At 33.2% G+C, this 144,179-nt stretch overlaps 10 protein-coding genes, 1 long non-coding RNA gene and 1 pseudogene across 11 annotated transcripts; 6 read left to right on the top strand and 6 right to left on the bottom strand.

Annotated features, from left to right (window-relative positions):
• The first annotated feature begins 3,046 nt into the window (after nt 1-3,046).
• On the top strand, nt 3,047-45,088 carry LOC134277727 (uncharacterized). The gene is made up of 5 exons (XM_062760047.1): nt 3,047-3,102; nt 3,297-3,396; nt 6,008-6,164; nt 6,322-6,336; nt 44,716-45,088. The coding sequence occupies exons 2-5, from the start codon at nt 3,307-3,309 to the stop codon at nt 44,928-44,930; spliced, it is 477 nt and encodes a 158-aa protein (XP_062616031.1). The 5' UTR covers nt 3,047-3,102; nt 3,297-3,306; the 3' UTR covers nt 44,931-45,088.
• LOC134277721 (uncharacterized) lies at nt 19,292-29,191 on the top strand. Its single transcript, XR_009994322.1, has 3 exons — nt 19,292-19,362; nt 20,097-20,168; nt 29,094-29,191. It is a non-coding gene; the product is annotated as an uncharacterized LOC134277721 (long non-coding RNA).
• Nucleotides 22,304-23,380, top strand: LOC134277710 (ATP synthase subunits region ORF 7-like). The gene is made up of 4 exons (XM_062760035.1): nt 22,304-22,375; nt 22,453-22,672; nt 22,772-22,786; nt 23,118-23,380. The coding sequence occupies exons 2-4, from the start codon at nt 22,567-22,569 to the stop codon at nt 23,378-23,380; spliced, it is 384 nt and encodes a 127-aa protein (XP_062616019.1). The 5' UTR covers nt 22,304-22,375; nt 22,453-22,566.
• A 7,204-nt stretch (nt 45,089-52,292) lies between the features above and the next one.
• On the bottom strand, nt 52,293-53,286 carry LOC134277746 (uncharacterized). The gene is made up of 2 exons (XM_062760060.1): nt 53,220-53,286; nt 52,293-53,176 (listed from the first exon to the last, which is right to left on the bottom strand). The coding sequence occupies exons 1-2, from the start codon at nt 53,284-53,286 to the stop codon at nt 52,293-52,295; spliced, it is 951 nt and encodes a 316-aa protein (XP_062616044.1).
• Nucleotides 53,287-74,439: 21,153 nt separating this feature from the next.
• Nucleotides 74,440-76,097, bottom strand: LOC134277702 (uncharacterized). The gene is made up of 4 exons (XM_062760028.1): nt 76,009-76,097; nt 75,503-75,605; nt 74,990-75,004; nt 74,440-74,834 (listed from the first exon to the last, which is right to left on the bottom strand). The coding sequence occupies exons 1-4, from the start codon at nt 76,087-76,089 to the stop codon at nt 74,563-74,565; spliced, it is 471 nt and encodes a 156-aa protein (XP_062616012.1). The 5' UTR covers nt 76,090-76,097; the 3' UTR covers nt 74,440-74,562.
• Nucleotides 76,098-82,524: 6,427 nt separating this feature from the next.
• On the top strand, nt 82,525-84,172 carry LOC134277691 (uncharacterized). Its single transcript, XM_062760018.1, has 4 exons — nt 82,525-82,589; nt 83,378-83,597; nt 83,693-83,707; nt 83,852-84,172. Exons 1-4 carry the CDS (start codon nt 82,527-82,529, stop codon nt 84,112-84,114), a joined length of 561 nt encoding a protein of 186 aa, XP_062616002.1. The 5' UTR covers nt 82,525-82,526; the 3' UTR covers nt 84,115-84,172.
• Nucleotides 84,173-88,251: 4,079 nt separating this feature from the next.
• LOC134277808 (uncharacterized) lies at nt 88,252-95,206 on the bottom strand (annotated as a pseudogene).
• A 1,027-nt stretch (nt 95,207-96,233) lies between these two features.
• On the bottom strand, nt 96,234-104,508 carry LOC134277798 (serine/threonine-protein phosphatase 6 catalytic subunit). Its single transcript, XM_062760108.1, has 10 exons — nt 104,419-104,508; nt 103,272-103,367; nt 101,655-101,720; nt 101,292-101,359; nt 101,093-101,166; nt 99,790-99,869; nt 99,374-99,491; nt 97,470-97,561; nt 97,002-97,059; nt 96,234-96,836 (listed from the first exon to the last, which is right to left on the bottom strand). Exons 1-10 carry the CDS (start codon nt 104,485-104,487, stop codon nt 96,646-96,648), a joined length of 912 nt encoding a protein of 303 aa, XP_062616092.1. The 5' UTR covers nt 104,488-104,508; the 3' UTR covers nt 96,234-96,645.
• LOC134277787 (uncharacterized) lies at nt 98,082-99,041 on the bottom strand. The gene has a single exon (XM_062760099.1). The coding sequence runs from the start codon at nt 99,003-99,005 to the stop codon at nt 98,226-98,228; it is 780 nt and encodes a 259-aa protein (XP_062616083.1). The 5' UTR covers nt 99,006-99,041; the 3' UTR covers nt 98,082-98,225.
• A 2,076-nt stretch (nt 104,509-106,584) lies between the features above and the next one.
• Nucleotides 106,585-108,083, top strand: LOC134277777 (ubiquitin-conjugating enzyme E2 1-like). Its single transcript, XM_062760087.1, has 3 exons — nt 106,585-106,718; nt 107,018-107,133; nt 107,506-108,083. The coding sequence occupies exons 1-3, from the start codon at nt 106,652-106,654 to the stop codon at nt 108,067-108,069; spliced, it is 747 nt and encodes a 248-aa protein (XP_062616071.1). The 5' UTR covers nt 106,585-106,651; the 3' UTR covers nt 108,070-108,083.
• Nucleotides 108,084-109,670: 1,587 nt separating this feature from the next.
• Nucleotides 109,671-119,676, bottom strand: LOC134277766 (maltase A1-like). Its single transcript, XM_062760080.1, has 11 exons — nt 119,488-119,676; nt 114,317-114,557; nt 113,630-113,809; nt 113,123-113,292; nt 112,756-112,881; nt 112,205-112,312; nt 111,987-112,078; nt 111,666-111,852; nt 110,767-110,949; nt 110,375-110,506; nt 109,671-110,262 (listed from the first exon to the last, which is right to left on the bottom strand). The coding sequence occupies exons 1-11, from the start codon at nt 119,623-119,625 to the stop codon at nt 109,912-109,914; spliced, it is 1,908 nt and encodes a 635-aa protein (XP_062616064.1). The 5' UTR covers nt 119,626-119,676; the 3' UTR covers nt 109,671-109,911.
• Nucleotides 119,677-120,769: 1,093 nt separating this feature from the next.
• Nucleotides 120,770-143,153, top strand: LOC134277755 (major facilitator superfamily domain-containing protein 8-like). Its single transcript, XM_062760069.1, has 10 exons — nt 120,770-120,905; nt 126,217-126,370; nt 127,660-127,903; nt 128,460-128,573; nt 129,274-129,465; nt 139,092-139,191; nt 140,723-140,857; nt 141,792-141,895; nt 142,011-142,288; nt 142,913-143,153. The coding sequence occupies exons 1-10, from the start codon at nt 120,829-120,831 to the stop codon at nt 143,117-143,119; spliced, it is 1,605 nt and encodes a 534-aa protein (XP_062616053.1). The 5' UTR covers nt 120,770-120,828; the 3' UTR covers nt 143,120-143,153.
• The last annotated feature ends 1,026 nt before the right edge of the window (nt 143,154-144,179 follow it).

The following is a 144,179-nucleotide window of genomic DNA, read 5'->3' as shown; positions in this document are numbered from 1 at the left end:
AATTAAGTATGAAGATTTCACATTTATGAGCATTTTCAGAAAATCTTTATTCTTGTAGGGAAAAGAGAAGCAGTTCACAGATAATGTTGATGAGTTGAGATCAGAAGATTAAAAAACTCTGGCTTCCAAAAAAAGAATATAAAAAATCCAGGCTCTTGAAGAAAAACAAAAGAAAGGAATGAAAATATGAATCGTAATCGATCAAAGGATCCAAGTGATGAAATTTTGAAAATTCCACACTCCTGGGAAAGCCAATAAGATTTTTTTATTTGACCACCTCTGCTCAAAATCCTTGAAAGCCCTTTTAGCTGATGCCCTAATTGCTGAACACACTTTTCTGCCAGACAGTGAGACTTGGATTAAAAATCATTCCATTTTAGGCATACACTTTGAAATACACTGAATAAGGAAGCCACTTTCCTCTTGACCAAGTAAGCCACTAAGGTTAAGGATTCTGCAAAGAGTCAAGTTTGAATTGAAATTTTTCATAATTTTACTACGAATGAACTACATAATTTATTTATTATCGTTATCACTTTTCAGAGTTGTTTACGTGAACAAAGATTTCGTTACCATGATTGGAAAACAAAAATTCTGTGAAATCTTTCAAGATGCTATTAAAATATTTTCTTTTACAGTTTTTCATTTTGCATAACTTATTACATTTTTGTTTACAAAAAGCAAGAACATTCATGAATAGTTCATGAACATTCCTAAATAACTTTTACAAATTATTCATGAATAGTTCATGAAAATGCATTGAACCTATTAATATCATTCATGAACTTTTCTTGAAAGTTCAAGAATTATTCTTGATCATTTTGCAGGCATTTAAAAAATCCAAGTTTGTTCATGAACAACAAATAGTTGTTGAATATTCTTGAACTGGGTTTTCATGAATAAAATCCATGAAATCATGAGTGTCCAATTTTAACTTCATGGGATCTTCATGAACAATTCATGAGCTGATTCAAGAATATAATTCATGAACTTTTCTTTAAAGTTCAAGAATTATTCTTGATCATTTCGCAGGGGTAAGCTTCCGTGGAGAAATATGCCCCCATATTTACCAGATTCGTGAAAACATTAGAATTTTTATTAATAAGCATGCCTTAATTCTTGTGTGTAATATAAGGAGGGGAGTAGGATAAGTCCCTGATATATGTTTGCGTGCAATGCAAGTACAATCATGACCACAAATGTCAAACTCGAATTGCAATAACTGATAAAAAGTCACTTATCATTATCAATGACTCCGAATGGAAGTTGATATAAATTTTATACAACCTCACCCTGACACACGCCATATCATACACAAACACACCGGAAGCAAAGTTCATTTCCGCAAATTATCAAACTCATATCAGAAATCTTACTAGTTATTAATTTGCATATTAGCATACGTCCGAAGGATTTTTTTCGAAGAATATGATTTTTTATTAATTTCTTTGTCAATTAATGAGAATTATTGACATCAATAATTCGAATTCTTGATATCAAAAAATAGTTCTTGATATAAAAAAAAATTCTTGATTTCAAAAAATTGAATTTTTGATATCAGAAAATCATTTTCTGAGATCAAAAAATCAATTTTTGATATGAAAGAGAATAAATGATTTTTTGATATCAGGGAATCTATTCTTTGATACCAGAAATTAACATAGATTTCCTGATGTCAGAAAATTGAATTCTTGATATAAAATTATATTAGAATATGATTTTCTGATATAAAAAAATGCCTTCAAATTTTTGAAAATATCAGAAAATATGAATGAAATAGATAGATTTACTTTAAGAAATTCTCCCTTATTCCCGTTTCAATAGAGTCATCCTGAACACTGATTCCGCTTCTGCTTAGTGATTAATGTTATCACTTCATGGTTGTTTCAATTCAGCCTAAATTGTTGTGTATGTTTTAGCATTTTGTACAGATAAATTCAGATATATGAATAAAATTAAGAAATTAATAATTGCGTTTACAATGCTAAGTTATAAAACTGTCGATATTCCGAATACTTCTTGCAGCCTCCTTCAGTTGTTGTTAATATAATTAGGAAAGGATTTCTAAGAAAATCCAATAAATAATAGAGTAACTATTAATGCTTTCAGTAAAATGTTTTCTTTTCATCATAAATTCAAAATTCAAAACTTGTAACCCTCGTTTTTTCAAGTTTGATATTTTCCACAAATTCACCAGAGAATAGTACAAAATCCAAACACAGCGGATGACCTACTTCCGTGAAACAATCTTGGCTGGAGAGAATTTGTTATCTGCATCAGCCTTAATTTAGACTATATATTGTTGAATTTCTGATATCAAAAAATTTATTTTGTGATATAAAAAAATCCAGCTGAATTTCAGATATCAAAAAATCATTTTCTGATATCAGAAAATATACCTTCAAAATATTCAAAAGGCGCCCCATACATTTAAGCAATGTATTATACAGTAAATGTATTAATTACATTCAGTGTGTACGATATTTGGCGTTAATTGATTTTTGAACAAGTTAACGACTTCCTATTTGACTTTCAAAGTCGACAGCTTACTAGCTTAATTTTACACTTGAACAATATTCAGAAGCTCTTTTGCAATAAAAATATTTAGTTCAGCATTTAATTAAAATAAACGAAAATAATGGGCTAAATAAAGCACATACATTGTATAAGTTGCCCATGAAGATTCTGACAACTACCCTACCCTCAAATTCCGCCCTTCATACATGTATGTTGGTGCTTTTGAAATCTAGAAATTCTTCTTCTCTATTGTCAATTCCTTACCTCCATACATGACACATGTTTAAACAAAGTAAACGGTCAATTGTGAAGGTCAGAGCTCTTCGCAAAAATCCATTAAATAATTTACATATATTTCTTGTTTAGTTTGTTTGAAGATGATTACATGTAGTCTGGCATATGAATGATTCATAATTGCATGAAATTGTTGACTTGGGTCAAATTTCATAAACCAATTAAAATGAAAAGGATACTGACAACATCAGTTCGGGCTTTATTTCTGAACTGTAGTTTCAGTTTTGAATGAGTTCTGGTTTTTGCAGCATCTAAGGAACTTCAATCATATTGCAAATCGTAATTCAAAAGGTTAAAAAAATTATGCATTTTCGATAAAATTTTAGTTAATTGTCGATTTAAAGTTTTTAAAATTCCAAATATTCAAGTGATAAAATTCATATAATTTAATGAAAATTTAAAGATATTTTGCTGTTTTTTTTTTTCATTGATATTTAAAAAAAATCATAGCCATGGATAAGGATTATGAGGAATATTTTTTTCAGCGTTTGAATTATGAATTCGCAGAAATGTGTATTTATTATTCTGGTAATGAGTGCATACCTGTGTTCTACTACAAATGCTGGAATGTATCCTTATAAAGAGGTATGTTCGAAAGTAATTTTTTTAATGATTTATCTGATACATTTTGTTACATACTTGAGATGCTGTGTACTTGACATTACATTTAGGCCCTGAGAAGGCATGGGTGGAGTGTGTTGGAGTGGGAACACAGTAATTGAATTTATTTGGGGACAGACATTCCAAAATAAATATTTATACTACCAAAAAAATACATAAGACGTAATTCCATTGAGTAATTCCATTGTTCACGTAAAGAAAGCCTTGTTTTCTATAGTATACTATGTATCTGCAAATTTATTTTTTAATATAAATATACCACTTTCGTGAAATGGATCCCTAGATTCTAGTATATCGACTTCACAGAAAGACATATAGACCAAGAACGATATTAGTAGTCAATATATAATCTGTATACACGAATAAAGGACTAATTACTTTAGGAGTTCAATACAATTTTCGCCCTGCATTATTTTTGCATTTTTACACTTGCTTACAATTTTCCACCGTTTTAAATTCGTCATGCAGTCACAGTTCTGTTTATATACTGTGTTCTTTGAATTTGATCCATTTTAAATTCCTCACCTGTGAGAAAGGCGAAAGAGGCGAAAATAAAACGGAAGCGTAAATTTCACTGTATAAAGTATGCCAATTACATATTATGCAGACACAACCGAACCGATGTTTTTCAAGCTCGAATGGCCTGCATTTGCAGAGAAGGCTTAAAATTTCAGAAATTGCTTATTCATGTTCATTTAAATGTAGGTGTAGTTTTATGTATGTGATGAATATAATTTACAGTTATTTGCATTGTTTGAAGTAAAAATATTTTCCAACTGAATTGGAATTTTAAGTTTTATTAAGAGTACCAGTTTCCTAGTGTTTTGGTACGAAAGCCCAGAAGGCTCATTCGAGATTCGAGTTTCGGAGTACGAGATTCGAAATTCGAGATTCGAAATTCGAGTTCCGAAATTCAAGATCCAAACTAACCAATCAAAAGCGAGTTAAACATTTGATTACTCCTCTTCAGTATGTTTTTACTATCAAGAATTCATTGAATATATTTATAACAAATGGGTCATTTGCTAAAATTATAATGCAAGAAAAAATGTTCTATGTATCGAAACGAAATAAAAATAAAATTTTGATTATATTTTGAAAAATATATATACAATCTTATTTTTGTAATTAAATAAAACAGTAAATACGTATAATAAAGATTATTATATGGTCTTTTCGTTGAATTGCGAAATAAATAGGTCGACGAAGTTTTTATTAGATCACTGATGAGGGAGAAAATTATTATTGATTAGATATGAGGTATGAAGAATCGTCTCTACACTGCACAGTTATTCAAGAGTATATATTTCATTACATTTATAAAGGGTACTTTAGTGCAGTGAGACTTTACTGCTGAATCGAACAGTATCGTTATAAGGTTTTACTAGTATATTTTAGTCTTTGACCATAACACAATGGTCAGAGACTAAAATATAAAACCAAAAATCTTTATTTCTCTACTATTTGATATCAGATAAAATAAATGCCGCAATTATTTTATTTCATAATGCCAATCTGTTTTGTGCATATAATTTCTAATTAATTAAAAAAAATCAAAGCCTTAGACCAAGATAAATAATTGAAAACGTATTCCTCTATTAGGAAAACAAACACGATTTTTGTTTATCAATACCACGTTGCCTTTCAAGTTTTTCAAAGTAACATTTTCATTGTGTTCGGAGAAATGGACAGGAGGGGTGAGTTGGGGTGGTGTTATTGTGAATCGTTAAACACTTAAATAAATACACTTATTTATAAGTTTATTATTATGTCATCAACCCTCTAAACAAAGTAGACAATACAAATAAGAAGCTATAATATAAATTGAAGTATATCTTGCTGATCAAAAAATTTAATAATTATTTAAATTTCCTTCTTATATGTATAACACTCTTTCTTGCATTGTAATATTATCAAATGACCCATTTGTTATAAATATATTAAACGAATTCTTGATAGTAAAAACATAATAAAGGGGAGTAATCAAATGTTGAACCCGCTTTTGATTGGTTAGTCTGGATCTTGAATCTCGAAACTGGAATTTCGAATCTCGAATTTCGAATCTCGTATTTCGAAACTTGAATCTCGAATGAGCCTTCTGGGGTTTCGTATTTTGGAGATACAGGGCGGGGCTTAGCTCTGTATTTACTGTATTGGTCTCGTCCCAAGTCTGAAATCCTGTGAGAAACGTAATTTACGGAGAGAGCAGGAGGGAAAAGAGAAAAGTATCCTGTTTTCGAAAAGCTCGTTGAGATAGAATATGCATTGAATCAATGAAATCAAATATATTAATTCAAAATCATTTTTTTTCTTACTTAGATTTAATTAGATTTGAAAATATTTGTGTGGTTGTAGTGAGAAATATGACACGTTTCAAACATTATAAACCATGTTGATGCTAAATAAACATTTTGATCTCGATTGAGAATTTAATGTAAAAGAGAACAAGTACATTTATTGATTTGAACATATTTTATTGTTTAGATTCGATGTTACAATAAAAAGTACATTTATTATCAATATTATCCACAGCTTTTTTTTAAATATAAATAACCCGCTTGCATATTTATCATAGAGCAGAGCTGTTAAAGAGCAAAACAAAACGTTGGATAAATCAGGAAATGACCTACTCTTTCATCTTTTGAGCGAAGTATATGCAATAAAATCAAAAATTGGAAATTTGGAGGAAAGCAGGAAAGCGCTATTAAAAGAAGTCAATGCACTAAAAAATCGTAAGACATATAATTATTAATTGAATTGTGTTGATAAAAGTATAACTTTTCATTATATCTCATAAGAAATCAATTACTATTCTAGGTTTACATTAAAATGTTAAATTGTTTATATTGTAAAGATATGTAACAGTTTCCTGTGTTTGATTTTTTTCAGGGAGATATACTGTATGTAAGTATTTTTTTTAAATTCTCAATTATACCCCCCCCCCAAAAAAAATTTGAGTAAGTAATATTCTCCTTTTTAAATATAAAAGGTAAAAATTGACCTCCCGTGAAAAGCATGGGTTTTACATGCATAAAGCTTTACAGCCTGATTAAAACCAGCCCCCTTCTCCTTTCACCCTGTGCTGTCGGGAAAAAAAATTATACTCTATTTCTTGACATCTGCAAATTATTTTTAAAAAAATTGGTAAATTTAAGTAATTTAATATTTAGAAATTTGTTTGTTTTTTTGTTTAACACGCCTTTCAACAATTTTCACACATATTATGATTCCATTTTTCCGGTGGAGGGCTGAAAATTTCATAACTTTACTTGACACTCAAGGGAAAATTGAGCAGTGAAAAAGATTTTTAGCGAATTTATATATAATTATTATATATTCTGCAACACGGACCTCGGAACACATACATTCGAAACACATTCTTAGAACAAATATGTTGAATATGATATCCATGAGTGGTTAACGCATTCGATCGAACTCTCTATAGAGGAATGACATATAACAATAGTCTTCCAACAAATTTTAATAAAAATAGAAAATTTGGTGTCATAACACTAAATTATGTAAAATAAGTTTTACGAATTCAGTCTGTATTTTTGCTGTAATTCATTGCGCTACATATATTTTTTTAAAATTTTGACAATAGGTGAAACAGGTGATTAAATTATACAACTTTCCGGGCCATCCCTACAGCTGGCCACAAGACAGACGTGTTGTATTCAAGAATCATTTTGAGGAGTCACCTATGATAACTTATGGGCTCGTTACAATCGACACATCGAATAGGGAAAACACACGGATTAGAACTGACTTAAGGTACATCACCAGGTCAACTTTTTGGATACGACTGAATACTTGGGGAGCTTCGAAAACGTATGGAGTGGGTTTGAGCTGGATGGCATGTGGAAAACAAACTTTCAAATAAGAATTGTCGCTTTTCATTACATTGCTAATGATTAATCAAAAGAACGATGCAACTTTATTAGGTCAATGCATGTACCAGTATACATTAATGCTGTTATTTTTCATCAATAAATGTCAACAAAAGTGATGCATACAATGAACTTATCTTCTTGTTTCACTCTTTAGATACATGCATTACTGTTGGTGGCCTGTCTGTCCCCGAGGATATTTGTCGCTCTGTATCTATCCACTATGGATATTGAATTTATTAACGATTCCATTCTGGCAGACATGGCTCCACGTAAAAGATTATACACAATCCCTAAAGTCTTTAAGGGTAACATGCTTCACAAAAATGATTGATTGATTGTATATTGTTTAACGTCCCTCTCGAGAATTTTTCACTAATATGGAGACGTCACCGTATGCCGGTGAAGGACTTCAAATTTAGACCTATACTCGGCACTCAGGGTCATTGAGCAGTGAGGGTTTTTTTTATCATGCCAGCGCCTACCGTGACACGGGACCTACGTTTTTAAGGTCATATCCGAGAGACCCGTGACTTTCCACTTCTGATGCCGAGCGCTTGGTGAAGGAACAGTCACTACCTATTTTTACGTCTCACAAAAATGAGCTAAACATAGTGTCACAGTCGATAAACTAGGTTTGTCGGTTGTAAACAATAGTTTACGGACTGTAAACTATAGTTAACAACGTTAATCTATATTTTTTCTTCTGTAAACCATAGTTAACGCGATAATTTATGTTTCAAACTACAGATGTATACTTAAATTAACACTGAAAACAATAATTTGCGATTGCAAAACATAGATTATCTTATAAATACAGTTTCACGATTTGTAAACTATGGTTTAAAACTCATAACTATAGTTAACGATCTGATAAATATAGTTTCACGATTTGTTAAACTATGATAAACAAATATAGTTTTACAGATGAAAACTATAGCTAACGAATTGTTAACTATAGTTCACGGTTTGTAAACTATAGTTTACGGTCGATAAACCTAGTTTATCAACTGTGAAACTTTGTTTCGCTCATTTTTTGTGAATTTGGCGTGCCATAGACAGAATAGGTGGTGCCCATTCCCCTTCGAGAAATAGTTTATCACATATCAAGTCAGCAGAAAAGCAGTTTTGATATAAAACAAACCAAATCCTGATTTTAAGGTTTTCATAAGATACATTTTTGAGAATTCTTTTTCAGACCCTACGTGTTTTATTTCTAACTGTTTTATTACGCAATGCTTATCCCGTAATATTTTGATGATGAAAACAATAACTTCGTTTTTAAGCAACCTTATTAGATTAATTTTTCTGTACTAAAACGTGAAAATTTGACATGCAAAAGTTTAATAATAAATTATTGTCTCAAAAATTGAATATAGTCTGGTCCGATTTATAGAAAAAAAATACTTCTAACGGCAAATTATTATTATTTTGTCCAGCATAGTTTTTTAACCTATTTCGAGTATGCTGAATCCCTAAAAATATGCTGGCCTTCATGAAAATGGCGTTAAAGGGGTCAAAATGGCGGACATCCAATTTTTCTAATTTTCTCTTAATATCGTTCAAAAAGGAGAAATAAGGTGTGAATATCTCACTGAGTGTAATACAAGTATAAAAATGATATTAGAATGCTAACATTATTAGTTTAACCCAGAAAATATAGTCGTTTCTACACTTAATTCGAATTTTCTCTGATTTTTTGGTATATTGTTCTATATTCTACTTTGTTCAGGATTTTACATTTGTAAATATCCATACACTGCAGATTTGTATTTTTTCCTCTGCATCTCACTATTTTACAACTGAATGATGGCGCAGCTGTAAGATAAAAGTCAAAATGGCGATTCAAAATGGCGGATATTCATCTTTTTTAACATTATTTCTTAATGTCGTTTACATAGGAGAAAGGATTTGTGAATATCTTACTGAGCGTAGTACAACTATGTAAAATGCCAACAGAACACTAATTTGATCACTTTAAATCGATCGGAATATTTAGTCGTTTAATTTTGAAATGTGTTAATTAGCTCAAAATGGCGATTCAAAATGACGTCTGATACACTCGAATTTCGTAGAAACTGCTTAATTCTGGTTCGATTTGCAGAAAATAAATTACAGTTTGTTTTTTATACATATAGTATATATAGTATATTGATTAGTCCATTAAATATTAACAAAAAATACTTGAAAAGATTCATTTTTTCTGGAAATAGTTAAAACAAACTTGACTTAAGAGTTTCCAAATTTCCCCCTTCGTATGTGACCGTACGTGTTCCAAAGCCTTTGAGCCCCCGTCCACCTAAAATCACTCCCGAATCCTGTCATTATCAACTCGCACTTCTTCTTCAACATCCCTCAACACACCATCAAATATAACTGAAGAAATTCTTGTACAATTTCATCGAACACTTTGTTCCAGCTTTTTAGCACTTATAAGAACTTAGTATTATCCCCTAACATCTATTCCAGCTACTTTATTTGCTATATGTTTCAGTCTGTCTTCGGAATTTTGGTATTTTCAACACTCAAGTAAAATGGTGCCCCGTGTCAAAGATGACAACCCCCTTGGAATGTAAAAGATCGTTTCTCTGGAGTTCGAAAAAGAGTAAGCTCACTGGGGGCCGCCAGAGAAACCAAAATTCTTCAAAAAACCGATTATTTAAACTGCTAGTCCGCCGAAACATGGCTGAAAAATTGCCCACTCAGCGTTAAACAATATACAATCAATCAACCAACACTCAAGGAACAACACATTTATGTACAAATATGAAAAGTCTATTTTGTTTTCCAAAACCATATGCAAAATGAACTATTTTGTTTTCCAAAACCATATGCAAAATGAACTAGAGGTACTGTGAGCAATTTTCTCACTAAATGACACCCCGGTCTCCCATATGAATATAATGACAGTGTCCATGTTTTGCTATGGGAAACCCAAAATATGTGTCGGATCAAAAAGTAAAATAGGTCACAATGGCAATATGTAATAAAGATCCTGTGAAAGTTTCATCATATTTCATTCAGTGGTATGAGAGGAGTTGCGGACAAGAGATGGGTACCCTAAAGCGTAACAGATGGACGGACGGACATACCGATTACTCTATACCCTTCCGCTTTTCAAGCGGGGGTATAAAAAAAATCTCTGATATTCAAGACATGTAGCTCTTTATTTTGTGACCTCGTATAGATTTGTTGTCTTTTAGGGTAGAAAGGTCATTCTATTAGCAAGAAATTTCTCAAACTTGATCATCTGAAATCACATTGTGTGCATATTTTAGTGAGAAAAGTTGTAAAATTATGCAATTTAAGAGCGCCTGCAGATTCCTCGTGATTCCTATCACTTACAAGCTTTCGTACCAATAGGCCTAAGTCATTTCTGATTTCGATCCAGTCAACACTTCTCTTGACAACAAATTTTTTTTCAACACTTCAAGAACTTTACAATGCAACTTGATCCACACTTCTTTGTAAGGATAGTGTAAGGTTGTATCAAGAATCGAGGGGGGATTGAACACAATCACTTTCTTCTTTCAAATTTTGTATATTTCAAAATTTTTAAATTAATATACACTGATCAATACAAAATTATTTGTTCACAACGTAAAATGTTTGAGAATGCTGTTGAATTTTTGACTGAGAATAACAAAATGCAAATGTAGGGACACAGAATCAGAGCTGGACAATCAAGGAAATTTATGGTTTACGTATATTATACTGATAATTATTGATAAATATGTTAATATTTGGATATTATAATATATTCACATTTATATGATGTAACAATTACTAGCCCTATAAGTGGTCGTGGTCAATCATTTTAAAAATCATACTAAGTTATGTTGCACGAGACCTTCCACATGAAAATATAATAAACATTCATTTTTTCTACACTGGACTAAAAATAGATCAAGAATTTCCAACAACTGAATGTTCACTCGCCTTAATGCTCGGGGGATACTGCTCTTGGGGTAGCTGAATTTTCATATTGTCCTCAAAACAGCAATTTTTGTATGATATAATAAATTTTTTATATGAAGAAGCATGGTGAGACAGGTAAAAGGTAAAATGTCTTCGGAACTGTCAAAAATTAATCTTAACAATAGAAGTAATTAAACAAAAATCCGTGTTATAAAAATCCTAAGTCATTAACAAAAATATCCTCCAACTTTCATCGCATATTTGAACATTATTTCATGAATAAAAAAAACAAACTGTAATTTTACTTTCTGCAAAACGAACCAGAATTAAGCAGTTTGGGTATTTTACGAAATTCGATTGTATAAGACGTCATTTGATTTGCCATTTTGAGTTAACACATTTCAAATTAAACGACTTAATTTTCCGATTTAAAGTGATCAAATTAGTGTTCTATTGTCATTTTACATAGTTGTACTACGCTCAGTAAAATATTCACAAATCCATTCTCCTATGTAAACGACATTAAGAATTAAATGATTTGAAGAAAAAGATGAATATCCGCCATTTTGAATCGCCATTTTGACTTTTAACTTACAGGTGCACTATCATTCAACTGTAGAATAGTGAGATACAGAAGAAAAAATACAAATCTGCAGTGTATGGATATTTGCAAATGTAAAATCCTGAACAAAGTGGAATATAGAACAATTGACCAAAAAATCAGAGAAAATTCGAATTAAGTGTAGAAACGACTAAATTTTCTGAGTCAAACTAATAATGTTAGCATTCTAACATCATTTTTGTACTTGTATTACACTCAGTGAGATATTCACACATTATTTCTCCTTTTTGAACGATATTAAGAGAAAATTAGAAAAATTGGATGTCCGCCATTTTGAATCGCCATTTTGACCCCTTTAACGCCATTTTCATGAAGGCCAGCATATTTTTAGGGATTCAGCATACTCGAAATAGGTTAAAAAAAACTATGCTGGATCAAATAATAATTATTTGCCGTTAGAAGTTATTTCTAGTCTACTTTTTAAAAATCAGGACCAGACTAATATGTGCGGACTGATTTATATTGTGGAAACAGTTTTCGTTAAAAAAAAGAGTGGCTGGTAAAATGCATGATATAAATAATGGGGACAATCAACATCTTAAGGGGACCGACTATAGTTTCCATTGCGCAATATTTCGCGCATCATAGTAAAATGAAGAGTATTTATTGTTTTAATGCAACTTTTTTCGCTTAATCATTAAAATTAAACAAAATTAAGAAATTATAAGTATAAAAATGTAATTAAAATTTGATATAACTGATTATTTAACCGATTTTGCAATTGATAGGTAGGTTGACGTCGCTACAGTGTGTTTTTGACGTTATGGTAATCTGAAGCTCTTAAAGAAAAGGTTAATAATAATAAGATTACAGAAAAGATAATAAACATACGCTCTTGAAATTTAAAACATAGAAGTTTTAGAATATCTCCAATATTTTTATTATGTTTTCTTGTGAATCCATTGTTTACGTCATATTTTGTAGTACTCTATAAAAATAGTAAAATTTGCTAACTTTTTTAGCATTTTGAGATGCCCCCTCTCTTAACAAGACGGTAGAATTTTGTGTTTCTTACATATATTGTATCACATATTATTACTCATAAAATGTTATAGTTTGAACAAAATGTCTATTGTAGTACTTGTATGAATTGCTTTAAAGTGCTAAAAATCAGCATTTTCCTATATAATCCTATAGTAAATGTACCTGTATTTTGAGACGGTCCCTCAAAAATACCTGGACGGTAGATTTTCCCAAACTTTGCATGTACACTGAAATTAATGTAAGTTATATATAGTATAAAAATGAAGAGTTTCACTATTGTAGTTTTCACACAATAAAACTATAGTCGGCCCCCTTAAATAACATTTTAAATTGACTTACTACTTTTTGTTTTCAGAAAGGTTTCGAATTTTGGATAAAGTGCCATCCCATTAGATAAGTTTCCTTGATTCATCTGTCCTTAAATGTAACAGGTGCTATAAATATGCACAATCTCTTATAAGCATAGGATTCTTCATAATTCGAAAAAGACATACTTTAGTGAATAGACTGTTATATCATGTATATATACGGCATATTGCGGTGGGACGTTGTCATTTCATAGAAATGAAATAATTACAATCTTTCTGGTGATTTGGTTTATCTAGATTTCTGCATGTTTCTGAACTGCAGAAAACAGATTTACACATAGGACATGAAGTTTTGCCAGCATGCAATTTTCACACAATGCTTCCAGATAAAATTGTTAAAATATTCATTTAAAATTCAATCTGACAAGAGAGAATATTCACAGTATGTGTTCTTAGGGTGTCAAAGGACCCCGCTGGAACACTTGATGGCACTCAATGTTTTATTTCCCCTAATTTTGTACATTGCAAAACGTCATGTTTGTCTAATCTGTCTTTTCAATTTGACAAAGATGGCAACAATAATACACATGTACACTCTACTGCAATGAACTCATTGAAGGAAATAGTTTTCTTTACTGTAATTGCACATCTAGGCCAGTTGTTCAGGTCCATACAGTATTTTAGTTTTAGGTTTTTTTTTAACTCTTCTGATAGAGCAAGGTTTGAAGTGTTGCCTGTGCCAATCTGCTTTTGAAAATCAACTGAACATTTTGGAATATGCATCTTTTACAAAATTCAAGGGTACTTTTAAGCCCATTGAAAGAGAATTTTTATTCTTACCAGTAGTAAAGTTTCTTTCACATTAAGAATATTTAGAAAATATTCGATGATAAGTTAAGAACTAGGCTTTTTTAATTTCATAAACAACTGCTTCTTCTATAAAAAACAAAACAAAACGGAACTCCGAAATTTCACATCTTGTGATTGGTCTTCAACACAATGACTTCTTAAGAATCAAATTTACTGACAAGAACTTGTTGATATCAAAACAATGCTAGTCTAGAGTTTCTCATTTACAATATTTATGTAGACTTCGGAGACCAAGTTTTTTCAACAACCTGTATTCGGGCCCCTAACCCTAGCCGATTCTTGTGATCTTCCCTGACACATTGTCTGTCCTTTGGCTTACGAACACTTTCGGCTCTGTTCGGGTCAATTGAATGTTTTCAGTAGTTTAATACTTTACTATCTCTGACTCTTTTTCTCTCCTTATAGACGTCTACATTATTTTATACTCGTGGAAAAGTCTACTAGAGAGGCCAGAGGTATCGGTTATTGCATTAAGTATTGAAAATGAAGCATTTTTCTTAACTTTCTATATAAATGGGAAGGCGCCTAATCATCTTCCACTTCTTACATAAAGTGCATGTATTAAATCACATGTGTCTGAAATTCTGTCAGATAAGGACTTTTACCCCCCCCCCCCCCCCCCCCCTCGCCGATTCGGAGCCGAACTATTGGGGAAAATGAAAGTGTCTAGCCTTTAGATGCAGAACTGTGCCCCAAAACTGATTTTCCTTAATTTCCATAGCTTCAAAAGTTTCAAATGCATCGAAATATAGACGCAAACAACCATTATTTTTCACTTTTCAAAAGTCTATACCCCTGGCCAACGCCATGCGCTGACGTCACGTAAACAACGGCTCTGCACTGAACAAATCACAGTAAATTAGAAGCAATCATTTTTCTACCATAATATTTAACAAATCTATGACCTTCAATTTTTTATTTGTTTTGAACTTGTTTTGTATGTTATTTCAGCATAAAATAATTGCAATCCCAATTTGGCTCCGAATCGCCGAGGGGGGGGGGGGTAAAAAGTCGTTGAACACCTGATGTATTTATATATAAAGGGGGTGTATACATCACTTTTATCAATCATATAACGGCTTATTGATAGAAATTCAGAGGCCTGTGATTTTTTTTTTAAAAATTGATATGACTACAATGCCCTTGTACAAAGCCGAGAAAAGGACACTAGTACTCGTATAATTAAATTACCTTTGCCCTTTTATTTGAAAATTACAGCTTTTTGTTGATGTTCTAAATTTCATCATTTTTAGCAAGGTGAAAATTGCTTATTTATACATTTAATTGGAAGTGGTGCTTGTTGTTTGAATTATCTTTTTCCACATGCCATCCAGCTTAATCCCACTCCGTATGTTACTGAATCATCCCAAGAGAGCATTTGTAACGCAAACTTAGACTTTGTGATATACAATGTACACCACATCAGCATACGAAGTATCGAGTGTGAAGATTCCATAGGTTATCGCAGGTTGTTATTCAAACTGTTTCTTAAAATCAATATGTTTGACATGTGGCCAGTTGAAGAGACGGCTTCCCCATGTGTGATATAATTTAACCACGCCTGATTCACCTATTATGAAAATAGAATGTATTTAGTAAGCAATTGTGTCAGCTATTTGTGAATCAAACTTTGCATCTTTAAACACAATAACATTGTTAAAAAGTTAGTAACGCCCATCTATTACTTTTCTGGTCATAATAAATTATCAAAAAATATGTATCGTTAAAACTACTAACATACAGTATGCCTCCCTGAAAAATATATAAACAACAGAAATTTATATGATTACCTTCTTACCTCCTCTGCTATCTTTTGACATTCCGTACAATACAACCTATACCAGGAATGTAATGATTTTTTTTTGTTTCAGGTCCATTTAATTTTCATCATATCGAATAATGTTTAAATCACGTAAATCAGGCCAAAAAAATCAGTGCATTTGGCGAAGTGCATCGTCTCAAGCCACGGTCCGGAGTCCGCATGTAGCTTTCTCCTACTCGGCCAGAATTGGAGAGGATCGTACAGTTTGGCCGTGGTTTGCGACAATTGGCGAATTAGGTCATGGTCAATGTTTTTGACAATCCAAAAAAGTTCTCAGCCGTTAAAATTGAGGGGGCATTACCATAACGTAGGCATGTACGAAATCATTAAAATTTACGAATATTAATTGTTCCGTTGATTGAGGAGTATCTTCTAATTAAAGAATTTCACTTAACCTGATATAATAACTTTAACTTTTACATGTTTTATCATTTCAAACGGAACTTGAAAATTCTTGTTGCTTTAAACTATACACTTCAAACTTCAACATATTATTACTCACGATTTTTAAGTGTTCTGATTTCTTTATTCATATCTCCCCTGCTTTTCTCCAAGTTTTCTATTTTTGACTTCACGGAGTATAATTCATCCCAAAGATGATGTAGTATCCCATGTTCTGACTTGGACAACTCTCGGACATCTCTATCCCTCAGTATACACAGTTAGATTTATATATTTTTTAGTGTGGGTAACACTGACATTCATTTTAAAATAGTTATAATTTTTCAAAATTTTAAAATACTAAGCATGATTGATAACATAGTGTTTATGTATATTGGTGTGGTATGTTTTTTTAAACGTGGTTTTTCTTGACTGGAAGTGTCAGAATCTTTATTTTAACAACTTTAAAGTGTATTTGAAGTAGATTAAAAAAATTTGATAATTTATTTATTTTACACAATCCGGAAGACAAGCCGCTATGTACAGAACATCGTACATACCTTTATAATAGACGTGGCGGCATTAATGATTAACCATCCACTCATGAAAAGAATAACACAGTTTTCTGTGAATGCATAGTTCCCGTTATCTGAAAAAGAAACAGTGATGAATGTTAAAACACTGTTATAGTCATTGATGATAAATACTATTCATGAAGGATAGGGAGATAACGAACAGTATCCATAGTAAGTATTTATTGAATATCATGGTATGGAGAAAAGAAGTGAGGTAGTAAACATTAGCTCTAATTCTGGAAACTGGAACCTTTCTTTAATTTGGAATGTCTCTTGCAATGCAAATAGTAGAAATGATCCAAGATATTACATGTACGAAGGAAGGTAAGAGGATTCAAATTTCTTCGAAGGCAAACACTTTTAGTTGCTTAGAGGATAATACTGATCTTACCTTTTGGTGATGTGGGTGTTTCAGCGATAATATCCAGCGACAAATATAAGTAATATTTGTTTGTTTGTTGTTTAACGTCCTTCTCGAGAATTGTTCACCCATATGGAGACATTATCACTTGCCAGTGGAGGGCTGAAAATTTTGGCCTATGCTCGTCACTCAGGGCCATTGAGCAGTAAGGAATCTTTTTCGTGCCAACACCTACTTTAATACTTGATCTCGGTGTATACGGTCTCATCCGAATTACTGTCTCCACATCCCACATTTGGATTTGCACCTGCACCCGCGACTGCTTACTGTGCAACTAGAGCAGACGCTCTTACAACTGCGCCACACAGGCAACTATCCGTAGTCAAAAAAGTACGTAAGGCTCAAAGTTAATTGGATAGATTTGAGACCTGCTCCTAAATCCTAAAAACATTACTTAAAATTGATCATTTTTTTACCTGAAATTGCAGCATCTGAAACCTTCACTGGTACAATGAAATACACTAGAAACATCTTCCATGCATCTCTGATTAATGTAGGGCATAAGAGTACTGACAATGAAAACTGTTCCAGAAATTTAAACTGGGACTCCAACAGTATCACAAAACCTTCCCCCAACGCTGAAGTGAGCTAAAAATTTCAATAAAATATTTTGATTTCTAAACAGCTGACTTATTTAAGTTTTTAAAAGTAATGAAATACGAAAAAATGAACAATAATCAAGCTCAGAAGTCCAATAAAACAGTACATATAGGGAGCAACATGGACCTCAAAAACATCAAAGGTGGGATCAAGTGTCACGGAGGAGGAAGCATCTCCTGCCGACCGGTCACACCGAACATATGCTCCTTGTCATGTTTTGCAAAATAGGAAAATCTCCAGAAAATCAGTGTGTACATAAATACAGTTTTGCTGTTAGGTTAACATTTACGTCCTTTTTTAAAGAAACATATCCAAATATTAAATTATTGGATGAGTTTTGCCTAATACTTAAGAAATTAGTTACACTAATAATGAAACTCAAATATCAATTTTTGTATCAGCAAACTACTCATATCATCATTTCTAAGGGGGTCTAAAAATGAGGGCAAAAATCTTCGCTTTTTTAAAAATAATAAACTTATACTAGTATATATTGTTCAGATCAAATCAAAAAAGGAATTTAAAATAGAAAAAAATTGCAGGCTTTTTTTTTTTTTACACCATCAGCATTCTGCATATTTACTAATCATTGTATTTCGTGATGATTGCATTTTGCCTGAGTTATCGGCTTTGTTTCCTGAGGGAATTTTTATTTTGAACAAACATCACTCATGGAACAACACATGTCTACTATTTTTAACGATAATAATTCTATCATAGACACATTGATTTTATATTGTGTTTTTGTCAATTTAAAATGATCATAATGGTTACATAGGAAATTTTTTTGGAACATCATATGGAAAGACGGGTTGTATTTTGAAATAATTATGAGTAAAAAAAATGCAGATAAGTTGTTGCGATATGATACCCAAGGTTTTCTTGAGAAATAAATGAAGAGAAGGGCAGCATTTTGTAGAATTACGTATTCGAATTGGACATAAGGGTGAGATGCTTCTATAACGTGACGTGACATATCTAACTTGACGTTACGTCGAAGTCTCAACTATCCATTTTCAGAAAGCTCGTATGACCTTGTTAGTAATTGGAAAGTGGTGAAATTTTCCAATATTGTTGCATTATGAATCTGTATTATGAATATGCCTTTTGTTTGCTTTTATTAAATCACGCTAAAATTTTAGAAAGAAATTCCACGAACTTTCGGATCAACCCTCGTATATTAACGTTTCTTAGAAATGTGCAATAAACCCATGCGACTACAGTATTGCAAGTCATACAATCAATCAGTCGATTTACTCGTTTTACATGTATTTTCTTTTCCCATTTTCTTACATGTCTGTTTTATTATTCAGGAAAAATAATTTATTTTGGAAAAAAGTGTGGATAATTTAAAAAATGAACAGTTATCTGGGTGACATAAGTTTTTTTTTCTATCTGTCTCAAGCCGTTGATAATATTTCCCCTAATACTTCAGACATAGTTATATGATCGTATGCTGTAATTTCAGATTGGAGGATGTGATTCTAAAGATACATGGTAGTGAGTGTATTTCTTCTGGTCACACTAGCTGTTCCTCAAGTAAGTCAGGGTTTAAATAAAGTTCCATTTCCTTATATCTGTTTTATTTTTCCAAAAAAGATATATAATTTTGAAGGAAAAAACTGATTTATTTTTTTAAAATGAACAAGATTTTATAAGTGTTGTCATTTTAGACCCTGAAACCAGACGGAAAAAACATCTGGCAAATATTGGATAATATGCTTTTACCAGTACATGTACTTCTTTCTTTCATGCATTTTCTCCTCCCCCTTTCTCTCTCCTTACCCTGCTCCTCTTCTCTACCCCTTTCTGTCTCTATTTTAATTGTCACTATTAAAGATGATACTATTAATAATTATTTCATATACGGTATATGTTTGTATACGTTATTATTAATATGTTTTGTTACAATTGATAGAATTTAGAAAAGGTTTTTTTTAAAAAAAAAAAAGATTATATAAAGAAATATCAAAAAATATTTCCATATATCATAAAGATTCATGATTTTTTCTTCAAATTCTTAAATAGTGGTAAAGGAATAGCCTTTTTTATACAATAAAAGGAAAATGATTCATTAAGAAGAAAAATAACATAATACTGAAATAATGAAGGTTCTGTTTAATGCATTTCATGAAAAGAAATTCATTGAACAATTCTATTCCCTCGGTAAAAGTTTACTAAATATCTTGCTAATCTTATAATAATTTGAGGCTTTATGAATTCAATGAAGTTTTAATGACAATTTTTACTCGTAATTTTATTCCCTTTGTTAGTCTCATGGATTGCAAAATGGCAGCTCAGATGAAACAGCCAGAATTGCAAATAGTGAAAATACAATTCAGAATGTCTTGGAACAATTTTTTTGTCAAAAAGGCGAAAGGAATCGAAATGGAAAAGACTATCTCAGAAGACTACTATCAAAACATGAAGACCACTATTGAGGAAATGAATTCTTCTATTTCATCTCTCGAAAGAGATATTGCAAATACCTGTAGTACATTTTGATTCATGAATATGTAAAGTGCATGGTTTTAATTGCATATTAATCATACACCTTACTTACATTTTATTCTGAATATTAACATTTTAGGAAAAGAATTCAGATGTGAGTAAATTTTTCATTCCCTAAAAATCTCTACCTGTTAAATTTCATACACATTACTCATTATCCCTATTTCGGTCAAAGTCTTTAAGTGAATATGAATCTTAAAATAAAATCAAAATTTGTGAAAATAATGGTTAATATTTAAATTACAAATACAGATGAATCGGGCGGTTTAGGACAATACGCCGTCCCAGCCCCAACTTGGCCTTATGGGTAAACAATCAAATTCAAATCCGCCTTCCAAGAAATACCGACCTTGACATACGGTTTATACCTGCTTGATTCCGCTGGTACAGTGAACCTTCGTATAAGCACAGAGGTGAAGAAAGTGACCCGGACAGGGTTTATGTTCAGGGGTATTTGATTTATTAATTGCATGAAAAAAAAAAATAAAAAAAAACTTAGTAAGTTGTACTACTCTGGTTAGCCATTGTAGCGCATTTAAAAAATTCTTTCGTTTACAGTATATTATTTCCACCTGTAATGAGTACTGTGTCGACAAACAATTAAACAAATGGAAAATACATGATACATAATAGATGATAAAGAAATTCATTTCCAGATTCACTCGACCTCTTAATCTGCTCTTGGACATATGTGGCCTATATAAAATTCAATGGAATGGAACGTTTTTTTTATTTAATTTTGTTAAACTGCAAAATATGTTGGTATCTTTTTGATTTTAATGCAAATATGAAACTTGAGTTTACTTTCCAGCCATATCCGAATATCGAATGACTTTTTTAATCAGCAATTAAATGTTTCATGCGACATAAGCTGATATAGATATGATATATGTCCATTTCAAATAAGTGCTTTCAAATGCGAGAAAACTCCAGTTTTCCTTCCCTTTACGAGTAAAAAAATAATATCTTCCTGGAGGGTTATAGGAAAGAAGGAGAAGTGCATTAACCTCTCTGACAGGTACGTTTTCGATCCTTCTTAATGTCTCAACTTAAACGCCACAGCATGTAGTGTTTTTAAAATTCCGAGAAGTTGGGCGCAAAGGGAAAATATGAAGGAAATGTAATATTTGAATAAATGGAATTTATTCACTCGTGGGACAGAACTTGTAAACCATATTTTTACTATGCATCTCATATCCTAAAAAACACGATAATCCTGCCAAACTCATGAAATGAATTTCATACCAATTAACAACAAGATCTTTATATATACATGTATTTTCAGATTTGGTTGTTCGAAATTCGTTGTCCTGTTTCAAATAAAAGTGAATTTATTTGATTGATTTAGGGGTACTTTTGATACCATTAGCACTCTGCATATTGACGAATCATCCTATTATGTGATGATTGCATTTTGTGCCTGAGTTATCCGCTTTGTTTCCCAAGGAATTTTTCATTTTGAACAAACATCACTCATGGAACAACACATGTCTGCTCAAAATGAATCTATTAAGTAAAAAACTTTGTATAGAGACATTTATGCAATATTTTGAAGCTACAAGTATTTTTTTAAGTATTGATTAATTTAAAAGTGTATACATGTATACTCTTTAAACGCAATATTTTCAAAATCTGTAATGATTTGGAAGGATGTACAATTTTATACATTTTTATTTTTCATATACAAATATAGCAAAGCGTCATAAACCCATGCAACATGTAAACTAATAATTCAATCAATAGTTAAGCAATCAATCAATTAGTCAAGCAATCAATTGTTCAATATGTATTCAATTTATTTTTTTCCTTTTCCATTTTCTTACAAGTCTTTTTTTTTTCAGGAAAGAATTTATTTCATATTGATAAAAGTTACTGTCTGAAAAATTTAAGAAATGATCATGATATCGAAGTGTCATCAGCTTTTCCTTTCTGTCTCCCCTATTATTTTAAATAATTAATGTAATTTTCGGATTAGATGATGTGTTACTATCGGTACAAAGTAGTGGGTGCATTTCTTCTGGTCACATTAGCTGTTAATCAAGTAAGTCGCGTTTAAATAAGTTCCATTTCTTACCCTGGAACCAGCCAGTAAAACAAATCTTGAATTCCCTTTAATAGTCTCATGGATTACAAAATGGCAGCTCAGATGAAACAGCAAAACTTGCTAATTGTGAAAATCCAATTCAGAGGGTCTTGGAATAATTTTTTGTCAAAAAGTCGAAAGGAATCGAAATGGAAAAGACTATTGCAGAAATGACGTCTACTATCAAAACTTTGAAGACCACTATTGAGGAAATGAAATCTTTTATTTCGTCACTCCAAAGAGATATCTCAAATAGTATGTTTTGATTCATGAATACATAAAGTGCATTGTTTTAATAACTTAATCATACACCCTTACTTACATTTTATTCTAAATATCATTATATCATTTCAGGGAAAGAATTCAGATGTGAGTGAATTTTTCGTGCCTTAAAATAATTAGATTTACTTACTAAAATTCATATAATACTGTAAACCAACTTTTATTCGCGTGAGAGAAATTTTTCGCGACCTACTTTAAGTCGCGAATATTAATCGCAGCAAACCATTTATTTTGATTTGTTTTTGTAGAAAATGTTTCAAACTGAGAAATGAAGTATTAAAGAAGACGCGAATAATTGTTGGTTTACAGTATATAAACAATTATCACTATCCTTATTTCGGTCAAAAATTTTCAAGTAAAGTAAAATCTGAAAATAAAATCAAAATTTTCATTTATAATTTTTAAATTTCAAATATAGGTGAATCGGGTGTATCAAGACAACACAAATTTCCAGCTCCCACTTGGCCTTATGGACAAACAATCAAATTCAAAACCGCCTTCCAAGAAATACCAACCGTAACATACGGTTTATACGTGCTTGATTCAGATTACACAGTTAACCTTCGTATAAGCACAGTGGTAAAGGAAGTAACCAGGACAGGGTTTAGTGTAAAGATCAAAACATGGGAAAACTCGGTGCTGTATGGAGCTAGAATCAGCTGGATGGCTTGTGGTAGATAAATCAGTCAATGTCATGTACAAAAACATCACCTCTACATACTGTTAGGCTTCACGGAAGGATGATAATAAATTTTAAACGCAATTATTTACATTGTGTCTTTTTTTATTTTGTGATATAATCAAAGATGAAAAAAATACAGCAACACGTTTATATAAGTATAACTGATGCGAATTCGTTATGTAGGAAACGTCTGTTGCTCTAGACCTGGGGTTACTAGTATATACCCTGAACCAACCCTCTTTATAATGTCGGTCTTGTCTCCAGCGCCTGTGTAAAAAATAAAAAAACATGTATTTTTTAATCATTGAAATTTCATGCATAAAAAATATGCAAAAAATTTTTCTCACTTGCATTTATAAATGCTAATTGTGACGTAATAAACATGTGAATTTTCTCGCATTTTCGTATTTACACCGATTATAAATGGTATTTTGTTTCAGAAAATATTGTCCACAGGCATCACTCACAAAGATTTTGAGATATTTGAATTTTCATTGTATTTCATTGTATTTCGCACAACATATCCAAATATTAAAGTGGGCGACGGCTGCGGGCGCTATTTTCTAAAGGAAAATTCGCTTTGAAATAAGTCATTTTGAGGTTTTTTCTGTTAAGAGAAATGCATCAAATTAATAACGTCATATTCCAAGAATAGTACTCCTTCATGTCATATTCATTCCTAATCTTTCATAGTCATAAACTCAAATAGTATTCAAGCCAGTTTCAAAACTTTTGGAAATAATTTAAAATTTTAGGGTACAATAAAGCTAAAACCATACCTTCTTTAATTTAACGTTCACGGTAGCTTAGTCGGTAGAGCGCTCGCTTTGTGATCGGGAGGTCGTGAGTTCGTATCTCGGCCGCGTCTGACCTAAGTCGATAAAATGGGTAGCAACTGTTCCTTCGCCATGCGTTCGGCACTTTGAAATGAAAGTTGCGGGTCCTTCAGATGAGACCTTAAAAAACAGCGGCAGGCGTTGGCACGACAAAGATCCCGCAGTGCTTAAAGGCCTTGAGTGCCGAGTAAAAGGTCAAAATTTGAAGCCCTTCACCGGCATACGGTGACGTCTCCATATGAGTGAAAAAATTTCGGGAGGGACGTTAAAAAATATACAATCAATCAAACAATCTTCTTTATTTAAGGACTTACAAATATAACAATGTACATCTTGAGCATTCTGCATATAAATTAATCATCGTATTTCGTGATGATTGCATTTTGCCTGTGTAGTTGGCTTAAATTGTTTCCTGGGGAAATTTTTCTTTTGAACCAACATCACTCATGCTTCCACACATGAAATTATGGTTCAAACGGTACCTGGTGAAAACGGCACTTAGTGAAAACGGCACCTGGATTATGCAAAACGGCACTTGGTCAAAACGGCACTTAGTGAAAACGGCACTTGATCAAAATGGCACTTATAGAAAAAGTATATATGCAATGATAATTTGATATATATATATATATATTTATATACCTTTGTGTGTGAGCATATATAATGATATATTATATAATTGTTTTCCTGGGAGGATCCAAGAAAACAGTTAATTCATGTGTACAGTGTAATAAGTTTTTATGAAATCTATATGAACCTACATAGAGATTATTAAAGGGGATGTGTGAAATGGTCTTTTGTTTCTTATTCCTACAAGTGTATTCTAAGTAAAAATACTCCAACTGGCTTCTTATTATTTTACTGTGACTGCATGGCAACCCCAAAAACAGAGTAGTATACATATTTGCAGTGCTAAAAAAATTTAAATTTCAAAGGATCATAATAATATAATTTGGATTTGATCTCTTTTGTAGAAAATAATAGACATACAATTTAAAGAAGAAGTACATTTAAAAAATCTAACCACTGTACAAAAGTATAATAATTTTCAAAATATTCAGAATTAGTATTTTTTTCAAATATATTTTCAAACATTTTTATCAATAATAATATACGCATTTATTACTTTAAATGTAATAAAAAGATTCATTTTCTGTATAAACAATATCAAATTCTCAAAATAAAAAAAAAATTGCCCTTTTGACTACTCCCAAGTGCCGTTTTGCATATTTCCTAAGTGCCGTTTTCACCAGGTGCTGTTTTGACTTGTACCAAAAAACAAGTGTCTGCTCTATTAAACGATTGATTGATTGATTGTATACTGTTTAACGTCCCTCTCCAGAATATTTCACTGACATGGAGACGTCACCATGTCGGTGAAGGGCTCCAAATTTAGGCTATGCTCGGCACTTACGACCTTTGAGTAGGGAGGGATCTTTATCGTGCCACACCTGCTGTGACACGGGACCTCGGTTTATACGGTCTCATCCGAAGGACCGTCCCATTTAGTCGCCTTTTACGACAAGCAAGGGAATACTGAGGACCTATTCTAACCCGGATCCCCACGGGTAGCTCTATTTAACGATAATACACTATTAAAATAGGAAACATAGTGCAGACACATATATTTTATTTTGTGCAGGCACAAGTATTTTGTAAGTATTACATGTAGTCAATTTAAAAGTAATTATTATGATTACAAAGGAAATTTTCCATGGGTTAATAATTATTTAATATTGATGCCTCGTAAAACGGAAGATTTCTGTGGTTGGGTAGTTTTTCCAGCTGAAGAAAAAAGCATGAAAGCAATTGTAATACTAGTAAAATGTAGAACAAATGTCACCTCCAAACTTTCTTGTTTTGAAAAGAATAAAATTGTAAAATTATTGTATATTTTGTAATGGAAAAAAATCACAGATTTTTTGGGGGGAAATACAGTGTATTTATTTTCTTTTCACGACAATTGCTTCTACCCTTTTCTTTTATCTGGCATGATTGGGAACGGCGTACAAAGTTTTATAAATATATTAACGTTTCTTATAAATGTATATTAAGCCCATGCGACTAGAAATTCCTGCAATCAGCCTTGCAATGTAGTCGAGTTTATTTTCTTTTCCGATTTTTCTTACATGTCTGTTCTATTTTTAAGGAAAGATAATTTGTTTTGAAAAAAAGTCTTGATAATTAAAAAAAAAATGAATAGGGTACATGTATCGGAGTGAAAGAAGCTTTTTATGCGCCCGGATCGAAAGATCCGAGGCGTATATTGTTTTTGTCCTGTCTGTCTGTCTGTCTGTTTGTCTGTTTGTCTGCAAACTTTAACCTTCGCCATAACTTTTGAACCATGAAAGATAGAGACTTTATATTTGGTATGCATACTCCACTAATAAAAGCTCTTTCAAATGACACCAAGGTCAATGACCTTGTTACCTTGACTGTGACCTGTATGCTAAAAATAGAGGAATTTTTGCAAACTTTAACCTTCGACATAACTTTTGAACCATAAATGATAGAGACTTCATATTTGGTATACATACAGGGTGTCCCAAAATATATGTTACACTTTTAATCATCTATAACTTTATCAAACCACAAGCATTCACAAAGATATTTTGTCAACATCTTGTGTATTAGCATATATTTTGTCTGACAAACCTCCATGAAATTCTTTTAAAAATTCAGGTAATTATGATGTCCAAATGACGTCACTATATTTTTGATATGAAACCTTCATGTGAACAGCTGAGAAAAATTGTCAAACTTTAATATGGGTGTAAATCGGCTACTTTAGTCATTAGAACCATGAGAAAACAACATACTGTAATGAAAGTACCCAACAGAATGCTAATTTACAGATTTGTGAGGAAGTTTGAAGTTAAAGGCAACATAAATGACACATGACTTAATTCTGGTTTTAGAAGATCAAGGAGTGCCTGTACCAAACAGAACATTAATACCATTAATACAGCTATTACTCTACTGAAACTTTATTTTAAAAAATCCCTTAGACGGGTCCTGCATGAACAAGATAGCACCTTTGGTAAATCTAGCATTCACACAATACTCGAATTCGATTAAAACTGATTTCTCATGAGATAAATGTAATGCAGCATTTGAAAGAGACAGAAATAAAAAGTTGTTTAGAGTTTGCCCATTTGATTTTAATTAGTCCCAACTCTGAAAATTTAACAGATATGCATCGTTTTCCAATGAAGCCCACTTCCATTTTAACAATGTTCTTATCCTAAATTCTAGTGTTAGGTGAAACCCAACTTTAATGTGAAAAGACCTCTAGAATGTTAGGAAGTTACATTTAAAACCTGGTAAAAAAAACCTTCAGAAATTGTGTTCAAACAATGTTAATTCCAAGGGATGTAATTTGGCACATGCTGTAAAATGACCTATGTTATTCTAAAGAAAAAAAATCCGATAATTTATATGGAAACTGTAAAAAATGTATGCTTGACAAAAAATTTATAAAAATTTAAGTATATATTCTAAATTTCTTTTAATGTTACTTGAGGCATTAAATTTTTATAACGGTTTAAAAGTGTAACATATGTTTTGGGACACCCTGTACAACACTTATTAAGCTCTATTAAAAGACACCATGGTCAATGACCTTGTGACCTTGACTGTGGCATATACGCTAAATATATTTTTTGACGGCAAACTTTAACCTTCGCCATTACTTTTAAAGGAAGAAAGATAGAGACTTTTATTTGGCATGCGTACTCCACTAATGATTTCCTTTCACATGACACCAAGGATAATGACCTTGTGACCCTGACTGTGTCTTATATGCTAAAAATATCTTTTATGATCTTTCAGCATAACTTTTGAACCATGAAAGATAGAGACTTCATATTTAGTATGCATACTTCACTAATCAAGATCTTTCAAATGACACCAAGATCAATGACCTTGTGACCTTCACTGTGACCTTTACAATAAAAATATGTTTTTTAAATTTGTTGCCGCCGGGCGCATGGTGTTTCACAAACACATCTTGTTCCTATATGTTTCTAGCGGTACATAATAAAGTCCCTAATATTTTAAATATTTAATGTAATTTCAGATTAGAGGATGTGTTTCTATACATGTAGATATATGGTAGTGAGTGTATTTCTTCTGGTCACATTAACTGCTTGTCAAGTAAGTCAGGTTTTAAATAAAGTTTCATTTTCGTATGTGTTTTATTTTTCCAGAAAATATATATAATTTTGAGGGGAAAATGTGATTATTTTTTAGAATGAACATGATATCAAAGTGTTTTTTCTCTACTACCACTAGGTTGTTAAACCGGGTAGTAAAAAAAATCTTGCAAATTTTGGATAATATGCTTTTACCAGTACATGTGTTTCTTTTTTTCGTGCATTTTATCTCTCCCCCTTCACTTTCCTTATCCATTCCCTCTTCACTACCCATCTCTCTATTTTAATTGTCACTATTAAAATTATACTGTTACTTATTTCAATATACGATATATGTTTGTATATGATTCATTGCTTTCTTTAAAATTATTAAATAGTGGTAAAAGAGTCGTGTTTTATACAATAAAAAGAAAAAATGATTCACTTAAAGGAAGCATAACATATGAAACTAAAATAATGAATGTTGTGTTCCAGCATTTCATGTAACGAAATCCATTGAACAATTCTACTCAATCGGTGAGAAAAGTAGTATTATCATGGTAGTCTATCTCTAACATACTTCTTAGTTAAAATATCTTGCTAATCTTATAATGATTTGAGATTTTATAATTTAAATGCACTTTTAACAATGGTTTTCAAATCATAATTCTATTCCCTTCGTTAGTCTCATAGATTACAAAATGGCAGCTCAGATGAAGCAGCCAGAATAGCAAATGGTGAAGGTCTTGAAGCAATTTTTTGTCAAAAAGTCGAAAGGAATCGAAATGGAAAAGACTATCGCAGAAACGACGTCTATAATCAAAACTTTGAAGACAGCTACTGAGGAAATGAAATCTTTTATTTCGTCTCTCGAAAGAGATATTTGAAAAATGTGAAGTGCGTTTTTAATTACTTAGTCATACACCTTACTAACATTTTATTTTAAATATCAATATATCATTTTAGGAAATGAATTCAGATGTAAGTATATTTTACATTCCCTCAAAATAATTATTGCATTTTTGCCTTTTGATGATGTACAGCTATATTTTTCCATACAAATGTAAGTAATGATACATAAGTGCTTTCGATATGTTCTTTTGTACGAGGGCCGTTCAAAAATTACACGGATTGTGCTATTATATACTCTTGCAGACGTCATATAGTTATGAAATTTGACAGAAATATAAATCTTAAAGATTCCAATAAATTTTGGGCAAAATCTTTGTTTTTTTAAAAAAATTCTTCGGAAATTATCGGTATGTTGATATCGCTGATGGAGAGGTACGGAGCACGACAAAAAATCTGAAACAAAAGCATGCGGAATCCAAAATTTAACTCATTTATTTTCTTTAATTCGTGATTCTTTTCGACAATTTTCTCAAATGTATCTTTATATTGTTCTAATATTATGTATTTAAATTTCTGACATGATATTTGAAGTACTAACAGAAATATAGTGATTTTTTCCGATGCCATTCCCGTGAAAACGACTGTGAAAATAACGTCTCCTAAATTGACGGCGCACCATACTTTTGTTTAATTATGTGTAATGCTCTAGATATTGCCAACATAGATCCAAACTATGCATAATAAAACGTGTAGTAAACTAGGGTATTCGTGACATTCGTCCACAAATAGCAAATCGGAATTGTAGACCGTTAGGTCTCTGTAAAAAGGCTATACGGGAGGTCGGGAAGAAGATTATAGACGTAAACTTTATCCGGACTGTAAAGAACGTGATTGAGAGTCACCAATATCAGACTATATCTCATAAATACCTGCAGTTTTTGGTTTTAAAACAAAAAAAATATCCTTTCCTTGTTTAATAGATTTTAAGCTCGACAGGAAATGGTGTTTGGATGTTGAGTAGATAATACAAGGTAACTCAAACTGTACAGGTACTCTTGGGAAAATGTACGTTGAGAAAATGAAAGCTCAATCACATATTATACAAATATGGACTCAATATAGGTCAATATGCATTTGTAATGACCCAGGATGACAGATATTGACCTCAGATACATGGTGTATATCGACCGAGGGCGCTAGCCCGAGGTCGATATACTCCATGTATCTGAGGTCAATACCTGTCAGCCTGGGTCATTATAAATGCATATTGACCGTGCATTGAGTCCATATTTATTATATTATATAAATAATATTTTCCCAAATTTATTGATACAATGTATATCTTCTTAATGTTTACAGAGACCGTATTAACCATAAATGAGTTGAATGTAAATGTTTCAGAATTTATTGAATGTTACTCAGAGGAACTTGTTTCGGGAATAAATATTAACCCGCCATAGCATGATAATAACGCAAAATAGGCCTATCTATCTCCGAATAACACAGAGCACCCCCTCCCCCAGATTGTGAATCGAACTCGTTTACACTTGCAGATGAAATTATATGCACTGACAAAATATAAATACCTATTTCTTTTACGATAAGATACAATACATGGCACGCTAGTCTTTATTTTCTTTAGTCTCCGTAATTGCGAAAACAGCGTCAAAACTCTGCTCGCCGAGTGGAAAAGTCGAATTCAACCATGAAATAGTGTGTGCTAAGTATTCCCGAAAAATGTTCACAGATATCTTTGTAATTGTTTTGTATTCTGAGTCTCAGAGTTCTTCACTATACATTTTAAATTTTCCTCACCTACAACTTACAAACTTGTGAACTTCCATGTTTGTCTAAAGCGAAAGTGAAAACGAGGCAGCTCGTGCGAGTCATTATTCGCTTTCAGCGGTCGTTATTAAAAAATATTTACTTCGTATTGACCAATCAGATCACTGGATTTCACAAAGTTATATAATATTTTTTTATAATGCCTGTGACATCGAAGATTTTGCTGCTCCGTGACTCAATGATATATCCTGATAAATCACTCAAAATTGATACCAATTTACATCATTTTGATATGAAATTTTGAAGACCATATAAGTAAAGATTCTGTTATATTATGTGTGACATTTTGCCCTAATATGTAGTCAATTATTTTTCCTGTGCAACAAGTCCGCGTAATTTTTTAACGGCCCTCGTAATATGTTTTTCTGTTCACTTTACAAAAACTGCTTTTTACATTTTCATGTACTCTATTTTGCAGTTGTACTTAAAAATTGTTTTTTACAGAGAATGTTAATTTTATTAGTGTTTTTCTCTGTCATTTATTTTCAGCCACATGTTTATGCAATATTTTACCGGAAAAAAAAAGACATTGAACTCTCTGAATGTCTTATTTTCTATTGGCGTTAAGCAAACAAACGTAATTATTTTTACTTGTTAAAAATCATATACGGGTACATTTATCACTATCCCTATTTCGATAAAAAAAAATTCAAGTGAAGTAAAATCTGAAAATAAATCTTAATTGTTCATTTATATTTTTTGAATTTCAAATATAGATATTTACATAACGCCTTTCCAAAAGGCGTTATTACGCCTTTATAAAAGACGTTATTACGCCTTTCCAAAGGCGTTAATACGTCTTTATTTTGAATACATGACTAAACATATTTAGCCCAACCGAGGGGTGGAGTGTTGTGGGGGAGGGGTGCAGAAATCTTACCTTTGGGACATGAATTTTACAATTTGATATAAGTCTTTAAGTCACCTATTCAAAATCTGAATAGGTGATATCACTTAATCAAATATGTGAAATCACCAACTGAATAGGTGATATCACCTTTTCGAATAGGTGATATAACTTTTGTCAGTAAATACCAAAAACGGCGCCTCATACCTATGGATTAAATCACAGTTGTGAAAACGTAGTCATAAATATGTTTTTTTATGCTGTTGAATTTTGTACCGGTTCATGATCAAAATTCCACGATCCGGCTCAGTTTTAAACGGATTAGGGTCTAAATTCAACACCTTTGGTCTCAGTATTCAACGTTGAAAAATGACCCCCGGGGCAATTTTAAACTCGGGTCAAAATTCAGCGTTACACCGGCATGAAGCGTCGTAGTTCAGAACCTCATGAATCTTCAAAAATTAAATTCATTTCTGAAGTGAATCGGGTGTATCAGGACAACACAAATTCCCAGCTTTCACTTGGCCTTATGGACAAACAATAAAATTTAAAACCGCCTTCCAAGAAACACCAACCGTAACATACGGTTTATACGTACACAGTTAACCTTTGTTTAAAAACAGCGGTAAAGATAGTTACCAGGACAGGGTAGGGTAAGTATCACAACATGGGGAAATGGAGCTAGAATCAACTGGATGGCTTATGGTAGATAAATCATACAGTGTCATGTACAAAAACTTCATGTATATATACTGTTACCCTGTACGGAAGGAGGATAATAATTTTTTAACGCAATTATTTACAATGTGTCTTTTTTTGCAATTTAAGCAAAGATGAGAAAATATACGAGCAACACGTAAATATTTGTATACCTGCTTCGAATTCGTTATGTAACCAATGTCTGTGGCCTTAGAACTAAAGTTTATGGCACGCCAAATTCATAAAAATGAGCTAAGTATAGTTTCACAGTCACTAAACAAAGTTTATCGGTTGTAAACTATAGTTTACGAACTGTAAACAATAGTTAACAACGTTTATATTTTACATCTGTAAACCATAGTTAACGCAATAATCTATGTTTCAGAACCGTAAACTATATATTTAATACTAAAAACAATCATTCGCAATTGCAATACCTAGACTATTTGATTTATACAGTTTCACGATTTGTAAACTAAGGTTTACAAGTCTGAACTATAGTTCAGGATTGTAAATTAAAATTTACAGAGGTGAATCTATGTTTATCAACAAAATCTATTGTTATCGTTTTATGACAGACAGATAAACTTAGATATGCATTCGTAAACTATAGTTAACAACCGTTAAATACAGTTTTACAGATGAAAACTATTGTTAACGGTTTTTAAACTATAGTTTACAGCCGATAAACCTAGTTTATCAACTGTGAAACTATGTTTAACTCATTTTTGTTAATTTGGCGTGCCAAAGAAGTTAATAATAATTACCCTTTACCAACCCTCTTTACAAAGTAAGTCTGGACTCCAAACGCCTGTGGATATTGTGCTAGCGGAATTTCAGGATAAGTGATCATTGAAAATTTCAATTCCTATTTGTTTTCTGTTTGATAACGTTTTGAAAGTTTAATTGCTTTCTTGATAACTCGACTGGAATGTTGATTTCACCAAGCCTTGTCATAATAAATATCCATGCAAAGTATGAAAGCCCTAGTGCCAACTGTTCAAAGGTTATGACCAAGGTTAATGTTTGATATTTCTTTGTAAAAGTGGGTCAAATACCAAGGTCACAGAGGCCAAATTTGGTTTACCCGAAGAACATCCTTGTTACAAAGAATCCATCTTTAAAATATAAAAGGCATAGGCCCATCCTTTTCAAAAGTTATGGTCAAGTTTAAAGTTTTTGCGGACAAACAGACAGATGGAAAACGGACAGGGCAAAAACTATATCCCCCGAATCTTCCATAGATTGATAATTTGGTGAACAAGAAACGCTTAAAACCTTTTTAAACAATTGTAGGTTCATTGCATTCAAAGACAATGTGGTTTTTTCACAATTCTATAAACATGGCTATTTATATAAAACTATAAGACAAGGAATAAGTTTCAAAATTTTAATTTTGGCTTTTGGAAGTACTCAGCTGCATAAAATAACATATATACAGAACATGAACATGAACACAGACAACATTTCTAAATTAGTATAATGATATAAACAACAAAGGCCGATGGCCTTGAAGAAGAGGGCCGATGGCCCTTGTTGACCGATGGTCAGAGCGAGGCCGATGGCCTTAAAAACTGAAGGCCGATGGCCTTAAAAAACTGAAAACTAGCACAGGAAGAAATAAGACCTTTCAGTTAAAACTGAAAGGCAGCTTTCAGTAACACTTCAGTGGTCATTCAGCCACTGAATGGCACATACATTTCAGTGACCTTTCAATTGCCTTTCAGTCACTTTTCAGATACCTTTCAGTCACCATTCAGCGGACACATTTTCGTCAACTTTCAGTGGCCTTTCCATCAACTTTCAGTGACCTTTCCATCAACTTTCAGTGACCTTTCTGTCGTCTTTCAGTGACTATTCCGTTGACTTTCAGTGACCTTTCTGTCGTCTTTCAGTGACCTTTCCGCCACCTTTCAGTGATATTTAAGTCTCAATTTAGCAATTTTTTCACTAGCGTATTATTTTTTAATCAGATATTTTTCCTTAACAAGGAAGCAATATTTTGAATAAAGATTTATTATTCAATTTTAATTTTTTTTACTTATCGTGATCAAATTCTGGTACCTTAAAATATGTCTAAGTAATTATTATAATTCTATAAAATATGTGAGACTTAATAAAAATGATTTTTAATTTTCTAGTTACATTTGGAAAACAAAAATTCTTCAAGTGATAAAAAATGATGATCCGATAACCGATTCATAATTTAAATGAATGCATTACATTCTAAAGTGCTTATAAATACGTGTGTTTTTTCATGGAAATATATAGTTTTGATTGATGAGACAGAATTTATATTATTTAAACCATTTCTGGAAGATCGCAAGTATTACTGATCAATTTCGTTTCTTAATTATGTCATTGTCAAAACTGCAGGATATTTAGTTTTTGAAAGACATTATTTTAAATTCGTTTTTAATTACAAGAATAAATACATACAGCTGCAGATCTGTAGCTCTCCGAAAAAAAAAACATTTGAAAGACCGGACTATCAATATATTTTTTCGGAGAGCTACAGATCTGCAGCTAAAGAATAAATAAATCGTTTATACATGCCTCTTGTAGAAAAAAAATATATAGATTTTAGCTTTCTAAATGATATTGCTTTAATAAAATCATTCTACTAAGTTTCTAGATAGCGAATTTACAACAATCTTAAATTTTTGACACAGGAACAGGTGTCCGTCTCTGGTAATTGTCATCATCCCGATAGGAGATGTGTAATTAATTAGTCTGTCCCAAAAATCCGCGCAACTAACACAGAATATACAAAAGATATACAAGATATATACACATCGCAGCTCCTCGATACAACAGGTGAACTGATTGTTCCATCGATTTCTATAAATTAATTGATTTTAAATCCTCATTTCTCGACAAGAAGTCGTAGCGTAAATGATAAGGTCGCGGACACCTAAGCAGGAGAGCAGGGTTCGATTCTGGAAATGGGAGCAATTTTTTTTTCTTGTATTAATTTTTTTCCCATTTTTTCTTTATTCGGAATTAGATACATTTAATGCTTTTATACCAGGAATAAGTGAAATAATTTTTTTAGGTAAAAAATAAGCCGATTATTCAATAAAAAGATTCAACTGAATGATCACGGAAAGGTCACTGAAATGTATGTGCCATTCAGTCGACTGAATGGTAACTGAATGATCACGGAAAAGTCACGGGAAAGGGTCTTTTCAGTGACCTTTCAGTGACCATTCAGTGGCCATTCAGCCACCATTCAGTCGACTGAATGGTGGATTTTCATCCTGTGTAGGCCGATGGCCTGAGTTAAATAGTGGCCGATGGCCAAGGTGACCGATGGTCAAAAGTACATATTATTTTGGGGCCGATTAATACATGTCAAAGACTTAGTTATAAGATTGACCATGTGTTAATTCCCCCTATCTGTTGGCCGATGGCCTGAGATGATGTATAAAGGCCGATGGCCAAGATGACCGATGGTCATAAATATATGTGGAAATATTAACACGTCAAAACATTAGGATTGACCAAGTGTTAATATCCCCTGTCATGAGTATTCCCTTGAGCAGAAACCGGAGGTGGTGGGGAGGTGGTGGTTAAGTTAAAACAGCAGAGATCAAAGATAACATTAGAATCAAGCTATTGTCTCTAAATGAAATGATTTCATTGGCTCTTGAAATCACATGATAAAAACAGTCTGACAATGGCGCGAAACTCTGTACTTTTATATAAACAATATTTAATTACATTAAAAACATTTTATATAAAACTATAAGACAAGGAATAAGTTTCAAAATTTTAATTTTGGCTTTTGGAACTACTCAGCATGAAATAACATATATACAGAACATGAACATGAACACAGACAACATTTCTAAACTAGTATAATGATATAAACAACAAAGGCCGATGGCCTTGAAGAAGAGGGCCGATGGCCCTTGTTGACCGATGGTCAGAGCGAGGCCGATGGCCTTAAAAAACTGAAAACTAGGCCGATGGCCTGAGTTAAATAGTGGCCGATGGCCAAGGTGACCGATGGTCAAAAGTACATCTTATTTTGGGGCCGATTAATACATGTCAAAGACTTAGTTATAAGATTGACCATGTGTTAATTCCCCCAAACGAAGCAATAAAGGAAATTGTTTTCAAACAGTTGGCTATAATTTAGAAACTTACGGCTGCGCACAAAAGATATCAACGAGGTTCGCTCCTCATCTTTTCAGCGATTTTGTCTTGACCTCTTTTTAAAAAGTTCTACATTTATTTAAAATTTAATTCTTACAATTAATTTGTATTCTATAATGCTTATTAAACTATATTCAATTAAAATGATTACATTTCATATCGACAACATTTAATATGAAACTACATTTTGTGGCGTTAGGTATTTTTTTTGAATAATGTTAAGTTTGGATTCTATCTAAAAAAATTACATCACAAACCCCTGTTTTTATTTCATTTTCTAAATATATGATACAAGCAAAGAATATATAATTTTAACCACTCTGCTTTCATTCAGAAAAATATCAATACTTTCAAATGGTTTTATTGCTTTTAAAATAAACAAAAACATTTTTATAGCATTTTTTGAGTGCAGAAAAGTCAACTAATTGACAATGCGAAGCAATTTGAAACTATTTTTGTTGTCACACTTTTTAATGTAATTATTTTAAATTTAAAACAGATTGAGTTTTATCCAATAATTCATTTGGATAAAAAAATATATATATAAAGAAAAACTTTGAAAAGTTTATTCAAGTGTTGGACGTAATTATACATGTAGTGCAAAAAGGTCATATTAATTGCTTTGAGACTTGTGCTAAGAGAAGTAAACTAAACCAACCCCTCCTTTTTTATTGACCTATGTGTGTTGATTCTTTAAAAACTACTTGACCAAAAAAAATTATCTGTCCTTTTGACAACAGGCACCACCCTCTTCGAATAATGCTATCTTTCAAATTAATTTTAGACCATTTTAACCCCATAGTTCAACTGTACATTGAATTTTATTTGTAAACTAATTGTATGCAATATACTCGATATTAAGCAATTCATTTCGTGTTCAGTTTTGGTGAAGCTGAGTACATGTAGAATGCATGTCAAGTTATTGATTCATAACTGTCCTTCAATTTGCATGTAATTGTAGACATGAGTAAAGTTTCATAAATTCATCAAAATGTAAAAGATACTGACAACATCAGTTTGGGCTTGATTTCTTAACTTTTAGTTTCTGTTTTGAATGCGTTCTGGCTTATACATCATCTAAGGCTTCAATCATATTAAAATTTTAAAAGGTAAAATAAATTATATACTTTAATTTTTTTTAGTTAAGTGAGAATTATTATTATTAATCTAAATTTCAAAGTGATAAAATTTATATTATTCATTGATAATTACTTTATTTTCGTTGATTATTTAAAAACTGTTATAGCCATAGGTATGTATTATTCGATATACCGGTATTCTTTTTTTACAGCTTACGAACTATGAATTCACAGAAATGGATATTTGTTACTCTGGTAATGAGCGCAAATTTTTACAAAAAATGCTGAAACTTCTTTTAAAAAGGTAGTTTCCATTTTTATATGATTTATATTATAGATTTTGTTACATAATTTAAATGCAATGAATATCTACATGGGACATCACATTGGACATCAAACGTAGGTCCAGAGGAAGCAATTTAAGTTGGATTTTGTCGTTAGGGTACACTAAATAAAATCAGATGAGGGTAGGCTCAACCAAAAAAAATCCTCTTCAAGCAAAAAAAAAAAAAAAAAAAAAGAAGAAGAAGAATGGAGAGGGACGTAAAACGGTAAACATTAAACATTCAAGCAAAAAAAGTTATCAGACGTAATTCTTGTTGAAGCACATAATGCAACAAAACTTAAGTATACTATTATATATCTGCAAATTTATTAAAATGCGAGTATACGAGGGCTGTTCAATAAATAATGTCCTCGGTGCTCAGAAAGAAGCAAAAGACGCTTTTCAATGATTTAGTCTTCATTTTTTTACTAATTAATCTCTTTTAAGTAAAATACATGTCCGTAACATTTTTTATCAAATTTCTGATTGTTTTTTGAACTCATTTTTTGGGTATGACCCTTAGTATACTGGAAAATGGCAGATCCAATGATTTCCCGGACTTGTTTCATCTCTCTGAAATAGTTTTATTCAAGTTTGGAAATAGAAACAAGTCAAAAAGTCAAAGATCTGGCGAGTATTGTTGATGTGAAGAAACATTAAATTTCTGTTTATCCCGAAAACCCCTTTACTCTTCAGGGCATGCGGGTTTGGACGCTGTTTTGAAGAAATTCAATGTAGTGGATTCCTGATTCTGGGTACTTCCTCTGATAAACCTTTTGATTTTTTTGCAAAAAAATGCTTTTTAGACTCCTCCAGAAATTAAACTGTCTCTCCGAATACGAATTTGAACAACAATACAACTTATTTTAAGAAAATTACATATAAATCTGTCTTTGTGCTCTTGTCAGACATTCGCCGTTTTTATCAAGTACATTTTATGGTAAATTTTGTTTTGAGGGTTTTTATCAATAGATTCATGTTCCAATATCTGTTTGAAAATAAAACAAACGTGGATAACTAAAATTACTGATATTTTAAAATAATTGTTAAGAATTTCGTATACGCTGTCGTTTTCACTCATTTTTCAAAATATAGGATGACCTGTGAGTACCACGCTTTTTTACCGTCAAACGTTTCTTAAAAACATTGTAAACTACTCCCGATATGATGTTTATCAAATTTGCTTTGTGTCTTAAAGTCAGTCATACATCATCAAATATTATTTGTTGAAATTTGGCAACCAGTACACAAGTTAATATATTTTTTGTTGGCAAGGAGGGTACCCATTTTTGATGCCCATTACGTAATTTTTTATCATTGAAATCCACCTGCTCTTTTGTCTATAAAACAGACATTGGTTGCTGTAAATGTCATATATTTCATTGAATATTTCTTTGGGATTTTTAACAAGTTTTACGGCAGCTATAATGAAGCTTTTATTTTCACTCTAGTTTACTGATTCTTTACCATTCATTTATAATGCAGTGTCTCGAAAAGCCCTTGTTTCCCAGCTTCTCACGATGAAACTATGTGATGAAAAGTGGTAACATAAACTGTTATAAATTCATGGAAGATTCAATAATGAGATAAAGTCAAGTTTAATGTCATATGATATCTGTAATGTATGTTATTTAGTTCAGGACATTATTTATTGAACAGCCCTCGTATATATAAATACGTTTTAAGCCGGCATTTGATATTACCTCCAAAGTTTAATAGATAAAAACGCAATAACCATGCATGCAACGATACCAATAATTCATTTGCACATAATTAGGACCATGATCTGCAATATTCATATGATAGGAGTAAATTTCGGCCCCCTTAAATAAAAAATAATTCAAACAGTTTGCACTGCTGGCGAGCGATGTTATTTTCGACGTGACTGACTATGCATATGGATACCTGATTTAGAATCCGAATTTTACCTTTTTCTCTTCGTGGACCTGTTTTGAAATATCTGGCATTTGTGATTTTCTTTTTCAAAAGATTGAATAAATGATTGTGTGATAAAGGAGCGATCACATTTCTTGCGTCGGTTTGTTTGTTGTTTAACTTCCCTCTTGAGAATTTTTCACCCATATAAAGCCGCCTCAGTCACCATTTGACGATGGAGGACTAGGGAATTGAGCAGGACAACATATTTTTCGTGCCTATACCTACTGCAGCACGAGGACTCAGTTTCTACGGTCTCATCCAAAGGACCGGTCTTCAAGTTCCACAGTGGGATTCAAACCCGCGACATAAGGATCAACTCCTTACTTTGTGACTCAAGTGAAATATGACTAATAATCATATCAAAGTATTTATTTACTTTAACGTCTTATTTTTGAGGTTGTGCCGCGAGGCCATATCTTTGCTTACGGAAACATTTATATTATGTTTCTGTAATATTACATTCACAATCATTCAAAAATAAACCGAATTTTAAGGTAATTTTTATTTCTTAATGCATTAATGTTTCCTGAACAAAACTTATGTAAAGTAAAACTTTGAAATTTTTTAGCTCATCTTCCCAAGTAATTGAATATTTAAGAGGCAGTGTCATGAAACATGAAGCTTCAGATGGAAACTGAAAATTTAATTCAATTTTGTTTTCTTTCAGATATATGAAGACATTATTTGACCAATAAAACTATTAATTTCTTCTTATTATGTACATTATATGTAATGTCTTGGAAACCATAGTTTAGAAAAAGAGCTTCAATTTTAATTTTTTTTTTCAAAAGAATACAGATATCTTTTACAACAGACTTTTATGATAACTTTAAATTGAGACGCATTTGTATCAATTTGTTTTGTGGAAAAACGGTTAAAATTTATGTTTTTACTCTTGAAAACGTTAAATACACAGCAAATTTAAAGAAAAAATTAAATTTCTTCCAAATTGATTTGTTTTAATGTATATTTGCCATTATACAGTTGCATGATCAATAAAAATAGTGATATTATGAGATAATAATCCTCATAGCAATCAAAATACAGTAAAACTCGGTTAAAGTGAAGTCCTGGGGGCCTGTGAATTTAATTCGCTATATCCGTAATTCGTTATATCCGTATAACGAATTCGTATAACCATATAAGCGAATTCGCAATATGCATGTTTTCCTTTAAGTACATGTATTACTACCAAATATGTTAAGGAAGCAAATATAATAAAACATTTTTTCGATAACTAAGGTTTTAATAGGAATTGAATTTTATATACAAATGCTAAAAGAAAACAAAGTCAGTTCAATTTATCAATTTTGAGATCTTTGAAAGTTCGTTATAAAAGATATAAATATCATTATATTTAACCTCGACGGGACTCAAAGTCAGTTCGCTATATCCGTAAATTCGTTATATCCGAGTTCGTTATAACCGAAAAAATTTAGTAAGAATTCTTAAGAATTATGCCGGGGACTCAGAAAAACTTCGCTATATCCGTGATTTCGCTATATCCGAGTTCGTACCAAACGAGTTTTACTGTAACTTCAAAAGATCGTGTCAAAAAATAAAGGAGATCGTGTATTTAAATCAAATAAAAGAGAAGAAAAACAAGCTTTATTTCATCTAGGAATAATAAAACATACTTCAATTTCAGCATAAATCTTATTCTGTACATAGCAATCAAATTTTGTCCATAGCAGGAGAGCTGTGCCTGGTACTCGAAAATCTTATTTAAATAGCATATACGAGGGTTGTCCCATAAAATCATAGACAGAGAAAACAATTTAGTTTCTCTTTTCTAAATTAAATTACTTCTCTTGTTATAGCAAAAAGTAATATTTTTTAATCTTGCATTTCAAATTTTATGATGTTATCACATTTTATAAGAAAATTATGAAAGAATAAAGAAAGCATGAAAGTGTACATCGCCGCACGAAAGCAAGCGTAATTTACATCTCATAAAACGTAATAATCCCTTTTTCTGCTTCACACGCGTCTGTTGACATTAATTTTTTTTTAAGTGAAAGACTACTCTTAATTAAGTGACTTATTTAAATTCATTATACTGTCCGGGGTTTTGTAACAGTGGTTGTTTTCTGTTTTTTTTAAGCATATTCAGATTTCAGTCGAAATTTAGTCGAAAGATCGCCATACATTGTAGGCAGCAGAGAATAAACATTGTTTGACGTCGTTCGTGGCCCAGACTGCAAGTTCCCCACTGTTTGCGTTTAACAAATAGTACGTACTCTACTTCTTACGAAAGCCATGAAGGGAACGGATTGTGTAATTCGAGATCTCAAATTAATTTTTACTTTTTTGAGAAATTGGCTTGTCCCTTCATGGCTTTCGTAATATCTGTACTAGCATAAGTACTTTCTCATTTTTTTTTTTACTGAATATGTTATAAAAAGTAGGATGTAAACTATTATATATATATTATATATATATATATATATATATATATATATATATATATATATATATATATATATATATATATATATATATATATATATATATATTCTATTCATTAAACACGTGTTGTCATATCCGATATGTGCAGATAAATAATAATTAAATCGTGGGATCGAGTTTTATTCCGAGGGAACGAATTGTTTAAATTAAGAGAATGAATTACAATATGTTATAACAAATTGTGTAATTTGAGGGAACGAATTGATAATCTGTGAGAACGAATTGGTAGTCTGTGGGAACGGATTGTGTATTTCGAGATCTCGAATTATAAATCAAGGAAACGAATTGGTAATCCGTGGGAACGGATTGTGTATACAAACCATATTCAAAACAATTAATTACATATCCGTGCGCCAGTTACGCGTTTTACGTCATTTTCATCAAACTCAATTCCAACAACACATTGAAAATCTTGTCACCAATCGTCTGTTTCAAATGCTACGTATATAAAATTTTGCCATATTAATGAGATTATCTAGTTTCACTGATTTAAATCTGAGTTCAATGTTTTACATAGTACAAAAGAAATAAAAGAAAATTGTAATGATTACATGCATAAATTATTCCGAATTTTGTTCTTACGTAGACATTCCTTATCGGCCTTGAAATATATTGTCCTAATATTATTGATATGAAAGATATATATTTAAAAATTCACAATTTTAAAGATCATTGAAAATCTGATGTCTATGCAAAATTTAGTTAGTAGAATGGTTGCATGTTTAAAAAGTTACAAACATTGTCTACAACTTTTTGGGACATCCCTCGCTCGTACAGGGAAGCACTGAAATAAAAATTATGAATTCCGAATATGTTTATTCCTACTTAAGGACATACATGTACATAAGGTACCTTACCTACCGATAATTTTTCAAGATATTTTAAGTTTTTCCTTATAATACCATTACATGATCTTAGACAAAAAAAAATCAGCATGTGTTACCAGGGGGTTTGAAAAGATATCAAATTATGAAAATTTTTTGCATTATTCAAAGAAAAATGTACAAAAATTACAAAACATATATTCCAGATTTCTTTTTATCAAAATTTGTTTTAGAAGCGGTGTACAAATCCATATAGTGGCATTTAAAGTATTGCACATAGGTCCTTCATGTAGTGGAACTCTTCAACTTTTGTATGTGAAATACACTTTACATGTACAACTGTAGCTTGCCAAGTTACGATTATATACAATTACAAAAAAAGTAACATAATTATATTCTTCAACTAGTACTCTGGCGCAGTGGTTAGAGTGTCTGCTCTAGAGTTGCGAAGTAAGGAGTCATCCTTACGACACGGTTTCGAATCCCACTGTGGAACGTGGAGACCGATCCTTCAGATGAGTCTGAATAAACCGAGGTACCTTGTTGCAGTAAGGTACGGACACGAAAAAGATCCCTCACTGCTCAATGACCCTAAGTGCCGAGTATAGGACTAGTACTCGTCAGCATTTTCAAACATAAGCAAGAGTCGTTGATGCCGAATAAACCTATTCTTTACAACATTGTGTGCATGGTGATCGCGATTAAAAATATGATACAATGTAGTTCATTTATATTTTATTATAGAGCAGAGATGTTCAAGTGCAAAACAAGAAGTCTGATAAATCTGGAAATGACCTACTCTTTCATCTTTTGGGAGAAGTATACGGTATGAAGTCAAAAATTGAAAACCTGGAGGAAACTAAGAGAGCGTTATTTAAAGAAGTCAATGCACTCAAAAATCGTAAGATATAATAATTATTATTAATTGCATTGTGTTAACATAAGTTTTAACTTTTTATTATATCTGAAAAGAAATCGAGTACTAATATAAGGTATGAATTAGTATTCGATGTTTACATTTAGATAATAAATTTAAGCTATTCTGAAAAAAAAAACATATTGTATTTGACTTTTTTCAGGGAGATATACTGCTGTCTGTAAGTATATTTTAAACTGAATTATGGTCAATTTATTACGATCCATAAAAAGGATAAGTAATAACAGTACTGTAGGACATTAAATTCCGGACACTACATTGTAATTTTGGTGTATTGTATCACTTACTGTGATTGCAATCGGTGATAATAACCAAACTACTGTCTTTAGTCTGCATTTTTGCTGTTATTTACTTCGCTGAGGTAATTCTCTTGTTTATCATGATTATAGGTGAAACAGGTGATGTTAAATTATACAACTTTCCGGGTCATTTCTACAGCTGGCCACAAGTCAAACACGTTGTATTCAAGAATCATTTTGAGGGACCACCTGTGATAACTTATGGACTCTTTACAATCGACACATCGAATAGAGAAAACACACGGATTAGAACTGACTTAAGCTACATCACTAGGTCAAACTTTTTGATTCGACTGAATACTTAGGGAGCTTCGAAAACGTATGGAGTGGGTTTGAGCTGGATGGCATGTGGAAAAACAGACTTTCAAATAAGATTTGTCGCTTTTCATTACATTGATAATAACTAATCAAATAAACGATGTATCTTTATTAGGTAAATACAATATTTTATTACTAGTATACATAATGCTGTTATTTTTTTTTATCAATAAATGTGAACAAAAGTGATGCATACAATGAACTTATCTTTTTGTTTCACTCTTTAGAGACATGTATTATTGTTGGTGGCCTGTCTGTCCCCGGGGATATTTGTCGCTCTGTATATATCCACTATGGTTATTGAACTGATTAACGATTCCATTCTGGCAGACATGGCTCCACGTAAAAAGTTACACACAATCTCTAAAGTTTTTTAGGGCAACATGCTTCACAAAAAGGAGCTAAACATAGTTTCACAGTCAATAAACTAGGTTCATCCGTTGTAAACAGTAGTTTACGGACTGTAAAGTATAGTTAACAACGTTATTCTACATTTTACATCAGTAAACCTTAGTTAACGCGATAATTTATGTTTCAGAACCATAAACTAAACTTAACACTGAAAACAATCATTTACGCTTGCAAAAAATAAATTATCTGAAAAATATAGTTTCACGATTTGTAAAATATGGTTTACGACTCTTAACTATAGTTAACGATTTGATTAATATAGTTTCACGATTTGTAAAACTATGATTAACAACTCTTTACTATAGTTCACGATTGTAAATTATTGTTTACAGACGTGAATCTATGTTTATCAACAAAATTTATTGTTAATGTATGATTACAGACAGATAAACTTATATTAGCATTCGTAAACTACATGTATAGTTAACTACCGTTAAATATAGTTTTACAGATGAAAACTATAGATAACGAATTGTTAACTATAGTTCACGGTTTGTAAACTATAGTTTACTGTCGATATCAACTGCGAAACTATGTTTCGCTCATTTTTGTGAATTTGGCGTGCCATATACAGAATAGGTGTGGCCCATTCCCCTTCGAGAAATAATTTTTTACACATAACGTCAGCAGAAAAGCAGTTTTGATATAAAACAAACCAAATCTTGAAGTTTTTAAGGTTTTCCTAAGATACATTTTTGGGAAATCTTTTCAGATCCTACGTGTTTCATTTTTAACTGTAAACATGAAAATTTTACATGCAAAACTTTAATAATTGTCTCAAAAATTGAACATGTGAGGACTGCTTTATATTGTGAAAACAGTCTTCGTTAAAACAAGCTAATTCAGAGAATCTGTGTCCCCCGCCTAGGGAAAAGTAAACCATGCGCAGTTCGGGGGGGGGGGGGGGTCGGATCTCCCTGACTGAATTTGTAGAATTATTAAATGTCATGAGTTCTTTTTGGATTTTGTAGAGTTGAGAAGGAAAACAATATCAATCAGAAATAACAAATAAGTTTATTAACACAAATAAAAAACAAAAACAAACTAGTGCTAATTGTAACGGGGACCGTTACAGATGTTCCCCAAACGCTCCCCATCCCCCTTTTGGTGCCATATTCCCTGTTAGCTTCATTAAATAAGACAAACTTTATGCATTTGAGACTTTAACAACGTTTATCCAGAAGGGTACCAAGTTCATTTAAATTTTAGCATTGTACGCGTGTGCATGTGAATGCATGTGCGTAATGACCATATCATCTTGTCTACACAATCTATATACTTTAATATACTAAATATTAAAGTATTTAATCCAAAAGTATTTAAAAAATACGCTCATTCAAGTGTATTTTTGGTTTTACTCATTTCACATTTCTCATCTCATTATATCTATCTATGTTTCAAATCTCATCCTGTTTGGTTGTAAACTAAGGGAGTTATAGCTATTTAAAGTTTCAGCCAATCAGATTGCAGCGCACGTACACTCACGTGTATGGATGTGCATGGTGACATACCTTCTTGTAGAAGTCTGTTATATCTATCTATGTTCCAAATCCCATCCTGTTTGGTTGAAAACCAAGGGAGTAACAGCTATTTAAAGTTTCAGCCAATCAGATTGCAGCACACGTGCATGCACGTGTTTTCTTGATAATTGCTATATATCATGTTGTAGGATATCCTAATGCATGGCTATGTTCAAAATTTCAAAGGATTTCATCAAAAAACAAGAAAGATATTGAAACTTTAGTTTCAGCCAATCAGAGCGAAGCGCACGTGCATGCGCGTGAGATCTTGCTATTTTGACCATGTCATATTGTCTATGCTACTACTATATTCTTATATTATGAGTTTCAAAGCATTTCATCAAAACGGTAAAGATTTACGTCTATATCAATGAAATCGGTCATTTCACGTGTTGCTCGTGCGCGCTCTTGCAAGCACGTGCACACAAAATGGCATGTTGACAATGTCATCTTATCTACATTTATAATATGTCTACATATTCTAAATATCAAAGCATTACATCGAAAAATGTAAAAGTTACGGCAATTTCAAGTATATTGGTCATTTAACGTGTTGCACGTGCGCGCAAAATGACCTTCGTTCCGCAAATCTACATAACATGCCTACTTACCCTAAAAAGGTTTCCCCTTAATCGGATGTGTACTTTACAAGATCATTCGCGGACAAAATTTTCCCGAGAAGAAAAATAATAATAACTAGTGCTAATTGTAACGGGGACCGTTACAGATGTTCCCCAAACGCTCCCCAACTCCCTTTTGGTGCCATATTTCCTATAAGCTTCATTACATAAGACAAACTCTATGCATTTGAGACTTTAACAACGTTTACCCAGAAGTGCACCAATTTCATTCAAATTTTAGCATTGCACGCCTGCGCATGTGAATGCACGTGCGTAATGACCATATAATCTTGTCTTCACAATCTATAGATTTTAATATACTAGATATCAAAGTATTTAATCCAAAAGTATTAAAAAATACGCTAATTCAAGTGTATTTTTGATTTTACTCATTTCACGTGCATGCGCGTGCTCACATGAGACTAGCGACCATACTTCCTGAAGAAGTCCATCACGTCTATCTATGTTCTAATTCCCACCCCGTTTGGTTGAAAACCAAGGGAGTTATAGCTGTTCAAAGTTTCAGCCAATCAGATTGCAGCGCACGTACATGCCCGTGTATGCATGTGCATGGTGACCATATCTTCTTCTAGAAGTCCATTATATCTATCCATGTTTTAAATCCCATCCTGTTTGATTGAAAACCAAGGGAGTTATAGCTATTTAAAGCATAAGCCAATCAGATTGCAGCGCACGTGCATGCACGTGTTTTCATGATAATTGCTATATATATTATTGTAGGATATCCTAATACATGCCTATGTTCAAAATTTCAAAGGATTTCGTCAAAAAACAAGAAAGATATTGAGACTCTAGTTTCAGCCAATCAGAGCGAAGCGCACGTGCATGCGCGTGAGATCTTGCTTTTTTGACCATGTCATCTTGTCTATGCTTCTAATATATACTTCTAATATTAGTTTTAAAGAATATCATCAATAATTTAAATAGTTACGTCTGTATCAATTATATTGGACATTTCTCGTGTTGCGTGTGCGAGCTCTTGCAAGCACACGTGCATGCACATGTTTTCATGATATTTTTTTTATTACGGGCTGTAGATCTCCCTTATGTATGACTATGTTCAAAATTTCAAAAGATTTTATCGAAAAAAAAAAAGATATTGAAACTTTAGTTTCAGCCAATCAGAGCGAAGCTATTTTGACCATGTCATCTTGTGCATACTACTCATATATCCTTACATTATGAGTTTCAAAACATTTCGTCTAAAAATAGAAAAGTTACGGTTATATCCATTTTATCTCAGAAAAGTGTAACGCAAACAAATGGTAACTTGAAATTAATTTTATTAAAGTGTGGCGATATTATGGGCACGGCTGTTATTTAGTTTCAAATGCAAAACAAACAATATCATATGGGCAATGGGCAGCCAAGACAAGAGCATGCCCCAATCAAATGCACAAACAACATTCAACATCAAAGCAAATCATATATCAAGGTCATTACCAAAGGTCAAAGTTCATATAGTGGTAAGTCAAAGTTCATACAACATCAAAAGTTCAAAGTTCACAACATCAAAGTTCAAAGTTCACCATATATATATATATAGAAAGCATTGACCCTGGGAGGTGCAGAGGTCAAAGCTTACAATTACCAAAATGCCGCTTATACGCCACAAGTTCCCTGAGATGAGGATCAGAATGAAACTCATCCAGGGAACTCCGCCACCATGGTGGGGGTAGAGCGGCATATACGAACAGCCGTACCCAGGACCCTTGCTAATTGGGAAAGCAGGATTGACCATGGGCAACGATAGCCTCAAGTCCCCCCTGGAGAGAGTTTAGAAAAATGTTATTCCCCAACGAGGATAAGTGTACCCCATCCTGTAAAAATAAAGCTGGATCAGGTTTAATGTCTGAATGGCGAATTATTGCGCCCCCAGATTGCAAGACAATTGCAGCTATACCAGAATTAACCCGTTTGCGTGCATTTTCCATAGCTTTTAAATTTGCTGAATAGCGCCATTGGAGACGCGGAAGTATAAATGACCATATAATCCTACTGTTTCGAAAGTGATTCCTTAGAAATAAAACCAACTGCTTTGCAAGCACCCTTATTTTTCTGATCGATACATTGCCCAAGTCATTCCCCCCACAATGTATAAGGATGAAATTAGGTACAGGGCCCACCTTTCCAAGAGTTCTAATCTTTTGTTTAGTTTTACTTAACTGGAGGCCACTAATAACCCTGCCACCACAGTGAGATGTACCAAATTTGTACCACCTGGTCTTAATACAGCTTCCAAAAAGGCGTGCTTGATTATTGATGAACCCACCAACCATATTGTCTGTATATCTAAAATTAGATTAAAACTTTGGTATGCGAATGTAGGATTTGTAAGAATCAGATTTCCAACGACCAGATCTCTGAATGTCATGAGTTGAAAATCCTTTTAACGCGAGATCAGTACTCGCGCCGATACGAAAAGAGTGAGATTTGTATCCTGAGATACCAGGCAAATTTAGGTGCTTTACTGCCTTACAAAGTACCCCCGTAAATTGATATCGTGTGAGTGGGGATAAATCGAAGTGTCGAAATAATGCACCTGAACCCTCTGGACGGATGCTGACGTATTTAGTAATGAGCTGATATGGACATGCTACACCACCCTGCTTATCTATTTGAAGTACTGTGCCTTTACCTAACTGGTCCGTTTTCGAATACCGGATAGTCAGTAAGAGAGATTGCGTTTCGTGATTAATGGACAAATTGTCGAATTGAATTGTGTTTTGTTGATCACCTTCTCTTGTATTAACTGTTAATTCGCCAACTCTTAAAAATCCATGAAATGCCAGGGAAAATGCAGCCGAGAAAAGAGCTGTTTCAAAAGCATTGGTACATATTATGGGCAGAACTTGAATAATATTTAGCAAAATTGTTTTCGTTATTGGCAGTCTAGTATCTACTTTATGTCTCAAACGTTTCATGCCCTGCAATAACTTTGTAACCAAGAACTCTGGGGTTGGATCGTGAACACTCTGCAATTTACAATAAAATGAAATGGCAGACAAGTATGACCTCACGGTACCATATGCGAGGCCGGATGATGATGAATGCAAAACGAATTGCACGACTGAGTTTAATGTAGGGGGCCATGGCGTGCAATCAATGAGTCTACATACTTTGTAATATGCTGCCATTCCAGCCCGATGAGATTTATGTGTGTTTTCAGATACTGAGGCGTCTAAAAGTTTAGCAAACTCAGGCTGGAGATGATGTTGCGGAAAGATAGGGGCACTGGGCAAGGGTGTTCCCTGGCATGTTGAGCTGCTTGTCGGAATCTGGCCCACTGCTTACGAGAAATTGAATCAGCAACTACATTGTCTTTACTTGGTATGTAAACTGCACGAAACAGAATATTATAATTCATAGAAGCAAGGACAAATGGTCTAAGTAGTTTCATGACCCGCTCTGATTTAGAAGTGAGTTTATTTATTATAGCGACTACAGCTTGATTGTCTATATGGAGAATGATCTTTTTATTAGCGAGTTTGTTACCCCATAAATAGACGGCCAAGACCACCGGAACAAACTCTAAAAAGGTCATGTCTTTAAGTAGGTCATTGGACGCCCAGGTCTCTGGCCAAGGGTAAAAACACCATTCCCCTTTGAAATAAGCACCACATCCCAAGTAAGACGAACCGGAACTATCTGTGTAAAAATTAATGTTGTTGTCTGACGTCCACTCAATATCTAAAAAATACACAGTCCCATTAAATGATTCAAGAAAATTAATCCACATGTACAAGTCCTGTCGCATTGATTGAGTTATCCTTATGTGATAATGTAATTCTGAAACTCCTATTGTAGCATTATAAAGCCGACGCAGAAATGCCCTACCTGGTCTTATGGCTCTTGTAAAGAAATTCAGTTTACCTAAAACAGATTGTAATTGTTGGAGTGTCATCTTGCGTTGAACAACGAGATGGTGTAAAATACCCTGTAGCTCTAAGCATTTTGAATTGGGGATCTTAACTAGCATATGATAAGTATCTATCTCAAAACCTAAAAATGTCATAACCATAGTAGGGCCTTCAGATTTGTCCTCGGCAATAGGAACACCTATATCATCGCAGACGTCTTGAAAATTCGACATAAGATCTTGACAGGAATGCGCATCCCTCCCAGCAAATATAAAATCATCTAGATAATGATCCATTGTTGATGTTTTAGAGCGCTGTATCGTAGCCCACTGCAAAATTGTAGAAAAATCCTCGAAAACCTTACACGAAATGGAGCACCCCATAGGTAAACATTTGTCTATGAAATAATTACCCTGAAATTTAAAACCCAGGAGATCAAAATCGCCGGGAAATATTGGAAGAAGTCGAAATGCGGATTTTATATCTCGCTTACCTATGAAAGCCCCCTTCCCTAATTTAGCAATCATCTGAATCACTGAATCAAAGGATGAATATTGTACAGCAGTTTCACAAGGATCTATGTATGAATTTACACTACTAAACTTCGGGAAAGAGAGGTGCGTTATTAGACGCCAGCCCAAATTATCCCCCTTTGGCACTAGCCCAATTGGAGATAACCTAAGATTAGAAATTGGTATTTTCGTGAAAGGACCCTGTATCCTCCCCATTTCAATTTCTTTATCGATTTTTCTTTAAGTTCATTAGGATGATCGTCCGCGGATTTCAAATTATTACATTGAATTGGTAATCTAGGCCCATGATAATGAAGTTTAAACCCTTGAGAGAACCCTTGGATTAGGCGATTTGCTATGATTCTGTTAGGATAGTGGACGAGACATTTTTTAAGGGCGTGTACATTAATAGGCGTTGAACCTAGACGCCATAGATTGCGGGGTGCGGAATCTTGGTCTTGAGTAGGTGGGGCGCTGGGTGTTGCTGCTGGAATACCCCCTATAATTGGTATTTGCATTGGTTGAATACCCCTTATAGTTGGTATTTGCATTGGTGGTTTGTGGACGAAAACTTGACTGTCCATAGAATTGACCACTTGAATTTTGTTGGCGAAATATTTGTGGGGACCCAGTGTTTGAGGCTTGTGTAAGGCAATGTATCTGTGGATGGTTACTACCACATCGAATACAACTGTGTTTATACATGCATGGGAATTTGTCACAAGATCCCTTGTAATTGAAATTGAAGCAATTATCATTATTGGTTTTGGGTGCATTTGTTACGTTATAAGCGGGCCCAGAATGCATATACATCAACCATAATTCCGAGTCAATTTCACCCCAAGAAGACACAGGATTTTGCTCTTTGCGCAGCCTAAACTGCGTATCATATTCTTTCCAAGATATAGCCCCCCTGCTAACACCCATTCTTACGGTTTGTATGTACTTAAGTAGGTCAAGAGTCTTGGCGGGATGTGCACTCAAGTACACACTTGCAAATATGAGCATAAGGTCAGTCCATTGCTCAATATTTTCTACCTTTTTTGGGTTGGCATCTTTATAAATTATCTCACCCATACTATTCATAACTAATTTCTTTTCATCAGACCCTGATTTTGGTGTTACCAATGTGGCCAAATCAATATACTGCCCACTAATAATACGTTGTTTGACTGTGCTAGAAACATTCATACCAATCATATGTATTGATGGGACAGGAGCAGGGGTGGTACCAACATCTGTTGGAGTTGAGATTGTTGCTCCAGAGGTGGTCGGTGCAAAGGATGGCCCTGCACTTGTCGTCGGAATTCACAGACACCGTAGCCTGACTACCACTTGGCTGCTGTGTGGCAGTCGCTGCTGGTTGAGCCATTCTACGCTTCTTAGCTCTCGGTGGCATCGTGTTCAGAAAAGAAAAGAAAACTCTTTATTTATATATATATATATATTATTTTTTATATTTGTAAGAAGAAATTTAAATTAATTATCTCCTCATTCTCACATGCTTTATTATTTCTTTTTATAAAGTTAGCCTAATTTTTTATTTATTTATTTATTTATTATTATTATTTTTTTATTATTATTATTATTATTATTTTTATTTATTTATTTTATTTTATTTTTGTTATCTCCCCTTGGTATGGAAATCTGAAACGTGTCGGATCAATTTATAAAACAAAGAAAATTTAATTAAGCCAAAGCAATATGATATAAATCCTAACGATCAAGATAATTGACTTAATAATCATTATATCTTATCACATACTTACATGATATAATCTGTTTTAATGAAAACTTATATAGATACAACGTGGTCGGCTAATACAAAATGGCCACAACAGACGCTAGAAAAAATTATCATTATAAAATCAAGGATCATCGGGAAATCATGAATAAATACTCCTAAATTGATTGCAGCAAACAACTACCAAATAGATAACAAAAACATCCATATGTATTATACCCATTAACTATTTTTCTAAATATCTAAATTTGCAAAAAATTATCCTTTAAAATTGCACCAACCTCATTCATATAGTCTGTGAATGAAAAAGGATTAACGGAAGTTGACTCAGGGGGAATAACTCTAATTGATTATAGGGATTATAGGCGGATCTATGGATTTTGTAATATGGGAAATTAACACTTTCTTCGATAAAAGCCTCCAATTCGAATAGAATTGGATGTGATAATATATTGGTCATTTCTAGTTTTGCACGTGCGCGCTCTTGCAAGCACGTGCGCGCAAAATGACCTTGATTCTGCAAATCTACATAACATGCCTACTTACCCTAAAAAGGTTTCACCTAAGTCGGATGTGTAGTTTACAAGATCACTCGCGGAAAAGATTTTCACAGGAAGAAAAATAATAATAATAAGAAGAAGAATAATAATAATAAGAAACAGAGTAAAAACAATATGTTCCCCAACTTCGTTTGGGGAACATAACTAGAATGAATTCGTTGCGAGCAACGAGAGGTCTTCCGTCCGATTCCGGAAAGAAAACGTAAAATGGAGCTGAAAATATAAAAAAAAATTGCACACAAGGGGGATGGAACGCAAGTCGCCAGCATGAATTTCCAACGCTCTTAATATTACGCTATTGAAACCTCTTCTCTAAATCCACTTGTATATATTCACGAAACAGTGCTTCTCTCTTTGAATTATCAAAAGCGGGTCACTATTCAAAATTTAGCGCCAAACGCCACGAGTTAATCTTCGCACCTTTTCTTTGGAATGTTCTATTAAATAGAAGTGATAGCTTCAATGAAATTAAAAAAAGAACGTTCTTATAGCCTAAGCTTCAAAGTTTAGAATGTATATTTAACACATTTTACAAATTCCATAATGTACATATGCATGTAACACTAAAGCGATGAAACGCTTATAATTTTTTTTTCAATTTCCTGTTTATCCCCAAAGTGAACTATCAAGAAGAAAAAAGAATAAAAATAATAACTAGATGAGATCTCGTTGCGAGCAACGAGTAGGTCTTCCGTTGAATTTCTCGATAAGATGAGATGTGATTTTGACTGAGATATTTGTTAAAAGAGAATGACATTGAATTTTCCCTAGTTAAGGTTAAAGTTTCTCATTTTTATCACGATATTCTGAACATCTTTTGTTTGATAAGGCTTATGAAAATACTCCCCCTTTTCGAGACATAAAGCATAAAAAATATAGCATTTTGGTCCCTTGTGACCCCTAATTACGTTATATATGATAAAAATATTATCATATATTGTTGCAAATCGTTAATATGAATACTTTTGCCCCAGTAATGTATAACAAAATATTGATCATTAGAGAGTTATAGATAAAAGACTTTTGGCCCCTCTGAGCCCCTAATTTGAAGGGTCAGCCCCTTTTTCTTGATATTAAATGAAAGGTCTTGTGATTTTGAAGATTTTTTTATTCAACACTTATTCAGAGATTTCTATTCGTTGTGGAGATATGCTAAATAAAAATATTTAGGGGCCACTCCTACAAGTCCTTAATGGGGCCGTTTTACAAAAATTCAAAGTATGCATATTGTTTAGAACATTATTCTGACCATCTTTTGTTCAATATTGCTTATCAAAATATTCCCCCTTTTCGAGATATAAAGCGTCAAAGATGTGACATTTTGGCCCCTTCTGATCCCTAATTACGTAACATATTATCAATATATTATCATTTATTGTTGCAAATCGTTAAGATAAATACTTTTGCTTCAGTAATGTATAACAAAATATTGATCATTAGAGAGTTATAGATAAAAGACTTTTGGCCCCTCTGAGCCCCTAATTTGAGGGGTCAGCCCCTTTTTCTTGATATCAAATGAAAGGTCTTTTGATTTTGAAGATTTTTTCTTCAACACTTATTCAGAGATTTCTATTTGCTGTGGAGATATGCTCAATGAAAATATTTAGGGGCCACCCCTACAAGTCCTTAATGGGGCCGTTTTACAAAAATTCAAAGTATGCATATTGTTTAGAACATTATTCTGACCATCTTTTGTTCAATATTGCTTATCAAAATATTCCCCCTTTTCGAGATATAAAGCATCAAAGATTTGACATTCTGGCCCCTTGTGACCCCTAATTACGTAACATATGGTCCTAATTGTATCATGTATTGTTTCAAATCGTTAAGATGAATACCTTTGCTTCAGTAATGTATAACAAAATATTGAGCATAAGAGAGTTATAGATAAAAGACTTTTGGCCCCTCTGAGCCCCTAATTTGAGGGGTCAACCCCTTTTTCTTGATATCAAATAAAAGGTCTTGTGATTTTGAAGATTTTTTGTTCAACACTTATTCAGAGATTTCTATTCGTTGTAGAGATATGCTAAATGAAAATATTTAGGGGCCACTCCTACAGGTCCTTAATGGGGCCGTTTTACAAAAATTCAAAGTATGCATATTATTTAGAACATTATTCTGACCATCTTTTGTTCAATATTGCTAATCAAAATATTCCCCCTTTTCGAGATATAAAGCGTCAAAGATGTGACATTCTGGCCCCTTTTGACCCCTAATTACACAAGATATGCTTAAAAGTTTATAATGTATTGTTGCAAATGGTTTAAAATTTTAAAATATCGAAAAATCAAGCAGAAAAAATGATAAAATTTTTTGGTCACACGGGGGATCGAACCCGGGTCGCCCGCGTGACAATCCAACGCGCTAACCATTTAGCCATTGAGATCGCCGCTTCGCGTTTTCAAATGCATATATCTCGAGATTGGCTTTTTCGATTTTCAAACAAATTACATATTTCGCTTCTGCAAAAGGGTCTCTATTCAATTATAAAACAAAAGTATAAAAAAAGAAAAGTTGAAAAATTGCGTTTTTTAAATTCGCTTCCGGTATCGACCGGAAGTATTGATGACGCACGAAAAGGCGATTCTGCAACGCTATAAGTCATGAACTATCATCTCCAATTAATCTTCAGTTCATATCTTGAGCAGTTTTCGCTACTAAATCAAGACAAAATTGCATTTTAAAATCAGAAAATTATCCATATCTCACGACCGGAAGTGACGTCATAAAAACGCTCAAAAATCTATCAAGATCGATTGATTAGCTATTACATATGAAAATTTCATGTAAATCGGCCCAGCCGTTTCTGGGAAATCGCGTGCACAAAATCGGTTGGAAGAATAATAATAATAATACATTTAATAATAGAGAAAAAGAAACCGAACGAAAACAATAAGGTCTTCCGTTGGAAACGGAAGACCTTAATAAAGGTAAAAAAGAAACCGAAGAATAATAGAAGGGTCTTCCGCTGAAGACGGAAGACCCTAATAAGAAAATTGAAAAAGAAACATAAGAATAATAGAAGGGTCTTCCGCTGAAGACGGAAGACCCTAATAATAATAATAAGAAACAGAGTAAAAACAATATGTTCCCCAACTTCGTTTGGGGAACATAATTATATTCAATAAGACACACTCACTCTCACATACCAGCTCACACACCGGAAATGAAATAGATATGAACTGTTAACTCAGTTTAAACCAAATCTGATACTTTACATAATAACGTTTAATATTATAAGCAACAAAATTGATTCAATTAGTATCAGATCTCAATTTAAATAATAATTCACCGAATTTTGTCTTAAAAATCAATATTTAGGAAAAGCTTAATTGACTTCCAAAAAGGATAAAATATATATTCAAAACTTAAATGTGCTGTGGTATTTGCTATTGAAAGTTACTCAAAGTTATTCAAAGTTACTCAAAGTTACTCAAAATTCACAAATTGACGTCAAACACACGTCCTAGAAAATACGCCACTGTGCTCTCGTCCATACAACTCCGTCTAGGTCCCACAAAGTTCCGTGGTCCTCAAATGGTAGTTCCTTAACTGCAGAGCCCCGGGACTTAGCCTCCCGCTCCGCTTATCCTACCACGCCCTCAATAATGTCGACCTTTGGATATGACGCACGTGGCCCTCCATACCAAACTCGTCAATAAGCCTCAAATCTCTATCGCTCGTCAACTGACCCTCAGCACTTCCAATAAGCTGTAAATTGTCTCCAAGCCCCTTACGCACTGAAATTAATTTATATTCACAAAAACCTAACCTAAAAGACCACTGAAACCGGAAATTTATAACAGCAAACCAACTATATACATTATTCGAACACGCTTACCGGCTAGAACTGCACAAACACGCTGCAATAATCCTCCTGACAAGTTATATGGCTACCCGTTAATTCGGTGCTATATATCACCGATAATATTCGCCACTTGTATAAGTCATGCCGGAGAAACTGCAACGTCGCACACCTCCGGCTGGTCACGCTAACGGATACCAGACTAGCTCTCACCAAACTAACAAAACCAGTCCCTTTACATACTAGTGACCTAACAGTCTCAAAGGTATGGAAACCCGTTAGAACAAAATTAAAGTAATATATACAGAAAATAAAATAACCAATTCACAATACATGTATACTGACGCAAATAAAATATGTCAATATGGATATTAAGATTTGATTTCTTATTCTTAATTATGTGTATAGAAGATTCTTTTTATATGGAATATTTATCACACTGTTATGATGATTTTATGAGTTTGTACAAGCTAGACCTCATAAATTTTTCATTTCACATGCTGAATACTATCATTTAGTAAAAAAAAAAGAGGAATTTCGGGAAAAAAAGAAAGAAAATGTATCGTCCTGGAATCGAACCCGGGACCTCTCACTTGAGAAGCGAGAGACATACCACTACACCACGGAACTACTGTACTCCTGCGAAAATTATATGAAAAGATGAAGTCACTTACATGTTTATATTCACGTTCGATATTGTCAAAATTTTACACAATGCATGGTGTCTAATTTAACCTTTATAAAACATAAAGTCCGCCGAGAACCTGTTTTATACGCAATAACTCTCCTTCATGCCCCTGTGCTAAAAATAGCGACATGTAATACAATAAATACTAATAAAACAAACTGGGCGGGACACTTTGAGAGGGGTGAGAGAGGTCCTAGGGACTTTTGGTAAAAAATAAACATTGCAAAAGATTAAAATCCTCTTGAAATATTGCCCGAAAACAGAATGTATACATTTATGACGTTGAACTTCGACCTTTTGACCTCAAAATCAATAGGGGTCTTCCTTAAGCCACAGAAAGTTGTTATGTAAAATTTCATTTCAAAAGCTTAAAGGGTTCTCGAGATATCGCGCGGAAACGAAAGTGTTATAACAGACAGAATTTGCGAATTTATGACCTTGATTTTTGACCTTTTGACCTTGAAATCAATAGGGTTCTTCTTTCGTCCATAGGGAGTTGCCATGCAAAATTTCATTGCGAAAGCTCAAAGGGTTCTCGAGATATCGTGTGGAAAACGAAAGCGTTACAGACAGACAGAATGACGGACGGACGGACAGACCCAAATTAATATCCCCCACTTTTCAAGCGGGGGACAAAAAAGAGTGGCTGGTAAAATGTTTGATATGAATAATGGGGACAATCAACATCTTAAAGAACATTTTAAATTGACTTACTGTTTTTTTCAGAAAGGTTTCGAATTTGGATAAAATTATATCCCACTTTCAGGTATACAATGTGCCAATTTGAAAGTAATGGGTCTTCCTGGGAAAACATCTAAGCACAAGTGTATTCATGGACTCCGATCATACAAAATACTAAATTACACGATATCTTTTTTGATGCACTTTTGTCTTAGTCAATTAATAAGTTTTCATCACATTAGCAATAAACACTATTTCGATTTCCTTCATTTTTAGCTTACCTGTGTTGCGTTTGCTGAATTTGTTATTTAAATTCAAAAACGTTAGAAAAGACACAAATATTATATCAATTAATATGAACTATTTATTAAGAACATAAAATATGAAATATGATATTTTCAAGTTTAAATTTAGATATTTTCCTTTAAAAATTATTTACCAATCTAATAAAAATCCCTGTTCACTATAACATCCGTTAAAAATCCTTTCTACAATTTTACAATACAATTTTAGTCCCTAAGTACTAAAACAACTAGTAAAAAATACCTTTCAACAATAATTCTCATGAGAATGTCACCCTTAACGGCTGCCGTACCTCTCTCTATCTAGCTCAAGAACCCGTATGTTATACAAACGTATCTAGGTAACTAGGTCATAGCAATACCTATTTATTTACAATATACAACTTGTATCATTAAAACGGTAATAAAAATACGATAACATTTATTTTAAATACATAACATTATAACAAGAAAACAGTACTCGAGTCAAAGTACAGGATAATAACGAAATTCTTAATACAAATTATGTTCAGATCGGGATCGGAATCGCAGTATAAAAACATGTGATTTCCCGGTAAAGTCAAAACATCTTCCTTCACAGTTTTGGATAAAAGTTGCAGTTTTCCAAAATTATAGACATACTCATATGAATAGAGGTAATTAAGTATGTAAAAATGAATATGATAACTTCGAAATTAATAAGCATAATATGCATTTATACAGTAATCATGCATAAATTCCAGTTCGAATTTCCTCGACATGTCACAACAAAGTATAAGACAGGAAATATCGTACATTGTATGCAGGAATACGCAATTAACATTTCACATTTATCACACTTTCCCCCGCTTGGACTACATTTCGTCCTCGAAATGTGAACAAAAACATATATACAAAATCTATCTCATATTATCTATCTGTGACAGTTAGACTCTAGCTCAAATATCATTGTAGGATAAAGGTATTTTTTTAAAAAATCTACATTCATAGTGTACACACATAAACTACATTAAAAAAATCGTCACACATAATCATAGTGGATATATGTAGCTTATTTACTTCATTTCATCTTTTACCTTTTCAACCCAGCTGGGCATTTCGGCGCACATAAACTGCTTTAGTCTGTCATGATGTATGACCTCTGTTTTATGTTTATTTCTTATTTTGTAGACCACTGGGCCAAATTTTTCCGTTATCAGATAGGGGCCGGCCCATGGGGATTCGAATTTCTTGTGATTTGGTTTCAATTTATACACAGGCTTTCAACGGGCATGGTATTCTCACTGATGCGAGTGTCATAGTCTCTCTTTTGCCTCTTTGTCTGACTTTGTAATTTTTTCCGGGCTAAGTGATAAAGTTGCTCCATCTTCTCTCTCAGGTTTTCATACTGGTCGGCGGTGTTTTTGTCATGGTCATTTGGCAAGGGATATAGAATACTGATCGGGGTATTGACATACCTACCAAACATTAGCATGTTTGGGGAATATCCAGTACTTGGATGAGGTGTGCTTCTGTATGCTGCCATCAGAATGCTGAGATATTTATCCCATTCATGAATGTTAGTTTCGATAAAGCTTTTAATCATCTTCCCTAAAGTTTGATTGAACCTTTCAATCAGGCCATTAGAACTGGGTCTATATGGGGTTGATCTAGTCTTTTTGATTTGGAGAAGGGAACAGATTTCTTTAAACAGATCACTCTCGAAATTAGATCCTTGATCTGTATGAATTTCCAATAAAGTTCCATAGCGTACAATAAATTCATGTACTAATTATGAGGCAACAGTTTCTGCATTTTGGTTTGGAATAGGGTGAGCTTCGATCTATCTCGTGAAGTGGTCTATAACGAGTATAAATTTGTTCTGTTTTTTCGATCTAGGTAAAGGTCTTATGACATCTATGCCTATCCTAGCGAGGGGATAGCCAACGCGATAATCACATAATTTTGCCCTTGGGGTCTTGTTGAGTTTCTTCCATCTACTGCAAGCTGGACATTGTCTGACATGGCTTTTTATGTCCTCTCCCATCATGTACCAGTAGAAATAGTTCTGTACTTTCTGAATTGTTTTATTAACACCTTGGTGGGCGGAGAATAGGTCATCATGGCACATTTGAAGGATACTTTGCCTTAGCACTCTTGGAACTAAGAGTTGTTGAACCTCTCTTTGTTCTGTAACAACTAATTTTCTGTAAAGAATTCCTTCCTGTGCAATAATAGATCTCCAGTTCAGCCAAAAGTTCCGAACAGCTAGGCTAAATTGAGATACTTCATCCCGTGATGGTAGTTTCTTTTGATCTAACCACTGATGAAGAATCTTTAGATCTGAATCTTGTTTCTGAAAGTCTATCATTTCTGTTGGTGTAAATTGCTGCATCCAGTTGCAGGTTTGGTTCAGATTGATAACTCTTGTACTGAGAGAATTTCCATTTTTGCTGAGGTCAGTCACATTATCAATGTTTTCCTTGAAGTCCTGCCATTGTTCATTCGAGTTTTGGCATTCCGTACACTGTGATTCTGTGTCATCATGAGAGCATTTTTCTGGAACTCGAGACAACGAATCTGCATTCAGGTGTTTCTTGCCTTCTCGATGTTCTATTTTAAAGTGATACTGTGACAAAACTTCCAACCAGCGAGCTAATTGTCCTTGGGGGTCCTTAAAGTTGAAAATTCATTTCAAAGAACTATGGTCAGTTCTCCGCAGAAACTTCCTTCCAAGTAGATAATGTCGAAACTGGTTGATGAAGGTAACCACTGCTAGTAACTCTCGTCGTGTTACATTATAGCGTTTTTGATGTTTATCCAGTTTCTTTGAGGCATATGCTATAACTTTTTCTTTGCCTTCTTTCATTTGCGACAGTACTGCTCCAATCCCATTATCCGAAGCATCTGTGTATAATACAAAAGTTTCCGTAGAGGACGGGTATGATAATACTGGAGCATCACATAATGCTGCTTTCAGAATATGGATGGCTTCTTCACATTCTGACGACCAAATGAATTTCTTGTCCTTCTGTGTCAAGCTGCTGAGTGGTGCTGCTATATCACTGAATTTGTATATGAACTGTCGGTAATAATTGCAGAGACCGAGAAACTGTTGCATTTGTTTCACATTTTGTGGAATCTTCCAATTTTTAATGGATTCCGTAATCTTGGGGTTTGGTTTAATGCCCTCTTTCCCGACAATATGTCCTAGGTATAGTACTTCTGGCTGGAAAAATTCGCACTTCGAAGGTTTTAGTTTAAGACCTGCAGCTCGGAGTCTTTGAAGAACCTCATTCAACTGTTTAAAATGATCTTCCATATTCTGGCTAAAGATAATGATGTCGTCAAGATGTATCAATAGGTGTTTCCACTGCATTCCTCTGAAGATTAATTCCATGCATCTATGGAAAGTACTTGGTGCTGAGCATAGACCAAAAGGCATCTTTGTATATTCAAAGAGTCCATATTTCGTTATAAAAGCTGATTTTTCTCTGTCTTTTTCCTCCAGGACAATCTGCCAATACACTTTGTAGGTCCATTGTAGAAAAGATTAATGCACCCGCTAGACAATCTAGACACATGTCAATACGTGGTAGAGGATAGGCATCTTTACGGGTGCAGTCATTGAGTTTTCTGTTGTCAATGCTCCAGCGGACTGTTCCGTCTTTTTTGCGAACTAATTCCAAAGGTGAGGCCCAAGCAGATTTGGAAGGTTTAATAATTCCATTACGTAGCTGTTCTTTTAAGTAGGTTTCTTCCTCTGCCTCAAATCCTTGAGGTGTCCTTCTAAGTGGTTGTCTGATGGGAGCTGATCCTGAAGTACTATCTTATGAGTAATGACAGAACAGGAACCAACATCTGTTTTGTTTTGAGCAAAAGCGTCCTTGTTAGTTAACAGTATCTGTGCCAGTTTCATCTTGTCTTCACTGCAATAAATTTTCCCACAACTTTTTTTCATACAAGTCTTTCAAATACTCGGGCAGCTGAGGAATATCGACCTTGCTCCGCAGCAACCGTAGTACTGTATTTCCCGTATCATTCCAGTCAGTTGGAATTCTTGGGTGTTCACTATTGCCATCCACTGCCAGCTCATGCGATTTATGGCACTTATGCTTCACCATATCTGGCGTTAAGGGGTATCCACAAGAATCTATGATCTCGGTACATTCTTGAACTGGATGTAATTCTCCTAAAAGTTGGTTTTTCTTCAGTTTTATAGGAAATTTGGAGGTGTTAACAACTCTCACTGGAATCTTCGGCCTGAAAGGGTTAACTAGACAGCGGCCCACATTTACAATTACCTCTTGTGAATCTCCAAACACTGGTTCTATTGCAGAAAAACAGGTGTCAATCAACTCAGGATTTTCACTTTTTCCAATTACCAATGCCTCAGAAGAAGGGGGTATGGTGATGGTCTCATCAACATGTAATCTTGAAACTTGATCCTGTTTGCGATCCACGTAACATTCCACCCACTTGCCTTGAATTTCCAAACCAGGTCGTGTATTAATGGTTACATCATGTTGATTGAGGAAGTCGCAACCAAGTAATAGGTCATCTTCTATTGGAGCCACATACATTTCCCATGCATAGGTTTCCTCTCCTATTTCCATTTTGACTTCCGTTATTCCACTTGTCCTCATTTTCCTACCCGCCTCTGCTACCACTAAGTTTCTTGGAGCTTGTCGCAACTGCGGACGTTTCTCAACAGGAATTTCCTGAAACCTTCTCTCACTAATCACTGTCACCTCTGCTCCAGTATCTACCACAGCATTCATCCTAATGCCCTCAATGGTAACGGGTATTCCAGGGTATGCTTTGCTCATCTTAGCTTCAATCCGAGTAGAGTACTCTTGGAAGGATTCACCAGCCGTCTTCTTGATTTGCTGAAATTCTCTTCTATGCGTTTCCGGTAGTGTATGATCACCAAATCTCCTGTTCATTGATTCTATTAGATACAACCATTCTGATCGGACTTCATGAGAAAGTTGTGTTACAAAGGTTAGAGCTTCATCCTTTATGCAGAAGATGATTTCTTCCCTCCTCCTCTCAATTGTCCATTTATATCTGTCTGCCAGCATCTCAAACTGAAGCAGGAAATACTTCCAGTCTCCCTTCCCATTAAATATTGGGAGTCTTGGTTTTGGTTCCTCACATCCACTCATGTTGGAGTTTGTACTTCCACTTTCATTTGGAATAGACCAGCTAGGCTGAGGATAAGTATTCCAACCTGGACGATTATTTGTGGTTTGAGGGGTCCATTGCATTTGATGATTTCCCTGGTTTGGTTGGATTACAGTTGATGGATATGTCGCGTTTTGGGCATAACTATTGTGGCCTTGAGAATATCCAAAATAGCCTTGAGGATGATGAGTGTAACGACCTTGATTGGGATACAGACCATTCTGACTTGACTGTTTACTGCTGGCTATCTTCAATGCTTCCTCCAATTCTCCAATTTTGCGTCTCAGACTCTCTACCTCACCTTGAGTTTCATTCCTGCATTCTTCATTGTCAATACCCATCATGCTTGGAATCCTCCTTGGGCTGTGCACTGGGGAACACACATTTTCCACCACAGAAGACGATTGAACTCCATGATTCAAAAACTCTACATCCCTATTTTCCCCCACTTTAAAACTAGGATAACCTAATTTTCTATTTCTTAACATCATTTTCCTAACTATTTTTTTTAACAATAAAAAATATAAAAAAAAAAGATTATTTAAATTTAAATATCCCACCGCTGCCACCAATTGTTGCGATTGCTGAATTTGTTATTTAAATTCAAAAATGTTAGAAAAGACACAAATATTATATCAATTAATATGAACTATTTATTTAGAACATAAAATATGAAATATAATATTTTCCAGTTAAATTTAGATATTTTCCTTTCAAAAATATTTAACAATGTAATAAAAATCCCTGTTCACTATAGCATTCGTTAAAAAACCTTTCTACAATTTAACAATACAATTTAAGTCCCTAAGTACTAAAACAACTAGTAGAAAATACCTTTCAACAATAATTCTCATGAGAATGTAACCCTTAACGGCTGCCGTACCTCTCTCTATCTAGCTCAAGAACCCGTATGTTATACAAAAGTATCTAGGTAACTAGGTCATAGCAATACCTATATATTTTTAATACACAACTTGTATCATTAAAACGGTAATACAAATACGATAATATTTATTTTAAATACATAACATTATTACAAGAAAACAGTACTCGAGTCAAAGTACAGGATAATAACGAAATTCTTAATAGCGAGCGCAGCGAGCGTCGCGAAGCGACGCTCGCGAAGCGAGCTCAATAGACTAACGTGTAAGAACAGAGGAAATTCGGATTGAAATCTGTACATACGTCAGCCAAATTTCTCTGTGCAACATTCCCAGAATTCCTGCACTACCCAATGTCCTTTGCGCGAATATTGCCGAATAAATAAATAAATAATAACGTAAAGCATATATCAGACTTTCAGTTTGTAGAAATCTTTCAAAGAAACAAGAAATAACTCTGCAATGTTTTTCGACAAAAATTGCACTAGTTCTATAGTTTCAAACAGACGCTCGGCTGTCTCCGTAAGCTCCGACGAGCTTTGTGACGTCGTATGACGTCACAGCTAGTCGAGATGTCTCATGCGGCTTGACGTTCGAAGTGGCTGATCTCAAGTGTTTTTGATGGTACAACTGCGCTCGCCCCAACGGTCACACCGTAAAACATATTACAAATTATGTTCAGATCGGGATCGGAATCGCAGTATAAAAACATGTGATTTCCCGGTAAACCGTAAAGTCAAAACATCTTCCTTCACAGTTTTGGATAAAAGTTGCAGTTTTCCAAAATTATAGACATACTCATATGAATAGAGGTAATTAAGTATGTAAAAATGAATATGATAACTTCGAAATTAATAAGCATAATATGCATTTATACAGTAATCATGCATAAATTCCAGTTCGAATTTCCTCGACATGTCACAACAAAGTATAAGACAGGAAATATCGTACATTGTATGCAGGAAAACGCAATTAACATTACACATTTATCACAACCTGACATGAAAGCCTGGGTGAGATTTCCTCATCATATTTTATCTGCCCGTCTGAAAAATTTTCGCATTTGGATTTCTTTTTCAGAACCATTACACCAATTTCAACCAAACTTGTTACAATGCATCCTTTGGTAAATGGAGTTCAATTTGTTGAATTAAGGGACCATGCCCTAATTCTAAGGAATTTAATTAAGAATAATGAAAATTTTGTGGCATGTATAAAAATCTCCATCCCCATCTTATTGAAAACACAACATATTTATCCACTCATTACTTACAACAGTGACGAGGAAAGGCGGGATTCTTCTCTGATATTTGACTAGATGAAATATTAGAATTATATTTGCTTATGTCTTATATAATTAGATGTAAGGGCTTTTAAAAATAACATTTTTTCCTCGTCACAATTGTTCATTTTTTTCATCTGAAAGTTCAATTAATAATAATATAAAGGACCAAACTACAATTACGTATGTTAGGTTATAAAAACTGTTAGATTCCGATTTGAGCCAAAAATTCCATTTAACGTGTTTTTTCTCTCACAGTAAACGATCAAACAATTACATAAAGACAGGTTTGGAAAACAAAATGTACTTTATGTCTTGAGCTTCTGTTGTATTGAATGTAACATGTATATTTGTAATGCATTGATTTCTTTTGATGTATCTCTCTGCTTTTCTCCATCTTTCTCATTTTTAACTATATGGAATACTCTTGATCCAAAAGATGATAAAGGAGGTAAATTCTAGATTTACCCGACCTATTATTTTGTTTTGCCTATATCAGACACATTGCAATATTTCAATATAGATAAATATTTTCATATTACATTCTGAATCAAAAGCAATTCTTTTAAAAGCATCTAAAATAATTTAGTGATAACGCTTCTTTTCACTTTGTATATTGAAAATCGAAAATGAAGAGAGATAACAAAACCCTTGTGTAACGTACTTCATCATACACAATCCATTCTTATCTCAATTTGAAATACTGTCATGGTTATATTTCTTTTGAAAGCCATCATGGGGTTTTAATGAGTGAAATCCTACATTGTTGAAGTACATGAAGTGTGTTTGAAAAATATCATTCATGCATTTTAAATATTATAAGTCAGCTAATGTATTTAGCTTTAGCTTACATTCTCCTCAGTGAAATACTGTAATATACTTCATTGCATTTCCTTTACGAGGCCTGTATTTACTCGAATGTTCATCTGACAATCAAACTAATTATCTAACATTTCGGGGATGTCATTTCAAAAAAATTATTACGACCATATTTGCCTTTTTTGTCGCTCCAATTATTTTCTAAAAAGGCAGATTTTTTTATGTATAGAGACTTACACATTTAACAGCATCAGCATCCTGCATACTAATTTGGTAGATAGGAAAGCTTGTGCTCTATGTTTTCTGAAACAAAATGTGCTGTAAAATCGATGAAAATATGCATAAATAATATATACTCGAAAATTGACGTATTTTCTGACCTTCCTGTGACCTCTGCGTATCCCGTAACTTAGAATCAATACATACACATACTCATGGTAACACAGTTTAACCAAGCTAACTTATTTTTATAAGATTACTTTAAACATATTTTATTGAGTAATTCAATAAGGATTGGGTAACAGGCAAGGTCTATGTATACCCTCTCCTTGTATAATAGGTCAAGATACAATAGTAGGTAATAATACATGTACATGATAATCAACAAAATTATAATGAAAAATAAAGATTCACAATCAAGTATTATTTATCAATATTATATTTCAAAAAAGATGAGAACCCCTTAACTGTATACATATTATTTACATACTGTTCCAGCTTAAAAATAATACAAATATTTGGAAAAAAATTATGCATTTTTCAAATAAAATATTTAATACAACAGTGTCTCAAATAAAGTCTTTTAGAAGATTTAATAAATTCTTGTACATATGAAAATAATTTACAATTTGTTTGATAAGAGTATTGACATTTTCTTTTTAAACGAGCGTCGAGTTCAAAAACAACATTATTTTTTACCAATAAGTTTCTTTCAACTTTATACGATGGGCAGTTGATAAAATAATGTTTAGTATCTTCAGTGTGAAATCCACACTTTTGACATGATTGAATATCTGATAAAAAAAATGATTTTTTTAAAATGTGCATTAAGGGGGGACCTATGTCGTTCTACGTCAAAGCAGCGTTATGTGACGTCACAATAGCGACGTTTGTTTTTTTCCCGCTGACTTTTGCAACTGTGAATATAGGCATAACATTGTTATTAATCAATAACGTACACAGTTTCAAGAAAAGAAATTTTTTTCATCATTTAAAACATTTTATTTGATTTATGGAGTTTGTTAATATTAGCATTCTCTTCCTTTGGTTGATAGTTCATAGCAATTTAAGTTGTGAAGAAATACCTCCATGATTTAAGGAATGAAGCTAAATTCAACTTATGTTATCCGATATAACATAACTTGGGGCAGTTTACGCTTTATAAACCGCGAAGAGGTTTATAAATAATCGTAAACTGTCCCAAGTTTTGTTATATCGGATAACATAAGTTGAAATAAGATTCATTTCTTATTATTTAATTTCAATGTAGACAATGAGACAATATTTCCTCCAGAAAAAGGCTTCAAAGTGAGCATTATTTTAAAAGTAACGTCAAGCGGAGTGATACGTTATTGACGTAGGCAAGTTATGTTATACGAAATGGATAAAACCGTTTAATCAATCAAATGACGCGTTACAACTGAAATTAAATTATATGCTGATATAAAAATGCAAAAAAAAATATAAGATAAAATTCAGCAAAGACAGCGGCTTAGATAAGGGAAATATGTTTAATTGTATGATTACCATTGATTGTATTTTCTGGATCAAACTAAGAAAAAATTAAGAAATGTACTTGTACCTATATTTACACATGTACTTATTGATTTATAGTGTATGTAGATTTTATTGTATAAAGTCATTTCTAGGTTCTATTAGGTGTTGGTTGTTGACGGGGAAAGGGGAGGGGGGTTAAATGATTAGAATGAATAAGAAGAGTTTATCTGTTTAAATTATTTCTTATCAAAACAAAATAATCGTTTTTTGCAAAATAGTTCTATAGCCAGATTTTTGTCAGTGCTAACTTACCTTTTTTTTAGTACAGAAAGGTCAATATTTATGACAGAAGAGTACGAAAATAAAAGAAAACGTCATATTTCTCGTTTATTTTATCATAAAGGTATAATTTTTTCTTTGTTAAAATAAAGAGATGGGTCATTTATTTTCAAAAAATATTAATTACAACATTTTCACACAAAGACTTTTTAAGATATTACCGTTATGCACGTCGGAATGGTAAAAAATACGACGAGGAAAACGGGGTGATACTTACATTGTGCTCCTTAATAATTTTTCATTATGAGATGAATTACAATGAATTTGCCTTTATTTTTAAGATACAAGTCTTATAAATTAAATACATGTTGATTTCGAATGTGATTTGACATTTTTGGTTCTTTTTAGCGCATATTTGGAGTAGAACAATAATGTCAGAAAATAATCTATTTTTAGCATTTCACACTGTTTTTGCACGTGCTCCTGTGTAAAAATAAGTATATAAAGGTATTGTTTTTAATAACTTAAAATTAGGAGCAAGTGATCAGGAAAGAAATATTAAAGTTTTGAAAATTTCACACAAAGACTTTTCGGACATAGGTCCCCCCTTAAGATTACTAGCATTGTTTCGCACTTGGCAATGCAAGATATTTTCTTTTCTATTACCAAAGTTAAAGTACCTAGAAGGTTTATTAGTTGCTCCCCAATTCTTAAGCTTTGCTTGATGGAGATTTTTTTTTACATCTTCACTAAGACTGTTCCAAAGTTTTATGTTTGAGGGAATAAAACTATTATTGTACGGCATTGTTTACAAACTAGTATACATAAGTTATTACATCCAGACCTTAGGTTGTATGGAAAACAAGGTTGAATCAAATCATACAAATAATCAGGTGCAGAACCATCAATCATTTCATACATCAACTGAAGTCTGTGTTTTTCTCTTCTAAGATGTAATGGTTCCCATCGTAGTTCAGCATACATACAAGTTCTGGATGAAATAACTCTTAGCCCAGTAATAATTCTGGCAGCTTCTATCGAAATTTTTTCAAGCAATTCTGAACTAATTTGGGTACAATTATCCCATACAACATCAGCATATTCTAAAATTGGTCTTATAAAGGCAAAATAAATTTTAATTAGTGAATTTCTATCAATACTATGTTTCAGTAAACTACATATATTCAATCTTTTACATGCCTTTTCATATATATTTAATATATGATTATTCCAAGAACCATCTGCTTGAAATTGTAATCCTAAATGAACATGAGTAATTGATTGTTTTATATAATCACCTCCATATCCAAACTGAATATTAGGATAACTGATGTGTTTTCTAGTAAAATCAACATAAACAGTTTTTGCACTATTAAAATCTACAGCCCAAGCTTTGGACCTATCTCTTATCTTTCCAAGATCTTGAGTAAGGGACATTGTTGGAGCATTGATATCATTGTCTATAATAGCAAACAAAGAAGTATCATCAGCAAACAGTCGAAAATTACAAGATATATCTTAAGCTATATCATTTATATAAAACAAAAACAAGAAGGGACCCAGTACAGACCCCTGAGGTTCCTCAGCATCTATTGTTTTATATAATGATGAAAAGCCTTCTAAATTCACTCTTTGTTGTCTTTCAGTAAGGTAGTTTTCAATCCAACCAAGTATATTACTTCTAAATCCAAAGTTTTTAAGTTTGAAAATCATTCCCTTATGCCATACCTTGTCAAACGCTTAAGAAATGTAACAAAATACTAGTATAAAGCGTATATCTCTGCCTCTGTCAAGGTTTGACATAATTTTATCATATATTTCAACTAATTGGTTAAAAGTAGAATCCCAAGGTTGGAACCCAGATTGGTATTTACACAATAAGTCATGTTTCTTAATATGATTAAACGTATATTTTAAAAGTATTTTTTCCATTAGTTTACATATAGAACAAGTCAATGATATTGGTCTGTAATTATTAGGTTATTGGGGACAGCTTTTATTTTTAAAAGTAGGTGAAATATGTGCTTGTTTCCATATGTATGGAAGAACTTTATTTGTAAGTGATAGGTTAAATAATCTACGTAGAGGTTTATATATGGAATAACGGGTTTCCTTTAATATTCTGGGAAGTATTCCATCTGGTCCATATGGTTTAAAGGGATTAAGTAAGCTTAACTGATCAAGAACATCTTAATCATTTATTTCAAAATCACAGATATAGTCTGGAGGTCCAGCTCCATGTTCAGGCAAATCTGGCTCATTTTCAATATGTGATATATTAGAGAAAAAAATATTAAATTCTTCAGCTTTATCAATTGGATGCATCAATATTCTACCATCTTGTGATTTAAAGCGGCTTGGTCCGATTCTAATCGCTAAAAATATATATTCGTTTTTCTTATTGAAAAATAATTGTCCATAAATTTTTTCAACTTTTGTAAAATTATATCCCCAAAGTATTTTTCTTTTAAAAGATATCAAAATTTAAAAGTTAAAAACAAAAATTTTTGTTAGGTCACACAAAAAATAATCCTATGTTGATCATTGTTTATATCGCGTGAAATCACCTTCGAAAAATTAAATTTATCGCTTACATGTTTATCTCATGAAGAACAATCCCGGGCATTTTTTTTCCACAATAAAGTACTTATATTACCTGTACACGGACAATATTGTAGCTCTTTTAAAAAATATCTTTTAAAATATCTGATTTTCCTTCATTCTTTAAATATGCATATTAATATAAAAATACTATGGACTATATTCAATTAATTTCTTAATTTTGAAAAGATGTATTATGACTAAGACTTTCACTAATAGAGAAAAAATATTCGGGTTTGAATTATCTTCATTATTACATGTAGATATAACAGGTAAGTTTATTTTTTTCAAAATTGACTTCACAACAGATCTTAAACTTCCGTCAGGAACTACTGTTTGTCAATAAGGTTTTTGATATGCGATTTTCATGTAAGGATTGTTGTAAAAACTATTAAATCAATCTTATAATTTATTTTTATATATTATCTATGTAATGGCGTACTTTTCGGGTTAAGCGGCTTTAATGGAGGATGGGGGAGAGCTTTGTTTCTTTAACCTTGCAACGGATTTTGCTATACGCCACCACTTTCCTGGAGGAATAGATTTGTCAATGAGTGAAGATACAAATTTAATTTTGTACTCCTTCCTACTTTTCCGTACTAAGTCTATTTCTTTGTTAAGGACCTGTCTGAATTTTTGCCAGTGTAATGGATTTTTAGTATGCTTTGCCTTTTTATGAATTCTTTTTCTTTGCCTCATTTTCCTACGAATTTCTGTGGTAATATATGGTTTATCTGATGGACGTATTGTAATAAGATTTTTTGGTATATGTTTATCTACTAAGGTTAGGTAAGTGCATGTAAAACTTTGATAGACTTCATTCATATTATTAGAGGTAAGCACTTTTTCATCCCAATTAACATTTTGTAAGTCGTTGTTTAGGCCTTGATAATTTGCATTATTATAATTTCTAACTGTGCGTTTGAAGGCATGTTGCTTAATATATGTTTGAAATGAGATTTCTATAGAGACAGGTGAAAGAGAACTACATATGGGTTCATCGACTACAAAACTCTTACTTTTGGGTAGATCACTAGTTAACACTAGGTCTATGCAAGTTCCAATATCAGTTGTAAAATTGGTAGGCTCTAAGACAACATTACTTAAATTAAGTTGAAGTAGTAGGTTTTTAAATGTATTATTCCCTGGGGCTAACATGTTTACATTGAAATCGCCTAGCAAAAACAATTTCATCTCTGTAACTTAAGAGCTCTCTCTCTCTACAGTACTTGTAAATTTATCCCAATAATCAGACCCAGAGTTGGGAGGTCTGTAGATGACTCCAACCAAAATCTTTAGATTTAGTGACTGGATCTCTGCCCATAATATTTCAATATCAGAAAAATTTAAATCATTTCTAACTTTAAAATTTAATCTAGTTGAAATGTACAATGCTACTACTCCACCATATCTATTTCTGTCTTTTCTAACTGGTTGATAATAATAGTAAGAGAAAGATTATTATTGTCAATACTCTGATCTTAGTGAGTTTCAGTAATTGCAATTATATCATTTCCTGAAAATTCATTTAGAAAGTAAACTACATACATTGTTGTGCACAATGTGTATTTTATAATCTGCTGGACCTGGGCTACGATCTTAAGGAAAAACATGAAAATTTAAAACCGACAAATATTCATTCTAAAGACCTTGCAACACCAACAGCATAAACTAAATTGAGATTAATTGCTACTTCTGTGAATTCTCTTAGCTACTTACCGAAGGCGTTTATACATAAAATTATCACGCAAGCCAATCGATTGATCAGCGTCATGAAATTGAAAAATCTGAAGTTATTTCTTACATTTGTAAACATGCATTGATTCCGCCAATCCACGTGCTCCAAGCCCTGTTTCTGTTTAGCTGTTTGTCCCGCCCTGCACGTGGTTTTTTTGGGAACCGTGCCAATACATTGATGGAGAAATAAAGTATATTTCCAATTTGTAATTTTATCTCGGACAAATACATTGGAAATGTAAATATTTTGGAATAAAATTGACATGATTGCAATGTCCTAGCTTAAACAAAGTCGAAAAAAGAACACTTGAATTACCTTTGTCGTTTAATTTGATAATTACAGCTTTTTGTTGAAGTTCTAAATTTTATCACTTTTAGTACAGTGAAAAATGCGTGTTTTTATAGTTTAATTGAAAGCGGTGCTTATTGTTTAAATTATCCTTTTCCACATGCCATCCAGCTTAACCCCACACCGTATGTTTCCGATTTACCCCAAGTGGCCAACCTTAACGCAAAGTTTGACTTTGTTCTATTTACCAATTTAGTAAGAAATCGTGTGTTTTCCTCATGCGAAGTATCGAGGGTGAATATTCCATAGGTTATCGCAGGTTTTTCCTCAAAAGGTTTCTTGAAATCAATATGTTTAATCTGTGGCCAGGTGTAGCGTTGACCTCTTCTGTGGTATAATTCAATCACGCCCGATTCACCTGTTATCAAAGTAAAATGTATTAAGTAATCAGTTGATTCAGCTATTTGTGATTATTAAAAAAAAATAATAAATTTGTTAAACCGTCTGTATCGCCCATCTATAACTTTTCTGGCCATAATAAATTGGGAATATATAATAGTTAAAACTACTTACACACAGTATTTCTCCCTGAAAAAATGTGTACAACAGAAATTTATAATTGTCTTCCTGCAAAATGAGGTCATTTTTTTTAAAATCTCCTCTGCTATCTTTTGAGATTCTGTACAATACAAACTATATTAGGAATGTAATGAAAAACATTTTTTTGTTTAGGTCCATTTAATGTTTCCTGAAATCATATAATGTTTAAATCGCGTAATTCAGGCCCACGGGCAAAAAATTTTAGTGGTTTTGGCGAAGTGGGGCTCGGCCAATTTTTTCTAGACAATCCAAAAAAAAAATCAGTAGCAATTGAAATTGAGGGGGCAAAACCATAACGTAGGCATATACGAAATCATTACAATTTACGACTATCAATCGTTCCTTTGATTGAGGAGAATCTTCTAATTAAAGTATTTCATTAAACCTGATATAATAACTTTAACTTTTATCATCATTATCAAACGTAACATGAAAATTCTTGTTGCTTTAAGCAAAACACTTCAAACTTCAACAATTAATACTCACGATTTTTAAGTGTTTTGATTTCTTGTTTAATGGACTGAACTTCATGGTAAAGATGATATAGTGCCCCACATCTTGACTTTGACAACTCTCGGTCATCTCTGGCCTACAGTGCATGGACACAGTCATAATATCTACATATTTTTAGTGTGGACAATACTGACACAAAAATTTCAAATTTTGAAATGCTGAGCATTTTTAATAAAAAAAAATTCCCATCCTTTGTTGAATTTATATAAACAATATATAGAAACTTGTTGCAATGGCAACGAAAAGCTATTTTGCCCTGATGATATTGTCTTCATTGTTTTTATGTATTCAAACATATTTCAAACATGCATGTAATCGTTAGGATGAAATTACGGATCGAATAGCTTTTTAAGCATACTATGTCTGTAAATATAACAAATGATTCGAATATTTGTTGAAATGCATAAAAGAATACTTCCGATTTCGCGAACATAAATACCTAGGTACCTCAGATAAATCTTACAGAGCATTGTGCATACCTTTACAAGAGAAGTGGTGGCATTAATGATGAACCATCCACTTATAAAAAGAATTGCAAAGACAGCTTTCTTTGAATTCATCGTTCCCGTTATCTGAAAAAGATACATATACAGTTACATCAGTTATGAATGAGTCCGATCCTCAGATTTATAAATTAGCAGTTAAGTAATCAAAAATACTCATAAAAGTATCTCTGAATCCACAATGTTATATAGATTTATCAACAGTATTTATTTAAAGATAAAAATTAAAGTTAATCATATTATTTAGGGAAAATTGTCAAATCTCCAATATTTTTTGCAGAAAAAAAGAATTAGAATATCAGTAATGCATTTTCAAATAGCAAATTGACCAACAAATATATTTTAGTTTTAAAAAAACGATAGTTATCCAGGCAATCAGAAAACTAGTATCCATATCAAGGACTAATTGAAAATCATTGTATGGGGAAAAGAAGTGAGGTAGTAACCATTAGCTACAATTCTGGAAACTAGAACTTATATCCTTAACTGGAAATTTCTCTTGCAGTGCAAATAGTCGAAATGGCCAAAGATATTATGAAGAAATGTGATTTAAGAGGGCTAAAATTTCTTCGACGGAATACATTATTAGTTATTTAGAGAATAAAACTGATCTTACCTTTTGAGGATGAGGATGTTCCAGTGATTCGTGTTCTTTCAAAAAGTTTGTATATAGCGGTGTATCATGCAGATCGAAAACACCTGCCTTATGAAAGATCAATGAAAAATTACACATTTTGTTTTGTTCTTAACCAACTCAACTAAACGTCTTTTGTGGAATTATAGATATATTAAATTTAAAAATACCTTAAATGTACGTTTACGAGAAATTTTAATGGAAATCGAAAAAAACAACATGCTATTTGAAAGATCATGTGAATATAAGATGTGCCAAAATCAATCTTTCAAACAAATAATTGGTTTACAATGCATTTGGTGTCATTTACCTGTTATTGACACGCGTCAGAGTAATTACGATGCAAAATTACAGAATTATAAACTAGAGTTATTTTTCAAGGAAATCAATTGCTATCTCGTTTTTTATGATAAAATATGAAATTTTACACAGACTTTTCCTCCAAGCAAAGAGCCATAGCTGCCTTGCAGACGACTCGGCCTACTCAAGTATTTAAGGAGGAATGCCACACCAAATTTTTATTTTATAGATCTGTGAGTCAACCTCTTTAAACAATGGTTTCAGCATTGAAAGGCCGACATTAGCTCTCAATTATTTTGTATGAATTTTTTTGTATTTTTTCAAAGAAAATGAAAAAAATTATTTCAATCAAAATAAGACGCTTTCTTGTAAACTTTTCGCTGTAAATTAATGCATCACATTAATATCTAATAAAATATGTGTAGAAAAGCCGTATAGATATTAATTTTTTTAAAATAAAAATATATTTATGAAAATAAAACACATAATTTGTGAATATTTTTTAAATTTGTGGTTAAAATTTTCTTAAAACCAGTCATAACTGGGGAGAACATGTTTGTCGATTATATTTTTAAAAGAAATTGAAACGAAATGGCCAAATTTTAGAGAAATTAATTTTTTTTTATTTTGGCCGATCCCGATAAGAATTAAACCGATCCCAACCATAATTGTATATTTATTGGAAATAAATACATTTCCCCAAGAGCACTAGTCTGATTAAGTGTAATAAGGATTTAAACATTAATGAACCTGACAATAAAATAGATTTCTTCATTGTAAATACAGTAAATTATCATTTTATTAATTTTGTATTAAATTTGATCGGGATCAGTTTAATTTTGATCGGGTTAGGTCCAAATATTAAAAAAATTAATTTCTCTAAAATTTCTCAATTTCGATTCAATTTCTTTTTAAAAAATATGATTGACAAACATGTCCTTAGATGTGACTAGTTTTATGGTGATTTTAACCATAGGTTTAAAAAATATTCACAAATAATGTGTTTTATTTTCATAAAAATTTTTTTATAAAAAAAAATTAAAAAGTCTAACAATCCTTTCTTTACATATTTTATTAGATATTAAAATGATACATTCATTTACAGCAAACTTTAACTCGAAAACATCTTCGTTGAATTTATTTAAATTTTTTCATTTTCTTTGAAAAAATACAAAAAAATTCATATAAAATAATTAAGAGCTAATATCGACCTTCCATGCTAAAACCCTTGTTTTAAAAGGATGATTCAAAGATCTATAAAATAAAAAATTAGTGTGGCATTCCACCTTAAATGGAAATCACCTGTTTAAATTTCTATTGATAGATACAGGTACCTTTTCAATTTAAGTTCAAACAACATGAATGTAATTATTTGTGGACCAATGTTAAGTTTAATAGCTGCAAGTTTGTTACATGACAACAATTTTACTTGTTAAATACTCTTATTCTAAACAAGATTGTTAGAAAATTTTTAAAAATAATACAAGCTAGCAGCTCTATGGCTTGGGGTCATTAAAATAGTTTAAGACTGTTTTTCCCGAGATACTTTCAAGGTGTTATGTTGTATTATATATCTCTTACATTATTTATACATGTATTATAAAAAAAATAATAAAAGAAAACGTAGGAAAAATGCACAGAGAAAAAAATAAAATCGTAGAAAAGAAACACGCACTGCATGTGAGACTGGAACTCACAATCATTATGTCTACAATCCAGCAATCATACCACTAAACCACGAAGTTATGTGATTTAAAGGGATAAAATTAAGACAGATTGTGGAATCTTGAAATAATTTAGAAGAAAAATTAAATACATATTTTCAACATTTTCAATATGAAGACCACCTTTAACCAAAATTATCTAAATGTAATGAAGTGCAGTCATATCCAAAATTTTTTTTTCAGAAGTTGTTTTTCTGGTTAAGGGTGGTCTTTAGCTACAGTTTCACATTGTTTAGGGGGGTACCTCAGTATTTACTATATTCTCCGTATAAACTGAACGATTTTTATATCTATCATATGAGGGAACTATCAATATTTGAATATTATTTTTGTGTGATTTGCTTTAAGGCATGTATAAACTAACATTGTATGACAAAAAATTTGGTTAAGTAATGTATTTAAAAATCACTACTAGAGTAGGCTAAAGTGACTATCAAATGCGCTATGGCTCTTTTACTATATAATGAAATGATTATGAAGGGTATGTTATGATAAAATATTACACTGTTAAATCATAATTTCATGACAAAAATATTTCAATCTGTGTAAAAATGGGAAAATGCGTCTACACTTAAACATGAGGATATAGAGATAACATATGTATTTGTGCTACTTGAAGATATATTGGGAAATATGCTCATCATTCTTACTTTACCTTGTTCTTGAAATTCTGTCTTCGTTGTTTTGGAACTATTCTTAGAAACACCATCGTCTCAAGCCACGGTCCGGAGTCCGCATATAGCTTTCTCCTGCCCGTGGCTGCTTGATCACAAAAAGTGTCATCTTGAATATTTACGCCTCTCTATTGTGTTGCCATATTCAGTCAATGACAAGTTTTGTTTCCATCGCAATTGAAATCAACAATTTACATTAGCAGTATTTCGTACACTGCGATTGGGTATTGAAAGGTCGCACCAAAGTTCATTATCCGACTATGCTTTCCTCGCATTGGTCAATATTTTAAAGAGCTACGAAATATTCTCTTCTCATGCACCACGGCCAGAATGGGAAAGGATCGTAAAGTTTGGCCGTGGTTTGCGACGATGTAGAAACACGTGCGCAGATTTATGAATGGGCTAGAAGTAAATAAGGAAGGTGTACAGTAGCATTTCTGCAATTCTGTGAAATTCTTTCCTTTTGGACTTTCCAATAGCAAAACATGGCCACTGCCATCCTTTCTATAATTTTGAAGGGCACTCATCTCTTATCAACTCCTCCTTTACTATACTGAATAAAATTTAATGATTCTTTCCCTATTTTTTATAACATCGTGCCATTGTGACCTACTATTTAAAGTTTTGATCTGACACTTATTTCGGGTCTCCAAGAGCATATCATGGACTTTGCCATTTTAATCATATGGGAGGCGGAAGGTATCATTTTGAGAACTCAGTGTTCACAGTACCTCTAGTTTTCTTTATATTCATCTAACATAGAATAATTACAACTCTTTTCTTTTTAATTTGTATTTTATTTATTTATTTTTAGGAAAATCCCTCTGTAGACACTAGAAAATCGAGAGAAAAAATTGCCAAGTTGTTTTTCTTGCCCAAGGAAAATTTTATGTTGGTAAACGGAGATTACGGAGCTCATCTCGGCGATTGTTGTCTGTATTGAGAAAGACAAATTCCCACATTAAAACTTACAATCTAGCATTGTATATCCCAAGATGCAACATGTGTGCAGTTTTGATTGGGCTTACATTACTTGACAGGCCTGTAGGAAGCAATTTTAGTTGAGGTGGGCAACAATTTATACCACAAATTCCTTGACAAGCAAAAAGAAAATAAAGGTCATCAAGGTGACGTTTTATTGAGGGGGACACATGCTATATAATGTACTAAAACACAAGGACTACAAAACAAAAAAAATGTTTTAAGAAAAGTTGCAATTTTGTTGTGTATTAATGAAAAATAAAACAACTAAAATCCAGAGGATTCTGATTAGAAATGTCTATTATAAGAAAAAAATTGATATTTTAATTGTTTTATTTCATTCGTTGTAGACATGCATACACACAAAAAATCTTTTATTTTGAAGGTCCTTGTAGCACTTTGCAATTCAACCCTCTTAAATGTACTGCTGTAAGAGTGTGAGTATTTTAGCCCTCCTCCTGCAAAGGTATACAATTGTTGATTGGGGTAGAGGGAAACAGTCGATCTGTTGGACCGGAGTGCAAGCTGTCGTCCAAGGCCGTAAGATAAGCCAGCTACGGTATTAAGCATTTTATTTACATTTTTTCCTCAGTGAAATATTGTAATATACTTTACTGCATTTTCTTTACTAGGCCTATATATATGCACTTGTGTGTTCAATTGACAAGCAACCAAATTATGTGTATACTTTTCCAGATTTTTTTCAGGGATTTCATTTCTAAAAAATATTACTACCATATTTGCCCTTTTCGTCATCGTTCTAATTCTCTTTTTAAAAAAAAATTGCTGTTTTTTTTTTATTTATATACATTAAGGAGTTAGGCATTTTACACAATCAGCATTCTGCATATGTATTAATCATCTTATTTCGTGATGATTGCATTTTGCCTGAATTATCGACTTTGTTTCCTGAGGAAATTTTTATTTTGAAAAATCATCACTCATGTAACAACACATGTCTGCTCTATTTAACGATAATAATTCTATTAAAATAGGGAAAATGATACAGACACACTGATTTTAAATTGTGCAGCTACAAGTATTTTGTAAGTATTGGTCAATCAAAAATAATTATTCTGATTACATAGGAAATTTTTCCTGGGTAAAAAATTATATATGTTTAATATTGATTCATCGTAAAACGGGTGATTTCTGTTGTTGGGTAGTTTTTTTCCAGCTGAGAAAAAAACAAAGAAGCAATCCTAAAATTAATAAAATAATGTAAAAAAAAAATTTCATCCCCGAACTTCTTGTTTTGAAAGAATAAAATTGTAAAATTATTAACACAAAATATTTTTTAAAGAAATAAATCGCATATATTTCTGAGATCAGACAAAAAAAAGTATTATTCTTTTCACGACAATTGCTTCTATACTTTATTACTTTATCTGAAATGAATGGGAACGAGGTACACATGGTTTTATACATATATTTACGTTTCTTATAAATCTGCAATAAACCTATGCGACAAATTAATCATAAAATCAATCAGTCAATCAATGTAGTCGATTTATTTATTTCTCTTCCCATTTTTTTTTTACATATCTTTTTTATTTTCAGGAAAGATAATTTATTTTGAACACAAAAAGACATTCTGGATAATTTAAAAAATGAACAAGAAGCGGCATTAACCTTTTCCTATCTATCTAGCTTTATCGTTAATAACATATTCCCTAATATTTCAAACATTTAACCCTTTCGCTGCCAACGTAAATTTTTGAATTGCCAAAAAACGTAATGTCACACGTAAATGACATTACAATAGTTGTGACGTGATTAAAAATTGCGGTTTTACGTTGTATCAATGACGTTAATCGCACCTGCTTTATGTATAATTTTAATAATTTTTAACAAGGCGAGGAAGATTCTTTCTCGGCGCAGGATCTGAGAAAAAGTAATCCTTTTTTTTAGATAGAGACAATTAAAAAAAAAAAGTGCTGTCTGAACACAACGTCATCTCCAACACGTACATGTACATGGCTGGCCTGCACGGTCGATTCTTTACTTTTAATTTTAAATTAAATTACGCTCTGATTGATAGTTTGAAGTACAATGTATATGTAGTGGAAAATGGATGTATAAAAGCCATTAAAATTATTTCGGAATATGAATTTGTAAACTTTCCATTTTGCATACTGGTATGTATTTACAATGTACTTAAGATAATTTTCAGATTGGAGGATGTGTTTCTATAGGCATATTGTAGTAAGTGTATTTCTTCTGGTCACAGTAGCTGTTCCTCAAGTAAGTCATATACATGTATATTTTATTAAAGTTTCAGTTTCTTATATGTGTTATATTTTTATATCATTTTGAGAGGGAAATGTGATTATTTTTAAGAATGAATATAGCATAATGGTTTTCCTCTACTAGCTACATGTGTACCACTAGACCTTGAAACCAGATAGTAAAAGAAATCTTGCAAATTTTAGATAATATACATTTACCAGTACATGTAATTCTTTCTTTAATACATTTTCTCCTCCCCCTTTCATTTTCTCTGCCCAGTCCCTATTTACTACCCATCTCTTTATTTTAATTGTCACTATTAAAATTATACTGTTACTTATTTCAATATACGATATGATTGCAAACTATATTTCAAATATGTTTGTGACGATTGATATAAATATAAAAAGGTTTTACATATAGCTAAAATGATAAAATATCAATAAATAGATATCTCTGTATATCAAAAGGATTCATGGCTTTCTTTGAAAATATTAAAATTAATAGAGGTAAAACAGTCATGTTTTATATAATAAAAGAAGAAAATTATTCATTTAAAAGGGGAATAACATCAGACTGAAATGATGAACGTTGTATTTTATGTAAAGAAATTCATCGATCAATTCTATTCACTCAGTGAAAAAGGTAGTTTTCTGTTATAGTTTACCTGTAATATAGTTTTTTGAGTAAAAATTTACTTAATATCTTGTTAATCATATAATAATAATTTGAGATTGTACACATTAAATGTAGTTTTAATAACGGTTTTTACTCCTATATGTAATTCTATTCCCTTTTTTTAGTCTCATGGATTACAAAATGGCACCTCAGATGAAACAGCCAGAATTGCAAATAGTGAAAATCCAATTCAGAAGGTATTGGAGCAATTTTTTGTCAAAAAGGCGAAAGGAGTCGAAATGGAAAAAACTATCACAGAAATGACGTCTATAATCAAAACTTTGAAGACCACTATTGAAGAAATGAAATCTTCTATTTCGTCACTCGAAAGAGATATTGCAAACAGTACGTTTTGATTCATGAATGTGTGAAGTTTTTTTTTGTTTTAATAACTCAATCATACACCTTACTAATATTTTATTCTTAATATCTACATTTAGGGAACGAATTCAGATGTGAGTATATATTTCACATACCCTTAAAATATATTTACCTGTTAAAATTCATATACATGTATCACTATTCCTATTTCTTCAAGTAAAGTAAATCGGAAATTGAAATAGAATTTTTAAAAATAATTTTTAATTTTGAAATTACAGGTGAATCAGGTGGTTTAGGACAACACGCCGCTCCGCCACCCACTTGGCCTTATGGACAAACAATCAAATTCAAAACCGCCTTCCAAGAAACACCAACCTTGACATACGGTTTATACCTGCTGGATTCAGCTGGTACAGTGAACCTTCGTATAAGTACAGAGGTAAAGGAAGTTACCAGGACAGGATTTAGTGTAAGCCTCACAAGATGGGCAGACTCCGTGTTGTATGGAGCGAGAGTTAGCTGGATGGCTTGTGGAAGATAAACTATATTTCACTATCTTAGATAATGTCTCTATATGTGCAATAAATATTTGAATTTACTCTGAATCTTAAAATTCTCTTCATCAAAGAGCATCACAGATGAGAACTGCAACCAGTATGTACAGAAGAAAATAATGGTGGCATATTCCTGACCCCAACATGCAAGTTTTAATTTCAACATGCACGAAAAAATAATTTTATGAAAGATTATTATATCTGAATATAAGCAAATTATGTTAACATGCAAGTTACCGATCTTATAAGAAAATATGATTTTGAATATGTGTACGTTTACTTACTAACACCACTATCTGACAGTATGCATGCGAAATGCAAAATAGATATGTTTGTATGCGCTTTATACTTATGTTAAAATACAAGACAATTAATATCATGTTAACATGCAACTTATTAATGTCAATAAGCTTCTTAATTATGTAGACATACAACTTATTTATGTCCATATGCGACTTATTTAATGTAAACATACGAATTATGTTTTAACATGTGAAATTTTTAAATGTCAAAAAGCAAAATAATAAGTTACATGTCGACATACATGTTGGCATAATTGTCTGGCATGTTGACATAAATAAGTCGCATCATGTTGTCAAAAATGAGTTGCATGTTTACCCAATTATCTTGTATGTTAACATAAATAAGTTGCATGTATTAATACTTATCTTGCATGTTAACATACAATATTGTGTCCTGGAATGTAAAAAAAAATTGAGTTAGGCCATTTTAGTCAGTCGGCCGGTAAAGGGAAACCAAACATTTTTTTGTACGAGTAATTATTCTGGCGGCCGTATTTTGAATCCGTTGAAGTTTTGTTAAGGAACTGGTGCATATACCGTATAGTAAGGCATTGCCATAATCTAGACGGGAGGTAACAAGTGAGCATACCAGGGTTTTAAGATAAGCAGAAGCTTTCTTATGAACAATATTAAAAACATGATTCAGTCTCATCTGCTTCACTCTCCTGTCCACATTCAACATATTAATAGAATCAAAAATACTATAATTGATGGAATGCATCGGGGATAAATCCAATATAAATCGAATGACCTTATTTTGGCAGATTTGTAATTTACGTTTCATAGCTTTTGACAGTCCAGAGTACCAAGAGCTACATGAATAATCTAAGTGACAGAGGATAAGTGCTGTACATAATGAGAATTTGCTCTTTTGATCCAAACATCTTGCTTGTCTATACAAAAATTTTAATCTACAGTTCACCTTTTGAACAAGAGAAGATACAATATTTTCACCCAGATAATTTGGAATCAATGTACAGACCAAGATATTTTATTTGTTGAGAAGCTGGTAACGTTTTGAAAGTATTAAAAAATTTTTTTTTAAGTAACCACAGCAACATCACTCATCGAAATCAAAAACAGAAGTACAGGAAAATGAATCTTAGTATAGTCTGATTCTGTGTCAAATTGAAATGAAATCAGGCCAATACTGTAGAAGGATATAGAAAAAACTGATTACATACACACAGACAGACAGATGACAGACACCTTACTATTGCATAAGATCTTCTGGTCTCTGTCCAGTAGACGTAAAAATGAGAGTTTAAAGAGTTGGTGTAGAAATGTTTACTTAGAAAAAAGAAAGGGAAATACATGTATACAATACAATTACAAAAATACAAAAATCTGCTTTTTAAAAAAAATATCAAAGAAACATGTTTCAACTGTTCGAGTCAAATCAGTAAAACTACCCTAGAGCGTATAAAGGTTTGACAACGTAGTCATAAAAAAGTGATGTCATGAGTTTTTAACATATTTTAATGTCCAAACTCAACCCAGTCTGTGAATGAATAATAAATGTAATAGCAAAAATGATAAATGAGTCGTTTTTTAAATAAGTTTGGATATAAACGGATGTATACAGAAAAAAACTTATCAAGTACTTCGGCCACACCATTTTAATTTCTTGTTCATCGGATATTTGATGAAAAAAGAACAAGCGCTATAGCGGGATAGCGGTAAATAGTAATATTATTAACTTTTTATAGGCAAAATTTTTAGGCGGAGCGTGATAAAAATTGAACAGACATATGTATTGTTTGCAGAGCAAAAAGATTAAAAGTACAATTAATAGAGCGGAAATGGAACAGAGAACAGCACATAATTCCCATGGTGCGGGGATTTTGAATTAATATTATTTGTATAGTTTTGTGTAAATACGAGCGCGCGGGTCCGACGAACAAATTTTTTTTATTGGTGTGGCCTTAGTAACGTATTGCCTGCATGGCTCCCGATATTTAAAAAAAACCAAAACAGACATTTCACTTCACATGTCCAAAGCAGGCCATAGAAACCGATGAATACTAATTTGCCAATACATTCATGTATATCATACAGTCGGGAAGAAAAGCAAATTTACTATAGTGCCATGTCAAAAATGGTGAACCGTCAATAATGACCTTTATTATGTGTCTATACATTTCATATCTCATAGATGTTTTAATTTTAATGTTTTTTCCCTTTGAATACTAGTATTTTTTTTCAATGTGAATGTAACAATTATACCAGTTTTTTCATTTGTCAACGAAAACTGCCAAAAGACTGTACGAATTCTGTTTTTTCCCTATCCCTGTCATTATAAATACATTCCATGAAAATGAAAAAAAAGTATGATAATAATATTTCAAACATTTCATTGGCATGGATTAATTCTATACATCAACGGGTGAAACACAATATAGGGGACAGTAAGGTTGCACTTGGGGGTAAAAATTAATGTCTTCGTTTTGCCCCAAAAACATTTTTTCTAAAAAGTAGAGTATCTCAAGTATCTGAAACATAAACTGTTTTGTGAAATTCACATTATAACTTTGTTTTTTACAAGCTGATAATAACCTCATTTTCACAGGTTACGGACACTACAAGTGTTGTTTTCTTTGAAATAAATATTAAAAACTATTTATAAGCTCTAATTTTTTCAACTGCTTACAAACAAAGAACATATATAAATACAAAATAAGGACAAAATTTTGACTAAAAAGGTGACATTGTACTTTAAAATTTAAACAGTTCTTACTTCGTACATTTTTGTTCAAAATGGTAGTATTTCATTTCATGTGAACTCTTTGAAACCAATATAAATAAAGAAAAAAACTATTTATAAATAACACTTTTTATGCGTTTGATGAGATATAAATACTTCCATTAAAATAGGACATTTCATTTTTATAAATTTTCTAAAATTATTTGATAGCTTCATTAAGTTACGGACACTACAAAACCCAAATATTTAAGATTGGCGTTTGGTTTGTGGTAAAAAAAACATTTTATGAACTTCTGAACTATTATAAATCAGATTTAAATGATTATTAAATACAAAGTATATACAAATTAGATATTGCTTCAAGTAAAAATTTACTTGCAGAACTAATGCCAATAGAAAAAAATCCACTTTAGGAAATCCTGAAACTTCCTTCTTTCACATAACTACATGTATTTATTACTGAAGTGCAAAAGAAAAGTTTTATTATTCATTAAAGTTTTATGAAAACTATTTAGAATGTAGGTACAATGATCAATGAAGTCAATTAACCAAATTTAAGGGTTACGGACACTACACAATACTTTAATTTTTCACAGGTTTGTGGATGAAGTTTTTGTTTTTAAGCCATTTTCCTGTCTTTTTTCAGCATTTTATTTCTCATGCCAGTTTCTCCTGATTTTTTTTATTCTTCAGATCTCAACTTCATCTGTTACAAGCATACCATAACCAATATACTTTGAATAAATATATACACATGTAACTTTAGACAGGTGTTATGTGTAAGTAGAAAAGTCAAGTCTTGAAGAATAAAGCTCACTAATATTTCTTCAATTATTTTTTTCTTTTCTGTGAAGCATTCTATTTTTCTTCAAACAGTTAAATATACAATACTTTATATGAAATTGGTGTCATTTTAGTTGTTTTCTTTTTTGAAATTGGTTGTAGTGTCCGTAACCAAATTACTTACCAACTGTTTAACATTTTGAATGCAATTTACTTGCATTTAACACATTTTAAGATTTAACCTAATCAGCAACTAAACAATTGAAGCAATATTCACAAAAAATATGGGTTATGTAGCTAGTGATAATAATTTCTAACTATTTTTTAATGTCATTGTGGGTGTCCAATCATTATTTTAGTACTTGCAGTAAAGAAAAAAACCACATGATCTAAAAGAATTCCAACTAATAAACGCCTTTTTATCTCTAAATTCAATAATACACTGTTTCAAAAATTTATCCGTAAATTCTATGGAGAAAAAATAAAGATATTTCATTTTTCAACTTTTGGTTACGGACACTACACACTCTTCAAGTTATTTACAACAGGATAAAACTATACCTTAAATAAAGGAATTTCAACAAGATTTTCTTAAATGTAACACTAGTTGACTTAAACAATGAAAACATAATGACATGCTATTTGACTTATATCCTAGGATGTCAATAGCATCTGCCAATATCAAGGTGATGTAACACCAAGGATCTTGTATATGAAAATGGTGCAATCTGAGTTTCCCAAATTAGTTGCAATATCAAAATGAGGGAGAAAAATAAAGTACATTGACTAACTTGTTAAACAAACTTCTGACCCTTGTGAACAAATTTGCAGTAGTGTTTTAACACTGCCTGTTTCAAACTGCCTCAAATTCAGGTTACGGACACTACAGGGTTTTGTAGTGTCCGTAACCACATTTGTAATGAAAACAGACAAACAGTGCTGATGATCAGGAAAATTACAAAACATCTCAGCATCTATATGAGATGCCTCTCTAGGAAATTAGTAAAGATATTTATAGAGCTTTCCAATTTCACAGAATGAAAGTGGTTACGGACACTACAGTTTTTTGTAAAACCTTAATTTTCCACATAAAACCATGATGAAATTTCATTTCAATTGTTACATTAACCCAACTTTTTTCTGTAAGTAACAGAGCATTAATACTGTGATTTTAGACAGAAATCTGAGAAAATAAATGATATGGACATTATTTTTATTTGGCATAATGAGAGGGGTGAAATTATGTCAAAAATGTATAACATTGCACCCCTATTACATTTTCTTTCATATCTTCAAAAGTTGTCATTCAATCCCGAAAATTCAAGCACCAAAATAATTTGTAAAATAAATTCTAAAGTCTGATAATGATCATTGGTATGAAAATTTATGATATATAACAATAATTTCAATTGAAAAATGGTGTAATTTCAAAGCGCAACCGCATAACGCTAAAAAAGGGTCATTTTGGGGGTACATTTATTGCATTTACTTAAATTCTGTTAAAGTTAGATCAACAAAATTTTGCACATAAGTCCTTTATAAGTATACCTATAAATGAATTATGATAAATTACATGTAAAGAAGTTAACATTTCTAAAAATCGTGTATAACAATGTGGTATTCTTAATGCGCCCTATATTGTGTTTCACCCGCAAGGACTTTTACGTATTTAGCTTTGTCAACACGTAGTCCAACAGTTTCATCAATAAAGAAATGGATACATGGAAACAAGATAGCGATGAATTTTCCAGGCACCAGTTCGTTCCATTCAAAGTATGGAGTTGGATCGTCGTTGGGTAAATAAAAGCTTACGTAAATCTCCCGTCTATCTGAATCCTTTAAATCAAAAAAATATTTGAAAGTATGATTATATGGATTTGTGTGTGTGTGTGTGGGGGGGGGGGGGGGCTTCTGGTTGCTTTTGTATATCGAACAATTAATGAATTTCAAAGATTCAGCTACATGTATGGCGAGTTAAACGTTACAATATATTAAAATCTTGTCATTGATATACAGTATATGCAGATCTTGTACTTGATACTCGTATTCAGAAACTTTTGATCACTATTCGTGTAGTATGTTGTTTTATTCATATGAACAGGTGTTTGATATTCTAGATATTACGATATATATTCGAAAATTTTATAAAAAATACTATATATAGAGAACACTTTTGAATCAGATTAAAATATGTATACTATATCCCAGTTAGCAAGACTATGTTGGGCCAACATTGGCAAAAGGTTGTATGGTTGGCGTTGGGGGAACAACGTTGGGCCAACGTTGGACCAATGTCACTCTGCCAACCTCCTCGACCATGACAGAATTCCAATGTTGGCCCAACGTTGGTCCAACGTTAGCAACTTCCATTCACTTTACTTCCCAAGGAAGGAGGGATGTTGATGTTGGCCCAACGTTGGCCCACTGTTTGTAATACACTCTAAAAGAAAGTGTCTTTTAAAGTTGGTAGTAGTATGTTGGCCCAACGTTGGCCCGATGTTTGTAATACATCATTAAAGAAAGTGTCTTTTAAAGTTGGTAGTAGTATGTTGGCCCAACGTTGGCCCGTTGTTTGTATTACACCCTTAAAGAAAGTGTCTTTTAAAGTTGGTAGTAGTATGTTGGTCCAACGTTGGCCCGATATTTGTAATACACCCTTAAAGAAAGTGTCTTTTAAAGTTGGTAGTAGTATGTTGGCCCAACGTTGGCCCGATGTTTGTATTACACCCTTAAAGAAAGTGTCTTTTAAAGTTGGTAGTAGTATGTTGGCCCAACGTTGGCCCAATGTTTGTAATACACCCTTAAAGAAAGTGTCTTTTAAAGTTGGTAGCAGTATGTTAATTGGCCGAACGTTGGCCTGATGTTGTTATACACCCATAAAGAATGCGTCTTATCTAGTTGATAGTAGTATGTTGGCCTAACGTTGGCTAAATGTTTGTAATACATCCTTAATAAAGTGTCTTATCAAACTGGTAGTAGTATGTTGGCCCAACGTTGGCCCAACGTTTGTTATACACCCTTAAAGAAAATGTCTTATCAAATAGGTAGTAGTATATTGGCCCAATGTTTGTAATACACCCTCAAAAAATGTCTTATCAATTTGGTAGTACATAATAGTATGTTGGCCCGATGTTAGCACGAGTGTTCTTTTGTTTAGGTGTTTCAAAGATGGGATATTTATATTGGGCAAACGCTGGCCCAATTATTATACTGGCAACTAAAGATGGTGTCAATTTTAGCTGCTGAGCTGACATTCTATGTCCATGCTTTTAATTGGATGACTGTTTTTGTTTAGATCTGATATATTCAACATTTTAAATTTTAACTTGAGTGATCACAGCACCAAAGAGTGTTTTATTATATTTTTTGAATTGTGCACATTTATGATTATTTATTTGAAATAAACCCCTTGAAATTATGAATTTTTTTATGAGCGTTGTATTCATGAGAATTTAGAGAAGACTGAATACGTTCTCAGGAACAGGATGTGAATGAAGCCTACATATACATAAATCAAAATGACACAGCTTTATAATTAAATTGAAACAAAAGTTAGGCGTTCGCTATCACGTGACCACTGTGGTGTGAGCTGTCAGTTTCAATTGCTCACAGGTGGTGATAATGCAGGGCAAGCAAGAAGAAGTGAAATTTAAATTTGTGGATTATACACTTGCTACACAGCTGCATTTAGAAGCGATGTAAGTATATTTATTCTTATTTATTCAGGTTAACTGTTAAAATTGAATCGGAATTCATTCTTGTCATATTTTTGCACACAAGCACTGTAAGTTAAGGTTAAATAACATCTTTTAAGTTGTTTCTATATATCTGATTCTTAACTGTCTATTACAGACACGATTCTAACAAAGAAATTCAGCCAGAGACTGCAAGGAAAGCAAATGTTTTGGCGGTACATGTAAATAACAATGAAATCGAAGACCATGCATAAAGAAGTGTATAAAGTATGAGTCCGTATGACAAACGGAAGATCAAGATGAAGAAAACGAGAGGCGACGAAGGGACGGAAAAAGAGCGGGAATACAACAAAAGGACTATAATAAAGGAAGTGAGCCCTGATTAAGAACTTTTAATTGATAATTTTTCATAATTTACCTCTGTTGTCTATTTTAAAATTTATTTTGTAAATTGATTGAATTTATGTATATAAAATATTATCACAGTGAATCATTAGTAATGTTTTTATTGAACATGTCCATGTATGTATTATGAATGCAGATTGAATTGTGTATTAATTATTTTAAACAGTCATAAAATAGGTTTATGTAAAGAATCACTTAACCAATTGCAAATGTTTCTATGTAATAACTACGTTGGCCCAACAATTTGCCGACATTGTAAAAAAAAAAAGGGGTCAACATTGGGCCAACCTAACCAACCAGTTGTTAAGGTTGGCTGTTAGTTGGCATACACTAAAAATACATTGGCCCAACAATATGCCATCTGACATTTCAACTTAGGGCCAACCTAACCAAACAGTTGTTAAGGTTGGCTGTTAGTTGGCATACACTTATAACTACGTTGGCCCAACAATATGCCATCTGACATTTCAACAAAGGGCCAACGTTGGGCCAACCTAACCAACCAGTTATTAAGGTTGGCTGTTAGTTGTCATACAATTATACCTACGTTGGCCCAACAATATGCCAACATGTTGGACCAACGTTGGGCCGATGAGCAAAATTACCGTGGGCCAACATAAGGTTACCAACAGTGGGCCAACGTTGGAAAAAAAATTGGGCCAACGTTGGCCCAACTATGTCTTGCTATCTGGGATTTTTACATTCATATTTAATTATGCTGTTCCTGAAAACGAGGATATTAAGAAAATGTGTTTATTCTCAATACAATTATATATAAATGACAATGTCAATAAACAGTACTAGTCATATTATTATAGCTGAAATATATACATAAGCTTTTTTTAAGGACTCGTGATAATTTCTAGTATAATTACATGTATGCATACAAACCTGTAGATAGACGTTATGGCGCCCTCGATAGTCGTGGTATCTTCTTATATACGACAAAAAAAGATTTGGAATGGTACAAATATTAGATTGTATTGGAGTTGTTTTCTCAAGAGGTATTTCTCGAATTCGGGTTATCAAACTGAAAGACGGAAACAATTCCTTTGATTTTTCTATGGCAGCGTTAAGTGCTTCAGGCGTTCGTTCGACAACTAATGTTAAATCTGCACCATCTCTCACAAGCATATAGGATTCTTCATATGGTCAAGAAAGACATGCTTTGGTGAATATACTGGAAACCCACGATTCTTACTAGACGTATATCTATAAGAGATATCGCGGTCGTAGGTGGTCATTTCATAAACCTGAAAATAACTGCAATTTTTCTGGTGATTTGGTCCATCTAGATTTCTGCATGTTTCTGAACAGTAGAAAACAGATTTACACATGGGACATGCGATTTTGTCAGCATTATTTTCACAATTATTACAGATAAAATTGTTAAAATACTCTTTTAACATCCATTCTGGCGTGAGGGAGCATTTAGAGTCGTTTGGGTTCCTTCCCCTGTGTTCTTCGGGTGTCACAAGACCCAGTCGGGAATACTCGATGGCGCTCAAAGTTTCACCCTTTTTCATAGATTTTTGTGCTTTGCAAAACGTCTTATGTTTTGTCCAGTCCGTCTGTTGACACAGTTGGGAACAATAATAAACTCTACTGCAATATCCGCATTGCAGGTTACTGTTTTCTCTTTTGCACTTTGCACATATAGGGGAGGTTTTTGGGTCTTCAGGACATTTAGTGTCACATTTTTTCAGTGTATCTCTCTTGATACAGTTAGGTTGGTGTCTTGGCCAATCGGCCGTTTGGCAATAAACCGAGCAGTACTTCTGGGACATGCATCTTTTACAAAGTTTCATCGTTCCTCTTAGCCCACAGAAGGAGCAGCAGTCATTGTTAGTCTCGCTAGTATGCAAATTAAGCAAATCTCTCACATACATCAATTCTGTTTTCTTCTTTTCCGTTGTTTCACTAGTTTTGACATCTTTTTGGCACTCTTTCTTGTGACCAGCCTTCCAATGTTTTCGTTGGCATTCTTTGGAGCAATACCACGAGGCTTTGCAAAGACTACATCTTTTCATGACCGTGGACTTTACCTTACAAAAGCTGCACTGGGATAACACGGCAGATTCCATCTCTGAAAATGTATTGCATGATTTTGAAATCTCTACAATTTTAGATCTTTTAACAATTAAAAATTGCTTACAAATCGATCAAAAAGGGACTTTGGCGTTGAAATTTTACTTTTATAATCGACATACTAGTATTTTACTGCATTTATCATGGGAGTTATATTTGAATTTTTTCACTATGTATAAGGGATACATTCAAATATGGGCATGTGTAATAATACCCCCGTTTGAAAAGCGGGGATACTAAGTATATACATGTACATGTAATAGTAATGGGGATATCCGTCCGTCCGTTACGCTGGGGTGCCATCTCTCATCCACAACTCCTCTTATACCACTAAAGGAATTTTAATAATACTTTTACAGATTCTTTATTTGCGCAACTCCTATATTTTATACTTTTTGATTTGACATTTACTTCGGGTCTCCCAAAGCAAAACATGGACTTTGCCATTATAATGATTTGAGAGGCGGGGGTATTATTTGGTAAGTTCTGTGCTCACAGTACCTCTTGTTTTTGTACATATTTTGTTAATTTGTTTGGCATTCTAATAAATGTCCATTTACGACAAATATTTTGTTGTTATAACAAACTGTATTTGCAAAAGACAGAGCAGAGTAGAGTCTGTAGACTCTTGGATGGAGATAATGATTAATTCAGGAGAGTTGATTGATTGATTGATTGTATATTGTTTAACGTCCCTCTCGAGAATTTTTCACTCATATGGAGACGCCACCATTTGCCGGTGGAGAGCTGCAAATTTTGTCCTTTACTCGGCACTCAGGGCCATTGAGCAGGGAGGGATCTTTTTCGTGCCAGCACCTATTGCGACACGGGACCTCGGTTTATACGGTCTCATCCGAAGGACCGGTCTCCACGTCCCGCAGTGGGATTCGAACCCGCGACGTAAGGATTGACTCCTTACTTCGCGACTCTAAAGCAGACGCTCTAACCAATGCGCCACGCGGGCGACCAGGAGAGTTTAAGACGATTGTGTAATAAACCATTGTTTTAAAGGAAATCTTAATACAGTATATACTAGACTAGTGTACTTACATGCGAACAGGGTTAAATAGTCCCGTTTCTGAATTAAACAAAAATGATTGAGGAATAAATGAAAAATACTTTGAATCAGTTCGTATCTTAAATTTACAATAGAGGGTTTAGAATCCGGACAAATATATATGTAGTACAAACGCATGTAATTGACCTTACGTCATTTAATCAAAATTTGAAAATGAACTTTTCTGTTTTAAAAAAAAATGATTGCAAGAGAAAGGGTATCAAAATTACAAACAATGACTAATCATTTAACGTGTGATAGCAGTTTAGTGTATTGTCATTTATAAATGCAAAAAAACAAATGTCATATGATATCATAATTCTAGTAATTTATCAACTAATCAGATAACTGTAATAAAAATATCACTGTTTTGTGAGTATATGTAAAATCATAAGCATACAACTGCATGATAACGTACAACTCTCTAACCGTTGAGGCTTTGCATGAAGCCAAAGTACAATATTTTCTTGATTTTTTCCCGAGTTCACTTGATTGTTACCCATGGACTGCAGTGGTAAAAGCAGGTGTTCCTAACAAAGCAGGTTCAAATCCGACTGCGGGACGTGTAGACCGATCCTAAAAAGAATGAGGACGCATGTCCAGGCCTGTTTGACATCCCCTTGTTTTAGTTTTAATAGTAACTTTTCATTAAGATGCGAGTTTGCCCGTCACTCCCACTATGGTACATTATGTAGAACTCCAATGTACCAGAAAGTTAAATATCAGTCACCCCCAATCCCCATAATTAGGGTATCCATACATCATTTACCGGTACTCATCATGTCTTTAGACGATTTTTCAACAATTTTTTTCTCTCTGTTTGATCCTCTACTTTGACTTACATTATTACTGAGTGTCATGCATGATTTTATCAAACTTGAATCTACACTACTTGTAGCTGTACTGCTATGACTAATCATGGCTTTGCCTTAAAATTTCCTGAGAAGAACTTAAACAAATGATTCATGATAATATATATGTACATGTAACAATTTGTAGTTCTGAATAACATTTCAATTATTAATTCAAATGATAATTGTCTAAAACAATGAACAAAAAACAAAGAAAACTATTTTATAAAATATATTTATTTACATTATTTACAGTCACATATAAAAGATCACATTTCATAAAAAGTTTTTAAAAACTGACATGTTTTTCAATGTTTTGATAATACATGTATCTGCCTATGCTATGAATTTTCTAAAAAATCAATGAAAATTGTTTTAAATACCATTTCACATTATTATTTTAAATGAAAAAGTGAAAACAAAGGCTTTACAAATGAATGTAAATTGTCATAACACACAGCATAAAATTAATGACAGTACTCCAATCTCAATAATATTAAATTTTCTAATGGAGTAACCTCTTTTTCCTGTTATTTTATTTATCAATTAATGAGACAAGTCAAGTATGTGTACATTTTATACCAAATTTGTTTTATCTGATCCGAAAGATGATTTGAAAGCTTATTAACTGTCCTATAAAAAATACGGAGTCGTTGTGCGTGCTGGTATGACCCTCTCGTGTTCCGGAACAGCGCGGAATAGTTTGGCCTCTCTCGTGTCTGGGTCTTTAAATGATAAAACGGCTGCAATGTTTCCACATCGATAACAGTAGTTAGGGGCTGACCAGACCGTCACAAGTTTCTCATCAAACATGTACTTGTAACCTGTAAAAATGACACATTAGCCTACAATGTAAAATTGTTACTAATTTATAAGAATTCAAGAACCCCCCCACCCCCCCCCCTCAATTTATCCTTTAATTTTTTTCCCAAAAATTTTGACATACATGTATTCTTCTTGTCAGTTTTTATAAAATGTTTTAGCTTTACCTTCATGCACTAACTGATGAGCTCTGCATATAAGTTTCAGGTTGTTGATATGCATAAACTGAAACAATAAATTAAAGATGCAATTTTATAAATTGGAAGACATTGTACATTATCAGATTCACTCCATTCCTCTCCCCATTGACTAAGGCCCTGTGTGAAGAACCTTTGGTCTGATTCGTGACATATTCTCCTGCACCCTTATAACCAAGTTCAAGATTTTCAGATTGAAAAGTAACAACAGGGTCTAGCATTTTACATTTTTTTTCAGCTCATGACCTTTGAAATGACATAATGAGGAAGGGTAGAAAAATATGAGTACACTTTAACAAAATTTCTTTAAAACTTTCTTTTGACGCATCAAAAAATGGCAGTAGTCATCCCCATCTTTTTTTTTTTAAAATAAAAATCTTGCAATGACAATTCTCAATGTTCCTTGTAAAGGTTCTTTCCTTAAAAAAAAATTCTCACCTCATTTGTGACCTTTGCCCCAAATAGCCACCCTGCACCCCTGGGACTGATTGCCCATGTCTCAACATCCTCTGGATCAGACCATACCAGATGTAAACAGCATTAAGGAAAAATTCGAAACTTATAAATACTTGCAAAATTCCAAATAAGACATACAACCATGATAATATGTATATTTTGGAAAAATCTGAAAAACTTTAGCCGTATCTCAATTATTCTGTTGAATTTAAAGACAGATGTTGGGGTTTTAATTTTACAATTAAGAAATACTGGGCATTTTCAATATATTGATTTTTTTTTTTTTGTATTAAAAGAAGGCCAAAAGGCATGATTTCAGATGACTATCTTGCCAATAAATATTTGTATTTGTAAAGTTATGTGCTTAAAAATTCATACAAACTCTTAGAAATTCCTTCATATTCACTTTTTGGAAATAAATCACAAAATTAATCCTGAAGTTTTCCTAAATTGAACAAAATTCCCAAGCACTATAGACCCTGAATCTTGTTTAAAAATGGTAGGAAAACCCCTGAATAAATGGTTAGCTGCAATATGAAATTAATCTCTACGCATCACATATAATGTTTATTAAAATGAATTTGAATTCCCAGGTAAGGTCTAAAATTTTATTCATAAATCACTTATGATGATATTACACAATGACATAATACAACAAATCTCGATGAGTCTTTTTAAAATATGTTCTACATGTACAGATCCAAATGCAAAATTCATGTCAAACTGTCAAAAAAAGCACTATTCATCTGCAAACTTCTTCATAGACGAAATGAAGCCAACATATGCCTTCTTTTCATATTTTGTGCTAAATTCAATCAAGTCTTGAGTGAAAGCTCTGTCAATGCCTCTTTCGTCAAGAACGTCCATAAGACCCTCATACATGTCAACGTCCATATTTTCTGCTTCACACACATACGTTGTTTCTTTAACTTCCCCTTGCGTCATTGCGACGTTGATAATTTCGAATCTGTCGGACACATCATCCTCCGATGGCTCTTCCCCCATTCCTTCTGAAATCATGCAGCGGATAGCCATTGTGTTACCACTTGGCTTGACAATTTCCACCTCAAAGGGAGGCTTACAAAACAATGGCATATCATACTCTACTTCTTCTCCCTCCGGTCCGTATTCCTCTAGAGCCCCAGCAATGCTGAATTTTACTCGGACAGTCTCTTTGCCTTTCTTTTTGTTCAAAACGATTTTAACTCCCTCACATTCCTTTGACCATCCATCAAGAAGGTTGTCAACTTCTTCAATCCCGTCTTCCATTTCCGACTTTATTTCAGATTCCAGGTACTTTGACAAGTTGGAATCACTTTCGAGGCTTGCACTTTTCTGATGACACCAACGCTGTTGGAAGCTTCCGAATTGCCTCGGAAATTTCACAGGGCTTGAAAATGTTCTTTTACTCAACATGGTACGACTGGTAAGATTTCTTACTGCTGTAAATCCATTTTGTTGGAGAGAAGATCTCGTATTCAGCGCACATAATAGCGTTTTCCGAACTAAACTAGACATTGTTTGATAAAAAGTTCATAAACCACGTGAAACCAGGTCAATTTAGTTATTACGTAAATCGTACGACGAATGATTCGTACTTTGATTTGTTAAGTCGTACCATATCGCTTCGATATTTCAAAGTAACATTTAGCACGACAAACGGAAGTAAATTCATTTAGTAATTGAGAAAGAAGTAAAGTAATTAAAACTGTTTTTTTTTAGCATGCTAAAAGGCAAAAAGAAATATGACAATCTGTTTTGGGTCTATCATTTCAAAAAATTCCTGATTTTTAGCTATGTCACAAATTTTTAAAATACATAATGAGTACATAAATTAACATTTACCTAGAAAAATTGTTTACATATATTTACACAAAAAAGGATATCACAAAAAGCTCCTTTGTGAGGGATTTCTTGATTCCTCTCAATGGTTCTAATCTGGTCAATGGTCTTTATATCTGGGGAGAGACCTCCATGGACACATAATACACACTCATCTATAATCTGTTGAAAAAAAAATCATATGATTTTTATCTTTGAGGGAAAAAAAAAGTCTGCTTCTGATTTCATTTTTTCTTTAAAAGAAAAACTGAATTCCACTACTACATCACCCCAAGAAAGAAAATAAATAATTACATGTACTGCAGTAAGAAATATTGCCAACATACATGTATTTATCATCTGGTGATTTGTTTTGGTATGTTTGCAACATTTCAGAAGTAACAAATACATGTATACACACAGCAAAATATTTTTATAATATGTGATTACTTGTTGTTATTTTTTTCAGTAAGATACTCACTGCTGCTACTGTGAGAAGATCAAACACTTTACAGCAATATCTCCAGGCATTGGCATTCCCATACTTAGACTGACATTCATCTAAAGGTTAAAAAAATATACACCATCTTTGTGGTTATACATCTTGTTAAAAAATTAATTTCACAAACACTTGAGAACTGAACTCTCTGGCAAAGGTTAGAAATGATGGTATTTCATGTCGAAATTTTCAGAATCTTTATGATTAGAAAATCTTTTGGGTTTATTTGGAGTTGTTTCGTAATTTTATTAATTTTTGTCACATTATCAATCCGGAGGACAAGCCTCTGCCAGGCATACCAGAGACATGAGAGATGCCTTTCCAAATACTGTAAATCACTTTCTACTCATGAGAACTTTATTTTAGCCATCTTCACTGTACCCCATGCTGGTCATCTTCATTAGCCAACGGTTTCTGATACACTACTCTCCTCATGAACCCTTGGAATACGGTGAAGTCAAAAGATGGGATTGTTTTTGTCACGTGATCTCACATCTACCAGGTAAGCACAGATTGCTTCATAGACAGAAATAAAAGACGCGTATTAAAAAAAATTAAATCAAAGTTTTTTAAAGAATAATCAAGAAGCAATAATTGAGTTCTGTTTTTTTATTTATAGTACAAATCTGAAGCTTCGATATAGATTCTTTATCACATATTTAGAAGATACTGGATGACACCATAGCTATTCATAGAATTGCATCTTACTTATTATCTTACGGATCGTTGTTTACTTGCGTTTTTCATTCCCAATATCAAAGAGTCAAGATGTATCCTAAACGCAGATATGGTCATTTATGAAAAACAATTGCCGACTGGTTGACTGAGTGTACCAAATCCCAATCAGAACTCAAGAAAAAAACCCAACTTCTGATAACACCGTATGACAAGGGATTATGAGGAGAATAGTGTATCAGAAACCCTTGGCTAGCGAAGATGTATTTTAGCGTAATTTCATGAGACAGTGTGCTCGTGAAAATTTAATTTTCGCATATAATAGTATTCCTTTTAGACTAAATAGAGCAATAGCCAAGATTCTTGAAAATTTTGTCTCGCTTATCGAGAGTCAATGACTATATCGCAAAAATAAGGTGTCGCAAAAATTGAGTGATCTACAGTACTCCTTCTTGTGGAGCTAAAGTTCTGCACCTCACTTGACTGTCAACAATTGAAGACCATGACAGTGAGTACAAGGCTACAGCTCATCCCAGAAAACTCAGCAGACATGCATATTCATGTGGGTGATTGGGTATAAATGGTCACTTGCAGAATATAAAATCCTTACCATAAAATCCATAAATCTGAGTAATCTGTCTGCTTTCATGATTTCCTCTCAACAGAATTATTTTGTCTGGCCATCTGTGAATATAAAACAAAAATGAGAGCTAATAGTAGAATTCTGCTATTATAGCATAACATTAAAACAAAATATTTGTTAGTATACCTGTTTTTCTTTGGCTGAATACTGTATAGCAATATTTTACCTGGCTTTTAGTGTCAGTAACAATGTGAAAGTTTCCAAACTGTAATATCCCCGATCAACAAAGTCTCCCTATTTAAAACAAAGTATACAGAACAAAGCATGAACAGAAATTCATAAAAGTAACCAAATTACATGGTAGACTTATTAAATTTTAAAAACTTACATTATAATTATTTCCAGAAAACGTAAACTAATTTATGCTACACAGTCAGACCTTGGGAGATCCTTTCAATGTCAAGGGTTTGTGAAATCGGAAGAGTTCCAAAGTCACAAACCTTTGACATTGTGAGGATGACCATGGGATAAAAAAATATTTTTATAATGGCTTTATCAATGCTGGCTAATCTAATGCAGATGAACATACCATAAAAATGTAGTTTGTGTCTGGACACTGCCCTCCTGTTCGGAATAATTCCATCAGGTCATAAAACTGCAATAAAAAAAACCCAAATTTTTAACAATAGAAAGATTCTCTCTTTAACAATAGAATGACAAAGATGGTATAAAATACTTTATGTTGAACATAGATACACACATTTTCTACATTGGATATCATTTTTAATTTAATTTTGTATTCATATATTTTATTTTAATATATTAAATATAAGGCAAATTATTGAGATGATTGAAGTTGGCAAAATCTAAGAGAAATAGTCAACTACAGGCCACCTGTTGTACTTCTGATTTCTCCTTTGTTATTGTATTATGAAAATATAAATTTCTGAATATTTTTAAGGGAAATGAAAAAACAACAACAGTACTAGTTTTTTGCTTACCTAAATTCACAATTAAATCCACATTAAGATTAAAGTATAAAAGACCTTTACATTATCATAGTAAAAATTTTTTTAAATCTTTGCTAGCCAGTTAAAAGTTTCTGATTGTCTACTCTCCTCATATTAAGTCCTTGGCCTACTATGCTATAGATCAAAAGATACAAGTGTTTACAACACACGGTCTCAAAAATCTTCTTCCATACAAATATTCGGCATTCCTTGTTTTTGAGGTATGAGAGACCCACGAATTTACGACCCACCACAAAATGCAAAATTCATAAGCATTACTACTAAACATTCTCCAACCATGAAATCAAATCCCCAGATATCAATATTTCTTTTTTCTAAAACCTCGAACATTTGGCCTCACAAACAAAAATATTTGATTTTACAGTAGATTCCAAATTTAAATTATATGCACAGCAAATTAAAGTTGTATTATGCTTTAATTATTTACAGAATGGCCATTTTTTTTTTTTTATGGATAATTGTTTACATTCTTTGCATTCTCATGATCATAGAGTCACGTAAAGTCCTGAAATGAAAATATGGTACATCATTTACTTAACAATAACCCTATGCGGATTAGTCTTGGTTGCACAATATCAATTTTACTGCAATCAGAACTTTAGGGGAAAAGCCCGACTTTTGATAACACTATAGACTGAGGGTTTACGGGAGAGTAACAGATCAGAAATCCCTGACTTGCAAAGAAAACCTTAATTCACAAGTACTTATGACCATGATGACCCATTTCAATCATTAAAGTTTCTATACCTTACATTTTTATCACTATATAGTTCTATAACAGGGTTTGAAATTTACAATTTACAACTCGCAAAATGTGACTTACAATATCCAGATTGCGAGTTAAAATATTTGTAACATGCAAAAATTGCGAGTTGATTTTTTTAATAGTAATTTTCACCCAGGAAAGAAACGCCCATTGTAATCCAGTTTTAGTCCTTCTCTCTTTAGTTACTGTTTATATCTGCCATTTTCAAAAGAAAGAGCATGTGCCATTTCGTAATCATGTGGAAAATAAATTAGAATGTTTTTTAAAAGATGGATAGATGGCTATTTATTTTTGAAAAGCTTCATTTTAAAATTGTGAGTTGCCTTTTGTAATCGTGAGTTCATTTTCATGGTACTCGGAATTACTTGCGAGTTATAATTTTAGGGAGTTGTATAATTTAATCAAATACCTGTCCATGGATATCCCCACACACTGTAACTGGTGAGGAAACAGGCTGCACGTTGGACTCCTCAAGCAGGAGTTCACACACCATATCACACAATTTCTGTAACAAATACAACACATTTTTATTATTAAAGCACCAAATTGACCACCAAACGGGGGTTAAAGGACCATTTGGTGGTGTGTACCCAACCTGTTTATCATCAGGTCCAGTACAATCTCTTGATTTAGCTATAAAGCTTTAAATAGCTATATAGCTTTATTAAGCTATTTGGTATAGCTTAATTTAGCTATTTGACTATACTTTTTTCTCAAAGGTGTAATTTTCTCAGTATGTACAAAGAAAGCGCACCTTGGTGCAGTGATGATATACAACATTGAACTCTTCTTAAAATAATGCATGTGTAATTCACTCATCAAATTACGTCTCCTTGAGAGACTTTGTACTCAAAGTTCTACAAGTTTTGGGGCTATATAAAGCAATTGATACAGTTACTTCTGCAATGATATTATAATGGAGACCAATTATGTTCAACAAGATAATTGATTGGTAACAATTCAGCACAATGAGAAGCAATCAGGCCTCAAGGTACCCAAGGTAGTGGACAGTTAGTCTAACAATAGAAATTCTCTTATGCTTAAAAGTATTCAAAAGCTGCAAAGTTAGAACTATCTTTGATTTTGGTTGTTGTTTTGATAGCCCATAGTACAAATATGAAGAGTCAAATACATGCGACTTTTTGTTTATTTTCAGCAAAAAACATTTTTGTGAAAAACTGTATAAAAATAGCTAAATAAAGCTATTTTGAATAGCTTAATAAAGCTATATAGCTATTTAAAGCTATATAGCTAAATCAGGAGATTGTACTGGACCTGATCATTTCATCCAAGAACTGTGTCAGATAACAATCAGATCAATCGCCCTAGAGCTTTTGGACTATATGTACAAAGTCTCTCATGGAGACGTAATAGTTATTGAGGGATTTACTTTTTATTCAGAGATTGTGGTACCAGTGTTATTGCATTGGTCAGTTGGTTTGTCAATCAAATAAGAAATGATCAAATCTGAAGAAAAGAATATTAACGTAGCAGATTAATGGTGTTAGACTTGAAAAACTAATTAGAATGGGAAGTTTTCCAACATCATAACTTACTTTAAGGTCATTTTCAGGAAGGTATTTACATTCTTTTGCTACCTCAATCCACTTTTCAATTTCCGCCATGTTTGTTTTCTCACGATGAAATTATACCATTCAAATCAATGACGGTATATATTTCCGGTATTGTTTTTATTCTTCGTTGATCCTAATAATTTCACTGAAAAAATGTATCAACTTGTATATTGTGAGATCATTTTTACCTAGTCCATTTTCCATATTTTTTTACCATGTGAATTATGGAGATAGGTTGAAGAAAATGAAAATTACTCTAACAAAAATAGAGGTACTGTGAGCGATGAGCTCACTAAATGATACCCCCCGCCTCCATATAGTTATAATGGCGAAGTCCATGTTTGCTGTGGCCGGAAAACCCAAAATATGTGTCGGATCAAAAAGTAAAATAGGAGGTGCTACTGCACAATGGCAATATGTAATAAAGATTCTGTGAAAGTTTCATTAAATTTCATTCAGTGGCTAGAGGAGTTGCGGATAAGAGATGGGTACCCCAAAGCGTAACAGACGGACGGACGGAATTAACGATTACTATATACCCTCCCGCTTTTCAAGCGGGGGGTATAAAAATTATGAAATTGTCAAGGATGTTATATTCAAATTTCAATGGCATTGCCGCAATGCATCTGAACGCCTGCAAATGTTAAGGTTTGTATCATCACAATGCTTACAGATAAAATAAATTTGACCCCCTCTTTCCGAAAATTATTAAAACTCAATTCGATCTCGATCTACGTTCTTGAACGAAAGGTGTGCGTGTGTGTGTGTGGGGGGGGGGGGTAGCTAGGTTATTCTGACTTTTGCTATCACTATTATTTTTTTTAAGAAGACCAAAGAGATTCGAAACTATAGGCCATTTGGATAGAAAAAATTATCATTGTCTGAATTTCACGATGGACATAATTCACAGATAGTAATACACTTTCCCTACAGTTTATCTGAAAAAGAAAAAAAAAATCATACAATATTGTTTGTTTGTAACTGGTAATTGAAAAAATGTGATAGAGCTACATCTAGCAGACGAGGATCCTAATCAGGGCTCTTCTCCACTAAGGCTACCGACCGGTCATCAGCAATGAAACATCCGACTCCTCTATTCCTCCCCCTTAACAGGATTTCCACACCCCAAAATATACCAACGAAGGTGTACATATCATCCTGGTCGCGGCACCAAATGTACCAGAGATTTGATCATTGAACTCGGATCCGGTGAATGTATACGTACATTGAATTAAAAACAAATCTGGAAATTCTAAATTCATACAAATGTTTCACCTGCATCCCAATTCCACTCATGCAGTATACATCAACTGTAATGTACAGGGAAATAAGGGTGGAAGTGTACGTATTGAGGACTGATCCCACAGCCACTTGGTTTAGTAACTAATTTTTAACCCATAGTATAATTATACTATGGGTTAAAACTTTTTCCCGAAAGAAGTGCCTGCATGTAACTGTCCCTCCCATTTTTTTTAACGTATATTAACATAGGCGTTGGAACCGGGGGGGGGGGGTTAGCTAAGCCCCCCTTTCTTTTGCAAAGATATATTAGGCATTGCAAATTAGGGGTAACCTTTTTTTGTTGGTTTAGCCCCTAATTTCAATTAGCCACCCCACTTTGAATTTGCTTCCGACGCCTATGTTAAAACGTATATTATGTATCAAATGTTCTTTGCGTTCAAATAAAAAATGTCAGCTACATGGTATTTTTAACATGAATAACCTCACATGAAAGTGTCTTTTCCCGGAAGTGATTCGCAATACCCTAAAAAATTGATGTAAAAATAACCACCGTCAAGGTAGCTGTATCGAAGATAGACTCGTACTATAAAGTATAGATCTCATTTTTCACTAAATTGGTTTTCCTTTGATATAAAAACAAACAAGTATAAAGTTGTTAATAAAATCATCTAGCTGCCCTAAATTATTGTACATGTGGATTGAATATTAATAATAATTATAAAAAAATTAAGCTAAGTTCAAAACTTTAAATACTGACCAAAAAAAAAAAAATTATCCATAGTTTGATATGAGATATGAAATATACACTGTATTCCTTTCAGTACTCAGATCAATACTTCAGTTGTATTGTCAGTCTATATATAAATTGCCAGTCTATCTCGGAATTTCCTTGAGAGTATCAGATCTATTTTTAGTTCCACACTAAGTTGATATATAAAAGAAAAAAACTGGCGCGTATTATATCATTCAAATCATGGCATCTAAAAGGAGTTTAATGAAGGACTTCTTCAAATTACTGAAAACTATCGATAGCTTTTCAGGTAGGTGTAGAGATCACGTGTTGTCAAACTGTTACATCAAAAACCATCTACATCTGTAATCCGTATTAATGTACTAGTCGCTAGTAAATTTGCAACCGTCATTACAAACATGTACATCAATCCATTGGGTTATTCACTTTTCTTTGCATCATGCATGGCATCTACAGATACGTACCAGTGTACGTGTTTGTACCATTTAAGTTCTGCTTAATTGTTTTCACGTAAAACGAGTAAAGTTTTGAACATGGTTAAATCATTAAATTTCTATATTTAAATCATATATGCAATTCTATTTATAGACGGGCAGGCCCGCGTCTTGTCATGGTCAGATGAGAGTGACGATGACGAATTCAGCTTCCAGGTAGAAATCTGTCCCTCAGGCGGACCATATTGCTCAGGGAAATATGTTTTTAAGGTACACGAAAATTTAATAAATCTGCAAATATAAATAATCATAATATAATCAAATTGAGTTAATTAAATTATCAATTATACACCTGTACACTATAATCAAATATATTTAAATTAAATAATCATTTTTAATGAAGGTACATAAGGGCTACAAAGCCAGACTTGTCTGCTATTTATATTTCTTACAAAGTCTGTTCTATTTATATAAATTGAGTCATGCCCAATATATAATATCATGTATGTAATATGCCCACAAGGGCCCTGATCTGGAATAATAAATATATTCTATTCTATAATACATTTTTGTTCATTTGATTTGCACTCTGACTTATTTGTAAGCAATTTGCAATGACCACAATCTTTTTTCTCATCACAGATTGCCACAACTAGTCAGGACTGGCCTAATTATCCGCCCACAGTCACGTGTCAGACTCTGATATTCCATCCAAACATTGAGGAATTCTCAGAAGACATTTTATCAGAAGAATCTCTAGACCATATATCAGTTGACTTAAAAGTATGCATAAGTACACTAGACGAAGATGAATGGAATTCAACGTGGAACTCATTTGACGATTGTGTTCAAGCAGTATTATTCGTTTTACACACACCTAACTTTGATGACCCACTTTCACCTTATGTGGACTATTTGGACCGTCAAGAGATGGCCAAGCTATCAGTGAAAGGTGGACAGATCGAGGCTGGACCTTATGTTCCTATGAATGCAGGCTGGGGAGGAAAGGAGGAGGGGAATGGGGATTCTATTGTGCCTGACCACGAGGAACCAATGGAGATTGATACTACAAACTGTAGCGTAGTGAGCAGCAAACGAGAATCAAAACTGTGTAATCAGCGTGTCCTAGAAAACTTTTACTTGACCAATATGCATGAAATTGTGTATGACGATCCTGGTGTTCAGGCATTTGAATTTTATCAATAAAGACATAAAATATTGTTTTTTGAAAAAATATTTATTGACATCTATATCCACATCTTCACAAGAAACAGGTTGTTCTATATAAATAATCGTTACCTTTACAGTGTATTAAATTATACTATATATCAGGATCGCTCAACATGAGGCGCTTTGTTTTAAATAAATGTTACATCGGTTCTAAGAATAGAATTGCTATGAATAACTTTCGCCCTATTGAATCTTTTAGTTTAAAACAGGAAGTCGAAATAATTGCTTTCTTTGTTAGTACGGTGGTTTGCTTAGCGTTTATGCACTGAATGACAATTGCATGTCTTCATAAGAAATAAAAGAAAAAATATGAAGTGGACGTAAATATATGATTATCATTGTTCAACAAGTGAAAATTGTTGAATATGCTACAGCTGCGAGTGACACAAGGATGATTATTTTTGTTTTGAACTTATTTTATTGACAATATGTCAAAGGGATTGGACACAAGTTCCAAAAACTTAGATAGTCCTCTCCCATACATAAAATCTGAATAGCCCTACAACATTTACAAAATTTTACAATAATATATACATGTACATAGAATATTTTTCTACATTTTACACCGCACCATGCAGGATAGCCTCCTCTGCAGAAACCATAGGCATTATCACGTATCAAAGATCCAGGGTATCAACATGTGGTTCATCTTCATTTTGTTGACAATAACTACTTATCATTAATCATTGACTTTATAACATCGATTAATCCAATTGATGAGCAAATGTAATAAAATTTTCATTAAATTTAAAAAAAAATATTTATTTTGCTTTGAAGACAGCCTGAAATAAAAATGATCAAGTGCTGGTGCTATTTCAGCTTTGAATATCTTGAGAAGTGCTTTTATTTCTTGCTTGGGTGCTTTTATAAAATTGTGAAAGTACCTTTTGAAATGCTAGATTTTGTTAGCGGCCGATTTGATGCGTTGCATCAATTTTACTTGTAATAAATATATGTTGCATGTCAAAAACACTCATGGAGAGGCATAACATGTATTATGAACTTTGCAGAGAGTTCCAATGAAACATATGGAGATATCGCACAGTATTCAAGATCAAAAGTCCATAAAACAATACAGAATAGGAACATAGCAAACATGGACCTCCAAAACATCAGAGGTCGGATCAGGTGCCATGGAGGAGTGAGCATCTTGGGCCGACCGGTCACACCCACCCTAGTTGTCAACTTTATTTGGATTTCCTTGAGAATTTAAGGGTTATTTCAGCAATTTTAATATCACAACACCTCCTCCCCCCAAAAAGCAAGAGAAAATAAAAAAATATACAAACTATGCTGTTAATTTTTCTTGGAAAATAAAGCCTCGGAGAAATTTGTTTTAACAGCATTTACATGTACTAAGTTTCTTTTCTGTTCCATCTGCTAATATATAACAAACAGTTAGAAGTATATTATATTAAATCTTCAATCATTACAGTCGTAGCAAAGGGTACATAATTTACAGAATGTCTGAATAACATCGTTGAAAACCACGGCCTAAATGTACGCTCCTCTCCAATTCTTGAGAGAGCTATATGAGACGATGCCTAAAGACGTAAAGAACGAGTTCAGATCAGTCACCCTTTTCACAATTGTCAACTTTACTTGGATTCCTTTAGAATTTTATGGTTATTTCAGAAATTTAAACTATCAGATTAACTTTTGAGACATTACTAAAACATTTCTATGAAGTACCTGTTTATCCATAAGTAAAAATTTAAAGCTGACAAGAGAAGATAAATGTTATCGTGAACAAAGAGAGGAAAGCAGATTTGCCATATTATACGTCTGCACAAATATACCATGGAAACAAAACAATTTTCAAATCTTAACAATAATTCCTTGTCCTCTCTTCAGCGTGATTTTCTTTAGGTTTATGATATCTCCATCTTTGTGTGTTGACGTTCCTGTCAGAGAATTGTCAATGGAAAGGACAAAGCTTCCTTCCGAAGCATCCACTGGAGGGGCGCTGCAGTCCACTGTGGAATCACGTGACCCAAAATTCATAACAACCAAGTATTTTGGTTGATCATGATCAGTTCTAATGTATGAAATGATGTTGTCGTTAACAGTCGAAAAAGAAATTTTCTTATTGGTAAATGATGGTTGCTGTCTCAGTTTAGCAAGACTCTTATAGATGTTCAAACTGGAAGCATTTACAGAAAGTTGTTTCTAAAAATAAGGCCAAGGAAAATGAGTTGTTAATGTAAAGTACCGGTATAATATTTCAAAAAAATAATAAAGACTTTATTCTGTAAAAGTAAACAAAATTGATTTCTCGAACCTCTACGTTTAAAACCGGGTAATTGGGATTCACGTGTAACCATGGGGTCCCATTAGAGAATCCAGCGTTTGTGGAGGAATTCCATTGCATTGGCGACCGTTCTGGGTCTCTTGTATGCTTTAAATAGTCCTCCTGTAAGATTGTAACAATTTTTCGAAGACTATCTTTGTAAGCCAAGTTTTTTGTCCGGATAGCTTGTCACAAACGTTTGTGAGGAGCGAAGCAAACCCAAAACACCTGACTTGCAAAGATGTTGCATATGATGGCAATGGTGTCAGCATGATCAAAATTTATATACATGTTCAGGTAACCCCATCAATTTTATAAAATTCTAAAAAGTTATGATAAACTGAGAACAGAACTATTTTTCGAGATAGATTAGTGTATGTAACCTTGTAATTCAGTCCAGCTGGGTCTCGACTCTCGTTGAATGTATAGAATGTATTCCTCATCCCTAGTTCTTCGCCGTAATATGTTGTTGGTGTACCGGGTAGTGTTAACAGGAGCATATTAAATACATCCACTAATTCTGTTCCCATTCTGTCGGCTATTCTAGATACATCGTGACTTCCTAACTAAAGTTAAGAAACATTCATGATTCATTTGCCATTTAAGAAAACAATAATGAAAAAATAAAATAATTGATTATATATATACTAAGTATACACACACACACATATATATATATATATATATATATATATATATATATATATATATATATATATATATATATATATATACACACACAAAATCCATTGATTCAGTGTTCGTCTCACAAACCAGAGCCATTAGGGCTAGTCCTTGTAGACTATTCGATAAGGGTTAGTTGTTGATATATATTTTATATATATATATATTATGGTTTTAACACATTTTTCGACTGATAGGTGTTAGTCTCGCACCTATATCTAAAAGATTAGGGTTATTCTTTGCATTTAATATTTATTTGTATTTTATTTTAAACAAATCGGCCTTGGCTTGGCGCGGCATCGCATTTTTACGCAGCAGTACTATGACGTCATAAACGTTAATTGTTTTCCGCACCATCAGACTTGGGCGTGTCTAACCACCGGGGTTTGGCGAAGACCATCGGTTTTGGCGTGACCATCGGACTTTGGAGTCCCATCGCACTTTGGACTTACATATATATATATATATATATATATATATATATATATATATATATATATATATATAGGTTCTTCAAATTTTTCAATGAGGTTGATGCCAACATCTTGATTGTTATCAAATTCTGCAGCTCTAGTTTATCTAAAATTAACAAAATTACCACAAAATTAGGCCACCAATCGTCTTTAAGACCCTCCAAAGAAGACTTTACAATATCCTGAATACAGCGAGCCTCACAAGATCGGTTAAGTTTCTGAACAAATGCAAAGTTGAATGGTATTGTGTCCACTTTGTAGTACGAATCTCGCATCTCATTCGTAATTCCGTATGATTCTGCTATTAAAATTCTGAAAGATATTGATTCGAAATTTGTAATTGGTGCGAATAATTTTCCTCCGTATATTTTTTATAAAATTTGTATGATTAAAAATAAAATTTTAATGTAAAGATAGACAATGCAGGCATGAGGGATAGGCAGTACTTCTCTTGTCCTTTACTTCTGCCAAACTTATCCAACTCTTTCTTCCATTCTTTCATCAAAGGATAAATATCAGGAAGGTTTCTGGTCAAATTCTAAAAAAGAACAATACAATATTAAACTTCTATTTACTTCAGAGTGGCGGCTTTCATTCTTTTTTCTTCTGTGATTTAGAAGTATTATTACATGTATGCGAGTCTTTTACAGTTTCATATACTTACTTTTATGCCATTTTCGTTTTTGGTCAAATTTTGAGACTCGAACAATTTTCGAATGGCGTCACCTCTAAATCCATCTACTCCTTTCTTCAGCCAAAATCGCAGAACATTCTAAAATTGTGAAAGGAGAGTCACTGTATCATAAAGTCAACTCTCGACATGAGAGGGTAACATCATATTTCCTTTAATGGCTAAACTGGCATCATGTTTACCAGGTGCATTTTATTCCAGTAAGCCAGTTTGCAAACACAACAAAAGAAAATGTATATCAAATCATATCAAATGCATGTTTATCACGAACTTTATAGCAACTCTGAGGGTCGTTTTGGTCTTTTACCCTACTGTGTTCCTTCTGAATTATCACAAACTTTATTGAATAGATACATATAAATAACAAATTTTTGAGGGGATGTCTCTCTTTTGAAACCGTTGCAAAGGACCTGATTCAAAATTATCGTTTTATTCAATGGTGGAAACCAGTTCTAAGTACAGTAAAATAACCACAAAACATGCATAACATCGACTTGCAAATTAATTTGTTTTTTGAGATATACCGTCAATTCTTTTACAACATCCGGGTTCCGAACATCGAGGTCCGGTTGTGCGTCCAAGTAGGCATGGTAATAAAACTGTTTTCGGTTTTTATCGTAGGTCCAAGCTGAACCTCGAAAGGCGCTAGTCTGCAGAAATACATACATAACTATATGAACCAATGTATATCCTAAGGATATTACATGCACGTATGCATAAAATTGAATCTTTTCAAAAACTACGTGTACATCTTCGCTAGCCAAGGGATTTTGATCCGCTACTCTCCTCACAAACCTTAGCTAAGCGGATCAGAAACCTTTGTCTAGCAAAGTTATCCAAATTCAGAACACTACCCAAAAGAAAAAAATTTAGAAGAAAAGGGCATCTCACCCAGTCATTCGGAGGTTTTTTGAAGTTGGTTTCGGAACACGTGGGACAGTTTATGCCGTCATCCCATACATAATAATTCCTGTATTTTCCGACACTGTGGCGGCTCATGTTAAACCAAACACTCTCGTTACTTGTATGGTTCGGAACAAAGTCTACCAGCACTCTCAAGTCTAAGAACGTACAAAAATAGGTTCCTTTCGTATTAAATCTAAATCCTTACATCATGTACATATTAAATAAGTTTAAAACCATTTTTTCTTGTCTTCCTTTTTTTCTTTTACAATATTGCTTATATACCTTTATCTCAAAATATGTATAGCTTTGATTTAGATCTCTGGAATTGTTTTTATTGGATGGTGTACTTCAATATTATTCTAACTAATTGAATAAAAATTGCATATCTATATATGTAAGACTGGACGCAAAATATTACTATGGATGATTCTTATATGAAGTCAAGCGAGTTTTACTACATATGAAAGTTGTACTGTTAAATCAGATGTATACTTCTTTTCTTGGCCTCTCCCATCAGCTCATCAAAGTCATCCATAGTTCCAAACAAAGGGTCGACTTGGGTGTAATTCTCAACATCATACCCGAAGTCTCTCATTGGCGATTTGTAGAAAGGACTCAACCAAATGGCACCGACACCCAAATCTTTCAGATAATCGAGGCGACTTGTTACACCTAGGACGTATATTTGAAACTAATACAGAGTATCAGACAAAGAAATCGAAAATAAACAATAAAATATTTCAAATCGTATGTAATAACAATCAATTCGAATCATTGTGGTATATTGAATTTTTTGATTAATAGTTTTTCTTATAATTTGAGTCACGTCTTGGAATCGAAGATGGCAACTATTAAACTTTGCACCTTTTTATATACAGGTCAGAAATATATCTATATACTCTGCACAATGTATTTTGAAAATGCAAATTTCATAGATTTTTTTTTTTAAATTTTACTTTGATGAATGTATTTAACCAAGAAAACACACAAAATCAAAAATACAAAATTCTGAAATCAAGCGTCTCTGCATGAATATTCATTGTCTATGAACAAATAGACGCTTTTTAGTTTTTGCCTTTAGTAATTAATTACAAATAAATAGTCCAATAAAAAAAAAAAGACTTTTCAGTAAAATAATAAATCGTCATTTGTATACCTTCAAAATATGATTTATCTGACCTTTTAAATCTCCGGTACCATCACCATTAGAATCCTGGAATGACCGAGGGTAAACTTGATAAATAATGCTTTTCTTCCACCATTCTAATTCACGGGGCGGTTTCTTTTTCGCTCGAAAACTTTTGTCTGTAAACGTTAGTACACATATTACCACGATAGCTGCTACCACTGCTACAAGCAAAACGAAAAGACATTTTGTCTGTTCGCAGAACTTCTGTTGATGTGGTTTAGACATTTTGATCTGAAAAATACCGAAGGGTGTTTTGGATTGAGTTGTCCAGGGTGGAATATCTGTGTTGTGCAGATAAGATGGTAATCTTCAAGTGCTATCACACATCTCTAAATCATTTACCATTCCGAGCGACCTGTCACAGATTTCTTACAGTATACAAATATACATGAATTGGTGTAAAATTTGAGGAAGATCAAAAGATGAATTTTTAAAATCGAAATATTTCACAAATAAAGTAGGACGTTTATAGATCATTTTGTAGCTGTCACTCACAAGTGGTTTGTACCAGAGGCACCTGTTTCATACATTGTATGTACAGGGCATTCGGGCGGTTTTTTTTTTTTTGCCACAAGTACCTAACTCAATTTCAGCCCCCTCCACTTCAAGCCAGTGTTTTATCAATTTATCAATCATGAGCCTACTTTGATAAGACAAGGCTCACTTCAAAAGACTTTTTTTTCTTTTCAAATATACATGTATCGTAACAGACGTCTTTGATCAAGTTATTTTATTGTAGACCTCTCGTTTATTACATTTTTACCAGTGAAATACCGTAATTGATTCCTCGAAAATTACCTCACTACATTTTAAGACTTTCGATGGGATACAAGAACTTCCGGTTAGTGGTATAAGAACATGCAGGGGACTTCTCAATCTGACTTCATTCCGAGTAGCAAATAAAAAAGGAAAGATGAAATGTTTGGTAGAGGATTTTTTACTATTTAACACGTTCTTTTTATAAAACTAAAATGATTTAATGTGCAAATCAAGAAATATGGAGTTACAGTTTGAAAAGCTAAATTCAATTTACTCTAGGGGTAGAATATTATCAAGGAGGAGGGCCTAGCAGTGAGGAATGTATCGGTCAGATACCTAACTAAAGGATATTTACATGTACTTCACATATACCACAAGGAATAATATTCGCTCAGGTCCATACATATATAATGTAACATATATAGCTGTTTATATACTGTTCTTTATTAAATATATTCTTAATTCGCCATCAAACCTTGGTTGGCTTGGGACATGTTTAAGGTACCTATATATACAGCACACCGCTAACTGAGGAGTCATGTACCTGTATATTTTGTGGAAATGTATTTTACTTATAGATCTATTTAAGGTATTTCCATCCTCCTATAATGTCATAGGTTTTTGAGAAAACTCTTATTAATTTAAATCTATACCATATAGAACAATATCTTTTGGAAGACTGTTTTTCAAAAAGGAGAAGGATGCTCAGATTAGGGGGACACCCTTTTGGGGGACATAGGGAGTTACCATCATGGTATAAAATGTAATTACAAAAACTCAAACAGTTTTTGAGATATCACCCGGAAATGAAAGTTTAACACACACACACAAACATAAAATGTATGAATTTACGATCTTGACCTTTTGACCTCAAATTTAATATAGAGGTCCATGGATGTTGTGTAATTTCAGCGTCTTACTTTTGCGAACACATCATGCCGAAAGAAAGTTAAAGGTGGTCGGACGGACAATATTATTTTCATAATACTGTTTACAAAAAAATTACAATTGTTGATGTTGACATATACTTCTGTTTATTTATGTGTCACAACCTATGTCTAGGTATTATAGTTGTAATAATAACACAAATACGGCTGCTGGGTTCGATACTATTTAATATATTATACGTAATCAGAAAAAGGGTGATCTGCAATATAATAAAACATGTATTTAATATTCCACACCTCACTCACACTTTAACGCGGATAATTCAAACTTATGAATTTAGATAATTTAGAAATCACTTCAGTTAAATAAAATGATCAAATAGATACTGAATAATAATTGAATACTAAGAAATAATTTAACAATTATTTCTTACCGTAATCCTAGACTTATTGCCACAATATCGTAAGATATAAAGTTGTGTTGGGGAGAGAGAACGTCTTCCCTCCCCAAAGTCTAAGGTTGGAGTGCTCGAGGAGTTATGCCTAGGTCACATTTAAGCGGATGGTCGGGCGACTAAATTTTTGTGGTCTTGTCGGCTGAAAGAACATGATCGGCCGACACAGTATCGGGCGACACGGAGCAGTCACATTCATTCCTAGGGACACCGATGACTTGGATAAATAAAACAAAAAAATATTTTTTCTTTAGAAATCAGCAATTTTTTTCATAGATCTATATTCGGATAGGTGACGTGAGTAATGTTTGCAAGACAAAGTCGCAGAATCTTATAAAATTTTGACTCAATATTGAAAATGTGTGCAAAATTTTGTATGGAATTGCATAAAAAACGACAAATGGCGCATATCTAAGCAGCAAAGAATACTTGAGATTTCTTTATATCTTACGGATGTTATTTCCGTTCAAAAAATATATATCAGTCCATGCATCAAAATTTTGTTTGTGTTATGTATCCTTAATAGGTTAAATATTCACAAGTCGGCCAATCGTCTCGCGATCATCGAGCTCTGAGCTACAGTTTGATTTTAACCGTCGGCCGAAATTTTAAACACCTTTATTGTCCAACGACGGACGACCGATTCAATAAACTGACCGCCGAAGGTCGGACGATGATCGAAGGTTGGTCGACGGATAACTTCAATTGAAGAAATCGGCCACCGACGCATAAAAAATTATAACTTGGACCGATGGACACAAAATTGGTCGGCCGACAAAAAAAGAGGTCAAAATCGGCCAAGACAACGGCCGATGAACTGACGACTGTCACCCGAAGAATTCCATTTTTGCTTCAAAACCCGTCGGCCGTTGGTCGTTTTTAGAAATGTGACTGGGGTTTTAGTATTGGCGCGAATGCGCAGTAGACATAGAAAAACCTGTTTAACCACTCCACCCGAATACTCTCACTGACCACTCACCCGTATAAATGAATGAATGAATGAATGAATGAATAAGGCAGTGAATGAACGTAGTAAATTCCGTAGTGACGACGGAATTCACTAGTTACTATAAAATAATGATGCCTCATAATAAGATATGAAAATGATATGAATGATAATTAGTAACATTAATTAATTAATTATAATTCACCCTGTGACATATGTTTCCCATCTTAATATTAAACAATATCGTATCTTATACATTTTTTGCGATGATTGGTAAATTTAAACAATATATATTAAAATGGAAATAGTTTTTTATACTTTGAACCATTAAAATTGCAAGGGTGGAAAGACCTCTCTTCTCTTCTCAATCTATATTAAAAACAAAATTATCACCCCTTGCCCTCTCCATAACTTCAGTACTTAACATAATGATTTGGAATTAAAATACCCCTGTAATTGATTGGTCCAATAACTATATACTTATAACCAATTTACACCCGATTCAAAATAATACGCAGAGGCGGTAGTGTTACACCAGAGGCGATTTAGTGAGCACCAAATCGTCAGTAGAGTAAACCAAATACTAGTAATGCATATACCGGGTATCAAATCCTTTGTGGCCAGAAACATCACGCCAACGATAAATAGAATTAGAATCATTTAGTGACATGTTCACTATCGATGGAAGTTTTTAATTTTAGCTTTATATTAATTGTCATATCATATTATAATTAAATTACAGCATAAAGAGTGGGGATAGAGGAGAGGGGATAGAGGAGATAAGGGTGGGAGAAAGGAGAAATACATTGGGGCGAAAAAGTGGGGGCGAGAAAGTGGCGAGAGAGAGAGTGAGAGAAAGAGAGAGGAGAGAGAGAAGAAAGAGAAAGAGAGTAGAGAGAGAAGAGATAGAGGGAGTGGGGAGAGAGGAGAGAGAGTGTGTGGGGGGGAGAGGGTGTGGGGAGAAAGAGAGAGTGGGGATAGAGGAGATAGGGGTGGGAGAGAGGAGAGGAGTGGGGAGAGAGAGTTTTCTGGATTATAGTTTGTGAAGGTGTAATGAGATGTGTCAATCAAACGCGTCTAGAAATTCGAAGTTTCAATAACTACCAGAAAAAAACTAGAGATATTGTGAGCAAAGAGCGCACTAAATGATACCCCCGCCTCCCATATGAATATAATGGCAGTGTTCATGTTTTGCTATGGGAAACCCAAAATATGTGTTGGATAACAAAGTAAAATAGGAGGTACACAATGACAATACATGTATGTAATAAAGATTCTGTGAAAGTTTCATCAAATTTCATTCAGTGGTATGAGAGGAGTTGCGGATAATAGATGCATGGGTACCCCAAAGCGTAACAGACGGACATACAGACGGATTACTATATACCCTCCCGCTTTTCAAGCAGGTGTATATAAAAATGATTTTTATTATACCCCCCGCTTGAAAGGCGGGTGGGTATATAGTAATCCATCTGTATGTCCGTCTGTCTGTACGTCTAGCTGTACGCCTCTGTCTGTACGTAGCAAAACATGGACACTGTCATTATATTCATATGGGAGGCTGAGGTATCATTTAGTGCGCTCATTGCTCACAGTACATGTACCCCCAGTGTGTGTCTCCCTTCTCAAAAAATATGACAACCTATACATTTTTGCAATATATAGCACCTATTAATTGTCCTATAATTTCAAAAAATAAAAATTAATGCAGTTTTTTTTTCTTTGAACCATTAAAACTTAAACTGTGAGGATGGAAAGACCTTAAAAGTGCACGTTTCACATGAACTGATACATATAGTTCTGATTTTCTATAATTTAATACAGATCTATGTAGAAGCAGTTCCGCATTTATTTCTTGCATAAGCTTGCCCATCTATTTATAGTTATAGGGACTTTCCATTTCAACATGTTTAACATCGTAGTTGGCAAGCTTGACGAAATACTGGGAAATTGCGCTGTATACTCATGATACTAGTACTCTTTTAATCAATCATTGAAAATAATTCGATTTTTATACAGCTACACAAATGAGTGTTAAATACGAGTGAGAAATTTGAATCCTTAATATCCGGGTTGCTGCAAAATAGGTTACAATCAATACTCTATATATTCACCTTTCTATTCCCCATTACATCTCTTTCGGAATCCTTAATGAGAGTAGTCTCCTGGGTGTCTGCTGACGAAGTTGTCGAAATCTGGCGGCGTTTTCGTAATTCTCTTGGTGTTGCTGCGATTTCCCCAGATTTTTTCATAATTCATTGTTCGAAGCTGTTTGGGAAGTATTTTATACTGTTTTGCGTACTGTCAGCCATTTGCAATTTAAAAATAAATAAGACAAGATGCCCTGGGGCCTCGACGGAGGCTGTGACTTTGGGAAAGGCACCCTTGTTCATTATTATAATCATGTACTTAGTTTGTATTTAAAATAAAAAACAAACAAACGACAGAAAATATCATATAAGCATATATACATACACACTACCAGAATAAACTTTTTGGATCAGGTATATTAACCAAAAAAAAAAAAAACAAAACAAACAAACAAACAAACAAACAAAACCAACAAAAAAAAAAAAAAAAAATCAAGACCGGGCTGTATGCCGGATTCGATTGGATTTTCTGGATGAGAGACTGGTTTGAATTTTTTTGGAAAAGTAGTAACTGCAAGTCCCATCGGATTAAAAATTGCATATTTGTTGCAATTTGGGATGTACACTTCTAGAGTATATAATAAATTAAACGTTTTGGAAGATTGCATTAAATTTGTACTGAATTTTAATGGTTTTTTTCCGAACATCTCAGGCCCTAGGCCTAATCCGAAATATCTGACGATTTCTAGACCATTTTACTATTTTGATATTTGACGTTTATTACCTTGAAAAATGTGAAATGGTTTTGGTAAACAAACAAAATCAGATAGGGAATGAAGGGGGTGTATGTGGGGGGGGGGGGGGGGGGGGCAGAGGTGTACTTAATTACTCAAAAAAATTCATCATTTTTTCCAAGACCTGCCACCTCAATATGATTTTCTCATAGCCTTAGTGCTACATGTACCACAGGTGCTTGAGGACAGGACCCCCCCCCCCCAACATAGACACCCGGCTGGGCCTTTTCGATTTATTTCATAAACTAAATTTTAGTAACATATTCTGATTTTAATTAATCCATATAACGTTATCGTTAAACCGAAAAATTACAAAAAACAGTCTATAAAAATTCGTAACCCACTCTATATATAAAAAGAAATATGTTACTATAAAAAAAATATCGGAAAGGTCCGGGGTCTAAAGGGGGGGTGGGTCTCAAGCACCTGTGAGTGCTACCTGCCCATGAACCTGTATACTAAGAAAGATAACTCCAATAAACCATCGCCAAATTACGATGTCACATGATCAATCATGTGACAGTCTAGACCATCAGTACACTATGGTAGGGTGCAGGAGAAAGAAACAAACATGAAAAAGAAAGTTGACGAGAAAAAGAGTTTATTGAAATCACATCCACCAAACGATGACAGCTATTCCGACTACGGGTAATGTGTCGTATGTTCTTTAAACAGATTTTATCTATTGTCAAACAGGTCAAAGGGGCATGCCCAAGTACTGTGTGTAGTATATAAATGCACTGTATATTGAGATGTATTCAACATCAAACTGGAAGTAACTACGTCTTTGTAGGGCAGTTATCGTATTGCATAATGAATTAATGATACAGATTTGTGCTAGCAATGTTATGAAGCATTCAATTATAGCACGGGCACTGGCTCAAAGTTAATGTAAATTATGTGCATGTATAAAAATGATCATAGTTTTTTACTTAGTATTTTTCTCACACTGTAATTTGAAGTTCTCTTCACTAGTACAACTGCATTACTGATCTATAAGAAAAAATTACTAATTTGTATTTCATGTAAGAAGTGGTTATGGGTGTCATCCAGATAACGTTATATTATATAAGACTGTTCCAAATTATCAACCACATCACAATGCACCAATCGGAAGGCAAAGAGACAGTCAAGGAAACTTTACACTAGGGGAAAGAGACAAACTAAAGCAACAACGCTGATGTTTTTTGGGGGGGGCGGGGGGGGGGGGGGGGGGGGGGGGGGGGGGGGGGGGGGGGGGGGGGGGGGGGGGGAAAGAAACAGAGATTCTTGCAAAAATTCGATGAAATATGACCTTAACACACCAGGATCCAAAAGCATTAAGTGTGAATTTGTAGTAGGAAAGCAGAACTGCATAAAGAAAATGTCTGGCTGGTCTCACCAGGAATTGAACCCAGGATCCCTGTATTACAAGTCAAGTGCTCTACCACATAGCTACTCAGGCCAAAATCCATAGTTTGTTGAGCTTGAGCTGAATTTCTACATTCCTGTCCCTCCTTAGACAGTGTTCAAGTGCACAATTTCACAGTCCCTCTGTCAAGACTAACACATAACAATTAAGTTGAGCAAGGCCTACCAGCAGGAAAGAAGGAATGCATGAAGGAAATAGTACTAACTGTAAAACGTCATGCTTATAGGGACACCCTTATAATGAATTGATGCTTATTGCGAAGTGATTTTCATTCCCTGTGACTTTAAAATGTATTGAAATAACTTAATGGATATAGTGAATTACGCTAGTGCTTATAATTAATGAAGCAAAATCACTCAACCCTGGTGCTTTGTTATGTGTTTTAATGTTAAGCTGGACTTCTGAGTTGAACTCTATGTGCTCTACCTCCAAGTGAGGTACCCAGGCCAATATCCATAATGGTTCACAGAGCCTAAACTTCTACAGGTTAAAAGAGAAAAAACCTTTAATTTTTTGTATATTAAAGACAAAGATGCAATTGTGAATATATAAATCTACTTCTTAACCAACACCCCCCCATCACCACCACCAGGACTTAACAATCAATACTCATGGGAAGGAATGAAAGTATCTCGCTCCCAAAACCCCTGCCACTTGAGGACATCCATACATCTTAGATTGTTATATTTCACAAACACATTTTTTTCGTATTATAAATTGTAATTGTTAGCTAAACAGTGACACACATTTAAAGCTTTGTTTTTGAAAGTGGGATGGCCAGCAAGAAAGAGGGGGGGGGGGGGGGTCTCTGATATAACTTCTCTCTGTACCAAATTTTATACATTACTACATTACCTTATTTGACTAGACTGCAACAAACAAGAGTGGTAGCAATAGCCTATGGCTGTAAATAGCCGTCATCTTAAAATCAAAAGTAATTCAATTGTACTGAGGGAGAAAAAATGCAATGAAACCAGACTGGGATTTTAATCCTAATGTCCTGAATCTCCTGAGTCAGTTTACCAACTGAACTATCTTGATGCTGGCATTGAACACCGCATTCCTCCCTCCTTAAAGGAAATCAAGGTCTTTGTCCCCAAAAAACATCAACCCATGTACGCTCTTCTCTGGAAGGTCCATCACCTGTCACATCCTCGTAACTGCACCAAGTGAGAGCAGTAAAGGAGAAAAATGCGATGGATATATATATTTGGAAGCATGCTCAAGTGTATTAAGCAAACTGACATACTAAGAGCAAGGGTGCCTCATTTAATAAAATTTTGGAATTCATGGCCTTTGGGTCAGGAGCTATGTTGTAAGGGTTGAGGGTATTTTTGATTTTTTAGATTAGAATTAAAATTGCATCATTCATCTCTGAAAATTTTTCTCCCAGTCTGCTCCTTGGCATCAAGCAAACAAACTAACTTCAATGTTATAATGAGCAAAGGTTCCTCTTCCAAAGTGATGAACACTGTGAAACCAGGCTCAGAGTTAATTGCAAGGTTTGGGGTCTTAAAATATAAAGGCCTTTGCAGTCCAACCATGATAAGCATGCATTCAAAAGTTATGACAATGATGACCTAGGTTAATGTTTTTGAAAAGTACGGGTAGGCCAAATTCCAAGGTCAAAAATATTTGTACCCAGGGAAAGTTCTGACTTAAGGAATACACTATATGAAGTAGGAAATCTCTAACTCCACCATTCAAAAGTTTCAGACAAGGTAAACTAAGATTGGTAGAATTTAAAAAAAATGGTGAAACTACACGGTCAAGTATGTTATTGATGCCAAATAATGCAAAATAAAAGGTCTCACATTGGATACACTTCTGAAAAATGAAATCCATAACTGCAAGCAATCAAAGGTAATGTCAGCAAACTTAAATCTTTTTTGTGGATCAGGACAAGCTAACAGCCAGACAGACAGAGGAAAAGGCAAAAACTTCATGCCCCAGGGGCCAAATCTTCAATAACTGGGACTTAAAAAATTATTTATTTGGCCACAACCTGCATTTGTCCCTTTTCCTGCCATGGCCTTTTAGGAATTTAATTTAATCTTTGGACATGCATTTTATGCTTTACTCTTAATCCCGAAATCTTGATCATGGTAATTCTTTTTGGAAAATTTAAATGAATAAATTTTGATGTCATTATGAGCTATAGCCAGATCACAAGAGATAGTATGAATCATCAATATCAGGCAAATCATTTACTTTCAAATGCTACGTGATAAAGAAAGTGATAACACCAGCAATATTTTGATTCTTTATTTGTCCCCAAATGTGCCAGTTAAACCAAGTCAGCTGATAAGTCTTATCTATCTAAGTTATGTAATGGTATGTACGTCCTGCGTAGTTAATTCAGTTTATCAACAAATGGTTCAGGGAATGATAATGGACTTCAGCATACAGTGTTTTTAGTGCATACTGGGTAATTCAGGTACACAGATTAAAACTGTGGTTGACAGGAGGATTTGAATCTGAAAATTTATCATTGGATGTGAAAATAATTTTTGAAAACATTACAGTGTTGTTAACAGAGGAGATCTTTGAGGGTGCATTGTTATAAAAGAAAAACGGAGATAATATTCAGAGGATGGAAATAATTTTATCAATAAACACAGTTTCTGTTACAGTGTTACACTTCAATCACTGATATTCTAAGTCTTACAGAAAGTTATTCCATTTTACTAGTCAATTCTTCTGTTGGGAGGCTTCGATCATGATCTACTGCATGCAGGCCACGTACCTTAATTCATCCCAATCTGTTTAGACTCGCTTTGAAGTGCTAAACTATTGACATGTTGAATGTCATGTTCGTGATTTCTAACCACAATCTCTCTCTACAATAACTTTGGAAAGCTGATATTTTCCAGTTTTTGGATTGTATTATCGGAGATCTGTATGGAATATGGCACCTTTTGTTTTAGACAACTCCTTATGGCCCCACACTGCCACTAAAGTATTTCCTGCCAGCATTCCTTCCTCTCTATTTGTGCCAAAAGACTGGAAAAAGTACAGGGAATAGATCTTGATCATATCTAATTGTGTGAAATTAAAATTTAACTCTGATTATAATCATCTAATACTATACCATGGACAAAAACATTTCTATTGTTTCTATTAAGTATTTCACTCAGAGTGAAGGGGTGGAGGCTGAGATTGAAATGTGGAAATATAATGGGTAGGTACTAAGTTCTGGAATGTGTAAGGAATGTGTAAAGGAGAAAAACCATCTTCAAAGAAAAAGAAAATTCCCTATGAGTTAGACAGAGAAGTCCACTTATTCAACCTCTTTCTTTAATACGAGGGGTGATCAAAAAGTTCGCGAACTATCTTTATATTTAAAAAACCACAATTCAGATCAGAATGAAATTTGGCACACATAGAGTCATACACATCTTCTATAAATAGCATATCTAATGAATCGTTTTGCCCCGTGTTTGTGATGTCACAATGTGAAAATGACGTCATAAGGTAGATCACTTATGACAAAAAACGGTTGACTCAGTCATATTCGAGAAATGAATGACTGTAAAATTAAACGTATATCTTGGAAATTCCGTTGCAGATATTTATAATAATTTGTACATGGTTTATGAGGACAAAAGACTTGCCAGAAGATTTGTCATTAATTGGATTGATTGTTTAATTGAAGGAAGAGAGACGTTTAAAAATGATGACTTTCTGTTGCCCAGTGAAAGCAAACTGGGAAAGAGACGTGTCCTTTGTTAAGCAATTTGATACGAAAGATCGCCAACTTATAGTTAGAAAAATAGATAAATATCTTTACAATAATATAATTATTAAATCCCTAAAATATCGTTTACCTTTGACTTTAAACATATCAGATATGATAAATTGAAGGCACCCATACTTTATCCACATGAAATTAACGACACTCAAAAAGACAGAGAACTTGGGTTTTAATGGTCACCATGCTTATTCTGCAAAAGGATATCATTATCCACCCATACGATTGCCGAGATTAGGCCATTTCTGACAAACGGACTGTTTCTGTTGTTTAAAATAACTTGCATGATAAGAAATATAAGAGTCGGAAAAAATTTTAAGCCTCTGTGACAGATGTCACGTGACCGCTTATATCACGTGATCTGCGCATGGGCAGAATGGTTGCAGATGCGCATTAAAATTGGAGAGGATTGAAATATTTTCAAGACTGAAACCCTATATCATTTCTTTATTGGAAGTTATTCAATTAGTTCGCGAACTTTTTGATCACCCCTCATATATTTTTAAAATCAACCAGAAGCATGGCAAAATCAGGCAAATCTATTAAAACTAAAAGAGCTTTTTTAGATTAAATTTAATTTTATTGTTTTTGCAGTAAAATGAGATTTTTGTTCTCTGTCAGTAGTATATAAAATTGACATTTTCCAAATTTATCAAGATACATGTAACAATCATTGTTGATCATTATCTATTTATATGCTTGGTATTAAGATGCTGTTTCAAATTTGTGAACTTTTTTATTAATGTTTGGTGCTGCATTTATTCTACTTAAATCAACTGGGACATTGACTTTTTTAGCACATCCAATGGCATACCAAGCAGTACCTTTGTTGAGAACCCCCGAGTCCGTCGGAGTCGATGGCGGTCCATCCGTGTCATGTACCTCACCATGTTCCTCAGTAGTGTGTCCTTCTCCATCTGTATGTCCTCAATATGGCCATTCCTGAAACTGGTAAGGAACTAATTGACTAAACACAATGATTATGAATAGAGACATTGAAGGGTTCTTCAAGATTTGAAGGAAGAGATCCTTCAAAAGAGTTTTTAAATCTTAAAGGGATCTTTAAGATTTGAAGAAGAAGGGGTTCTGGGGGTTCCTCCTCAGAAAGTTGCAGGGAAATAGAAGGATATGTAGAATGCATATATAAAGTTTGGGAAAATCAACAGCCCCTTGGTCTTTAAGGGACAGGCCTGTGTAGAGATGCATGTTTAAGGTTATACAAGTCTGCACAAGAACTAAATAATCTATTGGCAAGCAATAAATAGTCACTGGTCAAATGGCTATATATTGTACGTGCTGTTCATGAAGGATGCATGATCAATTAAATGTTTACTTTATCTCTGTGTATGGCATGTTATCACTTGGCAAATATGAACTTATGCTTACACCTGCATGTTTATAATATTCATCACTTTAAAAGATATAGTATAATTTATTCACTTTTACATGAAGTTACTGATTTAAAGTTAAGTTTTAATTAATTGTCATGTCAGTTCAAATTCAAAATCTGATAATACTTTTTACGATGTTAATCTAGCACACTTTAAGACTTAACACAGTCATGAAAGGCCAGTTCTGAAGGCAAATTACATATTTATCTTTAGAAGGATCAAAGTATATTGCAACAGAAAAGGTAGTTAGCTCACGAAGACCTCAAATCAAGATTTTAAGCTTCAACGGCTTAATATTTCCATTTCTAATTTTTTTTCTCTGTGATAACTCTTTGAAAGTTAGGGGTAGTTTATTTCTTGATAATTTTGCCGGAATGTAAATTAGGCAGGTCGATAGGTCGGGAGCTAAGGAGGCCTAATATGCATGCAATTCTCGTGCGCATCTGTCTCTGTGTCTGACGCTAAGGAGGCCAAATATGCATATAAATCTTGTGCGGCTGCCTTTGTGTTTGACGTCGGTTGGCGAGGACTATTGAAATTGGCATGGAAGTCATCATGTGATTTAAATCTGTTTATCTACATTTTTAAAGTCTAAATCTACAATTTTTATTTCACAATGAAATGAAAATATAAGGAATCACTGTCTAGTTAGAAGGGTATGTCAGGGACATCAACAATAGTGGGAAACATGGGATAATTTAAGCATAACGGGCTTCGCCCGTTATGCAAATTATCCCATGTTTCCCACTATTGTTGATGCCCTGACATACCCTCCTAACTAGACAGTGATTCCTTAAATTAACCTTGTTGTTCTCTTCTTTGTCTGTATAAGATAACCTGTAATTTTAGCTGGACACAGATGCCACAACAGATCTGCTGGGCTGGGTGGTGGCCTCCTACAGCATTGGTCAGCTCATTGCCTCGCCTTTCTTTGGGAAGATGTCTAACTGTCTGGGTAGAAGTAGGGAACCCCTGGCTGTATCCCTCATCATTAACATTCTCGCTAACATCCTATATGCCTATCTGGAAGACATTAAGGAACACAGACTAGTTGCTCTGATTGCTGCAAGAGCATTGATTGGATTTGGTGCAGGTTTATAATTTTATTTTTAATTTTCAAATACTTGAATGCATGCAATTAATGTAATTTAATAAACCTCTTGACCAATGTGTACATATTTGAATGAAATGGAATGCGTAGTTGGCATGCATGTACAAATGTTTGGATATGAAGGGTTGATTTAGTGCACGTAATAATAAAATATGTTTATCAACAGATTAAGAAGTTGTTTTAAACTTTAAACTTTTTACCTGTATGATATATTTATTCCCTATCAATACTTGATAAGATCAGCAAACAATATGACATTTTTAAAAAATATCTATCTTAGTATGGTAAATTTAATGAACTAAAAAAGAAATACATCATTGGTGATTCTATTAACATTATTATGCAGCCTGACAATTTGTTAAATTAAATCATATTAAAACTTTAATTAACTTAATTATCTTAATTATTAACTTAGTGATTGCAAACTAGGTTATAAATAATTGCCATATCATGATACGCAATGACTGCACATAACGAAAGCTATAAATAAGACAGTAAATGTTGTAATTTCTAATTTGTTGGTTTTTATGTTGTATAGGAAATGTGGCAGTGGTCCGGTCTTATCTCTCGGGTGCCACCACAATCAAAGAGAGAACAGGAGCCATGGCGAATCTCAGTGCTTTCCAAGCAATCGGCTTCATTGTAGGACCAGGTATGAAAGGAGAAATTGTCTATCTTTTTTCATAATAACATGACAGAAGTCCTATCAGGAAGTATATACAGTTGTATGCACGGATTTTGCCTTTTATCTTTCAGCAAAATTCAATAAAAATGTATTACAATGCAGTAAAATAGTGTAGAAACTTAAATTCATTCAAGGCTACAGTCATATAGAGCAAGACTTGTTATCCCCTTGCAAGGAAGTTGGAGAAGTGGAGGACATATATTTATAATATGATTTTGTGTGTGTGAGAGAGTATGTGCACAATAGAAGTTATAAGCTTTTGATAATTTATATCAGGATCAATGTGCTCTATTGCAAAGGGAAGTTTTGTGCCCTTGTTAGACAAGAGATTGTTTAAACTGTTTTAATAGCTCACCTGCACTGAAATCTCAGGTTAGCTTTTCTGGTCATATTTTTTCTTTCGTACATCTGCCCATCAATCAATCCATTCTGCAAACTTCTGCATCCTTAGGTAGTGTTTAATTCAAGCTTGCTGCCCCCCCCCCCCACTCCTTCCCCACATAAACTTTTCAATACTGAAGTAAATGTGCTTTTGCCCAGCCAATGTGGTCAGGTGAGCTATGTGGCCCATAGGCCTCTTGTAAGACAATATCCTAAAAGAAATACAAATTTTAATAGTAAAGACTATAAACCGTAGCAATGTTTTTCATCTATATTTTTTTTGCAGCAATCCAGACAGCTATGGTCCCTATTGGGTACCCCGGACCAGTCCATACAACAGGGCTCCACCTAAATCTGTACACAGCTCCTGCATTCCTCAGTGCCCTCGTGGGCCTCCTCAATCTCATCCTATTGTTTGTGGTATTCAGAGAACACAGGGTCATAGATGAAGAATATAACTTCAGCATTCAAGATGCAGGTTTGTTGGATACATTAAGTTACACCTGCATGTCCTTATCAAAATTGCTTCTCAGTAAACTATAATATGTTGATGGTGCGACCGTTATGGCGAGCGCAGATATTTATTATGTTCCCCAAACGAAGTTGGGGAACATATTGTTTTTACTCTGTTTCTTATTATTAAGGTCTTCCGTTTCCAACGGAAGACCTTTCTGTTATTCTTAGGTTTCTTTTCCACAGTTTTTTTCTTACCAATTTTGTGCACGCGAGTTCTCGAAAACGGCTTGCTCGATTTTGATGAAACTTTCAGAACTGACGGAACGTGAAAAAATCTAGACATATATTTTTTTATTTTGATGACGTCACTTCCGGTTCCGAGATTTTTGCATTTTAGTGAATTTTTTAGGGTCAGTTTGTCCGCGAGTTTTCTCGAAAACGGTTTAAGATAGAAACTTGAGATTTTCTGTGGCAATAGAGCAATAAATGTAGTTGTGCGGAACGTATTTCATTTTCACCGAAATTGCTGTGTACGGAAGCTCGTTATGACCCAAAAATAGTCTTCTCGAGAATTTCAAAAATTTTGATACCTTTTCAACGATAACTTTTTACCTCGAAATATTTTGTTAAAACATGTATAACAAAAGAAGTGTAGAATACTAAGATCTTTCAAATGATATCTTGAAAAAAGGGCTGGCCCCTAAAATTAAGGGCCTAGAGGGGCCGAAATTTTTTCTTTTATATCCCAAAAAGTATTAAAAATTTGTAATACATCAAAGAAGCAAAGTTGTTAAAAATGTCAAGCTCCATCTATGGAAGTCGTCAAAATATGTCCGGTGACGGCACTTCCGGCTAAACCGGAAGTAGTCGGAAAACGCGTATTTTTGCCTTTCTTGACAAGTTTTGGGGAAACATATGTCTCTGGGAGCAAAAAAAAATTTTTCCGTCTGTCGTCGTTACTTCCGGTCAAACCGGAAGTAGCAAAAAATGGCTTATTTTTGCATTAATTAACATAGCTCTAGAGGATTGAAACCATTTTTGAGCCTTATTTCTCATTTTTGTTAAAAATGAAAGCTACTTCCGGTCAAACAGGACGGAAGACCTACTCGTTGCTTTGCAACGAGCTTTGCTCTAGTTATTATTATTTTTAAGGTCTTCCGTTTCCAACGGAAGACCTTATTGTTTTCGTTCGGTTTCTTTTTCCCTATTATTAAGGTCTTCCGTTTCAGACGGAAGACCTTATAGTGATTCTACTGTTTCTTCTTTTTCTTTTTCTTATTATTTTTTTTTTCCCTTTTTCTTTTTTCGACGATTTCTCAGAGATGGCTGGACGGATTCTCATGAAATTTTCAGAGATGATAGACAGTGAAAATATCTTACAACTGACGTTTTCAGGTTTTCAAAATTCACTTCCGGTCGTCAGATATGTCTGATTTCCGCTTTTTTCAAAAATATTTTGTCCGAGTCATATCTCAGAAACTGTAAGAGATTAAGATACCAAACTGATATGAGTAATAGATCTTGATAAGTAGAAAAGCCCAATCGGGTTAAGATTGTCCGCCGTCACTTCCGGTCGTCACAGGAAGTGATCAAAGAAATCGAAAATTTGAACTTTTTCTTTTTTGAAACTTTTTTGCATCACATTATAGCACCTTATCTGTAGTTTCGAAATATGTCAGTCCCACCGGAAACAAAAAACGACAACTTCCGGTTATAAGAGAAAAACTGCATATTTTCAGTATTTTTCTTTCCCATAAATATTTTTTATAGTTAAAGTATTTGTAATGATTTTCGGATATGTTATTCAGACTGCAAATGAATACAGTAACTTGAAATATCTTTGTAAAATTCACTTCCGGCCGCTTGATTTCCTGTCCTAAAAATGAGAAGTTATCGTAGCTAGATATCGTAAATGGTAAGAGATTAAGACACCAAACTTAATCAAGTGATATATCGTGATGAGTAGGCAAAACCCGTTGGAATAAGATTGTCCGCTGTCACTTCCGGTCGTCACAGGAAGTGATCAAAGAAATCGAAAATTTCAAATTTTCTTTTTTGAAACTTTTTTTGCATCACATTATAACATCTTATTTGTAGTTTCAAAATGTATCAGTCCCAACGGAAACAAAAATGTCAACTTCCGGTTTAAAGAGAAAAAACTACATAATTTGAGTATTTTTCTTTCCCATAAATATTTTTTATAATTAAAGTATTTGTAATGATTTTTGGATATGTTATTCAGATTGCAAATGTCAACATTGGTCTCTAATATCTCAGTAAAATTCGCTTCCGGTCGCGTGACTTCCTGTCCTCAAAATCAGAAGTTATCATTGCTAGATCTCGTTAACGATAAGAGATTAAGACACAAAACTAATAGGGATGGAAGACCTTATTGAGTAGACAAATCTTTTGAGTTTAAGATCGTCCGCCGTCACTTCCGTTTGTCACAGGAAGTGATCAAATAAATCAAAATTTTAAACTTTTCTTTATGGAATCTTTCTTAGTATTACCTTACTAGTAGTTTCGAAATATGTCAGTCCCATTGGAAACAAAAACGACGACTTCCGGTTATGAGAGAAAAACCGCATAAATTAAGTTTCTTACTATCCCATAAATGTCTTTTATAAAAAGAGTATTTGAAATGATTTTGGGACATGTTATTCAGACTGCAAATGTCTAGAGAAACTTCAAAATGAGACCTTTGACCCTTACTCAAAAAGTAATAAAGAAATATTCATTACCTTTATCTAGATTCAGCTTCAGCTTTAAGTGTTTATCTCAAGTTTACCTTCTCTTTCTCTCTCTCTCTGATGACCTTGACCTTTGACCTTGATAAATGACCTTGTTCTTTGGCCCCATTGACCCAAAGGTCACAATCAAGCTTAAGGTCGTGGAGGTATTTGCAACTCTTACTCTAACAAATACTTATAAAATATCCCCACCCTTCTCTAAAAAAAAAAAAACAAAACAATCAACAGCAACGTAGAGAAAATGTCTTCAAGCCAAATGGCACGCAATATTGACATAAGATTCGGAATAAAAGCAAGAAGAGACCTGAAAGAAAGTGTCCTGAGAGTTTTAAGGTGAGTCTCTAAACTATACTGAAATTGTAGTGAATATCGGCAAAATCTGCATATCTGTCTGAAATTTAGTTATTGCTGAGCATAAACATTAATTAAAGCTCGCATCGGCTATTTCTACAATTGTTGTAAATATCATTCGATTCTTCTGCTCTATTACGACATTTTAATATCAAGTATTCTTGCTTTCTTGGGTGTATGGAATTTATTTCAATTTTATTTAGATTAAAATATGAATCCACCGAATCTTGGAAATGGCGATTTTTCCTATCAATTAAATTTCCACGCAATTTAGATAGGTTAAATCAATTGCAGTTACCCCGCTTGATACGATATGGTGTTGAAAAAATGCCCATGACTCACTCACTGTTTTACCGGGATTTTGAATTTCCTCTGCAACTGACCACGTGTAATTACTTTCGCTTTTACAACTCTGTATATGCTAAGTGTCATTGCTTCACTGCAAATGTGTCCCATAATTATTCTAATCATTTTCCTACACACAATATCACATCAAACAGGGAATATCTCAGTTTTTTAAGAAATTTGACCGGGACTTTACTACGAAACTATTTCTTTCATTTCGAAACTATTTCCTTCAACCTTAAAATAATAAGCTTACAAAATACCTGAAATGTTGTGGAATTTGGTGGCTCAGTGGTTAGCGTGTCCGACTTTCATACTAATGGTTATGGGATCGAGCCCAGATGGAGGAACTATTATTTTTTTTTTCGGCATTTTGGTTTTTTTTTTAATAGAAAAATATCCTTCTTATAGAAAAATAGAGAAGAACGGAAGACCTTATTTGTTGCTGTAGCAACAAGAGTTTCTAGTTATTATTATTATTATTATTATTATTATTTTTCTTACCGATTTTTGTGCAAGCGAGTTCTCGGAAACGGCTTGGTCGATTTTCACGAAACTTTCAGATCTGATAGATATTGGTCTGAACCTTATTGGAAATTTTTTATAAGTACGTCGTCACTTCCGGTCGTGAGATATGGACGATTTACTGATTTTTAGAGGGTCGGCTTGTCCGGGCAATCACTCAAAAACGAATGAAGATATTGACTTGAGATTTTCAGTGAAGGTAGAGGAAGGATTGCTGAATTGCTTTTTTGAGTCTATATCTTTCCAGCGCAAAAGGCGTTGAAGCTCGCCTGGGCTCATTATAATTATAATATTTCTGACCATCAAATTTTGTGCACGTGATTTCTCGAAGACTACTGCATGGATTTTTATGAAATTTGCAGGAACAATGTGTTGCTATATGCAGTTACTATATCCTGGAGATTTTTTGGAAATTCCTTTCTGGTGCCAAGTTACGGACAATTATCTGATTTTAAATTGACATTTTGTTCGTGGATAATCTAAAGAACGGTTAAAGATATCACTGTGGAACTTTCAGGTATTATAGATCGTGATAAGAACTATCGAAGACGCGATCTTTTGTACGTCGTCTCTACTTCCTGTCGTAACGGCATGCAAAGAAAAAAAGTCAAATTTTTAAACTTTTTTGTTTTTCAATATTTTCAAATCATATTAGTATGGTTGATAGAAACATTTCTCATTAGGCTGAATATATAATTTGTTTGTAAATTGATGAATTCTAACTCGAGATATTAACATTCAAAAGTCTGAAGCGTGATCTTAATGGCGGCGGTCTCTGTCAATTCCGACATTTCGCAATAGGGGTTTACAGAGGCAGCTGAGCGTTTGCTTGAACGAAAGTAACATAAGGAACAATGAAATGTGAAGGGATACTTGGATTGTCACGTCGTAGGTTCGTTGCAATTCGGTGTCAAACTACATTTATTATCCAAGGTCTACTTACAAGTCTTCTTTAATTGGTTTTGGTTGTTTCTCAAAGTAGAAATAGAAAAGAATTGATGTGCAAACGAAGTACAATATCTATATATTTTGTTTTGCATAACGGTAACACATAGCTTAAATCATAGTTAAAATTAATAGTTTTTCAAGAATGTAGTAGGTAAAAAACGTGACCACTGTTTTCCCATGCACATTTGTGTCATATTAAATCAATAGAAAGGACAACTGTTACAATAAGAAAATATTTTATTTTTAAAGATAACAATTTTTCAAAGACCGTTTAATTGACATATATAAACATTTTATTTTCTCAATGCAAGTTATTGAAGATAATAGAATCTTATTTCTTGACCCTCGTAGGGCGATCGAGGCATTTTTTTTCGGTGAAACATACCACCTTTTTCATGAAAGTGTAAGTAATCGGCATAGTCAACTTTCGTGATTGAAAATTGAAAAATTACCAATTAATAGCTGTTTCGCTGCTTTAGTGTTATTTGCCTATATACGATATGTTTCATGTGTGTGTTATACTTTCCACACCTCAAAATTTAGGCTAGGCGATAAGAACGCTCTTTTGTTATTTGACTGAAGCTATCTCACCTATTTAAATGAACATTCCAAGAGAAATTCGCTAAGATTTACTCGTTGCGTTTGGCGCGAAATTATGAAAAGTGACCCTTCTTTCATAATTCCAAGACAGATTAACTGTTGCAGAATTATATGTACATACAAGTGAAGTAAGAGTAGTTGTTCAATAGCGTAATCGATAAGCGTATTGGATTTTCACGCTCGTGACCCGTTTCAATTCCCAATGTGTCCAAAATATGTTTAATCCATTTTCAGCTCGATTTTATGGGTTATTTTTCGGAATCGGACGGAAGACCTACTCGTTGCTCGCAACGAGATCGTTTCTAGTTCTTCTTCTTCTTCTTCTTCTTCCTGGGTACTTTTTTGTCCGGGAGTGATCTTGTAAACTACACATCCGACTTAGGTAAAACCTTTTTAGGGTCAGTAGGCATGTTATGTAGATTTGCGGAACGAAGGTCATTTTGCACGCACGTGCTTGCAAGAGCGTGCACGTGCAACGCATGAAATGACGGATTTAATTGATATTGGCGTAACTTTTTAAATTTTTGATGAAATGCTTTGAAACTTATAATATAAGGATATATTAGTAGCATAGACAATATGACATGGTCAAAATAGCAAGATCTCACGCGCATGCACGTGCGCTTCGCTCTGATTGGCTGAAACTAAAGTCTCAATATCGTTCTTGTTTTTTGACGAAATCCTTTGAAATTTTGAACATAGCCATGCATTAGGATAGCCTACAACATGATATATAGCAATTATCATGAAAACATGTGCATGCACGTGCGCTGCAATCTGATTGGCTGAAACTTTAAATAGCTATAACTCCCTTGGTTTTCAACCAAACAGGATGGGATTTGGAACATAGATAAATATAATGGACTACTACAAGAAAGTATGGTCACCATGCACATGCATACACGTGCGTGTACGTGCACTGCAATCTGATTGGCTGAAACTTTAAACAGCTATAACTCCCTTGGTTTTCAACAAAACGGGGTGGAATTTAGAACATAGATAGATGTAATGGACTTTTACAAGAAGGTATGGTCACCATGCACATGTATGCACGTGCGTGCACGTGAAATGAGCAAAATAAAAAAAAACACTTGAATGAGCGTATTTTTTTTTTAATACTTTTGGATCAAATACTTTAATATTTAGTATATTAAAATATATAGATTGTGTAGACAAGATGATATGGTCATTACGCACATGCATTCACATGCGCACGCGTGCAATGCTAAAATTTGAAAGAACTTGGTACACTTCTAGGTAAACGTTGTTAAAGTCTCAAATGCATAGAGTTTGTCTTATTTAATGAAGCTTACATGGAATATGGCACCAAAAGGGAGTTGGGGTGCGTTTGGGGAACATCTGTAATGGTCCCCGTTACAATTAGCACTAGTTTTGTTATAATTTAGATTGGGATCATCAAACTGCATGTGACATTTGGTGCGTCCAGACTCTGATTCACATGATGTCGTATGCACTAAGTTACATTTCTAAAAAGAAGCCTGAAGAGTGCTGAAAGGAAATGAAGAACGTTTCGTTTACTATTTTTCTTCAATATTTATCCATTAAATCAGGGCATGTTTTAACTTTCAGTTGAACTTTTGCTGCTTTTCTCGTGAGAATGTAGCTTTAACAAGTGATGCATTGTGGGTCCAAATTACTGCATCAAAAAATTCTATCGAATGAATGTGCAGTAGTCCGAATTTTCTCTTCACACAGGTGTTGCTTTAAGAGCTCGAAGTGATGAGTGTCACTTTGCGATGCTCACTGCGCTCGCTATAAATGAAAAATTGAAGATCATGGTGATCTATTTTTGGAAATTTGAAGGTATTCATTTTTAAATTGTTTATAATTTAATTCTGGTTGTGAGGATATATTTGATTGGATAAAAAATTTACTTTAATATTGTATAAAATGGGTTGCCTACGTCACAATGACTTTCGTCAAAAACATATCAATCCACCTGATGTTAAATTCAAATTTTGTATAAATTAAAGACATTTTTTAAGAACAATCACCTCTTTTTCTTACACCAAAAGAATGAGAATTAAATTAAAAGGAATGAATTTAATAGCTACCCATTTTATATGGTATAAACTGGGTTGGAAGAGTTTATGCTTTTTAGCTCACCTGAGCCGAAGGCTCAAGTGAGCTTTTCTGATCACATTTTGTCCGTCGTCCGTCCGTCTGTCCGTCCGTCCGTCTGTCTGTCCGTCTGTCTGTCTGTAAACTTTTCACATTTTCAACTTCTTCTCAAGAACCACTGGGCCAATTTTGACCAAACTTGGTACAAAGCATCCTTGGGTGAAGGGGAATTTAAATTGTTAAAATGAAGGGACATATCCCCTCGCAAGGGGAGATAATCAAGAAAAGACAAAAATAGCGTTGGGTCATTAAAAAATCTTCTTCTCAAGAACCACTGGGCCAGTAAAGCTGAAACTTATGTGGAAGCATACTGGGGTAGTGTAGATTTTAAATTGTTCAAATCATGACCCCCGGGAGAAGGGCGGGGCCACAAATGGAAAATCAAAGTTTTATATAGAAATATATAGGAAAAATCTTTGAAAATCTTCTTCTCAAGAACCACTAGGCCAGAAAAGCTGAAACTTATGTGGAAGCATCCTGCTATAATGTAGATTCTAAATTGTTCAATCCTGACCCCCGGGGAAAGGGCGGGGCCACAATGGGGAATCAAAGTTTTACGTAGAAATATATAGGAAAAATCTTTGAAAATCTTCTTCTCAAGAACCACTGGGCCAGAAAAGCTGAAACTTATGTGGAAGCATCTTGGTTTAGTGTAGATTCTAAATTGTTCAAATAATGACCCCCGGGGGAAGGGCGGGGCCACAATGGGGAATCAAAGTTTTATATAGAAATATATAGGAAAAATCTTTGAAAATCTTCTTCTCAAGAACCACTGGGCCAGAAAAGCTGAAACTTATGTGGAAGCATCGTGGTATAGTGTAGATTCTAAATTGTTCAAATCAAGACCCCCGGGGGAAGGGCGGGGCCACAATGGGGAATCAAAGTTTTATGTAGAAATATATAGGAAAAATCTTTGAAAATCTTCTTCTCAAGAACCACTGGGCCAGAAAAAGTGAAGCTTATGTGGAAGCATTCTGGGGTAGTGTAAATTCTAAATTGTAGGAATCATGACCCCCGGGGAAAGGGTGGGGCCATTATAGGGAATCAAAGTTTTACATAGAAATATATAGGAAAAATCTTTGAAAATCTTCTTCTCAGGAACCAATGGGCCAAAAAAGCTGAAACATATGTGCCCATGGAAGGATCATGGGGTAGTGTAGGTTTCAAAATGTCTAAATTATGATCAGTGGGGTAGGGTGGGGATGCATTATGTATAACAAGGGGGAAATCTGGTAAAGAACAGAATGGTCAAAGCTTCTCAGGTGAGCGATGTGGCCCATGGGCCTCTTGTTTATATTATAAACTGCTTTGCGGATTATAAAGCTTAAACTGTCCAAACCCAGTTTATACCATATAAAATGGGTAGCTGTTAAAGTCATTCCTTAAGTGAATGATACATTTTTAAATTCTGGACGTTGTTAAGCCTGGAATGATCAGATCATCAAAGGTTGATGCATTCTAGGGCCCTTGAAAATATCAAACTCAAAGTAGGACACAGTGACTTACTTTTGGAATTTTATGGCTTTATTTAGATATTTCAGATACTAAGTTGCTTACAATCTTAAACTCTTGTCAATGAATTTATCTTGAGCCTTTGGAATATATGTCACCGAAAACAAAAGTTTAAGTGACCTACTTTTGAAATATTACACTATTTATAAAAATCTAAAAATTAGCCATTTTTATTTGGTTGATACACCTTTGTTCAGTGAATTGTGTCAACTGAAAAGGTCATAGTGACACACTCAGCAAATCTCTGTAATTATTTTAGGATGCTGAGAAGCCTAGAAGCTTTAAACTTTACTAGTTTAGATACTAGGTAGTGTCAACCAAAAACTAAGTCACTGTGGAATTTAAATACATGGCTATATTTTATGGTTTGCAACGATGAGAAAAGTGGGTTAAACAATTTTTCCGAAGAGTGATTCTAGGCTCTTGGGCCTTTCGTACAGTCCAGACTCATATAGACAATCATTCTTTGTTGTAGGCAGCAAAGAAGTTCCTGACTATACTCCAGATATCTTTGCTGTTGTTGCATCTAACGTCATCTTTTTTGTGGCTCTGTTCATCTTTGCTGTCTTTGAGACGTAAGATATTTTTTTATTTCAAAAATTCATTCGATACGAAGATTGATTTTCTGAATTATATTTAGCAATCCAATTTGCATTCCATTGAATTAGAACAGATTTATACAGATTCTTAACAATTATAGTTTTCCTATTTCTTTATATATTTCAGCAGAAAGGTTATATATGTGTAATATTTCATGTCACATTTACATTCAGAGATCAAAAATTTTAAATGACGTAAGTATATCATTGTATGTATTCTAATTTGATATAAATAATTAGGGCCCCGCAAGGATTTGCGGGTGCCCTATAGTAATCACTCTGTCCGTCCGTCTGTCCAGCTGTCTGTCTGTCACTCTTCCGTCCACAAATTTTCTGTTTTTTTCTAATAACTTTTTTTATGGTTGCCCAATCAAGTTCAAATTTGATATGGTAGTTCAGTAGGCAGAAATACATATTTTGATGCTAAGTTTGGTTCTCTATGTCTTCTGGTTTGGAGCTGGGGTGGTGGGGTAGATTCCTTAGCTATGCATAAGAATGAATGGGCAACTTTTTTTATGGTTGCCCAATCAAGTACAAATTTGGTATGTTAGTTCAGTAGGCAGAAATACATATTTTGATGCTAAGTTTGGTTCTCTATGTCCCCTGGTTTGGAGCTGGGGTGGTGGGGTAGATTCCTTAACTTTATATACGAAAGCATTGGCAAAGAGAGATAACTGCTGAAGATGTTCCCACTGAATGCTGCTATGAGTCCCTTGGGATTAATTAGCTTTCCTCCTGAAGAAAATCTAGAGCATTATCTTTATCTGTCAAATTGAGATGAATTACCACCTCTGTCTGCAAATGAAGTTTGTTTTGAAGTTAAGTCAATTTGGAATGCTATGAACACTCTGTATAAATTTTTATAATTTATTTTTGTTTAATAGTTATGATTTCATTGAATTGTAATAACAAGAAATAGATTAAAGAAGATTTTTTGATTTACTTTTTTCACTTTATGTTAATTCAAGAATATTATTAATTTTTAGGATAGTTGTATAAAAACCCCATTCTATCATTAATACTGAAAAAGTTCTTATTGTAACTTAAGAAGAAAATGATGAGAGAGGTACAATTAATCCCTTGGGATTAATTATCTAGCCTGCTGCAGAAAATTTAGTAGGCTTTTCTTTATCTGTCACTTTAAGATTAATGATAACCTTTGTCTGCAACTGCTGTTTGTTTGAAGCCTTCATGATATTTGCATTCATTGAAGGCTGGATTTTATATAACACAAGCTTCATAATTGTTTAAATATACATTCAATGTTAAGTTGTTCTTTACTGCCTAATGTAAATACAAGGATATTATTTTCAGGTTTTTGAATATTTAGGAATTATCTTGAAATTTTAAGAATACAGTTGCTGTTGCTTATTCTTCGTACATTTTTCAATCATTCCGTAAGCTGCACCCTATGAATTCTACCCCATGGCGGGGCCCTTGCTGACTGGTCAGTTTTCTAGTTATACATGTAATCATTATGATAATTATAATTTTTTATTGTTTCCAGAATAGGAACACCACTGACCATGAATATGTATGCTTGGACTCGTGCTCATGCCACGCTGTACAATGGAATAATACTAGCAGTGGGGGGAGTGGTAGCTATTTTAGTGTTCATTGTCATCAAAATTCTTTCTAAAAAGTAAGAAAATAACTTTTCACATTACTGTAAACTTGAATCAGCTGTTTGAATAATTTTACTAAATCTTTTTTTTTTAAAGAAATTAAGGAATTTTTATATTAAATTAAGGAATTTTTATATTTTTTTCACCGTCCTTACATGGATATAGGTACATGTACATGTAAAATTTAATTATATACAAAAAACTTTTCTATTTGTAGGTCAGATAAGATGTTTAGAATGCCCCTGTTAAGGTCAAGATCTAGTAAATGAAAGGTGCCTACAGATTTATCAAACTTGAGAAATAAATTCCTTTATTGATGCTTTACAACTTTAGCTTGGTCAAATAAGGTGTTTCGGGGCTTAATTTGTAGGTAAACAAGATGAAAAACTGTATTTTAAACTGTAAATTTCAATGAAAAATTAAGAAAACTAGTCATGAGTATGGGAGTTTTTTTCGTATTCGGCAAAGAAAATGTACCCAGATTGCCTACAGTCTCTCAGAAAACGTTAATTAGTATGTTCATGGCCTCTTCTTTAAATCAATATCAAATTTAATATAGGTATCCGGTTTACTTTTCATATGATTTCAAGTTGAATGACATGAAAATACCCTATTTTCTACATAATTCTGCTAAAGCCGTAAAGTACGAGAAAAAGAAAGTTGAAATTGATTATGACGTCATAATGGATCTAGCACCAAAAAATTAGTCTCAAGTTATTTACTAGATCTTGACCTTAATACAAGTAGATTTCAATTCTTTTTAATTTATAACTAAGGGCAGATCACTTATTAAAGTTGCATACAAATACAGCAACTATGGATTTCCAAAGTGGGTTCCTATAGCCTTAATGTATGATGTTGAACCTTTTATTGAGCATAAAAAAAAAAACAGAAAAAATGATTATTTGTGTAGTAATTCATAAACTAATATGACATTGAAATTTTTTCTAGAATTAACGAGCGATTTTTGTTGATTGGAGGATTTGTTTGTTGTCTTTTGGGCTTTGTGGTGTATCTTCCATGGGGAGACCATTACCCTCCCTCCCAAATGGCCAGTAAGTTCATGTTCAAACTTTTATTCTTTTTAATACTTTCTTCCATTACAGAAACAGTTAGCATTATTTGGTTGATACTGATTTGGATATAACTTGACATCCACTGTCATTGCAGCAATTTATCCAAACAGCACACCAGCAATAAACCAGTCATGGTTTACCATGGCCCCACACCAGAACCTGTCTCTCAATACGCAAGCCATGGTCAGTAACAGCTCTGGGGAGAATCCCGAAGCCACTGGGTGTCCCGATGCCTACCAGTGGTGTGCCTACACCCCCATTGTAACATTGGCCCAATTTCTTTGTGGAACTGCTCTCATTTGCATAGGGTATCCCGTAGGAAATGTCATGTCTTATACTTTGTATTCCAAAATACTAGGACCAAAGCCTCAGGTTTGTGTGTCTTCTTTTTGTTTTATTTTAAAAGTTTATAGTTAAAACATCATAGTTTCTTATATTGTTACTTGAAATGTAGTAATTCTCAAAATAAACTGTAAAATTCCTATGCTGTGATTACTGTGGAATCTTTTTAATTTGTGGGGGTCAATGTTCTTGGTTAAGCAAATTTTTATTGGTTCATGGGGATGTTATTTCATAGGTAACTCGTTTATTCAGATGATTTAATGAAAATTTATACAAATTAATTGTTTGTGTAGATGTAAATTTATGGATGACCCACAAAATCCACAATCATTGGCCCCCATGAAAAATGATAATTCCTCAATATTCTCATGTTAGTATGTTTTTGAAAATTTTGCTTCATAGGAATATAAAAATATGTCAGCTAATAGAGAAGCTCAATTAGTGCCCATTGGAATTCCAACAATTTGTTGATTTTAAAATATTTTACATCTATTTCTGGAACATTAAAATGAAAATGAGTAGTTTTACTTGGTGAGTGTTAAATCTATACTTCTACCTGTGTCAAATGTTGTATCTTTCTTTAACAGACAAATTAAAAGAAAAATCAAAACATCTATACATAGATATACAGTGTAAAATTTTTTTTACTTCCAGGGTACAATGATGGGTTTTCTCACAGCCTCTGGAAGCCTTGCAAGAACAGTGGGTCCAATTTTTGTCAGCTTAATATATAATTCATTTGGTCCAAGGGTGACATTTTTATCCTTATGTGGTATGATCATTCTAACTTTGGGCTGGATCACTTTTGTGTTTAAGCGTCTGGTGCCATTCAGATTTGAAAAAGGAGTTGAACCCCCTTAAGACATTACATACAGATAACAATTTTACACAGTGGCATATCACAAATTAATACTCAGGATATTTAAACATATCATTTTACTACATTTTGTTATTCGAGCATTATTGTATACTTTGAGTATTTTAATATATTGAGTCATATCAACTGAATACAGTGAAACACGCTTATAATGTAGAGCCAGGAACCAACAACTATGCTTCGTTATACATGTAATTTGTTATATCCGTAAAGTTTACATTACTTAAATTTTACATTCTAAAGTCACAGGGATTGAAAAACACTTTGCTTTAAGCATCAATTCGTAAAAAGCATGTTTGCTTTAAGAGTGTTTTACTGGATATATTTCATGACATTCCTTAGAAGGTTGAACATGTACAAATGGTGATGCATTACTGTGATATAATACATCTATGATGTATAGTTTTCATGCACAATCTTCAAGTGCCAATTAACATTTTTTGTATAATTTGGAAAGCCCGTTTGTGAGGTATATGCTGAGTTCTAGCTAAATTTTATGTTTATCAATCAAAGGTTAACAGGATTTTGATTGTTTTCCTTTTTTGTTTTAATACTCATAAATATTGATATACTCCTACATCATTGCAATGATGTCAAAATAATTGTTGTTGAGAAAAATTTATAACATAAATAGCAAACTCCACATGCACAATATTGTAAATGTTAATGTTTTATAAGTTAACGTTAATTTTAGTTCATGTATGTTGTTTGAAATGGAGTTAAGATAAAGAAGAAGGTATGGTTTTAGCTTTATTGTGCCCTAAAAATGTAATGATATTAAAAAGTATTGAAACTGGCTTAAATATTAGTTATTATATATATGACTGTGATAAATCAGGAAAGAATATGGCATGAAGGTTTACCATTCTGCAAATATGACGTTATTAATGTGAAGCATTTCTCTATTTTCAACAGAAAAAGCCTCGAAATGGCTTATTTCAAGGGTGATTTTCCTTTAGAAAACAGTGTCCACAGCCGTCGCCCACGTTAATCTTTTGATAGTTTGTGCAAAATTCAATAACAAATCAAATATCTCAAGATCTT

The sequence above is a fragment of the Saccostrea cucullata genome, unplaced genomic scaffold (genome assembly GCF_032062105.1).
Source record: "Saccostrea cucullata isolate Sc308-1 unplaced genomic scaffold, CSIRO_AGI_Scuc_v1 ctg1189, whole genome shotgun sequence".
Lineage (NCBI taxonomy): Eukaryota > Metazoa > Mollusca > Bivalvia > Ostreida > Ostreidae > Saccostrea > Saccostrea cuccullata.
This window is presented reverse-complemented; position numbering and strand designations above follow the sequence as displayed.

Bases quoted from the DNA above. Each gene is read 5' to 3' on its own strand.
- LOC134277727 (XM_062760047.1), top strand. From the start codon at position 3,307: ATGAATTCGCAGAAATGTGTATTTATTATTCTGGTAATGAGTGCATAC. The intron at 3,397-6,007 runs GTATGTTCGAAA...TATTTATCATAG, and splicing joins GAATGTATCCTTATAAAGAG to AGCAGAGCTGTTAAAGAGCA.
- LOC134277710 (XM_062760035.1), top strand. From the start codon at position 22,567: ATGGAAAAGACTATTGCAGAAATGACGTCTACTATCAAAACTTTGAAG.
- LOC134277746 (XM_062760060.1), bottom strand. From the start codon at position 53,286: ATGCCACCGAGAGCTAAGAAGCGTAGAATGGCTCAACCAGCAGCGACT. The intron at 53,177-53,219 runs GTAGTCAGGCTA...CGACAAGTGCAG, and splicing joins TGCCACACAGCAGCCAAGTG to GGCCATCCTTTGCACCGACC.
- LOC134277702 (XM_062760028.1), bottom strand. From the start codon at position 76,089: ATGAATTCAAAGAAAGCTGTCTTTGCAATTCTTTTTATAAGTGGATGG. The intron at 75,606-76,008 runs GTATGCACAATG...CATGCACTGTAG, and splicing joins CCACCACTTCTCTTGTAAAG to GCCAGAGATGACCGAGAGTT.
- LOC134277691 (XM_062760018.1), top strand. From the start codon at position 82,527: ATGTGTTTCTATAGGCATATTGTAGTAAGTGTATTTCTTCTGGTCACA. The intron at 82,590-83,377 runs GTAAGTCATATA...CCCTTTTTTTAG, and splicing joins TCACAGTAGCTGTTCCTCAA to TCTCATGGATTACAAAATGG.
- LOC134277787 (XM_062760099.1), bottom strand. From the start codon at position 99,005: ATGTCTAGTTTAGTTCGGAAAACGCTATTATGTGCGCTGAATACGAGA.
- LOC134277798 (XM_062760108.1), bottom strand. From the start codon at position 104,487: ATGGCGGAAATTGAAAAGTGGATTGAGGTAGCAAAAGAATGTAAATAC. The intron at 101,167-101,291 runs GTAAAATATTGC...TTATATTCACAG, and splicing joins TTACTGACACTAAAAGCCAG to ATGGCCAGACAAAATAATTC. The intron at 99,870-101,092 runs GTAAGGATTTTA...TTTAACCTTTAG, and splicing joins TCAGATTTATGGATTTTATG to ATGAATGTCAGTCTAAGTAT.
- LOC134277777 (XM_062760087.1), top strand. From the start codon at position 106,652: ATGGCATCTAAAAGGAGTTTAATGAAGGACTTCTTCAAATTACTGAAA. The intron at 106,719-107,017 runs GTAGGTGTAGAG...TTCTATTTATAG, and splicing joins AACTATCGATAGCTTTTCAG to ACGGGCAGGCCCGCGTCTTG. The intron at 107,134-107,505 runs GTACACGAAAAT...TTCTCATCACAG, and splicing joins CAGGGAAATATGTTTTTAAG to ATTGCCACAACTAGTCAGGA.
- LOC134277766 (XM_062760080.1), bottom strand. From the start codon at position 119,625: ATGAAAAAATCTGGGGAAATCGCAGCAACACCAAGAGAATTACGAAAA. The intron at 112,313-112,755 runs GTATATCTCAAA...TCACAATTTTAG, and splicing joins ATGTTGTAAAAGAATTGACG to AATGTTCTGCGATTTTGGCT. The intron at 110,507-110,766 runs GTTACATACACT...ACAATCTTACAG, and splicing joins CAGCTGGACTGAATTACAAG to GAGGACTATTTAAAGCATAC.
- LOC134277755 (XM_062760069.1), top strand. From the start codon at position 120,829: ATGAAAAAGAAAGTTGACGAGAAAAAGAGTTTATTGAAATCACATCCA. The intron at 127,904-128,459 runs GTTTATAATTTT...TATGTTGTATAG, and splicing joins ATTGATTGGATTTGGTGCAG to GAAATGTGGCAGTGGTCCGG. The intron at 142,289-142,912 runs GTTTGTGTGTCT...TTTTACTTCCAG, and splicing joins TACTAGGACCAAAGCCTCAG to GGTACAATGATGGGTTTTCT.